The 144,179-nt window shown below is 26.6% G+C and overlaps 20 protein-coding genes and 2 non-coding genes across 28 annotated transcripts in view; 11 read left to right on the top strand and 11 right to left on the bottom strand.

The window, feature by feature from the left end:
- Positions 1-653, top strand: part of Bma-ceh-12 (Homeobox protein ceh-12, putative) — a gene marked incomplete at both ends in the record, with an annotated part of 2,298 nt that extends 1,645 nt beyond the window's left edge. The window contains one exon of the mRNA XM_043080760.1: positions 536-653. Coding sequence (XP_042936694.1) covers positions 536-653 — 118 coding nt within the window. The remainder of the gene's footprint in view (positions 1-535) is intronic.
- Positions 654-8,808: 8,155 nt separating this feature from the next.
- Bma-rnt-1 (Uncharacterized protein) lies at positions 8,809-11,158 on the top strand (the record flags this gene model as incomplete). Of its 2 annotated transcripts, none has more annotated exons than XM_043080759.1 (3): positions 8,809-9,127; positions 10,253-10,366; positions 10,764-11,158. In XM_043080759.1, the coding sequence occupies 3 exons, from the start codon at positions 8,809-8,811 to the stop codon at positions 11,156-11,158; spliced, it is 828 nt and encodes a 275-aa protein (XP_042936693.1). The 2 variants fall into 2 exon arrangements, with proteins under 2 accessions (XP_042936693.1, XP_042936692.1); XM_043080758.1 differs by having other exon boundaries at positions 10,253-10,372.
- A 5,872-nt stretch (positions 11,159-17,030) lies between these two features.
- On the bottom strand, positions 17,031-21,245 carry Bma-cpb-3 (cytoplasmic polyadenylation element binding protein 3, putative; the record flags this gene model as incomplete). The annotated part of the gene is made up of 12 exons (XM_043080757.1): positions 17,031-17,136; positions 17,351-17,481; positions 17,687-17,822; positions 18,012-18,187; positions 18,316-18,527; positions 18,823-18,904; positions 18,978-19,094; positions 19,193-19,420; positions 19,668-19,853; positions 20,229-20,366; positions 20,627-20,838; positions 21,134-21,245. The coding sequence occupies 12 exons, from the start codon at positions 21,243-21,245 to the stop codon at positions 17,031-17,033; spliced, it is 1,836 nt and encodes a 611-aa protein (XP_042936691.1).
- A 2,090-nt stretch (positions 21,246-23,335) lies between these two features.
- Bma-lin-35 (Retinoblastoma-associated protein A domain containing protein) lies at positions 23,336-30,180 on the bottom strand (the record flags this gene model as incomplete). 2 transcript variants are annotated; one of them, XM_043080755.1, is made up of 16 exons in its annotated part: positions 23,336-23,452; positions 23,955-24,113; positions 24,399-24,627; positions 24,846-25,126; positions 25,307-25,422; positions 25,500-25,683; positions 25,921-26,124; positions 26,422-26,618; positions 26,769-26,919; positions 27,274-27,437; positions 27,917-28,026; positions 28,265-28,460; positions 28,693-28,809; positions 29,211-29,458; positions 29,683-29,804; positions 29,998-30,180. In XM_043080755.1, the coding sequence occupies 16 exons, from the start codon at positions 30,178-30,180 to the stop codon at positions 23,336-23,338; spliced, it is 2,778 nt and encodes a 925-aa protein (XP_042936689.1). The 2 variants fall into 2 exon arrangements, with proteins under 2 accessions (XP_042936689.1, XP_042936690.1); XM_043080756.1 differs by having other exon boundaries at positions 23,436-23,452; positions 23,951-24,113.
- Positions 30,181-31,770: 1,590 nt separating this feature from the next.
- Bm7231 (cation efflux family protein) lies at positions 31,771-38,762 on the top strand (the record flags this gene model as incomplete). Its single annotated transcript, XM_001891815.2, has 18 exons — positions 31,771-31,832; positions 32,256-32,378; positions 32,785-32,851; positions 33,004-33,089; positions 33,329-33,495; positions 33,764-33,843; positions 34,078-34,248; positions 34,444-34,542; positions 34,776-34,941; positions 35,323-35,443; positions 35,760-35,850; positions 35,966-36,061; positions 36,161-36,248; positions 36,414-36,517; positions 37,057-37,246; positions 37,622-37,848; positions 38,216-38,392; positions 38,622-38,762. 18 exons carry the CDS (start codon positions 31,771-31,773, stop codon positions 38,760-38,762), a joined length of 2,256 nt encoding a protein of 751 aa, XP_001891850.2.
- Positions 38,763-39,893: 1,131 nt separating this feature from the next.
- Positions 39,894-46,375, bottom strand: Bm11556 (Uncharacterized protein; the record flags this gene model as incomplete). Its single annotated transcript, XM_043080754.1, has 10 exons — positions 39,894-40,085; positions 40,308-40,466; positions 40,767-40,911; positions 41,314-41,434; positions 41,703-41,785; positions 42,100-42,211; positions 43,043-43,139; positions 43,541-43,611; positions 44,361-44,461; positions 46,254-46,375. 10 exons carry the CDS (start codon positions 46,373-46,375, stop codon positions 39,894-39,896), a joined length of 1,203 nt encoding a protein of 400 aa, XP_042936688.1.
- A 14,079-nt stretch (positions 46,376-60,454) lies between these two features.
- On the bottom strand, positions 60,455-60,506 carry Bm15585. The gene has a single exon (XR_006227970.1). It is a non-coding gene; the product is annotated as a small nucleolar RNA Bm15585 (small nucleolar RNA).
- Positions 60,507-62,242: 1,736 nt separating this feature from the next.
- Positions 62,243-65,417, top strand: Bm8889 (uncharacterized protein; the record flags this gene model as incomplete). The annotated part of the gene is made up of 8 exons (XM_043080753.1): positions 62,243-62,311; positions 62,979-63,204; positions 63,533-63,647; positions 63,876-64,002; positions 64,187-64,307; positions 64,480-64,601; positions 64,810-64,977; positions 65,283-65,417. 8 exons carry the CDS (start codon positions 62,243-62,245, stop codon positions 65,415-65,417), a joined length of 1,083 nt encoding a protein of 360 aa, XP_042936687.1.
- A 1,385-nt stretch (positions 65,418-66,802) lies between these two features.
- On the top strand, positions 66,803-67,762 carry Bma-mrps-6 (Uncharacterized protein; the record flags this gene model as incomplete). 2 transcript variants are annotated; one of them, XM_001897029.1, is made up of 4 exons in its annotated part: positions 66,803-66,847; positions 66,956-67,101; positions 67,179-67,340; positions 67,603-67,762. In XM_001897029.1, the coding sequence occupies 4 exons, from the start codon at positions 66,803-66,805 to the stop codon at positions 67,760-67,762; spliced, it is 513 nt and encodes a 170-aa protein (XP_001897064.1). The 2 variants fall into 2 exon arrangements, with proteins under 2 accessions (XP_001897064.1, XP_042936686.1); XM_043080752.1 differs by lacking the exons at positions 66,803-66,847; positions 66,956-67,101 and having other exon boundaries at positions 67,201-67,340.
- A 46-nt stretch (positions 67,763-67,808) lies between these two features.
- Positions 67,809-68,347, bottom strand: Bm4875 (Uncharacterized protein; the record flags this gene model as incomplete). Its single annotated transcript, XM_043080751.1, has 2 exons — positions 67,809-67,901; positions 68,150-68,347. 2 exons carry the CDS (start codon positions 68,345-68,347, stop codon positions 67,809-67,811), a joined length of 291 nt encoding a protein of 96 aa, XP_042936685.1.
- A 3,402-nt stretch (positions 68,348-71,749) lies between these two features.
- Positions 71,750-86,243, bottom strand: Bm8890 (Bromodomain containing protein; the record flags this gene model as incomplete). Its single annotated transcript, XM_043080750.1, has 34 exons — positions 71,750-72,044; positions 72,234-72,437; positions 72,619-72,697; positions 73,060-73,106; positions 73,226-73,272; positions 73,519-73,559; positions 73,647-73,792; positions 74,001-74,170; positions 74,442-74,594; positions 75,112-75,403; positions 75,781-75,906; positions 76,213-76,468; positions 76,701-76,798; positions 76,930-77,100; positions 77,336-77,430; positions 77,729-77,838; positions 78,401-78,733; positions 78,871-78,979; positions 79,447-79,667; positions 79,862-79,904; positions 80,011-80,190; positions 80,350-80,503; positions 80,609-80,820; positions 80,976-81,210; positions 81,354-81,484; positions 81,710-81,881; positions 82,038-82,211; positions 83,389-83,537; positions 83,922-84,020; positions 84,588-84,727; positions 84,811-84,958; positions 85,184-85,243; positions 85,775-85,863; positions 86,213-86,243. The coding sequence occupies 34 exons, from the start codon at positions 86,241-86,243 to the stop codon at positions 71,750-71,752; spliced, it is 5,010 nt and encodes a 1,669-aa protein (XP_042936684.1).
- A 1,726-nt stretch (positions 86,244-87,969) lies between these two features.
- On the bottom strand, positions 87,970-89,013 carry Bma-uev-1 (Uncharacterized protein; the record flags this gene model as incomplete). The annotated part of the gene is made up of 4 exons (XM_043080749.1): positions 87,970-88,113; positions 88,358-88,483; positions 88,756-88,901; positions 89,010-89,013. 4 exons carry the CDS (start codon positions 89,011-89,013, stop codon positions 87,970-87,972), a joined length of 420 nt encoding a protein of 139 aa, XP_042936683.1.
- A 1,534-nt stretch (positions 89,014-90,547) lies between these two features.
- Positions 90,548-94,251, top strand: Bma-rpn-10 (Ubiquitin interaction motif family protein; the record flags this gene model as incomplete). The annotated part of the gene is made up of 10 exons (XM_043080748.1): positions 90,548-90,573; positions 91,091-91,231; positions 91,717-91,792; positions 92,030-92,158; positions 92,375-92,496; positions 92,778-92,952; positions 93,112-93,202; positions 93,350-93,621; positions 93,997-94,134; positions 94,219-94,251. 10 exons carry the CDS (start codon positions 90,548-90,550, stop codon positions 94,249-94,251), a joined length of 1,203 nt encoding a protein of 400 aa, XP_042936682.1.
- A 1,492-nt stretch (positions 94,252-95,743) lies between these two features.
- On the bottom strand, positions 95,744-99,127 carry Bma-mrps-30 (28S ribosomal protein S30, mitochondrial, putative; the record flags this gene model as incomplete). The annotated part of the gene is made up of 10 exons (XM_043080747.1): positions 95,744-96,004; positions 96,205-96,326; positions 96,626-96,799; positions 97,108-97,258; positions 97,479-97,557; positions 97,717-97,814; positions 98,020-98,172; positions 98,267-98,435; positions 98,642-98,793; positions 98,957-99,127. The coding sequence occupies 10 exons, from the start codon at positions 99,125-99,127 to the stop codon at positions 95,744-95,746; spliced, it is 1,530 nt and encodes a 509-aa protein (XP_042936681.1).
- A 1,798-nt stretch (positions 99,128-100,925) lies between these two features.
- On the bottom strand, positions 100,926-111,980 carry Bma-usp-48 (Ubiquitin carboxyl-terminal hydrolase family protein; the record flags this gene model as incomplete). The annotated part of the gene is made up of 29 exons (XM_043080746.1): positions 100,926-101,069; positions 101,286-101,396; positions 101,757-101,897; positions 102,105-102,208; positions 102,634-102,727; positions 103,005-103,107; positions 103,291-103,466; positions 103,874-104,031; positions 104,384-104,609; positions 105,047-105,225; positions 105,510-105,594; positions 105,962-106,060; positions 106,262-106,336; positions 106,505-106,609; positions 106,689-106,839; positions 107,141-107,254; positions 107,351-107,499; positions 107,681-107,755; positions 108,053-108,169; positions 108,364-108,477; positions 108,696-108,863; positions 109,119-109,299; positions 109,450-109,566; positions 110,041-110,177; positions 110,281-110,442; positions 110,683-110,832; positions 111,006-111,192; positions 111,288-111,394; positions 111,933-111,980. 29 exons carry the CDS (start codon positions 111,978-111,980, stop codon positions 100,926-100,928), a joined length of 3,777 nt encoding a protein of 1,258 aa, XP_042936680.1.
- Positions 111,981-112,710: 730 nt separating this feature from the next.
- Positions 112,711-114,520, top strand: Bma-snrp-27 (Uncharacterized protein; the record flags this gene model as incomplete). Its single annotated transcript, XM_001897024.1, has 6 exons — positions 112,711-112,738; positions 113,210-113,301; positions 113,470-113,576; positions 113,847-113,878; positions 114,173-114,258; positions 114,413-114,520. 6 exons carry the CDS (start codon positions 112,711-112,713, stop codon positions 114,518-114,520), a joined length of 453 nt encoding a protein of 150 aa, XP_001897059.1.
- A 686-nt stretch (positions 114,521-115,206) lies between these two features.
- Bm834 (Uncharacterized protein) lies at positions 115,207-120,349 on the top strand (the record flags this gene model as incomplete). The annotated part of the gene is made up of 10 exons (XM_043080745.1): positions 115,207-115,232; positions 115,439-115,464; positions 115,634-115,725; positions 116,082-116,264; positions 117,119-117,220; positions 117,514-117,678; positions 118,165-118,380; positions 119,055-119,171; positions 119,723-119,812; positions 120,221-120,349. 10 exons carry the CDS (start codon positions 115,207-115,209, stop codon positions 120,347-120,349), a joined length of 1,146 nt encoding a protein of 381 aa, XP_042936679.1.
- Positions 120,350-121,915: 1,566 nt separating this feature from the next.
- Bm9046 (Uncharacterized protein) lies at positions 121,916-125,408 on the top strand (the record flags this gene model as incomplete). The annotated part of the gene is made up of 10 exons (XM_043080744.1): positions 121,916-121,957; positions 122,154-122,295; positions 122,843-122,934; positions 123,398-123,471; positions 123,720-123,880; positions 124,164-124,275; positions 124,360-124,537; positions 124,647-124,797; positions 124,905-124,998; positions 125,378-125,408. The coding sequence occupies 10 exons, from the start codon at positions 121,916-121,918 to the stop codon at positions 125,406-125,408; spliced, it is 1,077 nt and encodes a 358-aa protein (XP_042936678.1).
- Positions 125,409-126,716: 1,308 nt separating this feature from the next.
- Positions 126,717-129,495, top strand: Bma-vps-20 (FLJ11749-like, putative; the record flags this gene model as incomplete). Its single annotated transcript, XM_043080743.1, has 7 exons — positions 126,717-126,785; positions 127,462-127,571; positions 127,901-127,988; positions 128,194-128,280; positions 128,647-128,712; positions 128,821-128,971; positions 129,458-129,495. 7 exons carry the CDS (start codon positions 126,717-126,719, stop codon positions 129,493-129,495), a joined length of 609 nt encoding a protein of 202 aa, XP_042936677.1.
- A 678-nt stretch (positions 129,496-130,173) lies between these two features.
- Bm15620 lies at positions 130,174-130,251 on the bottom strand. The gene has a single exon (XR_006228002.1). It is a non-coding gene; the product is annotated as a small nucleolar RNA Bm15620 (small nucleolar RNA).
- Positions 130,252-133,286: 3,035 nt separating this feature from the next.
- Bm6970 (Uncharacterized protein) lies at positions 133,287-139,600 on the top strand (the record flags this gene model as incomplete). The annotated part of the gene is made up of 10 exons (XM_043080742.1): positions 133,287-133,395; positions 134,670-134,812; positions 135,120-135,271; positions 135,851-135,968; positions 136,659-136,833; positions 137,202-137,357; positions 137,999-138,132; positions 138,710-138,800; positions 139,195-139,341; positions 139,533-139,600. The coding sequence occupies 10 exons, from the start codon at positions 133,287-133,289 to the stop codon at positions 139,598-139,600; spliced, it is 1,293 nt and encodes a 430-aa protein (XP_042936676.1).
- Positions 139,601-141,932: 2,332 nt separating this feature from the next.
- Positions 141,933-144,179, bottom strand: part of Bma-gon-2 (Uncharacterized protein) — a gene marked incomplete at both ends in the record, with an annotated part of 23,762 nt that continues 21,515 nt past the window's right edge. For all 4 annotated transcript variants that reach the window (XM_043080740.1, XM_043080739.1, XM_043080738.1 and 1 more), the window contains 5 exons: positions 141,933-142,148; positions 142,447-142,587; positions 142,871-143,056; positions 143,535-143,625; positions 143,814-143,906. In XM_043080740.1, the coding sequence (XP_042936674.1) occupies positions 141,933-142,148; positions 142,447-142,587; positions 142,871-143,056; positions 143,535-143,625; positions 143,814-143,906 (727 nt within the window). The remainder of the gene's footprint in view (positions 142,149-142,446; positions 142,588-142,870; positions 143,057-143,534; positions 143,626-143,813; positions 143,907-144,179) is intronic.

The raw sequence follows: 144,179 nt of genomic DNA, 5'->3' as shown, positions 1-144,179 counted from the left end.
TTTTTTCCTTCATATTCACTTATACTTTATCATTTTTTGGGTTAAATTAAAAAAAAAAAAAAATTTGCTTAACATTTAATATCTTTAGAATTGATAAAATGTTTAATCGCAATTTTGTTTATCATATTTCATTATCTTCAATTATCATATTTATTACATTCAAAATTATATGACTTGTAAGATTATAATTATTGATAGTAATCATGGCAGTTGTATTGTTCCACTATTTGATAATTATTAAATATATTTATCATAATTATCAGAGTTATAGCATGATCAGATGTAATTCCAATAAAGATAGCATGAAAAGCAAATCTGAGATATATTTCCAGGAGAAAATTATGATGTAATTAGTCAATAAAACTTATTTATTAGCTAGGATGCATATTACTGAGCAAACTTTTATCACTTAATTAATTTTTGATAACTAATTTCTTTCTTTTTAATCCATTCATTAGTCCTTCATTTAGTTCCTTTGTATCATTAAAAAAAAAAAAAAAATCATAAATGAAATTAAATATATCATTTGTTTTAGATATCAATTAGCTCAAAAATTGCATTTATCAGAAACACAAATCAAAATTTGGTTCCAGAATCGACGTATGAAGAATAAACGTTCCGGTCCTGTTATTTTAAGTTCAGATAAAGTCTAAATTTATTTATCAATAATAATAATATATTTTATTGATAATAGTATATTCTGTTGATATTATTACATGTTTCCTTTTTTTTTTTTCTTTTTTTTTTTTTTTTTTTTTTTTTTTCTTCATTTATGTTTCTTATAAGTTAGAGTAATAAATTGAAATTTAATAGACTTCAGTGAATTGGTAAATAATGTAGGAATTACCTGCAGTATTAATGAAATATAAAATTTTCATTAAAATACATTATCATGTAAAATTTATACAAATAATAATTGCAATATTAATAGCAAACATTTTTGCTTAGCATAAAACTTTTACATTTTGTATAATTCCATTTGTGGATTTATTTATGATTGATAGGTTTTTTCCGCTTTTTTTTTTTTGCTACCAAATTTTATCACTTTGTTAAAAAAAAATTGCATGTCACTAACAAAATTTAGACTTAAAATTTTTTTGACATCTGAACCCATTTGTCTTACTGTGTTGATTTGCTAAAATTTTCAATTATTTCTTTTTTGAAAGAGAACAGAAAAATCTATCATAAAAACGATTGTGTTAGTGATCTTTTATTTGATCTATTATTTCTGCTAATTGAATTGTCCAATTTTTCCTTTTTTTTTTGTCCATTTGATTTGGTAATTAATAAATAATTCAATTAAAGTCACTGAATTAATTAATGCTATGCGATTTTATGATAAGAATGGAGGAAAGTGATAATGATGACGAATAATGAGTAACAATGAGGAAAATAAATAGTAAATGATCACAATATTGGAATAATAAATTGCTATGATCGAATAATCAATAATAATAATAATAATAGTAATAATATCAATAATAGTAGTAATAATAACAATTTAAATAAAATTAAAAGAAAGGCAATTAGCGTTTGTTTTCAATCACTGAAAAAAAAAAGAGAGAAAAAGAGAATTAAAGAAAAAAAAAAGAGAATTTGAAAGGATTTGAATTAAATAGCAATTTTTAACTGTTTCAGAGAATATTTTAGAAAAGATGGAAAGCGATCAAATTTCTGACCTATACCTTGCATACTTTACGGGGTTAACCTCAAAGTTAAAGTTAAATTTCGAAGTAAGAAGGAAATCAAAACCTTCCTTATGTTTACTTTCATTTCTTTTCTTAACCCAAAACAAAAAAAAAAAACTCAAATTTCAAATTTACAAAAAAAGGAAATACCTTCTGAAAGATTTAGGATAATAGTTTTGTGAATATATATACAGCTAAGTATTACCTAAATACCCTAACTAACTTTTGGTATTGTAATTACTGTTTATTTCTGTTCATTGAGCTCATCAATCCTCTAAAAAAACCATTTAGAAGACAAGAAAAAAAGAATTTTCAGGAAGTGTAAATGGATAAATTAAATGAATTAATTATTTTGATGTAACTTTTATAGACATCAAATTTCATCCTAAGATATAATCAAAAATCCATAATTTTCAATCATAATTTTCCAGATGAATGCAAAATACTTTTGTAATTTAGAGGAAATTCTTTAATTTATGTGATAACATTTAAAATTTTGAAACTTTTAATTTCATCAGTTTAACAACAATTGAATAGAAATTTATGATTGTTTTTACACATTCTGTGTATCTGTATGTTTGTCTGTCTATATCTATATGTATGTGTGTATGTGTGTGTATGTGTATGTATGTGTGTAATATATACATATATTGTATGTTGTGTGAGTTGTGGGCTCACTGTTGTAATACCGCAGCAGACGTGCGTGTGTAGGTGACGTAACCACACCAATGGCTAAACAACTGACACTATTTCCTCGAGCACTTCAATAAGCCACACCAATCATCTAAATGTTTTCCGGAAGCAAATAACATTTATCCATCATGATCATGTTATATGAAGCGATAACAACTGGATGTAAATCATTCCGATTTCATCGATGTATTCCGGTTTCATCGATGCATTCCGGTTTTATCGATGTTTAATATCGAATATGAACGGTACTTTTGATATTAACTGATAATGCTACATTTAATGTTTTTTCATCTTATATAATAGTATTTTATATTTTGATTAAAATAAGATAGTGTAATAATGTGCAATTGTATGTATGTATGGTATTACTAATAAATAATTCATTATCATAATTTATCACTAATTCAATCATTATAACACTGTTGTTATCATTAATAGTTACTATCATTATTCATTATCATTACTGTAAACAATGAAATTTTGAAAAAAAACCAAATCAATGAATCGCGAAAAAAAAAAAAAAAAAAAGGAGAAATTTTTTTTTTTTTAAATTTCTAAAAATCCTTCGTTTAATCATTTTTCTTTCACACAATTCTTTTATATCATTTTTTATCAATTGCATGCTTATTGCTTAATATGGACGAGAAAAAGAATATGAAAAGAATGAGTAAATGAAATTAAATCAAAATTCAGTGAAATTATCGAAATGACAAAGTTATATATTATCAGATTAGATAAAACAAAAGAGAAAAAAAAAAAAGTCATGCAATAAATATCAAATATGTCAAACTTATAACTATTCTTATCTAATCTAATCTGATTTAATCTGGCTTGTTCCGATTCTAATCTGATAAGACTTCTCTTAGTTAACTATCAAGATAATAAGTATTAATTTGATTTATAAAGATGATTGCTGTCTATGTCTATTAGCAAGCTAATCAAATTTAATTCAATATGCATTATCAAATCTGTTTTTTATACCACTCATAATTTAAAAATTTTTAAAACAACAGAAAGTATCGTAAATATTCGATAGTTAACAAAGCTTAACCTCAAAAATCTTTGTGTAAATTTCCTTTTCATCTTCAAAATCTCATCAATCCCATATGTATTCTTCGCTTTTCAACATTACGTCCTTCAGATATGGAACACAAAGAATCATTATTCATTATTTATCAATATAATCATTATATCATCATCATCATCATCAACAGCAGTAGCAGCATTATTATCGTTATCACTATCATCGTTATCATTGTCATTATCAGATATCATCAACAGCAGCAGTAGCAGTGATGATATCTGAACTGAATTAGAATGATGGCAATGTGGTAACATCCAACATTGTTCTATGGCTTATTTGATGATTATTCTATGTGGCTTTTGCTTATGTAAGCACACAAACAGAAAAGCACGCAAGCAAGTAAACAAGCAAACAAAGAATTGCAGTATATTCTACAGCAAGCAAACCATCCACAAATACCCACCGACCGATCTGATCTCAACCATTACTACCCACCATCACCAGATGTGGCTTTTATCTCCTCTAATGTCATTCATTTCACGCCATCCTTCCACTTCACTCTAATACTTTTCATTTCATTCCGATATATCTCATTGCTTTCTTTCCATTCTATTTTTTTTATTCTATTCCAATATTTCTTTTATTCTATTCAATTCTATTCCAATATATTCCACCCATTCTATACCTCTAATTCAGTCTTATTCTATTCCAATTCTATTCTGTTTTAATAATTCTATTCCTGCTATATTTTTCCTGATGTATACCTTTACTCTTTCATTTCATTCTAATATGCTGTACCATCCATTAGCCATCATTTTACATCAAGATATTCCGTTTATTCTTTCTATTCCATTCTATTCCAATATATATCCCAGCCATTCCATTTTGATATATTCAATTCCAATATATTCCAATACATTCCATTCTATTATATTGCAATATATTTCATCTATTATTGAAGAAATTCGTGCTTCACCTACATAGACACTTTTCATTTTTTAAGTTATATTTATTAAAATCATTATTAAGTGTGAAAAAGTAGTGTAACATTATGAGAGAGAGAGAGAGAGGGAAAGAGAAGTGGTGGAAGAGAGAGGGAGAGAGAGAGAGGGAGGGAGAGATTTGAGCGCGAAAGTTTTGCTGATATCAAATAGCTTATTATGAAAAAGTTTGAAAGCTTAAAGGATAACATTTGTTTCAAATGAATTAATCCTAACAAGTGAATAAACCTTTTCGTATTTATTACTGAATAATAGAAAGGGGAAGAGAAAATGACAGAGAGAGGAAGGAAGAATAGAGAGGATAAAAGAATGAGAAATAATAAAATTTGATAAATTTTTGTTAAATTTGATTCATTTGAATACAGCGAAATTTAATTTGTGAAAAAAAATTCTTTTGCATTTATACATTTATTTATTTATTTTAAAACTTCAATTACTTTTTTTTTTTTTTTTTTGTTAATTTTTTATGAATAAAATTTTTTGTTACCAAACAAACAAACAAACACACACACACATGTGGCAATGCAAAATGACAATAAATCATAATCTCGGCTATATTTGAAATTTTAAAATTTCTTTTGCCACTGAGGATTTAGAGGGATGTTTGAAATTACTTTGATTAAAGTTGAATAATAGCGAAGGCGGCTAATTAGCTATCAATCATTAAAAGATTCGCGATGTGTTATCTTATCTTAACTCTCTCCCTTGAAAAGTCCCTCAAATCCATTTTCGCATCACAAATCATTCAATTTCTCATTTCATTTAATTCAAATATATTTATGTTTTACTCGAAAAACTCGAAAAATGTTTCTTCTTTCATTCCATCTCTTTTTCTATTATTTTTCTATTCCTCACTTATCGTTGATATTTCAAATATCTTCATCATCTCTTTTTTTTTTTTTCTCCATTTTACAATATTTTATTTCATATAAATTTTAAAATGAATGAGAGAAAATATATAAAAAACCGAATAATTTATTTTGGAAAAAAAAAAACAAATAAATTTAGGAATATTAAATTAAAAATTTCATCGAACAAATTTAGCATAATGAAACGAACGAATAGATTTTAACATAATAAATCATATCCAATACTTTTATATATTTTTTCTGACAATAATTTAATATAGTTTAGTTTTTTGTTTTTTTTTTCTTTCATTAATTTGTGTTACTTTTATTTTTTATAAATTGGAGAACATTGGGTAAATGAAAGATAATAAAAAAGAAATTCAATTTTTCAATAATTTATGTTTATCATATTGTAAATCTTTTGCTTGCAAAGAAGAAAAATTGACAATTTGTTGACAATTTTTTGTATCTTTCAAATGTTGTTGTTGTTGTTGCTTTTTTCATTAATGTAAAATAATGAAAATTTAAAAATTTAATTTTAAAAAGTTAAAATTCCTTTTTTATCTTCCAAAATGAAATTTTAAAATTCTTTCAATCAGAAAGAATTTTAAGGTTGAATGTTTCTTGCTTTTTTGATTGTATCACTTTAAATGTGCATTTTTTTTTTTTTTTTTGTTTTTTTCATATTGTTTTATGAGTGTCAAAATGCTCAAAAGTATTTGTCAAAGAAAAGAAAAAAATTAATTTAACAATAAATAAATCAATTGAAAGTTTTTTAATTTTGGGTTGAACGAAAACAAAATTTTAATAAATTTAGTAAAAAAAAAAGAATGAATTTTTAAATATCATTGCTAATTCTTTGAAAAATATATAAATACATTTGATTTTTTTATCATTTTTTCATGATCAAATTTTTTGAATTTCTTTTTCTTTGTAAAATTTAATTCTGAAAAACAAATACAAATACAAATTTTTTGAATTTCTTTTTCTTTGTAAAATTTAATTCTCAAAAAAAAAAAAATAAATAAAAATAAAAATACAAATTTTATGAATTCTTAAAAAACACAAAAACATATGTTTATCATGAAATGTTAACAATGACCAGTGATTAGATAAATGTGTCCTTCTTCTTCAATCTCTTAACTGATATCAAAGATAAAGGTGAAACAAACGGATGACAGAAGAAGAAGAAGAAGGAAGAGATTGACAAAGGTGGGAGGTGGAAAGGTAAAATGAAAAATGATGAAGAGGAGGAGGAGGAGGAGAAGGAGAAGGAGGAGTTAAACGAGGTATTAATAAATGTTAGAATATGCGACAGTGCTTGTCATCAGGATTAGCAATGGTTAATAATGTTTGTTGTTAGGGAAATTTTAAATTTAAATTAAAATTTAGTTTAAATTTTAATTTTTTTAAAGTTTAACTTTTTTTTTAAATGAATAACATTGTTATTTATTGTTGAAGACAAGAACAATAATAGTGATAATGATAATTAGTAATAATACTATGATCTAGTAATGGTAATAATTAGTAATATTATTATAATGAATTTTGATTGTTGATAATTTTGATAAAAGGAATCAAAAAAAAAAAAAAAATTTTTTTTTTTTTTTTTTTTAAAGGAGAAAAAAGTGATTATTTGAAAAAGTTAAAAATGAACGAAGAAAAAATTTAGATATCAATTGAAGCAATAATATTGTAATATTAATATCATCGATATTTTAAGAGTAATACATTTGTTCCTCTTTTCTCCCTTTTTTTTTCTTTTTTTTTTTTGCTTGTTTTTAACTATCAATCTCATTTTTTTTATTATATTTAATTCTCATCGTTTGATAAGCCACAACCAAAACCTTATCAATGTTATCAGTTGAAGAAGCATTCGGTTTTTTTTTTTTTTTTTTTCAAAAAAAAGATTATAGTGGATGGAATATATTTTTCTAAAAAAAAAAAAAAAAAAAAACATTAAATAGCTCATTGTTTTTTAGTTTTTTGATATATTTTTTATTGAGGAATTTTTTTTTTCTTTTTGCGGTTATAATCGTATTAAATTGAAATATATAATTGATATATTTTTGTACATTAATGCATGTAGCATAAGAATGCATAATGCTTGCAATATGCATGATAATGCATGCACTGATTAAAATATGCTACTAAAATTAAACGTACAATAGCTAATTTTTGATAGGTAGCAAATTTAATTTTTTTTTTTCGTTTTAATTAACATTTTGTATGAACATACATGTTGCATAAATTGCACATATGTTTGCAAAATGCAGAATAGCAAATTTATACTGCTATTTTTTTTTTTTTTGCAGAATGCATGCATAACATGCTATTTGCACTATGCAAATTATATTTTGTGAAGATATAATTATTTATTGTTAAATTGTTAATTTAATCTATTATAAATGTATTTAATAAATAAATAAATAAATAAATCTGTCTAATAATTTCATCTATTTTAATTAAATAAAATAAAAACAATTTCTTTTAGATGGCAAATTTAATCATTTTCATTTTAATTAGCATCAACACCTTTATAAACCTCAAACAGCTGTGGTTGTTTTTCAACCTTTTCCCGACGTCCTTTCAATTCATTTTCAACTCTCTCTCTTAATGTCATGCTTGCTTCTTGAAATGTTCACCTATCTTTTGATGTCATCTGAATCAGTTGTTCAATGCTTCTCAATCATTCAACAAATTCAACCCATTCAAATACCATCCAACCATCCATCTAATTTATCTCTTTTGAGTAGAGCTATTGCCGAATAAACCTTAACCACTCAAGTTTCACTCAATTTTATCCTTTTCTCTCTTCATTTTGCAACATCTTTTTCTCCTCATCTCTCTCCTTCTCTTTCTTCTTTTTATTTTATTAAATTAAAATTTAAATTAATAATTTTATTTATTTAATATATACTCCCTCATCTATGAAAATTTTATACAAGTTTTTTTTCTTTTTTTTTTTCAAATGTTTGAATGTAAATTTTTTATTGCTGTGAAATTGTCGATTTTAATATTTTGCATTTTGTTGATTAAAAGTGTTTTGGTTGTTTTCCAATAATTTAAATTAAATTTTCGATTTCAATCAGTGAATTTTATCGTTTTATATCCGTCTTCTTTTCTAGACTTAATTTTTTTGTTTTCTTTTTTATAAAAGTAATTTTATTCACTCAATTTATTGGGAAATTTTATTTCATTAATTTTCTATTAATTTTATAATATTTGAAAATTTTTTTTTTTTTTTTTTTGAAAATTTTTAATGCATACTTTACAATTGTTAATAAGTTATTATAATTAACAGCAATAAAATTAAATCATCTAATAATTAAAAGAAATTTCATTTATTATTTGACTATTACATTTCGTATAGCATACAGTGATAACATGAATTATCATCAAAATTATCAGCTGATAAAGAAATGAACGGCAAATCTTGACTGATAATTTCAACAAAATCATTTTATCACTCATCGTATTTGTTTTGATTTGATTCGATGATTTCCTTTTTTTTTAAAAAAAAAAAAAAAAGTTTATAAAATTTAGATTTAATAATGGATACAAATGATTATGAGAAGACGTTAATTGCGCTTGAAGAAGCGCTAGCAGCAATAACAACGACAACAAAATTATTACCAACCGGATGTCCTAATGTAATTTGCACTGCATTACCTAATCATTGGCGTAGTAATAAATCATTACCATTACCGTTTACCGTATTTGCATTAGGACCGGTTCCGGATGGAACACTTGTTACGGTTGCAGCCGGAAATGAAGAAAATTGCTGCGCTGATTTGAGAAATAATCGTACTCATATGAATGGACAGATTGCTCGTTTCAATGATTTACGATTTGTTGGTAAAAGTGGGCGAGGTAAAAATTTTTTAATTTAATTTTTTTTTTTTTTAGAATTTTTTAAAAAATAAATTTAAGAAAGAATAGCTGAAAAACTATTCTAAGATATAATGTAATGAATATTTAAAAAAAAAATTACATTCAAAAGTTGTTATTGAAAAAGAAATTTTAAAAAAATAAACAAATAAAAATTAAAATTTTATAATTCTTATTAGCTTTTGACTTGCTAACGTTTCTTCCACTTTTATCCCAAAAAAAAAGAATAAATGAAATTAATATCAAAAAAGAAAAATGGAAGTTGTTTTGATTAATATCAAAATTTGTCGTTAATAAAATAAATAAAAATTGTGAAATAACTTTTTTTTTTTCTTTTCGAACATATTATGAATAATTTTAATGAAATAGTAATTTATTTCAAAAAAAAATCGAAACTTATAAAATAAACAGTAATTGATTAAAAATAAAAGTTCACTATTAATTTTGAAGTTAAATTTTAGTTAATTAAAGTTAGCAAAGAGAATTTGAAGTTTACATAGTTAAAAATAAAATCAAAATATTTATATTCTTTCTCTCTCTCTCTCTCTCTCTTTATCTTCAATTTTTTACATCAAATTTAAAATGATCTATAAATTTTGAATTAAATTCAAGTTAGCTCCAAAGAAGTAATGGTCTCTTTTTCAATACATGCTAAGCAATACAGTTTCAATTTTCAATATGTATTTCCTGATAATTAAAGCATCCGTAATTTAAATCCTTGATAAAACTTGATGCGGTTTAATTTTTTTGTCCGTTCCGGAAATTTGACAAGTAACCGTATTCACCAGCCATCATATTATCATGCTTATCCTTTGGAAGGTATATGCTCATTTTACCCATTCTTTTCTGCCAATTTCATCTCTTCCCTCTCTCTCTCTCTCCATCTTTATTCCTTTCTCTCTGTTTTGACAAAACAATTTTTTTTTTTATTTCATTAATTAATTCAAATTTTTTTTTTGAACCAAATTGAAACACATTAATTAATTAATTAAAAATTTTTTTTATTGCAATAAAATTTCAATCATTTTTTTTTTCAAATTTTTCAAATATAATTTTTTATGTGGAAAGAATTTGAAATTTGCAAAGGGAAAAAGGAAAAAGTTTCAGGAAAAAATTTTCATTTAACGATAACAATCGATACAAAACCGGCACAGATAGCAATCATTGGTAAAGCAATCAAGGTGACAGTTGATGGTCCCCGTGATTCTCGAACAAATAAGCGTACGGGTGAAATTCCATTCTTTTCATTTCTTATCATATTCCTCTTTCTTCTCTTTTTTGTCCTTTTTTTTTTTTTTTTTCGTCAAATTTAGAAATTTATTTAAATTTTACAAAAACATAATCATTGTTTTTTTTTTTTTTTTCACCGTTTTTGTTGAAATTTTACAGAAAATAAAACTGTTTCAATAAAATTTGAATAATAAATTATAAGAATTCAATTAAAATTATCAAATATCACTCTTTTTATCACATGCATTATTATTATTATTATTAATTACTATTATTATTATTATTACTAATTATTATTAATAATTATTATGTTACAATTAATTTGATGAGAAAATAAAATTGCAAAAAAAGAAGTAAAAAAAAAAAAAAAAGAAGAAAAAAATTATAGCATTAACTCGTCGTACCAGTGCATCAATTTCATCGGATGATTGTCCGGTTACCAGTAAAATTCGTCGCCGGATTTCCACCGGAGCTATTCCAAGACCAATTCCAACACTAATGCCATCCGTTCCTGTTTTTCCCTCTCTCTTCAATCCATTTCCATTTATTCCAAATCCTCCGTTACCGGCACCGGTAGCATTGAATTTCCCTCATTCTCCACTGCTAAATCCTAATACTACTGGAATTATTCGACAACCTATTCCATCTTTTGTTACACCTTTACCGGCTGTTTTAACTCAACGAATTCGACAATTACCTCAATCTCAGGAACAACAATCGATTGCAACCAGAACCAGACGAAAAGTAACAAAAATTTGGAAACCTTATGATATTAAATCATAAAATCAAAAATTAAACTATGAAATTTTAACATTTTCAATTTCAATTCAATTCAGTGATTGTATATATATACTAATTGTGATTTTCTGATAAATATGCATAATTATTCATTTAATTAACTTCTCACAATTTTCAAACATAAATATTTGAGAGAATATTTTACCTTTTTAAAATGTTTATTGATTTATTCATTATAAAACAAAAATTTCTACAATCAAATTTTATGAAAGAAAAAAGCAAAAAGTATTTTTAATTGTTATTTTAAGCAAATCTTTTGTAATTAGTCAAATATTTAAATCTAATGGAAAAACATTAATTATGACAAATAAATAATTTGTAAGCATAAAACTTTTGAAATAATCAGAAGCGTAAAATCGTTTAATAAAAAAAAAAAAAAAAAGAAAGAAAAAAACGTGAAATTATAATCGATTAATTAGGTTAGTTATTAATTATTCAGTGAAAAAATGTTAAAATAAATTTTTTTTATCTTCACAAGTAACTTCAATTAGCTTTTTTCTAAATGACAATATTAGACGGAAAGATGAAAGAAAAACAAACAAACAACAAAGGAATAATTAATTTTTGAAATTATATAATTAACATATGCATATTTATTAACAGTTTATTGCATTAAATTTCTTTTTTTACATACAAAAAACAAAAAACAGAAATAATTTATTGATCTCATTGATTTTATTATTGTTAATTGTTATTGTGGTAATAATTATTATTGTTTTGTTTATTTGTTTGTTTATGAATTTTCTTGCGGGTAATAAAAAAAAAAATTTATAAGTGCCTTCCTAAATTATCCCTTCTCTTCTTCTTTTTTCATCCTCCCTCTCCCTCGCTCTCCCTCCCTCTTTCCCTCTTTCTTTCATTTAATTGTTATACAATAATTTATGAATAAAAATTACAAACGCTATTGTACTGATTAAATACATACATTTTAATATATTTTGTCATTAAATACTTTTTTTTTTTTTTAACAGAAAATTTTTATTTGATAATTTTGTTAAAAAAAAAAAAAAAAATGATAAGGCAAAAGCTATCAGTGATGAATGATACTTGAAATAGATTTGATTTCATTTATTAATTTAATTTAATCACTAATTTGAATCAATTTTAAAAATATTAATTCTTTATTTATCATTTATAATTGATTTCAAATTAAAATATTAATTCTTTATTTATCATTTATGATTGATTTCAAATTAAATTATTAATTCTTTATTTATCATTTATAATTGATTTCAAATTAAAATATTAATTCTTTATTTATCATTTATGATTGATTTCAAATTAAAATATTAATTCTTTATTTATCACTTATAATTGATTTCAAATTAAAATATTAATTCTTTATTTATCATTTATAATTGATTTCAAATTAAAATATTAATTCTTTATTTATCATTTATGATTGATTTCAAATTAAATTATTAATTCTTTATTTATCATTTATAATTGATTTAACAATTAAATTTTCACTATTTATTTACTCATTTTTTTCTCCTTCCTTCGGACATTTCTAAATTATTTATTTCGATAAATTGAATTAGTTAACTGTTCTAACTTTATCTGTATAATTTGTTTAAAATTGTTAATTAATTATTAAATATTATTCATTTCATTTCTTCTTATTCATCCAATACATTCATATATAATTTATGCATGTATATAGTTAAGTTAATTATTCATACCTTCATTTTTTTCCCCATGTTTTTAATTTTATTTAAATCAAATTATAATTCAGAGAAGTGAACGAAGAAGAGAAAAGAAGAGAGGGAGAGAGAGAGGGAGAGAGCGAGAGATAAATTTAAGGATAAATGTAATTTCAAAGGTTATGCGCATCTATGCATAAATATCGGGATGAAATCACAATCAGTAAATGTATTTTTGTTTCTAACGAAATGTATGACATATTGGTATGCACTGATAACAATCTCCGTTATTTGTTCAGTAGATTGTTAATGACTGATAAAAACTAGTTGAATCTATTCATCATCATCATCATCATCATCATTATCATTATCATTATCATTATTATCATCATCATCTAAAACATGTACGGTTATCGTGTTATATTACACCAAGTAATTCTTCTTCTCCTTTGTCTTTGAATGAATAAAACTTATCATTTTCACAAATCTGTGTTTCGATGAAAAATAATTACAAGGATCGTTAAATTAAAAAAAAGATGAAAGATATCAACCGTATAAATAACATTAACAATTTTCTTTCTTCTTTTTTTAGACTCAACCACTCATAAAAATAGATTTAATCTAATTAGTAAAGGTAAAAAATTTGAAACAATTTTTTTTTTCTTTTGCGTTTAGAATTTTTCTTAAATTTTCCTTCAAATATTAAACAAATTAATTGTAAATTAACTAACTAATCAAAATTTAATATATTTCATTAGTTTTTATATAATTTTAAAAGTCTAAATGAAGACACTAGGTAAATGTGATTAATTAAGAAATTACAAATATTATTATTAATTAAGGAATAGTTATAATCCAATAAGAATATAATTTAATCATTGGATTAATTAGCGATGAAATATATAAGCAAATGAATATTCAAAAATAATAAATGCTTAAGAGAAAATTAAATATTAATATTAAATATTTTCGGGCATTTCGGGCACAATATTAAATATTGTTTTCATTTAAATATTGTTTATATTTAATATTGTGCCCGAAATTATATCAAATTACTATCGAGCATCATTCATTGTTTACTTTTATTATTAAATTTTATCACATGAAATAGTTTTATCATTTATCATTAACTGATCGAACAATCGAAACTATTCATATCTTGTTTTTTCTTTTGAAAAAATAATGAAAGAAATTAAATTAAATTCAATTAAAATTAAGTGAATAATGATGGAACATGGATCATTTCTTAAGAATATTACATTTTAACTCTAAAAAACTCCGTAATATTGTTATAATCACTTATTATATACATTGCAATTATATATTAAAAAAATTTAATTTTTTTTTTACATATAAATTTTTTTGTAAGTAAACAATGAAATAGCTAGAATTATTGTAATAATTAAAAAGAAATATTGTTGAAATAATTGATTGAATATTTTTATAAATATAAAAAAAAATATGTTATTATTGCAAAAATGTTTGAAATCAATTTATATCGTAAAAATATTCCATTCTAATAATCAAACTTAATTATCACCATATTTAGTATATTTTATCATATCACTATTTCTAATTTGATTTCGCGATGGAATATTGTTGTGTGATTATTAATTAAAATTGTTAGGAATCTATGGTTTAATTCTTTTTTCTTATTTTTTTTTTTTGGCACATTTGAAATTATTGAAAATAAAATTTCCATTTTATAAACAATTCGAAAACAGTAGATGGAAACATTTACTCATTCATTCAAATGAATTTCATTTGTATCAATTTAACAATTTTAAATTAATTCTTTATTTAATAAATAATCGCTGACAAATTATCAATAATCAGAATATTAATTTAATATTTGTGATATGACTTTGTTGTTGTTGTTGTTGACCTTAATTTCTATCACTATCTTATTTGTATATGATAGCATGATCAATATTAAATGCAATTAACTTTATGGATGGATGTGTTCACATTTTTTTTTTTTAAACTTAAAAAGAAATTTCAAAAAATTATATTTTTGTGACATATATGTTTAGGAATAATTAATTACTCCAAAAGGATCTAAAAATTAGTTTGAAATAAAATATATTCTTTTAATAAGATTGACATTTACAAAAATACATTTTGATATATTTTTTTTTAAGTTCATTAAATTTGTCATTTTTCTTGTGCAACAAATTCTGCTTCTGTCTTTCCTCATGCATCCATGAAATGAATTTTGTCTCCAACTTTAATCTAAATTACTTTTCCTTCAATTCAAAAACTAAAAACTTAACTACAAACACTCCGGAAGTTCGTTGTTTTTTCTTTTTTTGATAAAGTAATTTTTTTCAGAGCTCCTTTCTCGACATTTTTTCTTTTTTCAATTCCATGGCTATTTACATTTTTTTGTTGACCATGTTGAATTTTAAATGATAGTCTATCCATTTAGCAAAATGGAAAGATCTATTGAGTAAATTAAAAGCTATCATGAATAATGCAAGAGGAAGAATGAATGAAACAAATACAGGCGAAGCAAAGGGATTAAAATAAAAACATTCTGGAAAACATACTTAGTCATTTTCTTTTTTTTTTTCTTTATTTGACATATATCATAATCTTAGTATTTAATGTCTTCTGGTCTATGAAAGAAAAACTGATAACAAAGCAAGAAACACCATCATTATCATCAACGAATTTTATGCAGAAACTTCCAAAATCAGAACAAATAATTGTATTTACTGCTTCCAGTAGTAATAACATGGATGCAGTGTTATGGGTGACAACAAGTTCACAATTTTGTATAACAGAAAAATATAACGACAGTTAAATAAACGATTAAAATAACAAACCAAAATAAACGATGTTTGTTAGAAAGTAGATAACTTATGACACAATATCATCAATTGGGCATGGATGCTATCTCTCAACGAATAAATAAGGCTACTCACAATTTTGATCAAATAAGATATGTATTGACAATAAATATAACAAATAATCATAACATTAATAAAAGAGTGAAGTCAGAATTTGATTACTGTGTTGTCCAATTAGTCGAAAAACACCAATTACGCAACTTCAGTTTAAATGTCTCTAACCTATGGATGTGATAAAATTCCAAATAGCAATGCAATGATTACACATTATTACTAATTATACCATTAACACACCTATGGTATTTTCATATTATACTCAAGCTTTGCAATGAATCTGGAAATAATAGCCAAAACTAGTTATCCAGCCCGATATGAATTTGAGGACTGAAGAAACACCTTTCGTAAATCTTGAATATACCTATGGACGTCTCAAAAGATGACTCAGAAAAAAAAAGTCATTTTAGAACAGTCTTGAAAAGAATTTCTGAACTATTCCAAGACACATTAGCAGACAGTCAACAATCAAATTCACACTGCAACTGAAGAAAACCCAACGAGCTTGACGATAAGAAAGGCAGATGAAAACTCAGACAGTTACTTGTAAAGAACTCAGAACTATTTAGTTAAAATCAAAAATATTTTTAAAAGATTTGTAATAAAAACAAGTCGTTTGGCTTTCAACATAACAATATTATGTCAAAATTCTATATCACTGTGCGTGTAAAACTGATAGCTCTATACAATACATACTCTATTATTCTTTCAGCCGAGATGTACTCAAACTGTGTTACATTCCTTTGAAATCTGCTATGACATCTTCAGCATATGATATGTATATACGAACAAAGATGAGAACTCAAGTATCAAACTAGCTCAGAAGCTTGAAATTTTGTCAGAACGAGGTAGAAATATCTATCTCTTCCGCAGGGTTAGTTAAAATTATTTGCATTTTGAAGATATTACCATACCAGATGTTCCCAAATTCAAAATTTTCTGAATTAAACCAATAAAACGACTGTCTTCTCTGAAAGTATCAAAAAGCAGAGAGAAGGAGGAGAAAATACGGAAATGAAATTGGGATAGAAAAAAGGAAGAAAAAATCTAGATTTCAATATGATCAGAAATTCTTCACAAAAAGAACTTTTGAAGTTGTTAGGACTACAATTTCAACGCATAAGTTCAAAAAATGGTAAATACTGGCATATTTTGCACAATTACGGATAACAAGTACACAATTTAAACAATTTAAACATCTTAAACAAAAATTTAAACAAATGGCATCAAATTTTAAATTAATTGTGACAAAGATGCTTTTGTTGACATGGATATAAATTTTTAACTCAACATTGCATATGAGTGTTTTTATGGAGCACTAGTTGAAACAGTTTCAATGTTCGGGGAGCTCGATGACATCGGCGCAGCATGCAATGTGTCGTCAGCAATATTTTCCATACGAAGAGATGAATCACTTGAAAAATAAAAAAAGATATTTAGCAACTTTTTCAAGCAAAATGAATCATTTACCATGAAAAGAACCCAAGTTGGCGACGATCTAAACAAATTTGCTTTGATCCTTTTTAAAAGAAATCAAAAAAGACAGAAAGAAATTAATGGATATTCACTGACACCGATGCAAATTTAAAACTATTTAGGACAACTTCTGGATTCCTTATAATCCTTACCTGTGATTGTGTCCACTGACACTTTCAGAGAAGTTTGAACCAATGCATGGAGTGAGTCGGGATAGAGTTCGTGCTTTCAGATTACTTTCTTGCGGAAAGATGTGAGGTTGACTCACAGGAGGCACCCAAACCTAAAATGGAAATGCATTATCGAGAGAAAGATGTTCAGTGTAAACTGAAATCACCAGTAGTCGGTAATGCAGATTATATGATGTAGAACATGTACAACTGGAACTAGATAGATTATTACGTACAACTGACAAAGTAGTTTGCAAGATTGCTTTTTGCTATCTCAATCGAATCTTATTTACAGCAGTAGCAAAAGACTAAGCTTACCTGCACTTGCTTGAGAGAATGGTTGGAATAAGTAGGCAATAGATATGTCGGCTGTCTAAACGCCAGCTTCATACTTGTAGGTTGAGCAACTTCTGCAATATGATCGGGAATCGGAGGTCGAATGTTCATCTGAATCCTGAAGTAGATATATTCCTCCTGTTAAAATTAAAGTGATTTAAACTAAGGATTTCAATCCGTTGAATCTATGTTTCTGTCTGAAATTAGCTAATCTTCGCTGCGACTCCAATCCATCCCAGTTTATTGCGTATATTCTTCTTTTTAAATTTAATCAGTGTTAAGAACAACAAAAAGTTCAGTAGCATACCCAATCTCAGATGTAAAAGTTCCAAAATATTGTTGCGATAGAACAGTGTGAGGGTCATATGAAACAGCACAGTTAGCAGCACTGTAAGCAAAGTAAGTTTCTGATTGCACCGGTCGACGATGTGTGCGAATCATAGGTTTGTGGCTGCCATATGGACCAGTCAGTGCATGACGAACCTATAGTGAAATTAGTGAATTCAAATCGAAACATGAATTTGAATGAACTAATATTTTAGTAATATAGTTTCCTAACAGCAAAGAATTGACAAAAACAAAGAAAGTCGGAAATTTTTTAATTTTCTTACCTCCCAGCATTGCAGACAAAAATATTTAAAACAGCTCTTTTCGCGACAGAAATATGGTCCCTGAACACATTCACATTGTGAACATTTAGCATCCTCCAAAAATGGATCAATCTGTACTTTTTTCGTAAATTTCGAAGTGTGAATTTCAAGATAACCGGATTCAATCGCGCGGAAGTAAGCTGACTGAGTTGAAAACGTGACTCGCGCACTGCCTAGACATGAATAAGAATAAACACACTAGTAATCATAAGCAACATAATAAGATTCATATTTCCTTCTTCAGTATTTACATCTACAACACTTACATGTACAAACCTCAAAGTTATCGATATGATTAACATCTTCATCTTCACTTTCCCACATAGACCAATTCATTTCTTTAAGATAAGTTTGTGAAAATATATATGGTTTTAAAATGATTCCAAAGCACAACACATAATGCTTTAGAATCACTTTGTTTTAAAAAGAATTTTAGAATTACACGTGATTCTAAAATGAATAACTTACCTATAGGATACTTTTGACGATCTGTATCGATTCCAACATAAAGTACATCACCGTAAACATCTCTCATAATGGAGAACAAAACCTTAACAGAAATTAATTAAACAGACCCCTCTCAACAACAGTTAAACGTGACCTGATTTTGTTAAAGAGCTCACCTGGGCCGTAATCATGCCATGCAAAGCCCCAACAAATACTGTTTTTTTAAGGTCCAGAGAAACATTCGGACTGATAATATACGAGGCATCTGTTATCACCCATGGAATAACTTGCACCTGGTATAAATATCATACAGTGTTTTGAAAGTTAGGAATAATAGGAATAACTGGAAAAAGTAGTCGAGATGATTTTTCGCTTGAACACTTAAAAATACCTGTCTGATTTCCAATCCATTGGCTCGTCGTGCTGTCAATTTGAAATACCATTCACCAGCTGTTCCAAACTCCTGAGAGCAATCTTGCAGCAAGTTTTTCACCGCCCCATCATTTTCGAAAACCATATACACATAACCAGTAATTTTGGCTCGTCGTGGGTTTATGCGTGTATGACGCAATTCTTTGCTAGGCCATTCCACTCGGCAGGGTCCATATTTCGAAAATGACTGAATTTTTGCAAAAATTAGAAAAATTCAGTAAACTTGTTAAGAAAGCATGTGTATGGCTTTTATCTAGAATTCCTTTCGACAATGGCATCCGTTAAGCTTTTAATCACTTTTATTAAACCACCATGTGACAGTGTTTCCTGTTTCACTTTTAAGAACAGCATTTGAAGTTTTGTTGAAATGAAAATGATAGCCTATATATACAACTGAAAATAAAAGTTTATTGGTAGAAACTAAGAATACTTACGTCAAGAAGTGCGGTTTCTGTAATATCCCATGGAACACCACCAATAAAAACTTTACTAGAAAACACTGGATTACAGTAATTACGAGGTGGTAATTCACCCTTCCAGCAGCATGGTTTTTCACGTCGCATTTCGAAGTCAACACTTGCTTCAGTTACCTGTGACCGTACCACGGATGCTGTCATCATCTTAAAATGCAATGACATGTCATTATAGATTCATCCTAACTGTTCTATCAAGTGCAAGTGATCCGCCATAAAAATCCCAACAATAAACTTCCAATGCTTTATAGTATCCTCATTTTATTCTATCTTCAAGAACTCAAACAAAATTTTCTCATATCCATGATGGTACATTTATTACTTTCACCTACAACGAATAGATTTGAATACATTGTATGCAATCTTAGTATTTACACTGTTCCTTTATAAATAAATTTCCTTCGATCATATTTGGAACGCAATAGGTTATATATCACTACCGTAAACTGTAAAATATTACTTTATGGATTAAATCATAAATTGGTTAGTATTTGTTAGCAGTGATAGTAAAGAATTTTAAACCTGCACATAAGTTGGCGAATATCCATTCTGCACCATGTGTGTCACAATTTGATGATGATATTGCTGATTGGGTCCAGTCATTACTGTTTGCCACGATTTCTGTATCGGCTGAGTATCGATAATCATCAAATCCAATGGCTATAAAATGAGTAATCTTAAATATAATTCTCCTCTTCTCTCAAAAAAATTAATCATTCCATTTTGACACTAGTAAAAAATAAAAATTTAAAAATACAATGCCATGTCCAGGAGTTCATAAGAATGACCAAGGTAATGCTTTTTTTTTTTTTTTTTTTAAAAAAAAGAGGCAAAATCATTAAATAATAAGATTTACACTAACTGTAAAAGATTAAGTCGTTTTAAAAAAGATAAGTGATTCTCATATAGCAAAGACTAACCTTTGTTGATCTGATTTCTCTATCGCTGTTCGCCTGATAATTTCCTGAATTCCCAATGTTTCTTGTAGCTTCATTACTAACTTTTGTAATGGTGTCAGTAACAACAGCACCGGCATCTGTCTTGCGGATATTTGCAATATTTGATTTGCCGTTAGCATGACAGTTATTATGATTTTGGTCGATGAGATTGAGAGAATTCATTTCAGATTCAACTTCAATGAAAACACACATTAGCTTTTACAACAAAATTCTCATATAATTTTTGTGGATACATTATCATATTCCTTAAGTAAAACAAAACCGAACAATCGAGAAAGATATGATTGAGATCTTGCAAAAAACGTTATTTGCCGAGAAAACATTTCAGTTAACTTTTATCACATAAAATTCATATCTCAACTATCATTAATCTATCTAAACTCTATGAAATTATATTCTGAGAAAACATTAGAAAATGAATAAGAACTTCCAAAGTAGGCTTTTAGCTTTTGAAAAATCTCTCCCTACCTTTCTTAGATGTAAGAATCTTCGCAGCAACAGCAACAGGTATTTTGCTTGTCATCGTTTTCTCTTCCAGAACCTTTATTTTGTTCTCATCTTTTACTTGTAATTTGTCCATTTATCCAGAAAGAATATAATAAAATTATTTCTTTTGCGCATGAATAACAAGTAAAAAAAAAAAAAAAAAGTAAAAAAAAAAAAAATATTCAGGAGTTAAATGAAAATTTAAATACTTAATTCAAAATATCCTGTGTAAGATTTCAAGCTTTTAAATTAATACTATCTTTAAAATTTTCACGCATGTAGTTTTAAATACTATTTTTTTACTGAAATAGCATCCCGAACTTATGAAATACAAACTTCGAAATGTTTCATATATTTGGAAAGATCACCTTCTTCTTGTCATCATGTACACTAACATAAATTTTTTTTAATAAAAAAAGTGGCACATCTACTGCTAACTAACCAATATGAACGAAGCCAACTGTTAGATCATTTTATTTTAATACGGATCGATGAGAAAAACAAGTCATCTTTTCTTTGATATTAGCTGGATGAGATATTTGGGCTATCGTAATAGTAATGAACTTTGATGAAATAATTAAAGCAACAATTAGAAGTAGTTTAACAGTGTGCTACCAATATTTTTCTGTACTACTTCTATATAAGTTAAAATGAAGCACACGAAAGGATTATTAGGATTTTTGTGAAATTTCAACGAAATCATAATTTACGCAGCAGGCGAATACTATGTAAGTACTACAGTACCTTATATTTAAATAGAGTTTGGTGAGAATACCTTGAAATTGCTGGAAAATTAAAATGATTGGGAACCTTTGATTGAGACTGAAATTGGTCCTTTTTCTACTGGTGTAAAATGCTGAGATATGCTTTGTCCAACCAATAATTTCTCAGGATTTTAAAATATTTCCAGAAAAAAGAATGATTTTAAAGTGATTCAAAAAAGTCTTATAACTTTTGAATTATTTTTATCAAAGCGAAATGATTGTTAGCTAAATGAAACAAGGACTTTTTCAATTTAAAATTCCATTTGAAGCTCTAAAAAAAAAAAAAAAAAAAAAACGAAGCATTTCTTCATAAATCAATTAATCAGTTACTTTTAGATTATTAGAAATTATCTGGCATATTATTAATTTTCCTAATCCAATTTTTATTGCTTTACTTCTCACTTTTTTCACTTCATCCTTTAAACTAATTATGACTAATTCAAAATTGAAATTGAAATTAAAAAAAAAAAGCTTGGTTAACAATCAAAAATTCCCCAACAATTCAACAAAAGTGATCAACCAACCAACCAATCAATCAATCAACCAACCAATCAATCAATCAATCAACCAACCAACCAACCAACCAATCAACCAACCAACCAACCAACCATACCATACCAGCCGACTAACAGACTAATCACCAATCAACCGATAGCCACTATTCTCACTTGAAATTATTGTTAATAGTCACGTACTCAAGTCCATTCCATCCTACATTCTTATCCAAAAAATGATAATTGTCACGTAGCCTGATCCATTCCAAAAATTGCTATGCGTTTGCTCTCATCGACTATGCACTAACTTGTAAACGTTTTGATCTTTCACTTGAATTTAAATCATATTTCTTTCTTTTAAGATTTGTTATTTAAAATTTTGAAGTGAATTAAATCGTTTAATTAGAATTGAAATGTGTCTCATATGGAAATTGCAAAATACTTCAGAATTTATTCCACATAAGTAGAAAAATTGTAATTAAAATCAAATGAAAGTTACTTCATCACACAAACATACAAATACATACATATATATCAAAAATTAAATAATACGTAAAACAAAGCAGACTTAAAAAAGGTTCGAAAATTGGGAAATGAAAACATAGAAAGGTCCAAAAACTAGAAATGTGTACACTGGAAATAAAGTAATAAAACTTGCAAACCTAAAGTTGGAGTAAAACACATCACAGAAAATTTAAGTTAATCCATTTTTGAGATCCACAACCCTTTCGCTTCAAAGACAAAATAACTAAACAACACATGAAAATTTCTGGAAAATATTCTAAAACCAAAATCTTGAGATTACATTCTTTCTTTACGAACTCAAAATGTTTCTTTGGATATTCCAAGAAACTAGTGAAATAAATAACAAGCAATCCTCTCTTTTTTTTCTTTTTCTTTTTTAATCCAGAATATCATTATAAGTATTAAGACATCGTACGGGCGACCAAATTGCGATATGAGCCTTGCTGAAAACCACCAGAAGACAACTGAGGGATTGTTCGACCAGCGTTATGCATTATCAGATTAATTGAATTTAGTTCCTAAACAGAAAGTGTATTTCCAATTTGAAAATACTAAAAACCATTTTTTAGTCCGATTTTTCCTTTTACCTAAGAAGAAGCAATAACTTATTACTACCCTCAATCAAATTATTAATAATCGGGATGTACCTACTTATCAACTTGGTTCAGAAGATATAAAGAAATGAACCTACTTACTACGCAAGTAAACAAATAAATAAGTATTTAATTTTTCATAAATTATGTATTTAATTTTAAATCGTCAGGATCATTCGGCCTAGTTTCCAAAATAACTACTGCTGGACGCAATTCCTCTCCGTTTTCTTGTCTTTGCATTGTTTCATTTAGCTATGAGTATCTAACAACATATGCTTAATAGATTTAATATAAATTTATAAACATTGTGATTTTTGCTTATAAACCCTTTTTTATTACATTCATCACTTTGCATGTTGAATTGTTGTCAGTTATTGAAATCTTGTAACAGACAATATTTTGAAACTCAAAAAATTCTCGAACCTACTTTGACTGGTGTCTTATCAAAGATATATCTGTATGGTCGTGATGGTGACGATGGCAATGAAGTAGGCATTGGTGTAACGGTAATACGATCAGATACGCTCCTCTGAGGAGACAAGCGATTACAATGCACCACTGGAATTGATAACAGAGAAACACCACTCTATAAAACAAATATTCCGATATATGCACTGAATTTCTTCGATTGCACTTCTTTTACCAAACAACGCTAAAGTTTTCAGTAACGACAGCATATGAAAAAATTCCTTCTTAAAAGTACTGAATATTTTACGTCGTAGAAAATAACGAGAAAATAAAAAGAAGCAGGTATGCTCCTAAGAAATAAAGAAGTTTACCAGCGATTTCAACATCCTATTAAAAGATGGCATATGTATACATATATGTTGCTTAAAAAAAACAGATCAATATTAGTTAATGATTAAATAACCTCTGCAATCCCCGGCTGCAATTTTTGCACAAAAGATTTCACATGAGCAATGAAAATGTGATTGTAGTATTTGATGAGATCAATATATTCCACGTTCTGATGTTCTGGTGTCGCTGTACCACTGCCAGTAACTGCTCCCGATACTGACGATTCAGAACGGAATTTGTCTCCTGATGCAGAACCAACAGAATCATGAGAAGCACCATCATCCAAAATGATCGGAGGTGAACTGAATTTTTCCCCGTTCAAATAATTAAATTTAATAAAGCGAAATTAAAAAAGTGAATTTCTCTCAAAATTTTTATTTTCTTTCTTATTTCACTGAAGAGGTAGAAAATTTGGAAGAAAGAAAAGAAACTTCCTTATCTTATTAAAAAATAATAACTGAAATACTTCATAAAAACTAAAATTTAGCAAACCAAATATGACTACTATCTAGAAACTAACGAAGTGTTCTCCACCAGAACTCGCCGGTATACACGTGAAGTAGCTTGAGGTTGATGACGGTAATGGTACATAATGTCGTGGAAAGAAATATTTTGCTGGCCAATTTTTGCTACCACATATAAACAGCACATCAAGTTTTGATCCAAATGCCTTCCAGCCATAAGGGATGTTTCCGTTCTCAAAACATGTTCAAACAAAGTCCAAGCTCGCTGACGACCTTTTTCATCAAGACGTACTCGTTCGCAGAGATCACGCAAGCGAACTGCTGCCAAATAATATACCTGAACATGATTGTGCTATAAAGAACAAAGTCAAAAAAAAAAAAAAAAAAATGCAAATTTAATCAACAACTACTATTACTTACTGAATGATATAATAAATTTTTTCGCTTTTCAGTAATATTTTATGTTCACGCGTTGAAACTTCGTCAAACAATAATTACTAAAAATAAACAAACGCGCCTTGCGGAAAAATAATAGTGTTGCAGATGTTGGTGTTGAATTTTCAGCATCTGGAACTCGCCGTTTTGCAGCAATGCATGATGAGTCATCGTCATCAAACTCGAGCCGACGTTTTGCTGTTTAGAAAACAAAATTACTTTATTGGATAAAATCGAAATCAAAAAAAAAAAAAAGGAAACCCTACAAAATCTACCGAGTGGTTTGACGGGTGACAAGGTATAACGTTGTGAAAGAGATGGCTGCCTCACAGAGTAACCCTCTAAGGTTTCCAACGACACCGCTTGACTTGATGGTACACCATCGGTTCGCCGATGTAAGCTAGGCCATAATGGTGAATCTAAACTCCACGCAAACTCTTCCAGCACACGTTCTTCAACCTGTAAACACAGAATTAAAACGACGATACAAAACAATTTGTATTATTTTTCATAAAATACATCTGACTGCTAAAGAAACAAAACTGAAAGTTAGTCGTCTATAAATCCAGTGAAGTACTTCACAGGATACCTGAACTACAATACCGAATATTGAGAGAAACTTCAAACTGCATGAAAAGATCTTTAACAGAAAAATTCTGCCTTTTTAATAAATGACAAATATGGCAAAACGTATACCTTATTGAGATGCTTAACCATTTCACGCGATAAAGAAGAATCGGCTCGTATAATTAGTTCAATAACTTTGTAAAAATGTATAGCAGGCAGTCGCATAATTTCCAGGCTCCACGGGAATTCCCGCACACTTTCATATGTAAAAAGGACCAGTTGCAAAGCACAGACGTACAAAGCTTTCAAGAAATCTTCTCTCAGCAATACAGCCTATAATAGGATACTGTCTGATCAACTTAAAATCTGGAAAACCAATCAATCTCATTAAAATTTGAATTTATATTAGTTACATTTAAAACTACAATTTAAATACGGCAAATACAAACACTTATTTAAATATGAGATAAAAAAGCGACAAAATAAAAACTTCACTGTAGCCAAAATCTGTTTAGCGCTAAATTCAAACTAAAAAGGTTATTACAAAATAAGGTTACCTTAAGCAATTAGAACTGAGTATCAAATTTATAATTTCCACCAAATTTATTTATATCAAGATAAAAGACCCACACTTAGCTTAACGATACTTCCACTTCCCAAACGATCTCTTTCCGAAAAAGCTATTTTATGCAAGAAACGAAAGAATAAAGATTCTGTATTGTTCTTTCGAACTGCAAACATTTGACGAAATGAAGCATCATAGCCAGCTCCATCTAACCGTCCTTCATTTTCTATTACTTCTTCCAGACGTTCACTTAACTGAGATACTGAAATGTTTAAATTTCTTTCGTATGAGATTTGTATATTTAAAGTAATTCCTAAGCCTTACTTATTTAAACCAATCCAAATATTTCACAGTAATTTTCTCCTCATGATTTCAGTTTACTTCAAAACTTAAGGAATTATAATACATTTACCAATATTCATAATTTTCTCAAATGGATCTTGGCAGCTGTGACATAAAATGCTCTCTACTTCAGCATCCAATCTCCTCCAATTATCTTGAAGTAACGCTTCTAGTTTCGAAGCATTATAAAGTGAAGCGGAAACTGGTGTAGCAGGACAATACTGAAAAAAAGTAATTTCAATACAATTCATTAAAATGATCATCAATAAAACGAACAATACAAGTGAAATGAAGAAGAAATTGTAAAAATGTGAAAAAAAGAAATTATGTGAAAATGCAATAATATTTAAAACGTGTTTCAGTTCCGTTCTTACTCAACTTTATCCTAAATAATCACTGACTGTATTTTCCTACCCCTTAATACAAACATTAAAGCATAAACTTCTTCTGTACAGTACAGATCCTGTCACACTGAAGTAGTATCACAATGAAAGCACAAGCAAAGCTTATGATTCCGTCCTCATCTAACTTAACCCTAAATAATCTCTGAATAAAAATGGAAGAAAACTAAGCACCTGCTCTGCGGATATGACATATCCTCGGCCACTCAATGGAGTCCTTTGTTGCCTCTGATCTTGAAGTCGCTCCAAACAACTTTGGGTACTTATACGCAGCAACATATCTGCATCAACAAGATTATCACCATCTTCTGAACGCCGAAGACGCTGCACTGCACATTCTGAAATAGTGAATCAATTCAAAACAGAAAGATTTGAATTACATTAAACAAATAAAGATTACAAAAAGAAAAAAACTCACTTGTTCAATGTTCACTGCAATCCTAGGTTACTCAGTTAATACTTTTTATATTGATATGCTGCCGCCTTCAAGTAACCGAAGTACTGATTTGACATAAACTTATTAAGCAACCGAGATAGCTTCCAGAACAAAAATCTTCTTTCAGTCATAAAACAGGGCCTTAATCTCAATATTTTCATTTTTTAATATGATCGTAAACATTAGAGAGCAATGGATCGTTTTAGTCATAAAGAATCACTACATAAAATCATGAATATTAGGGGTTTCCTTTTCGCATTTAAAATTTCCCTTTTTCTTAGACAGAAAAAAGAAACGCAATCCTTCCTCTACTTCTTCACTTCAATTTTGATGTAAAAGTAGCGTTTTAAACTAATTTTCAATCTTTTTAACTGTGTATACCATCATAGGCTTCATCGAACACGATAGAAATATCCGCCGGCAGAAACATCCTTTCATCCATTTCACCTCGTTTCACAATCAGTTCCTCATATATACTATCCAACTTTTTCCTGCAGAAAGAATATAGGTATGAGAAAAAACTGAAAAGGTAAATACAAACTTTATCAATTAAAAAATCATGTCGTGAACGCTGGCTTGTTTACTAAATGCTTATGAAGAAAACAAGACTTGCAAGCCTTCAAATATTTTGGGAAATATTTCATGAAATTTGGAACGGATCACCCATCTCAAACTATATTTGATTTGGTTCATAGAATCCAAATCAAGTGGTATAATTAAAATATATACTTGTTGATAAATTCATTAGCAGCAAAATTGGTCAGATCTTCGCCTGTTTCTATTGTTTTCTCTTCCGACATTCTGCGCATTTTGGGAAGCCAACAGTGGGTTCGAAAGTGTTTTGCATCCAAGACAACACCTTCAAAAATCTGGCATAATGTTTCCAGTATAGAATCTTCTTCGTGTTGTATATCAACAGCATTTACTGAAAAAAAAAAAAAAAGAAAAAAACAGTTGACAATATAATAACGATAATTATTTACATTTGATAACTGTTCTTGATGCAGTCAAAACATATACTAAGCATGAGCCGCATTTATGTAAAGAACAATTACATATCTTAATAAGCGTAATGCATAACCAATAATTATGACCGAGATCAAAACTTATTTACCAAGACAAATAAAACCATCAAAACTCAAGAAAAAAGAGCTCACTGAAATCGCCATCCAATAAGCAAGTCATTTCGGAGCGTCGAAGATCTTGAAAGATGAAGTCAACTGTACAAAGCAAAAGATGAAAACTGTTCATCAAGTCATCGCTGTTGAATTGCTCTATAAACATTATTTTCTTTGCAAATATCGAGAAGTAAATTCAAGCCTTGCTCATTCATTGCCTAGGATTATTTCTGCGATGATATGTCTAGGTATTCAGTAATCGGATGTTTTGTACAGATGATCCAGACTATCATTTTATCCACTTAATGATCAACTTGTTCAAAAACTAAGATTGGTTATTTAACTTCTACTATTAACTTTTCGAACATCTATTGTTATCCATTGTCATCAAAGTTAAATTGAAATCTATGGATAACCACCATCTCCAGCATTTCTATTCATAGAAAAAAATTATCAAAAAATCCCATCATGTTTTCAACTTCTCAACCAAATCATGCTCTCTACTTAACATAAATCAAAACAAAACCGAATTAAACGACCGGAAATCAAGAACTAACTTCGCATTACGATAAATAATGTCCACAGCAAAGAAAACAGTTTTTTGCAATTGAGACCTTTCACATCATCTTCATCATCATTACTATACGGTGGTGCAAATATCTTCCGGAAGATCGGTAATAATTTTTTAAAAACAACCGCTGAAACTGCAAGGGACGACTGCACTCGACTGATATGATCCTTTAAGCGCCGCGGCCCATTAATCATTTCCACCCATTTAGTTCCTTTGTCGAAGAATTCAAGCACACTACATTTAATGAAACATTAAAGAATTTAATCCAGTCTAAGTATCTTAGTCGTAACTACCAAACCTCAAAAAACATTTCACCATGGGACATATACATCACTAATAGTAAGACCCACCAATTTACATATCCTTAGGTTAGCAAAATGTATTCACCATCATGTGTTTGATAACAAGACGTAATGAATTATGAATACCGTCAATGATAATATATAAAATAAGAATACCTGAGTTTACAAATTTTGAGAAGTTTAGCCAACGAATATTTCTTCGGTACGGCATTCTCAAGTAAGCTCCCTTGCCACATCGAAAGATAAACAGCACAAGCATACCAGGTTAATTGTTTCCCCTGCAAGAAAAATGTTCTTTTCAGATATTTAGGAAAAAAAAGATATTCCGATATCTCTAATGATTATTTAATAAATCTAATGCAGCTAATTAAATTCAAAATAAGAACCAAGAATTAAGACCATATATTTTCGTTATTGTGAAATTCAAATACGCAATACATATGTTTATTGGCAAAATTCATCCATACAAACCTCTAACACATATTGCTTTCCGACAGTATCGTACTGTTTCCAAGCCTTTTCAATGAAATCTTCATCTATTTTAGGATCTAACTGTTTGCAGATATATAAGAATGTTGTTGATGGCTCGACTTGTAGGTTGTCCACCGTTTCGCTTTGTCCCGTCGGTGATTTACTAGACGTTTCACTTTTCATATCAATATCTTCGGCCATATAAAAAACGTTGCAATTTTTACAAGATCCAAAAATTTATTTTTATGACAAGTTTGCACTTCAACATCAAATAAAGATTATAAAAATTTTCATCAAAATTTATCAAATATTTACATAACAACGTATGATTTTGAATTCATTAAATTAATATATGCATGCTACCAATACAAAATAAACTTGTATATAGCTATTCTTGACATTAAGAAAAGTTCCAACTAAATTTCAATATTTAAATAATAAGGTGTTATTCTGAGTTCTTATTGTGAAATTAAAATTTCACGAGCATCTACAACTGTTAGTTTAAGGAAAATGACACTAAAGTAGTAATGGAAAACGGAAAGTTCGCTAACAGTGACCCAGACCCTAACACATCAGCCGTATCAGGTACACCCGGAAATCAAATTCCATAATCGACATAACATTCCCGGCGTCCGGGTTCGGGTGCGCAATGTCACAAATTTATGTCACTTTGCGATTGGATGCAATGTCATAACGAAATAGTGCATTTTCGGTGGATAAATCAAGACTTTAGAGAAGCTTAATAGACTGATATTTGGGAGATAAAGAGATTGCTAGGATTTGTAAAAGTAGAATGAAATAAGATGAGCAAAGGATGACGCTTGATAATTAGAGAGAATGCAAGTAGAAGAGAGGAGGAGAGAAAGAGGAGTTTTTTAATAAAATGCAAGGTGAGAGAATGATGAAATTGATTATATAATACATGTTTTGCATTGTAGCAGAGATAGAGTGTGTTTTTGATAGAGTAGTCAGCGAGATTTCGTGCAGTAGTAAAGCAATGACGTGGAAACGGACGTGTGACTTGTAGATTTTTGGTGTTTGAAAATTGTAGAATTTCAAAAAGTGAGAAAATATTAATTAAAAATGTGATAGCGTGATAGAAGAAAGTATTTTAAGTGAAATTTCCGCTTATTTGCTACGTGCGAGTAGTTGACGTAATGTTACGTAGATAGTATTTAATATTTTTTCTTTCTTTTTGATCCGTCTTTTTCTTTGCTTTTTTCTATTGAAATCTTTGAATGTTACATGTAAAAAGAAGAAAGAAATAAACAGATTGCATTCAAATGTTCTCAAATATATTTAATGTGTGTGATGTCTTTGTGCAGTGTCATTTATATAACTCTGTTTATTGAAAAAAAAAATCTTTTTATTGTGAAAATTGAGAGTAATTTTCAATTCTAACTGTTATTTTTTCTTTTTTTTTTTTTTTTTTTTTACTGTAAATTATCAGTAAGAGTTGAACTGAGCTGAATTATGAATTATTTGATCGAGAATGAGCTATATGGTGTTGAATTAAATCGAATTGAAAATAACTGTGAAATGTTACGAAGTTAAATAAGATTTAATTTAATTGGATAAAATTTAGCTGGACCTATTTGATTATTTGATTGTAGTTCATTGAGTTATTTCAGCTGTGACCTATTTTCTTTCATTCTCAGGTGGATGAATAATGTTGATCAGTTCATCATAGATTCTACTGCCTTATCAGACAAATGTTTGTTGCAATAAAATTGAGGATATTCTGAATGAAAACTAGTATAACCGATCCTAGCCATGTTAGCTCAAGATTTCCTGAGGAAAGATGATCGTAGTTTTCTGCCGACTTCCTCCTCCAAGTAAGTTAATTCAATTTATGTTCTCGAGCAAGAAAGATGAGTTATCTTAGTGCATTTTTCATATTTCTTTTAATCCACCTTATTTTGATTCTTTCTTGTTTTTTTTTTTTGTTTGATTGTACTGTAGTTGATCGATTGTTTGTGATTGCTTTTCTTTTGAGCAATTTAATTGATAATTAGCTTTGTATTAGATATTGTTAATAGTAATTAGCAATAAATGATAAGCCAGCGTAGTAAGTGCTACGAAAAATATAGAAATTATGCGATAGAAATACCACATAGATTTAGAAGTAATAATTTGCTTACTAAGTTAATTTCTGTTGAAAGATTTTTTGATAGTAACTTGTCATATTAATTATTAAAAAAAAAAACATTTTTACCTGAGAACAGTGATTACAGTTTGATTTATTTGGTGTATTGTAGATCAGCATTTTATTTCGGTCTCTTAGTAATTGTCAAATTTCTTCGTTGCATTGGAATATTTATTATTGATATATTAGCTAAACAAGTTCATGTTGTTGGACTACTTTGGTTTTTCAAACTGGTGTAAGTTACTTTATTATGAAAAAGACTGACACTTTGTCCGACATATTACGAATTGATTTTCCCCAGAAAATTATCTCTTAAAATCATAATAATCGTAACAAAAAAATTAATAATTGTAGTGTTAAAATGTCACATTCAATGATTTTTGACTAAGTTATTTGGAATAGTGGACTGTATAAGATTTACAACTAAATTCTTTTTTTCCGGGGTAGTAATCCATGCCCATATTATTCCCATCTCGTGTAAAACATTGTTTTGATTATTTTGCTGAACATAATTTTAAAATTTCTTATTTATCAGCGTGCGAGCTGAAGCTGATGGTGAACAGAACGCAATTACATGTTGTTATTATGAGCAGTTTGCTTATTTGATTTATATTTACATCGAAATTATAAAATTATTTTAGTGCTTCGTGTATTCTTATACCGTTTCAAAAACCATTCAATCATGGAAAGTCACTCAAAAGGGTTTTGGTAAGTACTACTTTAAAACTTTGCATTCAGTACAAATTGTGATCAGTTATGTTGACTATTGTTTAGGGTGTTTGAAGATCCTAAAAACTTTTCTTTTTGTATTAGTCTAAGGCACTGTATATGAAGTTATGAAATTAATTTTCTTGTTACAGGGCATTAGGATAGTGCAGTTAGCGCTATGGAACTGCTTAATCGAAGTTATATGGTTCTATGGTATTACTTTTTGTGGACCTTTGAGGTAGAAGAGTTTTCTGTCAGAAATGTAATAGTATCTGCAAGAATACATACGTGGAAACGGAAATTACAGTATATGAGGCAATATGCTTAAGAAAGAGATCTTTTGCAGAATTCGAAATTTTTTGATCTTTTCAACCAAAATTGATGTATACCAGATTTTTGGTATTGGGCATGTGTGAATGTTTTAATTCAAATATGTATATTTTTCAAATTTTTCTGCATAAAATTTTGTATTTTTAGATCCATATTGGTGTTCGAACAAAGTCCATCGGTTATAATGGTCGCTTTGCTAACTTTATTGAAAGGAAGCAACTCCTCATCGAAAACCCGTGGAGTGATTGCGCTAATGTTAGGTTATCTGTCCTTAATTTTGATGGATAGCGATGCTACGGTCGAATCAAATCACAGTAAATTTTATTTCGCTGCAAAATCCATGGTTTTAATTTTGTGCTTAAATTGAACGATTTTTTTAATTAATGCGAGCTTACGAATTTACTTATATTTGTGATCTTTACGATAAATTACAATCGTTAGGAAAGGAATTTATAAATTGACTTGTTGTTTTGTTGAGGAACCATCAGCAATACTTATGATCACAACTTGATCGTATAGCAGACATATTAGCAAATAAATTTCATTTTGTATTGTTATGTTTAATGAGAATTATTATTTTAGAATCATCACACAGTCACCAGAGTGTTTTAAATCATTTATTCTACCATTTTATTCATAATTCAGGAGTTTCGGACCACAAGGTAAATTTTACAATTCACAGTGCAAAATTATATTTCACACTGATTATAAAAATCAGCAATACTTATGATCATAACTTCATCGTATATGCTAACACGCGACTGTTAGCATATAAACTTCTTACATTTCATTTTGTATTATTATGTTTAATGAGAAATTGGTGTTGATTAGTTCTTTAGCTTGCTTAAAATTTATGGATTCAGTTTTTCTAAGTATTTTTTAACGAAATTGTTAAGGGAGGTGTCATTTTGTTGATCTTTGCGGTTTTGATAAAAATGGCATACGACTCGTCATTCCGCCATCTGGCGGTTGAAATTGGTGGTCCAAAAAGGCTCTATTCGTTGGTGACACTTTTTTCTGCCATATTTTTAACACCAGTGGCAATTCTTGCTTTTGCTATGGGCGAAGTCAGTTTCTTTAATTAAGTCTGTTACATGTTTAAATTTACAATTTCGATATTTCAAGTTCTAACAAAAAATTCTTGATTTATTCTTTTTATATATCTTATCCTTCCTCGTAAATGATAATTCACATCTTTACATAGCCGAACCTACCAGTAATGATAAGCACAAGATGGAGTTGTAATCTTAAATAAATTGCAGGTATATATTACTTCTTTTATCGATTTTATTCTTCTGTTGTTTATGGGATCAATGTTTGTTATGGTTTTCGACTTCTACACCGAATCATTTTGTTTCCAGGTTTTTTAATCTTTAGTTTCAAAAGTTTCCCTTTTCAAAAATTTTGTTCTTAATTTTTCATTGGCACAGGTAATTTATTGCTGTATCTGCGTTGTCATATATTTCCTAATGAGTTGGCTGTTTGGAAAAGTTACTTCTATTTCCCTCAGAAAAAAACAGTGAATAATTAGTTGGATTTCTCAAAATCTACATTTTTGTTGTTTAAATAGTTTTGTTGTTAATTATTATTTTAGCATGTAGCTGATCCGGTCTTGTCGTCAGCACGATGGAGTCCGATGATAATGTTTGTTTGTGCCTTTATGTTCGCTTCAGCTTGGTATACGGGTGAAAGTCATCACGCATCTGACGCTCACGTTATTTCAGGCGGAGTATTGTTGACGCTGTTATGTTTCATTATCGGTATATTGTTTACCTATATGTGCTATTAGTATTTCGTATAATCTAATACAATTATCCTATCTTATTTTGGTAAAGAAGTGTTAAAGGTTAGGCTTGTTAAAACGCGATATATAAACTTTTAAAAGCTTACAAGCCACAACAGTGGTCGGTGGAAATTCTAAATTACCGAATTATCGATTGTACCCCTTCCTGGCTCATTTATAACTGCATATAGTTATGATCCTGCTGGTAGATACAGATACTGACTTAAATGATCTTATCACCTAAGTGATATTTTGCATTTCATTCTTTCTTTTTGAATTGTTAGCAAGTTTTTTTCAAAAAAAGATGCACAGTTTCATAGTAAATGTTTAGTCAAGAAAACTAATCAAATCATTTCAGCTTGTTTCTCCCTAACGTCCTCGACCAGTCCACGTTCCAGAGGTGGATATTATGTTGGCTTATCGGATAATGGAATGCCATTATATACTTATGGTGAAGCATTTTTGCAAAAAACTTCAAGGTTTGTGAAATGTTATTACTTCATCATTTGCCAAAAGTGTTATTTCAGTCGTTTACTTCAGACTATTATATTCCTAATTAGATGCTTTCTTTAACTGTATGTCTCTGATCTTCCATTCTATTCTACCATATTTCAAGACATATACGTTCCGATTCATGCATTGATTCACTGTGATATATCTTAACTAATTTTCTCAGAATAGCATGATATTTTTGTCATTTATATTGAATATCTTGTTATATTCCTATTATATTATGGCTTCAATAAACTTGTTTGAGTATGCTTTTGCTTACTATTAATCAATTGCTTTTTTCAGATCAATAATGCTGTTGATCAAAGAAACTTTAGCGGAAATACTGGCGAATACAGATTCTCGTAGAATATTTTGGTTCCTCTGTGCCAATTTGGTATTTTTCTATTACAGCTTTACTACTGTATTTCAGTCATTAGTGAATGTTGTGGTTTTTGACATTTTTTTTTTTTTGTATTGGATTTGAAATTTTTTATATAGAATTTTTGTAGTCATTTTGTGGAATTGAATTTTTGTATGGCTTCTGGACAAATAGCCTTGGATTGATATCCGATGGTTTCCATATGCTTTTCGATTGCTCTGCGCTTGTAAGCTTTTCGTTTTTCTATGTGCAGTTTTATTTCAAAATGAAAAACATTTTGTGTTCTATTATATGTGGTAATTCACATTCTCAATGTATATTTCAGGTAATGGGTCTTGTTGCTTCTGTAATGTCACGGTGGCCTTCTTCAAAATATTATTCTTATGGGTATGGGAGAGTGGAAGTACTCTCAGGTAACTGACTGTGTGATTATTTATTAGATATTGAGAATGAATTTTTGATTTTTGTTTATCGTACATATTGTACTTTTTTTAAGTTAATCTAGTACAGATACCACTTTGCAGTGAAAGTATTGCTTAAATTGTACTTAATGCATTCTTAATATTACTGTTTTCTAGGGTTTATAAACGCTTTGTTCCTTATTGTTATTGCGTTTTTTATATTTTTGGAAGCGTTAGAACGATTGTATGATCCACCAGATATCAGCACTGACAAACTAATGGTATAACACTAATTCTAGTTTTTATTATAAATTAGCGAGAAAAGAATTTTTGCTACTTTTGACTTGTCTGCTATAGTTTTCTCCATTTTTTCGACCAAAAACGAAAAAAAAAAAAAAAAATGGAACACTATGATTTTGCAGAGTTGACTGCAAATATTGGATAGTTTTTAAATGAACTTGTTAACCTAGATTACTAATCTTCTAGCTTTTTCATCATATAAAATTATGTTTTAAAAATAAGGATATGTCATGCTGATTGGAATAATCCTGTAGGTATCGATTCATTTTGTTGTTTATGCTATTAGAATAGGAAGGATACTTGATAAAGTTGGTAGTGTACTGCATTCTTCAGATGTTGAATTCTGCTTTTGATTGAATTAATAACAATAAGTAATAATTCAGTGTATTGCTCCAATATGTACTGATATGATTATTTGCTAGATATATCAGAAAGGGTAACATACTAATATTTGCTCATTTATTTACTTTAATCTATTCGTTGATTAAACCATTGTAATTCTAGCTTATATTTGATTTAGATAGTAGCAGTTGCTGGTCTAATAATAAATATATTTGGTATGTTTGCATTTCACGGTGCAACACATGCGCATTCTCATGGCGATGATGGCAGTCATTCGCATTCGCATTCGCATAACAACGCCTCGCATTCACATTCACATTCACATTCTCATTCTCATTCACATGGAGAAGCAAATGCTAATATGCAAGGTTTGCCTATTTTGGTATTTTAACATAAAAGAGTTCCAAAAATGGTAGGTAGACAAAACATTTATATAATTGAACTGGCTTTAAATGAAAATATCTTAGCAACTGATTGCAATATTTAACTTTGTAAAAGATTTACCAATACGTAGTTAGATAACGAGATTAGTAACGCGAGTACAGTGCATACTGCAGCAGGTTTATAGATGGTAATGCTTTATTATTATCTCATCTGTTTCAATGTACATAACATTAGCTGTTGCAAAATTCGTTAACTTGGCAATAATGCTAAAAGAAAGGATACAGCATAACTTAAGAAATACAATTTTTTCTTTTTTCTGGCTGATGAAAATGAAGCATTAAATGTTATCTTCTTCGTAGGTGTTTTTCTACATGTCCTTGCTGATACGCTTGGTTCCGTGTTTGTGATAATCAGTACCCTAATGATTCAGTATTTCGGTTGGAAATGGGTTGATCCATTATGTTCGTTAATTTTATCAATGCTTATTCTTGGTTCAGTAATACCATTATTGAAACAATCGATGGCTACATTAATGCAGAATATGCCGCCCAAAACAGAGGAAGAATTTGAACACATTCTGCATGAGGTTTTTATTCCCTTTTTCTTTCAGTTTTAAAAAAATTTTTAATTCCAAGTTTGATAAAAAAAAAAAATGATTTGATTATCGAAGGTGATCATTTTCAGCATAATTAGTTTTTTTGAAAATTTAATATTTCGTTACAGAGGTTGATAAATTTTTGGTAACCGTGCAGAGTTTAACACATCGTATATTTATAAATAACTGTGTTAATGAAATGTATACAGCAATAATTAGGAACAACTTATTGTTATTTTTTAATATATTTGCATGTTCACGGGAAATAATATTTGACATCTAAGTATTTTAGGGATAAATCAACTTATTATGAATATATTAAGTGTTTACATGCCCATTTTCTATTTTTTATTTCTAGATTCTAAACATGGAAGGTGTGATGTCCTATTCGAATGTTCATTTGTGGCAACTTAAATCTGTTTTTAATATCGTATCCTTGCATGTTCAAGTTAGTGATGATGCAAATGATCAAATCATACGACTAAAAATCTTAAAAATTTTAAAATCGATCAATATCACACAGGCATCAGTTCAGGTAAATAATTTTAACATTATCCTGTTATATTATTTTCATTCAGCCACAATTTTTAGACTTCATGGTATTTTGAAGTTATATTACAATTTTTTCTTCTTTTTTTTATCTAGCTAAAATTAGTCTATTTTTTTAAGAAATTTTATTATATCTAATTAAATGAAATGATTTCATTGTTGTATTCAAATTCATTTCTTATTTTCTAGTTTTCAAATTGTTAAATTTATTTTAGGTTGAAAAGGAAAATTTTTTCCACCGAATATCTGCTCTTTGTCCATCGTATAAAATTCCACAACGTATAACAAAAGGTGTTGCAATTGGTCACACTTCGGTTTCCGGTAATTTTTGTCATCATAATGAAGTATGTGATTGATTGCATAATGCAGCATAAGTGTGTTTATTTTAGAAAATTATTCTTAACAAAAATCTCTATTAAAAAATCATTTTGCATCATCGTACTGTGATTATCGTTTGTTTTTTCGTTTTTGTTTCAATCCCATCTATATATTTGTCTTAATTTGATCGAAAATTTGAAATAGGTTTAACTGACATTTTTGTGATAGTTATTTGAGGAATTTCTTATTGCATTTTTTTTTTTTTTTTATTTTCTGAAAAAAGAAAATTTTAAATGTATTTATGAAAATAGGAATAAGTGCAGGTGGTACCATTGCTATTGTGTCGGTTATCGTATTATGATAATGATAACAGTGGTCAATGGTATCATTAAAAGTACCATTTGTGTATTATTTTTTCTTTCTGTCAGTCTTCTGTCAGCTTTGCTAATTTTTATATATAACAACTACAGGTAGAGCGCACTGAAATTTATTTCAATGCTGGATCATAAATATACATTTTCTAAAATTTTATTTCTGTTGTTTTGAAAAATTTTATTTATTTTTCTGTTTTTTGTTGTTTGTTTTATTTTTATTTATTTATTTTTTTGAATACTATATGAAATTGTATGAAGAAGTTATATGCATATTATCTCGGTGAATGTATATCTTTCAACATATCTTTTTTTATTGAAATTTGTATTGCTGGAATTTCTTGAGTTTAGCTGATATGGAATAAATATCTCGAAACCAATCAAACTTCTGCATATGTTTATTCTTTTCTTGGGATTTTTTCCTTTTGATATTTTTTTTTTTTCGTGATAAGCTAAACTGATATTACATTAGTCATAGTAAACTTACATATAAAATATTCCATAAACGATTGAATCATAATTCAATGCTATTATTTGTAGTTAAATGAAAGTAATCAATAGGCATTTTAAAAATAATAATTCAGTAAGGAAAATAATCATTATAAATAATCAACAGATATTTTACTTAAATAAAATAAAATTTAAAACAAAAAGAAAAAAAAAAACAGGATGAACATTATTCTAGTTGCTTGAAAGATTTTTTAAAGGAATTCCATTTTTTTTTTTTAATGTGAGAAATTTCAACATTTTTCTCATGAAATGAGATCATTACAATAAAATTTGATAAATTATATCTTTTTAACTTTTATTGAGATAAGTATAATGAATAAAATAAACAGTGCAAATGATTAAGAAAATAATTGGTAGTATAATTCGAAAAATATAATCAACAATTTTTATCAAAGCTGCTGGTTGTCGTTCCGGTAAATGCGCATAATAAGGCATTTCATTGAACCATTGTGTCTTCTCATTACATTCATCACCAAAATTCTACAAAAATTTCAAATACATTATAGTTGAATTTTGATTTGCTCTTTTATTACTATCACTATTATCATTACTGTTATTTTATTCTTGTTGTTATTATCATTGTTATTGCCCATAAACAAATAGATTGATCTGAAAGCACTAATTGCATTTAAAATTTTTGGCTAAAAATCGGAAATAATAAAGCAAAAAAAAAATGCTAAAATTATAATTAAAAAAATTTACATATATTCGTTTCGATATTTTTTGTTTTTCCACTACTTTCTTAGTCATAAAAACAGATTGGAGAACGATAAAAAAAGCAAATGCAATAATTTGCAAATTCCAAATATCAATTGCTTTTAGATATGATGTTCGTGTAACATTCCATTTATTACTGATAGCCTAAAAGATATTTTTAAGAATGATACTTAAAGATTAATTTATTAACCTGAGCAAATTATCTATTTCAAGTTTCAATTTATGCATATTATATGGTTTTTGATAAAAAAAACTCATCGAAATTTGTTTTGAAAAATTTTGCAATTTCATAAAAGTATTTTTTACACATATTTGGATGTCTTAAATTTGAAAAAAATAAATAAATAATAGCAAAAATAATAATTATTATGAGATATTTTTTGTCTTTTTTTTTTTTCCTCACTTTTTTTTTCTATTTTTTTGAACAATAAAATAAGTATTTACAATGATGAGTATAGTGAAAAAACTTGTAGTAGTGATAACGAAACGATGCTTGGCCGAATTACTTGCAGCCCAAAGTGATAACCATGAGCAAAAAAATAGGATTGTTGTTGGCGCATATAGTGTCCAGATCCAAATCATTATTGATCTGGAATAATAATTAATGATAATAATAATAAATAACAATATTAATTAATAATAACAATAATAATGATAATGATTTGAAATATAACTAATGAAAGGCAATTAATGTATGAATAAATGACTGAAAGTTGAAGAAGAAAAAAGCGGAAATTTGAAAGACTTTGAATTAAACAGCAATTTTTAATTTTAAAGGATTGAAAGCGATCAAATTTCTGATATAAATTTTGCATACTTTACATATTTTTTTATTTAACTTCAAAGTTAAAGTTAAATTTCAAGGCAAGAAGAAAATATGAAAACTTCTTTTTTTTTTATATATTTACTTTAATTTCTTTTTTTAATCCAAAACAAAAAAAAAAAATCCAAATTTCAAACTTTTTAGAAAAAAAAAAAAAAAAAGAAATACCTTCTTAGACTTAGGATAATAGTTTTACCAATACGTTCACAACCAAGTACTATCCAAATACCCCAGCCAAGTTTTGATACTGTAATTGATGTTATTCCTGTCCATTGAGCTCGTGAATCTTCTAAAATTATTATTTTTAAATTATGAGAAAAAACAATAGAACAAATTTTATCATCAATTTTCAATCATTTCATTTACAATAATTACCAAAAAATGAAATTTAATTTGATTCCTTCCTTTTTTTTTTTTTTTTTTTGCTTCAATATTTTAAATTTTCCACATCAATTCTTTTTCTATAAATTAAGCTAAATTGCTCTAAACTTTAATTTTCTCTTTTTTTTTTAAAAAAAAATTAATTGTTTGAGAAAGATAGAAATAAAAATGATTACCGTTGTGAAAGATTAGTGAACAATTTCGTTCATCAAATGGAAATGAATGTAATTCATGAATTTCCATCGTTTTCACCAATAATCTTTAATGTAAATTATTACCACAACTTTTATTATATGAAATAACGAAAACTACAACAAAAGAATTTAAAAAAAAAATTTTTTTTTTATTTAAATTTATTATAGAGAATTTTATTTGAAATGTGCACATTTATTTTATTATTATTATTATTATTACTATTTCCGTTTCTATTTATATTATCTAATCTTTTTCATTCCGTTTATCATTTTCACCTGAATAATTTATACATATATAAGTAAATTCTATTAAAGATAGAAAAAGAAGTGATGATATAAATTTTAAAAAAGTTTTAAACCAAAGGAAGTTTATATAAACTTTTGTGTAAGTTCCACCATTCCATTGCTATGCAATTCCACTTCCTCTTTTCCAATCATTCGAATTTCCAATGCATTTAATATTGTAATTAATGGGTTCCAAATATAAGAGCCTAAAAACAGTTATTAAATAATTTTACAAAATAACAGCAATAATGACAATAATAATAATAATAATAATAATAATAATAATAATAATAATAATAATAATAATAATAATAATAATAATAATAATAATAATAATAATAATAATAATAATAATAATAATAATAATAATAATAATAATAATAATAATAATAATAATAATAATAATAATAATAATAATAATAATAATAATAATAATATAAAAAATAATAATAATAATAATAATAATAATAATAATAATAATAATAATAATAATAATAATAATAATAATAATAATAATAATAATAATAATAATAATAATAATAATAATAATAATAATAATAATAATAATAATAATAATAATAATAATAATAATAATATTAATAATAATAATAATAATAATAAAAATAATAATAATAATAATAATAATAATAATAATAATAATAATAATAATAATAATAATAATAATAATAATAATAATAATAATAATAATAATAATAAAAAAATAATAATAATAATAATAATAATAATAATAATAATAATAATAATAATAATAATAATAATAATAATAATAATAATAATAATAATAATTAATAATAATAATAATAATAATAATAATAATAATAATAATAATAACAATAACGATAATAACAATAATAATAGCAATAATAATAATAATAATATATCCCATGGATAGGTAACACAATGCACGGGAGAATAATTTTATTTTTTTCTATTCTCTGGGTAACTTTTTTTTTTTAAAAAAATTATCTTAAAATCTGTAAAATAAAAAAAAATTAAAATGAAATGAAATGAATTACTTGAGCGCAATCGGATATGTGCACCATTCGGTCGTTCCTTTTCATAAATTAATCGTTTTTCCACCCATTTTTGTCTTATTGTTAACCAAAAATTGCACTACAATAATATTTTAAAAAATAAAAAAAGTTTCTTTCTTTTCGTTTTGTTTTTAGTTTTTTATAAAATTCTCAACAATTTACGTTAGCATTGTTTACACGTAAACATTTTGTTTATACGTAAATTATATATAAACATATTATCACACAATTATACAAACAAAAGTATCCAATGTCTCTTCACTTTTAAAAATGGATGCATTTTTTATTTATTTACAATAAAAATATTAGATTTCACTGTGTTCTTTCTACCTTATTTGTCTGTCTCTCTTTTCCTCACTACCTCTCTCTCTCTCCTTTTTTTCTTTTCAATCATTGCAAAATAAAATTAATTAATAATAATTCCATTTGAAAATAGAAAGAAAGAAAATTTTTTAATTCCGAAACAAAATCTTTACTAACTTCATGTTCCATATCATTTAATATACGATCGATTGAAATATGTACAGCAACGGTTACATTATCTGATGAATCTGAAACAGATAAATGTTTAATTAATTAATTAATTAACAAAAAGCAAAATTTAAGAAGCAAAAAAAAAAAGAAAAAAACGGAAGGAAAACTTTGCATTCTTTAAGTAGTAAAGCAAATTGTCACAAACTTTTTGTAACATTTATTACTGAAGATGAAAGAAATATTTGACAAGATTTACGTATACGTGAAATGTGCACGCACGTGAAAAGTGTAGTACATATATCTATACAATTTTTTTTTTTTTTTTTTGATATTTTCAAATTTTATAAATAATGAAGAAAGAGAGACGAAGAAAAAAAAAGCAAAGATCAGAATTAGCAAGATAAGCTCCGCAACATTATGCATCATATATACCGGAAATTCATACCGGAAATATTAATTACGGATTTTACAGCAAGAACAAACGCTAACCAAAAAGAACGACTATTAATTCATTTATATAAATGAAATGGCCCTCGTGAAACGTGAAATAATCATAAAAGTCATTAAGTTATCATTGATTTGACATACTCAAATTAGTTATTAAATTTAAGCAAAGTTATTTCTTCCATTTATTTGCATTTGTAAATCTGTATAATTCAAAAATTTAATAAAATCTTTTAATAATCCGGAAATAGTAAGTATAGAATTTTAGTTTTTAAAGAAAATTTTACAATCTTATTCGACTAATCCTTCCTTCCATTTTCTTTTTTTTTTTTTTTTTCTGATAATTTGTCAATAAAAATTATTGTAAAAGTATGTAAAATACCTGGAAATCGATAATTACGTAATAAATTGTCGACAATTTCACGATCACTCAATAGATCCTTTCGCTTCGGCAAATCAATTTTTCTTGATGATCTATCAGGTCTTAAATTTTGTTTTGAAAAGAAAAAAATTTTTAATTGTTTCCATATTAAACAAAATTCTTTCTCAAAAACAAGAAATTATTTTATTTATAAAATAAAACTATCATAATAAAAGCATATTTAATTCCATTACATCTTGTGGTAATTAATCTTAATTTGATTAAATAAATTTAAAATAAAGTAGATTGACTGTACTTTTTTTTTAATTTTTCTTTTTTTTTAAAATGACTAAGTGCAGATTTATTAACTTAAAAAGTTAAAATAATATATCATTATGATATTAAGTGATTTTTTTTTTTTTTTGAAATTAAATAAAACTTCGGAAATTTCAAGAAAGATTTTTTGAAAATTATCTGGGTTAGCAACAAAACTGTTTCACATCTGCATAATTATCTAAGGTAATTATTTTGTTGTTGTTGTTGTTGTTGTTATTTCGTCTTATGAATATAATTTTGCATTTTTAAATATAAATATAGTTTTTGTTGCAGATTCGAGAAAGTTTATTTTTTTTTTCGAGAAATATCAATTGGAGCAGTTAGTTAACTTTTCCTTCCTAATTTTCCTTTTTCCATCTCCAAAAGTGCAAAATAATAAATGCAGACTGGGAAATAAATAAGTAAATTTTTTTATATTTAATTGAAGCAATTCCAAAATTAAAATCTTTTTCAATGTATTGTGGACAAGTAATTTAAAGATTAAAAATCTTCCTTTTTTTTTTTTTAATTTGAAATCATTACCAAAGATTAATTTAATTTCGATCCAGCATTTTTATTAAATTTGTTATCAATAAAAGGATTGTCCTAGCAAATCGGAAAGTTAATTCTTCATATTATATTTTATCAGAAATGATTTTGTGGATGTATGGGCAGTTAAATGTATTAAAATAATTTTTTATTAAATCAAAAAAAAAAAAAGGAGTTGCAAACTAGATTACTAAACAAAACAAGATATGAAATTCATGAATAGATAAATTAAATTATGTTAACAATTTTTTAGTGATTTGAGAACATTAAAAACGAATAGAAACAGTTCGATATTATTATAATTTCAAGAGTTATAATAATTTTAAATGTGTCAAATCTGAATGCAAATCGAATATAATATTTACTATATAATAATATAAAAATCATTTAAAATGCTATCCAAAAATTATAAATAAAATTGAAATAAAAGAAGGCGAAAAGTCGCGTTAAACTTCAAAAGTGTACGACTATTTCCTCCTTGTTTAAGACATTAAACATTTAGCAGATTATTTAATGTTTCATTTTCTTTTTTTTTTTTTTTTAATAAAATTTATAAACAAAATTCATCTTAAAAAAACTTATATCCATTAAACTTAAGTAAATAATATGCAAATTTGAATAATTAATATAATGTAATTTTGTACGAAATCATAGAAAATACGAAACAATTAATTTAGGTGAGTGAATCTCACTGATAAATTAACGGATTAATGAGAAAGATGAAAGAGAGAGAGAGAGAGAGAGAGAGATGCTGTCGATAACTTTTTATCAACTAATTATTCTTTTGCAAAGAATTCGGAAACTGAAATTAATTGGGATGTTTATAGCGAGAAAAATGGAGTAATAAATGTTTATCGATTTTTGATCGATTTCAGTATTATACGAATTAAACTTTAACACAAAAGTTATTATAAAATATTTTTAATCAATTTCAATTGTTTCTAACCAATTTTAATATTATATTCATAAAATTTAAAACTTTAAATTTATCAAAAAAAAAAAACTGTAGGTAGAGAAAGAGAAAGAGAAACGATCAAAAGATTAACTTACCCAGTGGTCCGATAATTTTCCAATAAAGTTTCATTATCAGCAAATGCATTTGTTATCACTGAATGATTAACAGATGATATAATACATATTAATCGCAAGAATGGTATTAATGAAAACATCATATATGTTTTTTGCTTCTTTTCTTTGTTTACTTGTTTATTCTTTCGTTCTCCTCTTTTTCCGAAAATTCAGTCGGAAAATATAAAAATTTACCGCTTATCTATGATAGGAAGAAAATCAGTAAATTATGAAAAAAAAATTTTTTTTTTTTTTTCAGTTTATATGCTATTTGAGAATTTTAATCAATTTAATAGGATTAATATAGTTCCTTAAAAATAGTGTAGATATATGTGATCAAAAATAATGTGCGATCGATATGAGGTCAACAATATTGACTTTTGCTCTGTTTTCGTGTTAGTATTCAAAATATTCGTATCAATTCTCGAAATAATAACAGTAATAAAAGTAATATTAAGCAATAGTTAGTAATAGTAAATAACAACAAACAATCTGTTTATTGTCAACAAATAGTAAATATATAATTAATAGAAGATGCAGGAGTGTATTACAGAGGTTGATGAGTTGTGAAAAGTGAATTTGGCTGAAGGCGTAAGCAGTACCGATGATGTTGTTGTTGCAAACCCATCCCATCGAATATGTGTGACAATGATGCCATCTGTGAACAAGGAGGTGCCAATGACACCGATAATAGTTATACTGGTGATGATGATGATGATGATGATAGTGATAATGAAGATGACAGTATTATTTCATTTTAAAGGACAATAATTATCGTTTTGCTATGAAACAATTATTTTATCAAATAAAATTGCATTAACAAAATTATGATTTTAGAAATGTATAATTTTATAATAATAAGTTGATTATATCATTATTATTATTATTATTATCATTATCATTATCAATATGATCATTATTATTTTCACTACAATTACTGATATTATTATTATTATTATACTCAATTTTATTCTTTATTCCTTCTTCCTTCGTTGTTAATTTGTAATTTTCATTCAATGCTCTTTAATCATTAATTTTATTCCATATTGTTTAATTTTTATCTTTTTTTAACTATTCATTTTAATCTTTAATCTATTTTTTATTCTTTGTTCTGTATTCATTGTTCTTTAATCTTTATTCTTTTTTTTTTTTTTGCTCTTCATTATTTATTTAGCAAATCTTCATTCTTTAACCTTTAACCTTTTTTAGTCTTGATTTCTTATTTCTTACTCTTTCAATTCTTATTCTTTGTTTCTTACTCATATCTGTTCATCCTCTATTCCTCATTTAATCATTTATTCTTTAATCGACAGTCTCTGCTCTCGATTTATTCTTTATTCTTTACTAATTAAGCTTTATCCTTTATTACTAATTCTTTGTTCATTTCTTAATTCCACCTTTAATTTCTAATTTATAATCTGCTTGCTATGAATTTTTATTTCATTTACTGAAATATCTTTGGTCTTCGTTCTTCATTATTTAACCTTTGTTCTATATTTTTTTTTCTCTGACCTTTACCCTTTATTTTATTATTATTATTATTATTATTGCCACCGCCAGTAGTAATAACAATATTATTATTATTACTGATAATAGCCATTAATTGAAATAATAATGATAATATATATTTTGATATTTTTTGACTGATTAAGCCTAAAACTTTTGGGATTTATTTTTTTAATTAGTTTTGGTTTAAGTTCTCTCATTTAAGTACACAAATGGGATTGGAAAGTTTAACTGATGGAGATGAACAAATGTAATGTTGGAGTAAATACTAAGTGCTTACATTTAAACATTATTTAATTCAAACTTTTTATTCACTGCTTTGCTATTTCTTGTCTTTAATCAAATTTGATTGATAAATTTCAAATCTTTAAATGAGACAATCAAAATTTTAATCACTTTTTTTTTGCATTTTTAATTTCAGAAAGCATGAAATGATGAATAAATCGAAATCAAAATGGCAGGAAATGCAATCTTATTTTAAGCATAAAAAAATTTTCTAATCAAAAGAAAAATTTAAATTAATCATAAATTATGGTTAGCCAAAAAGACTTCAAATCATTTTCCTCTAGAATTGGCAAGAGAAGAAGCATTACAGAGTCATTTGCTATTCTGATGTGTTATATCGTTGACAATATCCATTTGTCCTTTTTTTTTTTTTTTTTTTTTTTAAATGGTATATTTTAAAATATGCAAATAATTTCTGATTCCTTTTCTTTTAAAATATAATTTCAGAATAAAACCCTTAGAAATTGCTAACAAATTTTGTTCTCTTTTTTATGAAAAATTGGTAAGAAATGATGAATTTAAAAAAAAAAAAAAGAACTAAATAATTCTCGTATTTATTACAGACAGTTTAGTTGGTTAATAAATGATTATATAATGAATAAATTTGAAAAAAATTTATATCGCAAAAATTGACCCAACAACTGTACAATTGTTTGAGAACAATGTTAAAATACATAAATGTTAAAATTATGTCATAAATGGTTTACAATTTTTAATTAAATTTATTGCATTTGAAAGTAATCAATCGAGAAATATATTATTCTAAAAACATTTTTTTGTATTTTTCAATCAAAATTTGTGAGTAATAATTGCATAAATAATATTCAATGAAATCTAAGCTGGTCTGAGCACAACACATTCTATTTGATGGTGTCATTCAAAATTTTATTGGTTAAATTATTTGAAATTAAAATTAAAAAATTCAATTCGTTTTTTTTTTAATGCAAATATTTTCTTTGTTTGTTATTTTTTTTTCTCATTTTTCTTTTCAAAATATAAAATGAGATCATTTTTTAATCTCTCTTGTTTTTGTCTCCTATCAAGAAAACAATTGCTACCTTCGTCCTTTTTTTCTTTATGCTGAAAATAAGCAAATTTTAAAAACAACAAAAAATAAAAAAATAAATAAAAATACTTTAACATAAAAAGATAGATGCGCTATGTTGTTTAATAGGCGTTATGCACGCCAATTTAACAATCATTTATCAATTTACGCCTATTTGAGTAAAAAATTATTTTACTTTACTAACTTGAAAAATGATTATTGAAGAATGAAGAAATTAAAAAAAAGAAATTTTTCATATGAAAATTTGAAAAAAATACAGTACAATTTTGCTAACTTAAACAATACATATTACTTTAATTTTTTTTTTCAATTAACTTCAAATTTTAATTTAAAAAAGTAAAAGTAAAAAAAAAAAAGGAATATAACAAAATTCTTTTACAAAAAGTTCGCCATCAAATATTTTAAATAGAAAAAAAAAAAAGTGAAAATGTATGAAAATTTCAAAAAGTATCGATTGAAAAAAGAAAAAAAAAACAAACAACGGTTGCAAATAAAAAGGAAAAAAGAAATTCCAAATCGAAATTGTAATTTAGAAAACATTTAGAAAAAAGAAAGAAAAAAAAAAGAGAAAAAATGGATTACACATCAAAATTTTATAATAATTTTTTAAGCAAACGAACAAATAATTGAAAATGACTAATTATATAAGAATATTGTACATGAATATAATTCATGTACAATTCAATTCATCTTTCTTTCATAATTTCAAAAAGTATTTTAAAAGAAAAAAAAAAAATAAAGTATCCTTTTTTTTACAAATTACAATGCGCATTTCTTCTGAACAAATAATTTCAAAAAAAAAAAAATTATTCATCGATGATTTATTCAAATAAAGTAATTTGTTTGCCTCTCTTTTCAAATAATTTTTTTTCTAACCTCTCATCGATGAATTTAGCATTTCCTTTTCATTTAAAATTCACTTCCTTTTCTTTTCATCTTTCTCTTTCCTCTTCCTCTTCTCCCTTTTGCTCTCCCTTCTTTCCTCTCTTAATTTTCTTTTTCTTTTGTAAAAATAAATCTAAAATAATTCGACAAAAATTCTTCTTTGCTTCTTTCTTTTTTTTTTTTTTTTCTTAATACTCTATTGAAAAATTTTCAAATCTATCAACAACAAATCGAAACAAAAAGGAAAAAAAAAAATTTTTTTTTTTCAATCTTTTAAAAAGAATGAGCTTTTTTTTGTGTAAGAATATATACTAACAATTTTGTTTGCTTTAGTATTTTTCCTTCTTTCTTTCTCTTTTTTTTTTTTCGGAAAATGACAAAAAAAATTTTTTTGAGAAAATTAAAATATTTCAATAAATTATTTCAACAAAAAGTATTGCTAAATAAATTTATCGAATTTTTTGATTAATCTATTAAAATTCTGGTTAAATTCATTGAATTTGTCGAATTTTTGCTGAATTCATTGAATTTTTCAATTTTCATTTGATTCTCCTAAATTATTTCTGATTGACCCATTGAAGTTATTGAATCTTCACTTGAATTCATATTATGTTAGATAGTTTCATCAACAATAATTGATGAAAATTAATTAAAAATAGATTTATAGGAATGGATGAGATCGAAGAGAGATGATTGATTTGTCTTCTATTGGTCAGTTTTTGATAAAATTTAATTAAATTTTTTTTTTTCTTTGCAAAATTTTTGACTTTATTTTTTATTTTTTTTTAATAAAGTTTTGAAAAAAAAAAAAATTCCGTTTACTCGTTAATTGAAATAGATTTTAGTTGAGTTCACTGCGATTCCATTGATTTTTCTTTACGTTGATTTTTCCATACAGAGTTAGTATTCATTTGGATTTCATAGCAAATTTTTTTAAAATTATTTACTTCAATATTTTGGAAAAAATAGAAGAACAAAATTTGTGAAATACTTACTTATTTGAGGTTTAATTGTATTTGAGAATCCTGAAACATTTGAGAGATACGGATCTTCCATCAATCAAACCGGTCAATCCTGTTCTGTTACGAAAAGCGAAAAGTGGATTTAATGAATTGAATTGAATTGAAATGAAATGAAATGAAATTAACTAATTAAAAAAATGGCACAAAGCTTATATTGTTGGTGGTTTCATTCGTTTCTTTAATTAATTTATGGGGCAATATCAGAACAATATTAAAAAAAAGAATATTACTCTTAATATTACTATTCACAGAAATAATAATAATAATAATGATAGCAAAAACAACTACAGTAATAATAATTATTATCATTAATAATTATTATTAATAACAATAATAATAAGTAATAGTAATAAATAGTATTAATAATAATACAATAATTGATGTTTTTTCGTTTTTTTTTGTCCAAAATGTTCGAAACATTACAAATTAGGCGAATGATACGAGAAAAAATGAATTGTTGACATAGGAAAGATTTAATTTAATTAATTGCTTAATTTGAGATGTTTTTTTGAATTTATGTAATCAATTTGGCATTGAAATGTAAATTTTCACTTCTACAATTAATCTTTCCTTCCCAATTTATTTTTTTTTTTTTTTTTACGGTTAAAAGATAATTTTAGAAATGCATTTGTTAATTTATTTCACCAAACAATACATACGAATATTGCATAAATAATTAGATAAATAAAAATATTATAAGTTATTTAATTTTAAATGCTTATTGATAGAAAAAAAAAATTGAATTAAAGTATAAAACTTTTACAAATAAATATTTCATCAAATAAAATTAAAACTTATTTACTGACAAAGCAAAAAAACGAAAACACAAGCATATTAATTAGTTTTTAAAAATAAGAAAATGTTGATTTTTGATCAAAAAGGTAAATTGAGGACAACCATCTGGTATGATAATGAATATGTAGTGAGATTTCTGTGATGAATGAGGAAATTTCAATCTATTTGAAATGCATTTTTCTTTTCTTTTTTTTTTTTTGTCCTCTTTTTTCTCCAATTAATTTCTTTCAAAAATTATTTCCATCTAAAGGTAACAATCAAATGTTGACAATGATATATGACAGATACAGCAAACAATTATCGGGAAAGTTCAAGTAATTACCATCGTTAATACTTGACTATTATCAATAAATTTATTTTTTTTTTTTCCATTTTTTCTACTTTGCGAGGATTATAATATATTTTAAGTAAGAAATTCGAATAAGTGAAATTATGCAAGTAGTTAAATTGTTTGCTACAATTTCTTACTGCATGCAAATATATTTATTTCGTGCTTTTTTTTTTTTTTTTTTTTTTTTTTTTCAGGATAGAGATTTAAAAAAAGCAATAATGTATGCAAGGAACAAAAAAGGATAATTAAAAACAAAAAAATGAATTAAAATACTATTTATTAAATTTGTATTTCAAATTAAACTAAAACTAAATCAGTAGACTGTTTATTTGTCGTAAATTTTAAAGAACAAACAACAACAACAACAAAACTAGCTTATGTTTAGAGTTATTCCTAAATGCTAATTAATTAAGTAGTACCACTAAAATTATTCTATAAACAATTAATCTAATTATATCTGTCACAAAATTAGCTTTTTGCTAAAACTCATCGTCATTTTCTACTCTTTCTTTCAAGTGATTACTTTGTCTTAATAAATTTCAATCAAACTATGGCTGAGTTACATCAGCCATAATAAATTGGTACTACTTAAATTACATGCAGTATTAATTTACCACTAAAAAATCATTTGTTATTATGGATAATAAATTTATGTAGCGCATTAGTTTATAATGACAAAGTAATTATCACCTGAAGAAAAGGAATAGTTAATTATCACCTGAAGAAAAGGAATAGTACCATTTTGAAATTTTAAACTTAATTAAAGGTTATTTTTTCTAGGATTTATAAAAAAAAAAATACCGTTTGTATAAAATAAGAAGATTAATTAATTAATTAAAAGATCAGAGTTTTGAAGCAAAAATTAGATATTTAGTCAAAAAATTGAGAAAGAAAGGATAGAACAGCAATGGAAATTTTTGATTTTTAATATAAAGAAAAGATTATGTCATTGAAATATCGAGGTTAAATTAATTAATTGTTCTGTGAGTACTCATTTATTGTTATAAGTAATCATTTTATTTCGATTAGTATACATAGCAAAGAAGTCAATTAGTTAATTAAGTTTTCTGTTTGGATTTTATCAGAATTCGAAGTTAATCCATTGTTAAATGATAAGACTAATCCTGAGTTCAACATTTAATTTGGACTACAATAATAACCTGAAATCGAAGTTTTCACAGTTTCTAGGATGAATTTGATAGTTTTTTTCCTAATAATTTTAGAGGCCTTCGTTTAGTAATTTTGGAAAAGTTAATTCAGATTTTACCAATTCAAATTTATCGTTTCTAAGTTCAGCAAAAATTAAAATTTGTTGAGATTAATGCTTCGTAGTTTTTTTCTCCAAACATAATTCAAACTTAATCAGAGTAGATTGTTTCTTTGACTAAGATTGTTTTTATTTTTTGAAATCAAACCCATCGCGAACATTTTTAATATTAATAATATTTGATGAATAAAGTAAGTAATCCCAACATAAGTTTCCATATATGCAATCATATCATTCAGTTTTGACATTAAATATATTCCATTGGTTATAATTCAGTATTTCAGTCAAAAAAATTTTTTGATGCTTCAGTATGTTAATTTTCTTGAGTTTAATTAATTAGTTGATTGAGCTTCCTAGCTAATATTGTGGTGCATTTGTTTATATTTAAATTTAATTTAACAAATCTACTTAACAAATCATCAAAAAAAAAAAAGCTTTATTTTTGTAAGTTTCATTTCCTTAAGTTTAAGTATGTTAACATTTTAATAAACTTCGTTTTTAAAATTTCTAATTTTTTATTTGAAAAACTTAATAAATAGAAATTTATTTTAAGAAATAAAAACAAAGTCTTGATGGTGAATGTTTTTGTTAGATTTCAAAATTTAATAAATTTTTGAGAAATTTCTGAATTAAATTAGGTAATATTGGAACAGTTTTTCTATTTCTTTGCTATCTAACTAAATCACTATTGATAGTCGCCAGATTTTTGTTTTTAATTTTTTACTTCGCCTTTATAATTCAATTTCCACTGTTTAGGTCATTGCTTCAATTATTTTGTCAAATATTTTAATAATCAATTTCTTTCCTTCGATTTTTTTTTATTGGTAATTTAATATAAACTTACTTAATTGTTCTGTTTGTATTTTTTATACAAAACAGTTATTTTCCTAGTTTCACTTATTTTTGTTAGCATTAGTTATGCATTGTTATGCTTTGGTGCACATTTTGAAAACATATATTTATATAATATATTATGTATATGTATCAGTTGATCATCCCCTTAACAACTAATTCTATTTGCTGAATGACCCTTAATTTTACTTCTTCCTCTTCGTTTACCTTCCTTTATACACACTCTTTTTATTTGTATCTGTTAATAAAGATACATTAAAATATCCCTATGCAATTTCGCTATCAAGTTACTCCGAGATCGAGATCAGAAACATTACACCGAGATCAGAAAGTGTAAGAACCTTTCCATAATAAAAAAAAACCCACTAACCTTCACAGAATTTCAATTAGCCCTTATAGAATTTTGGTCATCAGATTTTGTTTTTGTTTTTGTTTTCAACGTGAATATGAAGTTCAAAGATTGAAATAAAGCTGAGCAATAGTTGACTGTTATTTAAGCCACTGTGATTGCTCTGTTTCATCTAGAAAGTAAAATCGACGACAGGTGAAAAAAAACAAAAGCCTTAATTCTGTAAATAAAAATAACCGGTATCAGGTAAACATTCACAACAAACCGGAAATGATGGTAAAATAATTGAATTGCTCAAATCAGACTAGCCGCATTCCATTATAGCTTCTGCATTTATTGGACCCAATGAAGCTCCTAGCATCAAGCAAGTTAGGTATGACTAAAATATTAATCGAAATCTGTAGTACAAATCTACTTTTAGGGTTAAAATCTAGTGTATGCATGTGTTATGCTTTGAATTGTAATACGTATTTCAAAAGTACATTATTTAATATTTGTTCCAATACAGATCACATAACTGTTATTTGTTTAATGAATTAACGCAGGATTACACAGTGCTACTTCAAAAAACATTAGTATATTTCAAGTAATTTTTATTTTCATATATCATAGAAATAGGAGTGGTTATTTGTGGATGTAAATTTTTTGTGAGTTTTGCAAAATTTGTAGAGTCAGAGAAAATGCTCCTTTAAATTTTACTCCATTCCATTATTTCATCCAATTGAAGGATAAAAGATTATTTTTTTAATTTAAAATTTAACTTATTTTAAAATTTTTTTGCTTAAAATTTAATTTAAAAAAAATCAAACTTAAAATTTCATTCAAAAATTAAAGCATAGTATTTTATTTTCTGCTTTTGGAAAGTAGATCAGAAAATTTTAATTTTGTAAAACATCGAATAATTTAGGATTTCCTAGTACTCAAATTTTGGTAAAATTAATGTAATAACCTATCTATTGCAATGGTTTCAATAGAGCAAAAGGAATTAGTCGATTATTCAAACCTTTAATATTCTGCAGTTTTGAGAAACGAAAAGAATTTGTCGAATTTTAACACTCTTTCCAATTAATTCTCAAAAATTTTTTACTCGATTACTTATAATATTATTGCTTTCTGACAAGGTGATTTCTGAATGATAAAACTATTGGGACGATCTTTTACATCTATTTTCTACCACAGTGTTGCAAATCAATGAATAGACTTGAAATTAATTGACTAGCGACAATTATACATTAATCAAAATGCAAACATAAAAGTAAAGCTGTGATCATTGGCGATCACTCGAAATATTTATGCAACTTTAATGTCATCAAATACTTCTAGAAAATTCCCCTGACCTACTTCTGGAAAATTCCTTTGTTCTACTTACTGTGAAATCGCTCACAGGCGGTATTATTGAATGAGAGAGCTTTTGGCGGGGATTTTGATGTTTTGTACGTTCCTCTCTAACTTATATATTGATGTTTTTCGTCTTTTACATATTTAAGTTTTACTTCATTTACTTAAAGTGGTTACATTAACAGGTGACCACAAGTAGCTTCCTTATTATTTATACCCAGCCTGTATTGGTGGCAAGACAGTTGCAACCACCTACTGCACAAGCGGCTACAACAGCAAGTGGTTACCGCAACACGTGATAACGAGTGGTTATCGTACCAGTTAGCTGAAAATGGTTGCAGTAACGGTGTGCAAGTGGGTGGCCGCAAGTAGTTGCAGTAACAGGTGGCTGCAAGTGGCTGCATTAACAGGTGGTCGCAAGTGATTGCAGTAACATGTGGTTGCATTAACAGATTGCCACAAGTATCTACATTAGCAGGTGGCTGCAAGTGGTTGCAGTAGCATGTGGTTGCATTAGCAAGTGGTTGCAAGTGGCTACCATAAAAGCTGACCGCAAGTGGTTACAGTAACATGTGATTGCAAATAATAGGAAGTGGCAATAGAAAGTGATAAAAGTGATAAATAGCTAATGTAAATGACAACAGTAGTTTTATTGACATGCTTTCATGCCTTAATATGTGTCATCCAATTTTGGTTTCATTTGTTTGTACCACTTGCTGCTACTTGCATTCAGATTCATTTAGATTTGAAATATTGAATATTTGAAAATTGTATGAAAAAAATGTAAAATGTATAATGTATAATCATCTTTGCTAAACATTTTTTTGCATTAATGTCCACTTAGTGGTTTTTTTACGTCTAGCTAAACGTATTTTTGGTATTACATTTTGCCAAAAATTCACGCAGTTAATGAGTAACAATAACAAAAAAAAAACATGCAAATAATGGAGTAAAAAAATTCGGGCCGAGAAAAAACTGAACATTGGCAAGCTTTAAAAAAATTTAAAAAAAAGAAAGGAATAAAAAAATATTACATTTAAGAAAAACTTTCGAAAATTAAGATTTAATCAACATGATGCATAAAATAAGCAAAGCTTTCGTAAAATGATAAATATAATAAACAAATGAAAAATGTACGAAAACAAATTTTTTTTTAAAAAAAAAAAAAAGATGGATTGCTGAGCAAAGACATTGTACAAAAAAAAAAAAAAAGAAAAAAAGAAAAAAAAGCTAACTTAAAAAATTAGGAAAAAAGCCGAGTTATTATAAGAAAGAAACTAAAATTTATAAATTTCGAAATTTCAAAACCAAAATCTTCAACAAAGAAATTAGGATAAAAATTTTCAAAAACATGTTAACCACAAGTAAAATATAAACCTGTTACATTTAAAACTCTTAACTTCTATTGCAAAAAAAAAGAAAAGAAAAGGTGAAAAAACAAACTTGAAAACAAATGACAACTATATTAACCGAAATAAGGTAATAAACCATAAAAAACGACGAACGAAAAATAGATAATAAGTGAAACGATCCCATAGACTGTTATGCCACTAATAGGCCATTGCACTTAGGTATAAATAACTATTATTTATTATTTCCTAGGAAGAGGGAAAGAAAAAGACAGTGAATGGCTTCGATCGATCTTCAATAATAGTTTTAATTAAATAGCACAATGAAAGACCAACATAACTTAAACTTTAATATGTAAAAGACGAAAAACATCAATATATAAGTTAGAGAGGAACGTGCAAAACATCAAAATCCCCGCCAAAAGCTCTCTCATTCAATAATACCGCCTGTGAGTGATTTCACAGTAAGTAGAACAAAGGAATTTTCCAGAAGTAGGTCAGGGGAATTTTCTAGAAGTATTTGATGACATTAAAGTTGCATAAATATTTCGAGTGATCGCCAATGATCACAGCTTTACTTTTATGTTTGCATTTTGATTAATGTATAATTGTCGCTAGTCAATTAATTTCAAGTCTATTCATTGATTTGCAACACTATGGTAGAAAATAGATGTAAAAGATCGTCCCAATAGTTTTATCATTCAGAAATCACCTTGTCAGAAAGCAATAATATTATAAGTAATCGAGTAAAAAATTTTTGAGAATTAATTGGAAAGAGTGTTAAAATTCGACAAATTCTTTTCGTTTCTCAAAACTGCAGAATATTGATGATTTGAATAATCGACTAATTCCTTTTGCTCTATTGAAACCATTGCAATAGATAGGCTAATATTGTTATTACATTAATTTCACCAAAATTTGAGTACTAGGAAATTTTAAATCATAAAAAAAAAGTGAAAAAAATTGAAAAAAAGCTGTGTAGGAGTACACAAAGCAATTTTCGCTTTTTTTTTTCTTTTTTTGAATGAAGTTTTGATTAAAAATTTCTGGAAGATATCTGCATTGCACTGAGAATAATTCAGCAATTATTGCTTTCGTTTTCTCTGCTTTATAAGGTGAAAATTCACTGCAACGCGTTTATATGTTCGACAGAATAAAGTTGATTAGAATGGAGTAAAAAAAATAAATTTGCTAAAATGATGTGTTAAATAAACCATATTCACACAGATTTAAAGATAAGATAAGAAAACATCTCTTTAAAATTGGTAAAAAAATGTGAGCCACATCAATGAGGACAGCGGTGAAAAAGCCTCCCATGCTATCACCATGCGATGATATACGGAAATATTGGTGGAGACAGAACACAGACAGTAAGCTTTAGACGGTGAATGTAGACGGGTCTGTTATGATAATAAGAACAAAGAAAAAGAGAATGGTTCTTGCTATTCTCTACAAAATGCATAGGATTTGGGTACATTTATTTTACAATATTTATAAAACTAGAAAATTAGTTTTTTTTTTTTTACAATAATTAATAAAGTTAAAAAGATTTAGCATTTTGTCTTATTGCTTTAAAGATACAGGTAAAAACTATAAAATGTTAAAGAAATGACATGATTTATGTATTTTCAGCATGTTTTTAAAAGTGAAATGAACTCTTGTTGGTTTAATTTGAAAATACTTCATCTATGTTACTCTTTTGTGGCATTTAAATCGTACGTACATAAACATTTTTTGCTAGATTAATTTGAATTATGATTTAAATTAAATTGATTTAAATTTCATTTAATTATGAAGTAGTGATAGGATCAAAAAATCCCATTTATAGATCATTTATTAGAAATTAAAAATTAATTATTCGAAATTAAAAATTAATTAAATTAAAAATAAAATAACATTTACAAAGCATTTACGAGCCACGTGCAAACCGTTTGCAAACGTGCTTCGTTTCACGTATTAAAAAAAAAAAAAAAACTTTTCTATGCTAATAATGTTTCAGTGTTAAGGTTAAAAAACATATCTCAAAAAGGTATGGAAAATTTTTACAGATATTTTTAAGTGTTATGCAGATCCTTTTCCAGAAGGAATGTTTTTCATACAAAGTAAGATGAAGAAATCTGTGAAAAAAAAAAGCAGAAAATTTTGAAAATAAAAGCTATGCAGGAGTAAACAAAGCAATTTTCGTTTTTTTTTTTTTGAATGAAGTTTGACCAAACATTTTTGAAAGATATCTGCATTGAATTAAGTCAGCAAATTACTGAAATTAATTCAGCAATTATTACTTCCGTTTTCTCTACTTTGTAAGGTGATTAATTCATATTATTTATAATTTTAAGTTCATATCATTTATGATTTTAAGTTCATATTATTTATGATTTTAAGTTCACATTATTTATGATTTTAAGTTCATATTATTTATAATTTTAAGTTCATATTATTTGTGGTTTCTTAGTGTTAATTGAACAAAGACTTTTATCGTTGAAATTACTGTTAATTCATATTATTGCTAGCCTCTTTAACTTTTTTTATAATTTCATACTTTACGATAATAAAAAATTTGCTAATAATTTTTAATATTATTAAAGAAAAAAAAAAGGAAGCTTAAAGATCAGCTAAAGAAATGATTAAAAACGGATGAATTTCTTACTTTCTTTTGAATTAAGCTTTTAAATTTTAATCATTAAACAAATATTATCAAATTCTTTCATTTATTTGCTATAATCATTTCTATTTTATTGACTATTTCAGTAATCGATGTTTTATTATTAACTTTTTTGGGTAGTTTAAAAAAAAAAAAACTTCAAATTGATAATGTTATCTCCATTTTTCCTTTTCTTTTCTATTGAACATTACAAACAAGTATATTCAATCGTTTCTTTTAAATTTTCAACGTTTTATTAGCTTCAAAAAGAGAAAAAAAAAGGAATGAAAATAGTCTCACATAATTAATTAGATATTAATATTTACAGCATTAACAAAATTGAATTTAAAATTTATTACATTTCATTCATTTATTTTTTTTTTAACATTATTAGTTAAAAAGTGTTAGGCGGTAGTTTAGGCATTTGGTGAAATGCATAGGGGCGCAAATGGTTAAACAATGTATGTCGAAGGTTCGAGTTCGCATTAAAAGAGACCTATGATGAGAGTACTAAGTCAGTTCTGCTACTGAATGTGCTATATGATAGACCATCTTCATAGATCCTACCGAGGTCTTTTAGATGTAATAAATATGAAATTTCAGCTAAGACCGAGAAGTCTCGACACATCCAATGAATTATTTTCAAAATAGGTGAAATTGATTTTGAAATAAGATGAAATTAATTAATTAATTAAACGAAAGTAAGCCATAGATTTTGGAATGTAATAAAATAATGTCAGTTTATAGAATTAATTGTTTATGGTTGTTTTAAAAAACGAATATATATTTTTCAAATATTAATTAATGAATGATTTCTGCATAATTAAAAGAGTTAAATTCTGATATATTTGATGCATTGATTATGTTAAATAATTCTATACCATTACATTTCAATTAAATATCATTAACAGATGGAATATTATGACTACTCTATTATTAATAGGAATTTAAATCATTGTTAAAAGTTAAGCATTACAAAATGTTACATTAATTTTTCTTTTCTTCATTTTTCTCTCTGTCTTTTCTAAATTGTAAACATTTTTTAGTTATGTATTCATTCTTTTAAATTATTCTTTAAAAGAAAGGAAAGCAAATCATTTTTTTATGTTATTTTGGAATAAAATTTCCATTATTTTCCAAATGTTTAAATTATAATTATTGCATTACAAATATTAATTTGACATTTCCTTTCTTATCAGCAATATTTCATTGGGAATCTAAAAATAATTATCGTTGTTACACATTTGATTTGGATGCTTTTAAGCTTTCCCATGCACATACACACATGCATACATACACACATACACATACCCACATACACATACACACATACCTATATACACATATACGCACACATACACATACACACATATACATACGCATATACACATACACAGACGAACATATATGTACACACACAACACATATACACATGCATACATACATACGTATACACACATACGTGTACACACATACACATATACGCACACAGACACATACACCACATATACATACCCACATACACACACGAACATATATGTACACATACATACACATACACAGATACACAGACACACATACATATACACACAGACACGAACATACACACATATACGTGCAGTACATGATTAAATGATTAATTCACGGTTGGCCCGACTTTAGATGGGTGTTTGAGGGTATCTCGAGGGAAGTGTAGGGGTCGAGGGTTGGTTGGCTTTCGGTTTACTTTGCGATTAAGTTTGAGTTTCGGTTTACTTTGAAACTGATAAGAAGTAGGTAAGTTTACTTTGAAACTGATAAGAAATAGGTAAGTTTACTTTGAAACTGATAAGAAGTAGGTAAGTTTACTTACTATTCTGAAATGCTTCTATTAGGTAATGAGAAAAATTTTGTCCGTTTTTCCATTTCTCCTTTTAATTTATTGTGCAAATAAACAAATGAATGATGATTCTAGTGATATCTCTTTAATCTGTTTGTCTTCAAAATTTCATAAATAATTTAGGATATGCTTGTGATTTGTAAACATAAGTTTCTTTGCTACTACAAAAGATAGACTTATTTGTTGTTATAAGATGTATGCAACCGAAATTATAATGATTTAGAATTTATTATTGCAAATTATAGTTTTTTTTTTTTTTTTGCACTAATTCATTAATTCATTGCTTATTTATGTTTCACATTTTTTTTTCTTCGCCTTCGTTTTTTCTTTTTTTTTTTCACTTTGATATGATTGTTAATTGTTGTACAGAATTTGGCAACGAAATTATGCAGTTTTGCTCATTTGAATGCCAATTATTACGATGATGACACCAAATCAGACTAATTTTACTTTGAAAGAGGACGAAAAATATGAGGTAATGCTAATCCTATTGTTTGTAAAAAATGTATTGTAAAAAATGACTGGTAAGTTTTGATGATAAGTATGGAATATACTTTATTTATTTATTTGTATATATATATCAGTGGATATTTATGTCTAAATATGTACTTATCCCTCTAAAAAATATTGAATCTGTTTGTATTTCGTATAAGTATTTAGTTTAGTCATTGATAATTTTTTTTAATCTTAACTAAAGTATTATAACATGTTACTAATATTATTATTGATACGAATTTTTTTCCCATTAATTTCTTGTAAAATTTTTAAAATCATTTTATTGCTAAATATAACCTTTCTTTTCAGTATAGTCGCAATCTATTCACAATTTCTCATATATCGTTTTCCTTAGTAGCGATAGTTTTGTTAAGCAGCCGTGGCTGTATTGGACTAGAAAATTATCGGTGACTAAACTAAAATCTGAATGTCCAGAAATGATGTTAACAACGTTTACTAGAACTGTTTTATATTAATTCACTCCTACTAACATATTAATTCATTCCTACTAACAAGTTTTATATCATCTAAGTTAATTACTTTAAGCGTATTAGCCAATTTACTGGAAAACATAATCTACATATTAATGAATTTATATGAAAGTTTAACGACAAACACAGTACTTTTTTTTTTTTTTTTTTTTTCAGCTCACAACATTACGAACGACAACTATAACGAATAATGATAGAAATTTTCTCGTACCTTTGAAACCAGGTGTACAAAACATGCCAAAACTTAGTTACTCTGAAGATGTTGGAACAAAAAATGGTGGCATTCATTTCACCAATATAATGGCTGATTCACTGGAATATCTGAAAAAAATGCTTGGTTTAACACCGGATTGCCTTAATGGAGGCATGAAGACATTAAGGGGTAAGAGTCAGTCTTACATTATAGAAAATAATTATGGTAATAAAAATTTTTTAAGAAATTTATGATAGCAAAAGTTTCTTCTGATGGTTATTTTTACGATTTTTCCTTATTTAAAAGTCCATAAGAAAATTATGGATTGAGCGTTACTGGATGGAATATAATTCTTAAGTTATACATCAGTCAAATAGCAGTTGGATAGAATTAAATTGACTACTAGATAATAATATTTGCCAAGATTGAGTGTTTTTAACTAGCAAACCTCAAGTTTCTAAAATTTCGATTAAGTTCTTTGAGTAGTTATATTTCATTGTATTGATTTATTTTTTAGGCGAGTGTATTTGTCCCAAATTCTACAGAGGTCATTTATGCGAAGAATTAGTTTGCGTCAATAATGGTACTTTAGTAAAAATACCTAAGCTTTTTCCAACGCAGTATACATGCAGGTTTGTAACTGTTTGTTACTAGGAGGAACGATGTAATTAGGATATTTCGAATGAAGTGTTTAACATGTGAAATTTGTGTAGACGAATAATTTATTGATTTAGTAACAGGATGAATAGCAGAATGAAGATGTAAAGATCAAAATAATAGTTAGAATCGAATTTTAAATACAGAGTTACAAAATACTTATCTCGGGGAGGTATTTGCCCGAAAAAACAATAAATTTTCAGATGTCCCTATCCAGAATATATACATGGTCAGCACTGTGAACATGTTAAATGCTTAAATGGTGGTCGTCCGATGGATAACGGACACTGTAAATGCTTGGATTATTGGTATACAGGACAATTTTGTCAGGTTACTTTTGCTAGATCTTTTTTTTTTTGAAATGAATTAGCGTTTGAACTTTTTTTTTCTCCCATGTTCTGCTTTGCACGAAATTTTCGTGCCATATTTCTTGTTATTAGGTCAGTAAAAAAATGATAAATATTTCCACCATTAAAAAATTACTAAAATATTTTTAATATAATTTTTATTTCAGGAATATGCGGCATCATGGGGTGTTGTGCTTGGTCTGCCTTTATTATGCATTGTAATTATGATTATCTGTTGTGTTGTTTGTCGTCTGGATTTGTTCCCAAGAAAACCTACTCATTCACGAAGTTATTTTTTAGGTTTTCTAAAATTTAGTAGTTAAGGTTGGAATATTTGAAGTGATTAATATTGCCGATTACCAAAGTTTACTATAGAATTTCTAAATTAGTTGCGAAGTAAACTTTGAAATGAAGTCAACGAACTTCGTTCCGTACGTTACAGAGAATTCTATTTATATAGGGCGTCGAAGAACACCACTAAGTACAATTTGTGATGAGGGTACTACTAGTCATCGACGTCGTGGACTGGAGTTGAACAGAAGCAGTAATAGGACAGGGAATGAAATTTATCTACGAATGCAGGTACAATTTTGCAGAACATGAATAAATTATAATATAAAATTTGAATGCATAATTTTACGTCTAATATTTCCGTTTTTTGGCTTAAAAAATCCTTTATCAGCATTATCCGGTTGATTCGCAGTACACTTAATAATATTAATTTAAGTGGTCTGTTTGTTGAACTATTTATCAAAACATAATGGATTTCTATTATTCATTCATATTTTAGGAGAATTTACTAAATGATAATGGTGGTGAATCTTTGGCAGCAAGGCCGCACAATTATTTTTTGTCATCATATATTGTTCATCTTAATTCAGTGCCGGTTATGGATCCTAATTTAACAACTGATGCAAATTCGTCCAAGCCTTTCGATCCACCACCCTCTTATGAAGAGGTATGTTACCTGTTTACAAAACAAAATTATATTTTGTTACTTTTGCTGTTTTTTATACCGAAGTTTAAAACTTGTAATAATAAGAATTGTGTAAATATCTGAGCGTTTATTAAAGAGAGTTCCATTTTAAAAAGTATACTAATCTTTTTTGGAAACACATACCATTTTTTTCCCTAGTTGCTTCAGTTTTTTTTTTTAAAAATAAAGTCCTTCGTATGTTTCTATTGTGTTATTTTTCCGTCTTGAAATTGTATCTTTTATGCATCTGATGTCAATTAGTTTAGATAATTCATAGTCTATTTCAGGCAGTTGCAACATTTTCAACATTACAGCAACCTCCTAGCGTAGGTGACGCAGCAGTTCTTCCACCTCAATATTCGTCTTATCCGAACCAAATGCTACCACGTTCCCAGTTTTCTAATGCTTTTCGAAATAGATAGAATCATCAGCATTTATCGCTTCTTTAGTGTGAATGTAGCCTTTCTCATGTGTGATAACATTTTATTTTTATGTGTAATTATGTGTGAAATGTCGATCATAATGTATTTTTAAAAATTGACAATTTTTTGCCTTTTTTCTATAAATTCTACTCGTTCGTTTATTTATTTATTTATTTTTCTTTTGTTTACACTAATTGCTATGATCTAAAGGGGGAATGGCAAATACGATATCTCTACAGGATAACTTTTTTTTTATTGATTTTAATTTGTATATCTTTGATTTATTACAGAATTGACTAACCATTTTGAAATTGTTGCTTCTGTCATAAATGTAAATAATATTTTATGAAGGATATTTGAAACAGTCGACGTTTTCATAACTCTAAATTCGTTAATTCTTTTTTTTTTTTCATGTTATCCAGTTTTGCTTCATGTAGAATAGCTTACTTTAGCCATCCTTTGTTACCATTCTTGTGTTTGTTTCCAGGAAATAATACAATACAAAAATTCTTATTTTGCTAACTTGTATAAAATTTCGTGAATTTCACTTTTATTTTGAATAGTATAGCATTATTTAGCTAATTTTATTTGATTTTACTATCAAGAAATGAACTAGATATTTTTAACATGGAAAAGATTTTTCTTAATCATTGTTTTTCTCTGATTCATTTCTTCCTTTCTTCCTCAAATCTTATCAGATTTAGATTGTTTAAATGAATTGCTTAATTGATCAGATAAAACGTTTACACTGAAAAATTTGATCAAATAGATTTTTTTTTTTCTTTAAATGATTTTAATTCATCCAACATATACATAATATATTCATTGCAATGGAATATATATTTATCAGGCTAAGATTGTGGTAAAAAAAAATGATGAATAATTATTTTTAGAGATTTAAAGAATTTTAAAGACTTTTGCATCCATTAGCTATAATACAATGATAGATAGTTTCATCTGTGGATCTGTCATCATTTGTGGGCAGTGTAATGTCAGAATTATTTCTTAAATATGCATGAGCATTACTTTAAACTGTGCTTCTTAAGTTTCTAGTCATAGTATAATATGTGAAGTATTCATTTAATATTAGTAGTTAATTTCAAGTTTTCATATAATCTCAAGTTTTGTCGCGAAACATTCAAAATATTTTTTGTTGTGCTTTGAATTTTCTTGTTTGTAAGTTAAAAAAAGTTGATGTTAATTTTTAAATCTTGAATTCTTTCGATTAATGTTACCATTATTTTAGTATTAGAATGAAGCTTTCAAAAAAAAAAAAAAGAACTTCTTAACTCATTCTATTTCTATTTAAGATTATATGAGGTTGCATATAATTATTGTTTAAGTAATTTTGTTGCTGCTGTCGATGGATTTATGATAAATTAGAAATGCCGTCATATGAAATTACTTTAATTACTCGATCATTGGCGAAGGTTAACTTTTCTTCTTTCATTTTGATACTAAAATTCTTTATTTTCATTATTTCAAAATTAGCTTCAAATTTGACAATAAATTGCATTTGTATTTTGATATTTTTATAGCCAGAATTATTTACTACAATACGTCGTGCTGCAAAAGTTTTACTTGATAATGGTGCTATTATTGAAAAATTGGAAAGTCTTGGACATCGTGATCTACCATTTAGGCGAGTGAGAAAGCAAACAACGGAACATATATATACATCAAAGTAAGTAATGTTATTATAAGTAAGATGAAAGTAATTATGATTGGAAAAATGTTTTAAATTTTCGTTTTGTATTTCAGCTACTTCTTAATTAAAGCATTCATGCCACGTGAAGTACGTGACACAACAAATACAATATTACGCAACGATCTCGACTTAGTCCACGTTTGTTACATGCACGAAAAGCCGAAAGAGCCAATTTATTGTAATCTAGCAGAACTTTTAAAACCTCCAGCAGAAAGGTAATCTAATTTGATTCCTTATCGAATTAAAAATTTAGATTCTGGCGATATCTTGCTATCTTCTTTGTAAAAAATAACACATTTATTTTACAAACAAAAGAATGAATATTAATTGTAAAAAAGATGATTAATGCGGTGTTAAATACTATTATATCAACATGTTTACATAAAAACGAATGAGAAAATAGTTTGAAAAACAATTAATAGTAGAAAAAAAAATGAAATTAACCCAATCAATTTTCTATTATATTCTTTTTTTCAGAGAATCGGTAAAAGCTCTGCGAGACAATCAAAAGTTAGGGCATTATACACGACAAATGATTTACAAGCGAACAGAAAAAGAATGGAAAGCTATTCCGAAATCTTATCCAATAGCAGAACCGGAAATTATTGGCAGACCTAAACCGCAAAAATATGAATAGCGTAAATAGATTTGAACAATGCATGAAAAAGATATACATTGTAAAATTAGTCTGTTGTTATTTCCTGATTTCCTTCAGCAGTCCAAATATCAGCAGTACTTTTTCCTTCAGACTTACTTGAAATGTATTCCGTTTTTTCCTGAATTTTATGTTATAATTTTTTGTAGTGTAACATTTCTTGTATTTTATATTTAGGTTTATTATTTCAAAAATCTAATAAAATATGATTAATTTTATTGATGTGAACAAGAATAATTTGCATGCTAGATGCTTTTAAAATTTCTAAACAAATTTAAATTTTGGACACCATCGTACTAGAGTGTCATTTAAAATCCGAACTGTAAAATATTAGAAAATAATTTAATTTAGCGATTATGAAAAATTTACCTTAGTTATTGTTTCATTGCTATTCTCCTCCATTCTTTTCATTATTTCCATTGCTTCATTTTGCATCCTCTCCAGTTTCTCGAGAGTTACAGATTTCAGTGGAATGAGTTTCGGTTTACAAAAAACTGGACTAAGTTCTTCCTCACAAAATAGAACAGCATTTCTAGCACTTAGCACTTCTTTTAGTTCATTGCTCATTGCTATTTAATTTCGTCTTGTTATTGTCCTTTAAGCCTTCTGAAATTTACCACATCTTACTGGAATTATTCTACTCCTAATCTTTTTTATTTTTTCTGTAAATCCCTAACTCTCATATATAACCTTTTTACAGAATATGTACAAAGTTTTGGGAAATAGTTATTGCATAATTTATTTGCTTAGAAAAAAGAAAAAACAGAAAAGAAAACGAAAGACTATCAGTTATAAGTATTGTAGAAATTTAACAAATCTCTCAAGCAAAACTAAAAAAAAAAAAATTATAACTTTTGCAGGCTTACACATTTGTCACATTATCGTTGCTATGGACAACAAATTCAACATCATTGCTTAACTGCTAAATTATGAATAAATCAATAAATTGATCAAAGATCCCATAAAATTATCACTTAGAAATAGATGGTTAATGGCAAGGGAAAAAACATAAATGAATTAAATTAGACAAAAATTCAACCTGATCAAATTATAAATTATATAAAACTATCATTTATTATCATAGTAGAAGCAAATTAAAAAAAAAAGTTCTCCTGGAATGATTTTTTTTTTCAATTTAATAATATTGATTGTAATTGTTATCACAAATAGTGCGATTTATCATGATAAAATGATATTTCTAATTCTACAAGAAAATAATTCAAAATCAATTTGTCGATTTTATCATTTCTAATCCTACAAGAAAATACTTAAAAACCTATTAAATGTATTAAAATTAATATTAAAGATTATTTAATCAAAATGATAGAATGATAACCATTTACAATAATATCAGTAATAGAATAATAGCAACAATTTTAATTCCAATTTTAGTATTATTATATGTTGTGGAAATTATTTTAATAATCACTAAATTGAATGATTTAAAATTCACAATCCAAATGATTAGAAAATTTTCAATCAATTATATTATAGTATTATTAACTTCAATCAGTCTTCCAGTTCATATAGTTATGGTTTTCATAAAAGTTATAATTATTTAATGGAAGTGATTATCGTTAAAATTTTCTAAAAATTTCAAAAGTTTACAATTTTACTAAAAATGTAAAATTATTTTATTCAAAAATACAATGCGTTAAAACTTATTTAAACTTCTTTTTATTACTTTTTCTTCTTGGTTTACATTAACATACTTATTAAAGAATGAATTAAATTTCAAGCTTTCAAACTTTCATTTTTTTTTTTTTTTTGTTTCTTTTTCATTTGAACATTTTTTTTATAAGATTTTGTTATAAAATTTGAACATACTATTAGTTTACATAAAGAAAAAAACAAAAAACAAAACAATATAAAGTTTAGTGAAAATTTTCTAACAATTATATCTAATAATTATGAACTGCTATCATTAAGATTTTAAATTTTTTTAAAAATTTATAATTACATTTAAATGGTGAACAAACATTTGATTTGAACAAATATTACAAATAATATTGATGGCTGCTATATTTAGTGGAATTTAAATTTTCTATCTTTTTTTTACAAATGTAACAATTTAATTTTCCAATTTAGGAATATCAATTATGTATCAATTACAAAATGTATCAATTACAGTTTTAAATTTGTATCAATTACAGTTTTTTGTATCAATTACAAAAAAATGTATCAATTACAGTTTTAAATTTAAATTCAAATACTGAAAAAGCTTCATCTACTATTTTATAGTTGCGATAGTACTTGGTGAAATTTGAGATAAGATGAAATTAGATATACTAATTTTAACAGTACACATATGTATCAATTATAAATTTCAAATATTCCGCAACCTTCAAATACTACTTTTGTAATCAATCACAATCCCAAACTTAAATTTAATATTTCTTCGCAAATTTCAAATATACTATTTCAATTGATTAAAATGTGTCTACTAAATATTATAACATCAATCTTATATACTGTTTAGGGTCAATTATTGAGATAGTTTTATGATTAATTGATAGCTTTTTTAACTTTTAATATGTTAATAAAGTGACTAAACTCTGTCTAATTTCATTCTTCAAAAATGTTTACATTTAATTCTGCTATAATTCAGAAATGACACATCATATCATATCTTTGTATTGTTCCATCAACTGAATTTATAACCAAAAAATAACTTTCATTTGAGAATGTCATAAAAGTTATAACATATGTAAGTGCATTTCTTCCTCCTTGATGCATGTAATGCTTTTTAGCACAGATTTAATTACAAAAGTCTCAATTTACGAATGAAAGTCAAAAATAATTTCCAACAAAATAAAGGAACAAAGATAAACAAATGAACAAAACGAGTTTTAAATTTAAATATCAAACAAAAATAAATTTATTAAAAAATATAACTTCATCAATTTCTTGAAATAATTCGATTCCTAAATTTTGAATTGTTTTACAATATATAAACATTAACAATTGAAAAAAAGTCAAATGTTGTGCTAAAAAAATTAGAATATCAAAGAAATATGCTAACAGTATTTGATAGTAAATCATACATTATGTGATACGATTTATGAATTTGAATAGAAAATTTCCACAAAAGTCCAACCCCATTTAATTCATATTTTTTGTGAAATAGAAATATTTAAAATATAGCCAGAAATAGTTAGCTTAGTGAAAGAAATACTTCTGCTGTATGAGACAATAAGAATTAAGAAAAACAATATAAACTAAAGCATTTGCAAACAATAAAAGATCAAAAATTTTACTAAACTTTAAAATTTGATTTTTTATTTTTAAAAGGAAAAAGAAACATTTTATAATACAGCATACATATACATATATATATTACAATCAAATCTAACTTTATGTCTATCGACTCATTACTTTTACAGGATATGAATTATTATTCATAAGAACAACCGGTGTAGATGATAATACATTTTATGACGTTTCATTATATTTAAATGTTTATAAAGATAGTAAATATAGCAGAAAGACAAAAACCTAATTTCAATCATTTATGGATGCATAGCTATTTCACATAAGTTAGTAATTTTTTAAAGATGTTGAAATATGAAACTCAGGTAAGATAAAAGACTTAAACAAGGGAAAGCCTAAGCATATATCATAAAATACTCCTGAAATCCTTAGCATCTTAAAAAGCTGAAACGCATAGTAACATCTAATTTTATTATCAATTCACCAAAACTACGTACCGATTTAAATTTGATCTGAACACCCAGCTTATTTGAAATTATCCACTTATATTTAAATTATATTCAAGTTTAAATGATTTGTCAATATATATATATATTTTGAAAAAAAAAGAGAAAAAAGAAAAACGTAGGAATATCTGTATACAGTTAACCCTTCATCTATGCAAATATAATTTAAAATTCACTAAAAATTTGAAGAATATAAAGAAAGCAAAATACACTACTTACTATACTTGTGAGTTTTTACGATATTATTCGATACCTAATTGTTATCAACTTCATCACTAACTTCATTTTCATTATAATTAACATTGCGTTGAACGGATCGTCTTAATCGAATCCGCGGATGGCTATCACCGTTTGCTCGTGTAGCTGTATGATTTCGATGTTCTTGCCGATTTCTTGTCACATATGTTCTTGCCACTGCTGAATTCTGCTCACTAACGGAGTACGGTGCAGAATTTGAGTCTTCTTTAAATTTTTTCAGTGTGGCTTGTCGACGTCGTTTCTTAGTAATTTCCACACTTTCCTGACTTCCACATGTTCGTTTTCGATAGCTGAAAATTTAATTTTAAATAAAGCAATAAAACTTTGACTACTGTTCAGTAGAATAGATTTATCTTCGAATTTATCACTTACATATTTGCATGAAATTAAAATGAAATTAAAAATTCCTAAAATTCATTAATTTACTCTTCTTCAACACAGAAAAAAAGAAAAAAAAAAAAAAAAACAGGGATGCACACTTTTTATTTTTTTTCGTATTATTTGTTCGCTTATTCCAACTACAATCGCTTAACTGATCATCATCCTCATCATCAACATCATCATCACCATCGTCATTACTATTATTATTTTTATTATCTATTTCAGCTGCATTTCTTGCATCGCATAAAATACGATCTTTTGCTGTATCTTCATCACTTTCATCTGTTACTGTCACTGCACCACTAAAATTACAATCCTGCTATCAGCAAAGATTATTTGAGTAACTGATATAAGTTGATGAAAACATTTTCATTATGCGCTGAATTACGAATGAAACAAAAAAGAAATAATCAGGACCATATACTACATAATAAATAGAATATCTTAAGAAAAAAAGAAATAATTATTGAGCAAAATATTAACAAGTTGTAACGTTTCTCTCTCTTTCTCGAGCTTCTTCTCAGATTTATCAGGCTATTTTTGTTTTGCAATCCCGATGGTCCTATAAAAAAAATACAACAAAATAAAGCATTTCCATGAATTAAGTCATTCAATCGGCATATTTTTTAATCATAAGAATGCATTTTACAATTCGCACATAAATGATATGTTCCATTTTTTGTTTATTCAGTGTTACGAAATAATAATTCTAATATTACAGTATTTTTTTATTCTAAATTTTAAAATGTATCTATGAATTAGGAAAATATTTCAAGAAAACATATAGTGGTAATAACTTTTCACGCATTTAATGAATATTTAATTAACTATTATTCATTTTTATGTTAATAGTTCGAAATGCTGGCTCCAGTATTTAAAAAGAAAACTGAAAATTTCAGCTCATTTCAACTTTCAAAAACTAACCTGGTTGATCTTCTGATTGTACAGTACTACTATTTGTCTGGTGATTCCTGTAAAATTGAATGATAAAATGTACAAAAATACTGGATAAGTTCCATAATAATGAAATAGAATTGAAAATAACAGTTATTTCTTTTTTTTTTTTCTTTGATAGTAGTACAACAGCTACCTTGTATGGTTACATTCGGTGGTATTTCTTCTCGCACGACCAGAATCCTGAAATAATTAGTTAATCAAAATGTTTATTTCCAAATGGAAAATGAAACCCACAAGTAGAAAGGTAAAAATGCAGTGACATAAGTCGAACATCATTATACTTTTAAAAACATTGCACCATGCTTTAAATTAAGTTTCGAAGCACAGCCTTTTTCCCATATTCACAATCACACCATCCGAAATAATAAAGCTGCCAAAATTCTGCCGCTACTACTTTATTAGAAGCAGAAAAAAAAAAAGTCTAACCTGATTATTAGACCAACCGAAAGATTCCAAATTTGCAGGACCTAAAAAAAAAAAAAGTTAACACGGAGTTTGCATTACATATTAGAAAATAAAAAAGTACGCAAAAAATTACAAATGTAAATAATAACCTTGATCATGTGTCATATATATTCCATTATTTAAATTTCGATAATACCCGCTTGGCATTCTTCCAGACCGCGCAGAACGATAAGATGTGGTTGCATTTGTTGGCACTCCATTTTTTTCATCTCCGTGTTGTTTTTCTTCATGACGGCTGAAATTCATGTCATTTTTTTTTTTTCGCGAAATCGAAGTAAAATTCAAAATTAAGAATATGAAAAAGTATTTAAAATTTAATGAATTATTTTCGAATTCTTCGAATGTAGTTTTTTTTTTTTTTTTTTATAAACAATATGCTCTTAAAAGATAAGACATTCTAAAAGAGTTTAATATAATGTTGAATATGATGGTGTATGGTGTACCTTCTTGTATTATAGATATGTGAATTCCTTGGCCGATTTCGTAAATGGTGACCTTCATTGTCATTTGTAGCTAATGGTATTTCTGACTGTCTCATACGTTGCCATTTTGCTACAACAGGTGCCATTTTGCTGTCAAATGATGCAGCACATGCTAAGCTATCACGAAAAACCTGAAGTAAACAAACTTGGACTGCTTAAGAACTGCGAGCAATTAATTGACCGCGGAATAAGTGATAACGTTGTGCTTAATTATACAATCATACCTTAGTAATATAATAAAAATAAGATTAAAACACACACATAAAAAAAAAAAAAAAACTAGAATAGAAAATAGTATGACAACGTAAAAAAAAATACCTGTCAGGAATAATTACTAATAATATTTCGAGTTGGAAATACTTCAACTGAAAAAATGAAATATGGCTAACAAAAAATTCTTACCGGTGACCGTTTATTATCAACAGCATTTCTACATGCTTGCATCAAAGTTTTCACTGCATTAACAACTTCCAATGGACTGTTATACGTTCGTGTGATAACTTTTTGCTTCACAGTTAACAAGTCATCATATGATGAAAACACATCCGCAAGCCACTGAACTAAGAAATTTCGTTGAAAAAAAGTGAAAAAAAAAAAAAAAAAACGATGGCTACTTCCAACATATCATTTGATAATTAAAGTTTCTTGGAACTGGTTTAATTACTGTCTTTGCAAAGCTTCACTTATTATTTTTAATTAGAAAGAATTTTGCAATACACTATATTTTCCTCACTAAATTCCTTATAATTTAGTGAATTCATTTAACAAAAATATGATCGTAAAAATTATAAAATTTTGTTCATTTCATTAATCAATTAGAGTGCACCAAGTATTGGATAAATTAAAACTAAGAGATCAAAATCACTTTGTTTCGCTCGAAAAACAATCTACAGATATCATCAAGATCACTAGATCAGAAAAGAGAGCAAAAAGAATAAGCTTTATCAACTATTATCCGTGTGAAAATTCCTATGCACCGTAGTGCAGATAATAATTACAATCTAATGGATACCGAACGATCGTGATAAACCAACTTAATTTTTGTGTATTTTGTGAAGCACATGAAACTAACCTCACCACCAGAACTGATAAAATGAGTTGAAGTTCGTTCCGACATCACTTCTTGTAGCACATCTACACATTCGATATACCATTCAGAAGGAAGATCAACAGAGGGATTCGGTGGCATAACATTACTACGCGATCGATGTTTTGCCTTCTTTGCAACAGTGGACGGTTCTTCCTTCATTTCTTCAACTGCAACTTTGGTGCACTGCTTCAAATTATTGTATTCTTTTAATTCAGTATCTTGTCCAGCTTTTAGAATACGAAACAGCTGCATCGCATCCGTATATTGAGCATCACTGAAATTGAATCTCTTTAAAAGCTGCACAAAAAACGATACTCAAGAAAGTAAGTGTTGAGGTACACTAAGCCTGATTTGACTTCATCCAAAATAAGTATTAGTAGTATAATAAAAAAAAACGTTTTTTTTTTTCTTTGCAAATATTCTAAATAAGAATGCAAACAACTATTTGCAATGAAGAAATTGGTTTATGAGAATTTCTATTCATTCATCAACCAACCCTGCCATTTAATACCATCTCCAGTATCAAAATTTTAAGTGTGTTTATTTTCATATGATAAAAAACAGAATCGAAAGAGTTATTTTTTTGCAAAATTTGATGGATAAAAATTTGGAATGTAATTTTTTACCATATTAAATAACCGAAAAAGTTACTTAAGATAACGGATGAGTGTTTCTACCACGACTCTTGAATTTCGAACAATTTCACTATTTGGCTGATTAAAAAGACGTGCATTTATTGCAATATAGCGAATATCCTGCTCTAAACTTGCCAATCTTCTGCAAATTTTAAAACATAAATCTATTGATCGGAATGACTATTTAATGCTGCATACATCACTATATCGTCACAACTCAAATACCACGAAGAGCTCCATAGAGATTTCAGAAACGCTTACGATATCAGTCCTAATATTAATAGTTGAAACTGTTTAATCTTAGTTAACCAAATAATCTTTTAACAGATATGTTAGTTCATATATCCACACAGAACTAAAGTTAAACAATTCAAATTGCTAAGCTATATATATATATGATCATCGATATCAGTTATATGACTGCGATTAATTACTGTAATCAGTGAACCTGTAAAATCTATTTTTGACCCGTTCAACAATCGTACTCAAATCAATCGGATAATCCACATCCCACAAATAATCCGGATATTCAATCAAATTGACAGGTGCTGCAAATGGTTTAATGTGAGGATCATCTTCCATGCTTCTCACAGCATCGATGAAACGTTTCGAGCATGCACTGATACCCTCCACTGCGCCCATCCAGTCTCTTTCATTGACTGGATATTGAGAAAATAGTACTTGATCTTCTTCGCTTGCAATGCCTTGAAATCATAAAATGAGGTATCTAATAGTAGTAGACGATAATAAACTGATAAAATAATAACATTGATCAATTCTTTACCTTTATGCTGCTCCCTCGCTGATTAAAGTAAACGGATATTCCAGTTTACTTAACAAAATTGAACTTTATTTTTATTTATGACATCTTCCCAATCCATGCTTCTCAATCACATTTCTGACTCAGTCTACAAATAATGAAGTTTTCAATTGTACCTGAACGTCGATTTGGTTGTTGAGGTTGCACATCCCACGGACTCATCTTTTCATCTTCTCCAGTATCCCATCTAACTGTAAGGCAGTACCAATTCGATCTGGAATTTCACAGAATATGCTTGCACATTCAATTCTATGTCAAAAAGATACTTTGGTTTAAATATCTGCTAAATTTCTCATCAGAAATTGTACCTGATAATTTTTGACAAACAATCGTAAAACGACAAACCTCGGGTAATTTTCTTCATCATGTACCTCTTTCTTATCAATGGTACCAGTCCACCAATGATTATCCAAAATAATTTCAATGCGTGTACCCGGTTGATAACGACGTGCCACTGATTCATCGTAAAGATGTCGTAATATAATAAAATCGGGCACATTTTCCATATCATGAAATCTATAATTCAACCCGATAAAGAGAAATGTAAACCTTTTAAAAGTAGCAAAATTTGCAGTTATTCAAACAGAATGAAATAATTTATAAAGACTCCGGTTCTTCTCTAGCCTCTCTACTTAAATATAAAAAGAAATTATTCATCATCGTACCTACATAAACGACGTAAGATTTAAAGTAAATATATTATTTGTTATTAAACATAATATTTTGAGATAAAAGATACAATTATATTTACTTCACTGAGAATATCAGTCCGGTTCGCACACCTGCCACATTTGTCTGTGCAAGCTTTACTGCTGTTAGCCTATATGGTTTTCTTAGGTATCTTATCTGAAATATATTGAAATTTCATACTAATTTCAAGAGAAGTAACAATGCTCTAAAGAAATTAAAGTATGATGAAATATATCTCTGAATACATTGAACAAATCAAGAAGATTCTCAAAAATTGTTAGCTAATGGTAATTAAGTAATCTCAATCATGCTGATACTCCCAATAAACGAATATACTAAATACATTTTGACGTCAACGTAATCGTGAATAATACTACACAAACTAAGTATATTTCAAATATATGAAAATTGCACAAAATCTTGAATCTAAATCGAATACGATGAAATATCCAACTTCCTCAACGATGCAAAATTCTTCGGCATTTAATTGAGCCAATGGTTTGAGCCTATGAGTAACGTGATATAAGTCTCTTGTTTCTACAGCATGCAAATAAAATTCGTGCCCTAAAAGAAATTACTTTTTTCATTCTTTTTAAACATGAATACATAAAGGAAAACTCTTCAGATGAAAAAAACTTTTACAATAATTTTTATTCTTAGCCTAGCTGAGAAGCAAAGGGAAGGAACCGTATCAAGTCATGTTTGAAACCTAATACTTTTCCATGTCAAGTACATTTATGCTATCATGGAATGTTGTGTTGCACTAAATTTCAAAGATACAAGCAGATATAAGATTGTTCAATGAGATAATTCTCATTTAAGTCTAATCGAACTGTATTCATTCCATATAAATCATCTGTCTTGATATTGATTAAAAATTAACAATTTGTCATCACATACATTGCTTGTATCTTGTACAAATTAACTAGCAAGAAAAACATGGAAAGGATTAGGCTGACCACGTAGAAGGTATGAATATAAAAAGGGACGTGAAAAGGACAATTGTAAAACAATGCACTCATATAGAATGATGGGAAGGATGCCAACTTCCTTGTGGATCGTTCAATTATCATTTTGAGGTGAAAATCATAAAACTTAAATTTATTCGATTGATTAGTAAACTTACCTTGTCTGAAATAAACCACCTCATCTCCAATTTGTGCTATGTATGGAAAGCGAAGTGGTTGTGTTAGACGCATCCATCGTGGAAAATCTGCATCAGCGTCGTAATTATCTAGAGAGACAGGTGATGCGTCTTGGTCAGAAGGTGAATGTGGAGTAGAAATACCCGACATGCTATCAACTGATGAACGTAAAGCTGCAACTGTAGAGGGCGAAGATCTGATATTTGATGGTCCCGGTTCGGTATCTATATAATTCAGTTGTGAAACTGAAGAGGATGGTTCACATTTTTTATCAATTGAATTATCATCAGCTGACGGAACATCTTCGGCATCATCTGAAATCAACCCTATAAAATGAAAAAAGTAACAAAAGAACAAATATCAAGATAGACAATAATCGAACTAGTACTAAATTTAAGTACAACTGCTTAGCAAAAAATGGTGTTATCAGGTTTATACATAGAGACCATACCTGATAATACAATTCGTCGACGTCTTCTTCGTGTTGTTCTAATGGGTGTAGTGTTTGGAGTAACGATACTCTCGTCATGCTCCGTTTCAACTCTTCTTCGACGTTGATTCTGCAAAAAAAGTAACTAATCAGAGCAAGAAAGCAGATTTCAAAATACGCTTCGAGAAAAAAGCCATTCAACTTTATGAACCATCTAGATTTAAATAAACTAGTCATCAAAGGTGATAGTCATTATGCTATTATCCATTTCATAAAGGTGGGATGTAATGTAACTCATAAAGAATTCCTTTTTCGTTCCACATATGTTCGACTAAGAAAAGCAAAACAAAAATACTTCAAAAGAAAGGTTTTTGTTTGGACTATCGTTCATAAGGCACTTACTTCAACGGCTTATCCATTACATAAAAACCCAAAACATTGAATTTGTGTTAAATTCGTTCAAAGGCACCAGAAAGCTCCATTTATTCTCTTCTCTTTGCATATTTCTTTACTAACATGTAGCACATTTGGCAAGTAACTTACAGTGTAAATTAAGCAAGATTAAACTTATAACTGCTTTCTATAGATATAACTCACAGCACTTCTCCGCGTATTAATGACGTAATCACTATCGCTGGAATTGTCAGAACTCGCAATATTCTCGCTTGAAATTTCGTCATCAGTTACTGAAGTAGAGATAAATGATGAATCAGCCGTGGATGCTTCCGTTACATCATCATCAGCTTCGGTTTCATCTACTAATTGTTGATTCCGAAGCCTCCGCTGTCGCTGTGGAAAACATTCTGACCAACGAACTCCTACAAAATTTCAATTTCTTTTCTTGCACAAGTAATATACAGCAATAATTACAGTTATTAACAAAAATGAGCATCGCTTCTTTGGATCGTATACATTTAATCTCGGAATCCAATTTTTTTGTTGCATCTGATAAGATAACTGATTATTTAACTTAAAATAATTTTATCAGATTAAACGAAATCTTAAAACTTACCCGCTCTCCTTCTTCGAGAAGCTGTATTAATCACATTAGTTTTCTGAAACAAAAACTTTGTTAATAGTTCCATATAAAAAGAACATCTCAAAATTCTTTCTCATCAAAAAAAAAAAAAAAAAGCCACTGTAGTAAAAAAACCAATTTACTCGTTCAATAACTGAAACAGCACGTGGTCGCGTTCGATTCATTTCATGTAACAATGTATCTTCTTCCTCCTCCCTTAATTCAGTCAGATACATATTTTTTATCTCAACTGCTGATTTCGGCAACATGCAAACCATTTGTCGTAATAACCATGGTGGATTTTGTGGAATCAAGCTATCATCCTGAAATATCACATTAGTTGACAAAGCATTAATACATAAAGTGTGCTTTATATTTATAATAAAAGAGAATAAAGGGAAAAAATGGACGAGTCATAGATGACTATTTCAGCTATATAAGTAAACAAGTCTTGCATAAAAGAAACAAATATGAAGTATTACTCGTAACAACAGGTCACGTCCAGGTACCAATGCTTGTATATCATCATCATAATCAACACCATCTGCATCAACCATTCTTGGAGGGCCCATAAGATGAGGTGCGATTTCTGTTTCTTCATCCACAAAATAATTATTCTCATCCAGTATAAGTGGCCTTAATTCATTCATTTAAAAAAAAAAACAACCATTTGATATCACATAAATTTAAATGCAATAAACTATTTTCATTTTCTTTCCCTTCATCCTCAAAAAAATTTACATGTAATCAGTGTGGAAAAATTGTTCTTTTGGAGTAGTTTTAGCCATTTGATTCGTTCCAATACCAAGGATAGACAGATGTCCATGCGAATCGACAGCTCCAACCAAAGTACCATCAGGTGAAATTGCAAAATCAAAAACAGCTCCATACCCAGATCCTTCGATGAGATTCTGATGTCGTTTAACCAAAGTACCCGTATAAACATTCCAAACCTATAAAAATCCAAACATAAAATTTTCTATAAAATTCTTTTTATGTATCATAAATTATCTGTGGAAGTTATTTCAAATTATAGTGAGCATTGCAATTTACAACACCCAAACTTTAAAACTTTTTCAAGTAAACAAATCACTCAAATAAATCATACCATCAAAAAGCCATCATGACCGCCACTTAAAATGTAATCCTCAAATATCGGATGTGAATGCAGCACATAAGCATCCTCTTTGTGTCCTACTAGTTGACGTAATTCACTGCCGGATAATGAAGACCACACCCGTAAGATGAAGTCGGAACCAGCAGTAACAATAAGATCATCTTTCAATGACCAACATAGCATTGTTACCTTATATGTGTTACGTGAATTTGAAACCTTTTCATCTCTAAAATATTTTTTAAATTATTTTACTGCCGGTGAGCCAGTTATCATTTTGAAAGTCATATTTTCGACGACTTAGCCTTTGTTCCATAAAACATGGTAACTTATACATTTTATGCATAGTAAAAAAATAACTTATATCTTCACCTGAGTTTAGGTTGCAAGACAAGTGGAATCCAATCATTAAATTCAAATTTCCATACTTTAGCAATACCATCTCGACTACCACTTGCAAAACGTAATCCTCTGTGTGCCCATACCAAACTATCAACACGATCCTGAAAATTATCCGTCGGATATATTTTATGCTCAAGAACAAAACCAAGATAGATATAAGAATATCCGCTGCACTTAAATCTCAGCAATTAATATTCAAAAATTTCAACCTTGAGAGCATCGTCCAAAAGTTTATTTATAACTTTAGCAAAATATGAAACCACTTTATATTTCTGTATCATTAAATTAAATAAAACTTCGGATGCAGAAAAAAGAAATGAACGTACTGTATGAGCTTCAATATCGCTAACTTTGATAATACTATCACGAGTGATCTTGTAAATCCTGAGATTATGATGTGTATCACCAAAAACTACTAAGCTACCACCAGGGCTATGACATGAGCTTACAATACGAGCACCTGATGATGTACGTTCATAGAAACGTGTCGGCACTGCTCTGAAAAAATAAAGAGCAAATCTTGAATCTTATATGGACAAAAGAAAAAAAAGAAAAACTAACACCTGAGACAACTTTTTTTTTGTTAGTTATCATGAATAATACTATAATTCATGTCACTCTGTTCTCTAACAGAATTAATAGTAACAAACATACTCAAATTCATGATCCAAAGAGCTATAGCGATAAAAATTTACAAGACAATCACCACCAGCTGAAACCAAATAACGAGTGGTACCATCGACGAACGGAAGGAAAGCAATTAGCGTAACCATTGCCGAATGACTGCGATAAAAAGCTAATGGTGCAGCTGTTTGCAAACACCAAACTCTGCAATTTTTAAAAATTTAGCCAATAATACTAAACAATGATGTGCCCAATATTTGGATCACTGAGATAGCCTTAAACTATTGAATGTTACTACGCTCATATAACAATAATATAACAGAAACTACAATTCGAATACCCGACAGACATTACAAAAGAAAGACCAGTACTTCTCTCCTATAACATTAGCCAGTAGTATCTGCTTACCACTTTTTCCTCTTTTACTTTCTATGGAAAATACGTTATGATTCTCATATTCTGAGAGAGAATGTTTTCGATTACAAACAATAGTACAAGTATTTAATGGATACAACAAATGATCATACCAATAATTAATGTGCTACAAAGTAACGAAGGGAATAATAATTGATAGTCTATAAAAGTAATTTTAGTCCAGAAATAGTGGTTAAAATCTTAAAATTTTCAATTATGTTCCCAATTTTCAAAATTATTTGTGTAAATCATATGTTCCGATTGGTACCTTCATCTTTTCAAAGTATTTGTTGCAGTTTGTCAGCACTTTCATTCTATACAATTTCTGCTCATGAAAACGTGGTCTGGAAAATACTTTTCAAGACAATAATCGTATTAATGTCAATGATCTCTCATATTACTTGCAAAAGGGATTTTTAAATTTTCTGCTGCAATAAATCCCTATCTACTGATCCCAAGTAGTTAACAAAAATCACAAATGATGATAACATAGTAATAAAATAGTGATAACAAAATATGGTGAGATGACGGAATCAGAAAAATGCGAATAATTTTAAGACTGGTTAAATTAAATACAAGACCAAGGGAAATAGTTATGGACAATAAAAGCATTCTTTTAGAGTTGGTATTAAATGGCGCATCTGACACATTTCTTTTTAATTAGAAAAATGTAGCACTATTACCAGTGTTACCATTTATTAATTTATTATTATTGCTACTATTATTATAACTATTATTATTATCATTGATATTATTATCAGTTATTGTTATTCTCATCGTCATCGTTACTATTATTGTTAAATTAAATGTTAGAAAATAATAATTATCATCACGGTCATTACTTCCACCACAAAAATCCTCATTTATGCTTATTATAATTACTGCACACCATCTGTTACCATATTCATTATTATAAAGATTATTTAAATGACATAATAGATTGACACGTTCAAAAAATACAAATTACCTAATTGTTTTATCCACGGAACCAGTACCTAACAACGTATTGTCCTCACAGACGGACATATCTGAAATTTCCGCTGAATGTCCTCGCAGCGTGAAACGTAACAAGCCCGTCCGTACATTCCACACTTTAACAAGATTGTCATCAGCACCCTGAAAAAAAAGGAAAAATGACACGACTCCAATCCTAACAAAAATTAAATTTCCTTTGTAACAATTTAAATCAATTAATTAGACTATCAGATAGTCACCTAATATTAACATAATTTACGCTTTTCTTGCTTGTGAGTCAAAAAAAAAATTCTAATTATTTTAAATCATGAGATTACGATGAAAAAACGTTATGACTCTTTATTTTGGTATTTCTGTTAAAGATGAAATTTTTGTAACACGATTATAGTTTAATGAATATATTTTTTGGTCTTTAGCAGTCTAGAATAATGAACTTCAAAACTGAAGAATTTAACTTCAATTGGATATCATCCAAATCAGCTTACAAATAAATCCAACAAGAATGTCAATTATAAAAAATATTACCGTAATGACATAAGAGCCTGATTTATCAAAAGCAACGCAAAAAACCGATGACAGATGGCCAAGAATGCGGTAATGTAATTCGAAATTATTCAGTGAACTCTGAAAAAATTTTTCTCTTCCATCGCATATATGCACGCTTAATTGTACTAGACGCAATTCTTAACAGATGTTTACAATATGTAAAAATTACAATATGCAAAAATAATATTTAATAATCTCTATACTATTCTGACCCTACAGGATCTTGATCTTTTCGTTTATTCGCCTATTCCTAAGATCCTGCAATCATTTCAGTTGCTAAATAATGAAATGTTAATGATATATTAATGGAAGTGAATTCTCCAATATTATAAAAGTTATCTTACTAATTTTTTATTTATGCTAATTCATTTTTATTTGGATGATTGCAATGTGGAAAAAGCCAAGTTAGCAAATAAATGAAACAATAAATGAAACTCTCTATATGTTTTCCTTGCATACAAAGATATGAAATCTTGCTCAATACTTCAAACTATTGCATTTGAACAGTAAATATCTATATAAAAAAAAAAATTGACACCTCTCACATAATCCATAACAGTTTCTTCATCGAAAATTTAAAGACCAGGATATAAAATTTCAGAAAAAATTTAAACGAAAAATCAGTAACTACAAATTATTACATACCTTATGCAAAAGATATTTCGGTGTTATTTGCCTACCCATTTCACGTGCCATCCGTGATCGTATTGGATTCAATTTTTTCAGCATACTGATATTCGAACGTCCTAAGGCAATCCGTAATGCTGGCTTCTTTATCAAGTCCCCTGAATCATGAAAGAAACTACTTTTCAATATCGAACTATCAGTTAACATGTAACAGTAATCGAGCAGAAAAAAAAAAGAAAACCTGATTTCCGATCTAAAGCATATGGTTTATTCATATATATTCTTAGAGGTAGATTTCGCAAAGGAATCGGAACTGCGACAGTGATCAGAGAACCAAGTCGTTCGATTAAAGAAACCAGTGAAACATTTAACGGTATAACGGATCTTTCCTTTAGGAAAAAAGAGAAAAACGATTAATTCTGGAAATGCAACTACGAAAAAAGAATAAACTCTGAAAGAAAAAACAATTTTATAATTTAAACTCTATTCTTCCACACAATTTAAGCTAATTTTCGCCTCATATTTCAACATTTTGATCTTATCGAATTGTTCAAATTATTCTAAATAACATTAAAAATCCAAAATAAACACTGATGTCACATGAATGAACTTACAAAATCGTCGAAAGAACGCTGATGAGCTTTGCCTTTATAATCATATCGCATAGGCAGTAACTGAAAAACAACAATATAAAACAAATGAAGTAAAAATAATAAAAACAATTCTGTGGTATTAATGGTCTTAAAAGAGAAAGAAAATAAGTGAAACAATCCAAAAAAAAAGAAAAAAGAAAAAAGATACGCTTCAGAAAATTACAATGACGAATAACACTGTTTGCCATTTGCTACCTTGGTTTTGTATAGAAAATCTTCTTTAACAGGAATTTGTTGTCACTGGTACTAGTCAACAACTTTTCAGGGTTCAGTGAAGTAGACAGAATGGTCAAGTCGGAAAGAACGAAATGAGCAATAGCTTCTATTTGCTGTCACTAAGGCGAGAAATATGTTCTCATAATTGAAAACAAGCTCACGAGTTTAGAGCAAGAAAGTTTTCGACAAAATTTAGGGTTGATGAGGATTTCAACTTGTACATTTAAATATTTTCATTGCGCAGATTACAGTAAGTTCTAACCGACAAAAATATCAACATTAAGGATTAAGACTGTCAAATATTTTGATTAGACATCAGTAAAAATAATGAAGAACCTGATTTTTTTCTATCTCATCCTTCAGCATCTTGGCTGCTTCCTTACAGGGGCCTTGAGAGAGATATCGTTGAATTGCCACAAGCAATTCTGAAATTTTATTAAAAGTATTAATATTCGATATGAAAAGCCTCATTATATAATTAAGTTTCCAACCTATTCTTTTTTAAAATTTTAGTAACTTTATGACCAAATATTACAATTTGAGTAACTGATAAAAATAGAAATATTAAAAAATACACCGTATTTTCCATAGTCCCAAGCCAGGGTTATTATTAAAATTGCACTAAAACTATTCTTGTGTGTTTCTGTGGTACAATACCACATTAGCATGAGCTTCTAAAGAAGACAATATCAGTGCTTCTAAAAATTTCAGATTTTATTCTATTCATAAACTATATATAAAATAAAAAATCGCAGAATTACGCAAATACCTTACCATTATGTGTTACGGCATCAAATTTTGACATTATGTCATGATTTCATCGCGAATCCTCACATACAGTAGAAAGCCTAAAAATTGATGGGCTTTAGAGCAAACTAATATTGCGCCAATTTTAAAACGACATAAATACCACGCTTACACAGAACTCAAAAAAAAAGACTGACACAGAATTACTTGATTTTTTCCTCCCCTACATAATTTAGATCAGAAATAAAATAATAAACCGAATTTCGTCAATTAATTCTAGATATCATTAATGCAGTATGAAATGGCTTTTTGCACCAAACATTTTGTAGTATCCTGAAACAATATAAAACAATGCAATTTAAGTGTGAGATGAGACTTAACATCTCACACTACATTCATACTAATAAATTATTAAACTAGTGTTTCACTTAGACATCCTCAAAAAAGGTCCCGTATTGTAATATTGCTATTTCAACATTTCACATAAAAGAAGGCTGTCCACAGGCATTATCAGTTTTGTTGTAACCGTACTTAAAAACGCAAAACAACTGTTACTGAACAGTTGAATCGTCAAGAGACGTCCGACGAATATCAATTGAAATTTTTCTTTTTTTCTTTTTTTGTTTCAAATTGACGTAGTGTAAATGCTTGTAAAAAAAGTTAGAAAGAAATGCAGAATTATCAAACGTTATGCTCAATATAATACCGATTATGACCTCAATAAGAAATAAAAAATCAAAAGCACAAAATATTCATTCAAAGCTGATTTCATTTTAAATAGTTAAGATAAACTTAAAAACCAATTAATTAAGAATGATAACTAAAGCAAAAAACAATCCAATATAACTAAACAAATATTTCATTTGTAGCAAAGCAATAAACCAACTGGCGCAATTTTATAAGCGGTGATCATTTATTTGTTCAAATACTTTTTCCTAAAACAAGTATGAACAAACAATCGAAATCCTGGAACATTCAGCAAAACTCCCACCTAATATCTCTTAGCAGGCACCAACATTAATGCTTTTTAATGATCCCAGAAAAAACCGGAAATTTCATAAGACCGCTGTTGCGACACACGCACTTGTTCTGATAACAATCGCTTTTCTATCACTTACAGAAACAAATGTATCATACAGTAAAAAAAAAAAAAAAAAAAAGAACTTCAATACAACATTGTCAATAAATGTAGACATATTAGAGAATATGTCAACTGAATTTAGTGCTTATTAAATTCCGTAACATCATGAACAACAGTATTCTTTTGAAATAATTAGAATTAAGAGGAGAGATGTGATAGGGACGAAAGAAAATAGCAAAAGATAGCAGCACTCCGAAGACTTGAGAAAGGTAACAAATAGAACATAAACACATTGATGCACATCTCACTTACACATAGATCTACTTTATAAATCGCGCAAGATAAATAAATATACCTGAAATTGATTCAATCAAAATAAAATTAGCGGAGATACTACGTGGAGCAGATTAACTTATGGTGATTGAATGGAATATTCAAGCATCAAACTTCATATAAAAGTATTAGGAGTGCTGAAGTTTAATTAATGAAGAACAATAATATACAGATCAAGAAATGATGGTATTAGTAATTTTAACATTCCAATACTTTTTTTTCCCAATGCAAAAATCAATTGGATTTCATTCTTTTCTAGGCAAAAAGTCTGATCACGTGATGGAATTAAATTTGCTATTAAATATTAACAATAAATAACAGAAGATGCACTGCTGAATATGGAAATCTTAGAACATAAAAAAAAGAAATCCTAATATGTGGCACCCTCTGGAGGTTGTGGTAACTTCATATTCTCTTTTGCAGTCATCATTGTCTTTCGTATATCTTCAAGAATCGTTTTGATATAAAAAGTGCTACTCCACTGACGAAGAACGGGTACGCATCGCCTATCCACCTGTGATTAAATATTTTTACACTTAAATATTATTTTATCCATAATATAAAAAAAAAAGCAACTGCGGAGAACGTGCCATCTCTAAAAAGACAGGGAAGGAAAATTGATTTAAGAAAAATTCGGACATACAACTTCATATAAATTTAACTATACAATTCATCTGCTTCGTTTCAGCAATTCTAAGTCTACTTTGCATCGTAAATGTACAGAATTCAGCACAACTCAGCAAAAAGTTAAATACTACCATGCCATTAACTTGATTTACGCCGTTCAGGTTGATTTTTGTCGTAAACCGTACAGTTGGTGCTTCCTTTGGATAGTTTTGACCACATTCAATGCGTAAATTATATATTCTGGATTCGAATGGAGTCTAAATTATAGCAACATCGAATAGGTACATTAAACAAAGTGAGATAATTAATTAGATAACTGATCGCCGACATATAGTCTTACATTTAATAAAATTAATAGATCGAAACATTCGAAATAATCTCTCAAGTTATATTTTATCTTTCAAACCATTTTGCCGTTTGAAGCAACCACCAGTAATATAAAGAGAAAAACAACAAAAAAATAAAGAAAAACTTAAGACGATAAAATTTCCACACAAATTTAATAAAAAAGAAAAGAAGAAAAGCCAACTCTTGGAGGGCCAATAATCATTCCTGTCCAACGCGTCAATGTCATATCATCATCATCTTCAAGTCCCCATGATATATTGCCATCACCTTTGCCTTTCTGCCCATCTTCAAGTTCTTCCAGTAAACGAAAATTTCGAGGAACATCTACTAAAAAAATTTTTTGGATGATTGAAAGTCATAAATAGCATATACGCTAAGGTATAATAAAGATACAAAAACTAATAATTGAAGTCGAAAATACACACTAAAACTAACCCATGATGATATCCTGAAGTGACGAATCTCCACGCACGTCAACAAATCTAGAATTAATGTGCTGCTAGTACGGCAGCAGAACATATACTTTATTACCTTGCAACGCTGCAATATAACAATTAGCAATTTTAATTCAACTGCATATCAAAACATTACTATTAACATTTTATATAAACTAAAACATTCAAAATATGCTATTTCATGCAGATTGAAACTTCAACGTTAATTCCTTCTGCTAATTGAATGCAACGAAGATGTTATATATTACATTCTGGATAAAATTTTCCCCAAATTATATTTATTACATGTTCCATCTCAAGCAATAAAACCATACTGTCATATCTAATACTTGCTAATTTGTTATCATAATATCTAACACAGAACTTCATAATATTTGTTTCGTTTCACATCTCTAATTACAGATGAAGCAAAACTGAATGATAAGGCAACAGCTGAAAAAAAAAAAAAAAAAAATCGATTGTACAAATAGGCACATATTAATATCATCAGACTTAGTGTTCTCAGCAGTAATACATCGCATAACTAATTAGGATAACGTGGAAAAAAAAAAGGCCTGATTTAATTAACTTAATTAATGAAAATATAAAACACCAAGAAAACACCTAAATCAGTCCACCAACGAAACTCTCACCAAGCAAACAGAAATCTCTTGACAACTTTAAACGACCAAATATCTATCATCTCGCTATGTAATAATTTTCAGTCCATTCATATAATACCCACTGTGAAACGTTATTCAAACCTAGCTTGTATCACGGGAGGAGTTTTTAGTACTGAAGTTTACATTCTGGTTGAAACGTATTTACGGCTAAGTTCCTGACGCACGTAAACTGTTAATATACATTATTTGAATATGTTAAATTTTGTATTGATATAATTAGTATATATGTTAATATATTGATATAATTTAAGTTGTTAGTGAATGTGAAAATTACTGATATGTAAGAATTACTAAACCATTAATTACTGATATTCCACTCATACACCTCATTATTTATTCATATTTTCTGGCGCAATCACAAGTTAGACTCTCCTGTATATGAACACACGTAATGTATGATTAATGATAAGCTAACTTATGAGAAAATTCCGGTTGAAACATGTATCTTTTACTCCAAGCATTTCGTTTATTTGAATTTTTGTGTTTATTATCACTATCGCATTAATTTTCATCAACATTCACTTTCCTCGCGTATATATATATATATACCAAGAGGACTGGCAGTTTTAATTCATTTGCTACCTAACAAAATATTTCTGATGAATTCTGCAAGAAATTTAGATGATTGAAAGAAAAATTGTAGCATTTCAAATTATCAAAATGAGCTAAAATACTTGAGAGTTGCTTTATGAAAATATAAAATGGAAAAGGTTTTATTCTATAATTTATCGTTAATTATGCGAGAAATTGATGATGATTAAATCAACTAATTTTACTGTATGTATAAAAAATCTTGCTAATTATTCCAGTTAATTGACTGGTATTGGTTTTCAAGTATATCTGACAACACGACACAATGGTTCAGGAAAGTACGATGATTTGGTAGGTTAAAGGCTTTTCTTTGCACTATTTTTTTTTTTTTTTTTTGACCTTTGTAATGCTTTTATATCTTCTAAAAAAAATGGAAGTTTAATTACCTAATACCTAATAGTATAATTAGTTACCCAACAATACTTCAATCATTTTCCAAGATATTTAAACAATTCAAAAAAGAAATTGCATGTTTTCAAACTATCAAACTATCATAAGCTGGCATACATAAAAATTGATTTATGGTAATATACACAAGAAAGGATTGCTTTATGATAATGTAGGAAGAAAAGGGGCTTTTATATCTTATGTAACTTGTTGGAGAGAATAATTTATAGCGCCATACTTTGTCCGAATAACACTGATTTTAGAAACCACTTTTTTTTGGCGTAAAACTTCTGCATGCTGATATAGTCATTGTAAGTGTTGCTTTGTATTTTAGAAAATAAATATTGCATGATATTCGTATGTTTATGTTGCAACACGTTATTGAAGCGTACGTATGATACACGTCACGTGATATTTTCAGCGTTGATAATTCCGAGTGGATGCGAAATGGTGATTTCGCACCAACTCGTTTGCAATGTCAACAAGATGCTGTGAATTTGGTGTTGCAGTGTAAACTTCGTGCTAATCCGGAAAATGCTGTTGGTTTGATTGCGATGGCTGAGTATGTTTTTTGGTGATTGCTAGGCTTATCTTTAATTTTACTATTTAAAGAATAGTTTTAATAAAAAAAAAGGTCTTCCTATGGCAGCTAATTTCATCTAAGAAATAAGTTCTTATTATCAGAAGTATCATTCGGAAATAAATTATTTCTTAAGATATCACCAAATAAGATCTTGTTATATGATATTGCAGTATTAACTCTAAAAGAATATATAAGTGAAAATTTTGATTTAACGCATCTTAAGCTCTATCTTTTTTCCTGCTATTTTTTTTTTTTTTTTTTTTTTCACATTGGTTACTTTGCTAAAAGCCATATTCAAATTACTGAATGAAACACATCTAGAAGAATTAAATCTTTTAGATGTCAAAACTGTATTTTCGACTGGTGGATTATCTTTCGAAAAAAAAAAATCAATCATTTGACTCTTTACTTTAATTTGTCAATAAATAAGTTGATGAATAAATATAAAAAATGTGTAATTACAGTACCGTGGAAGTGCTGACAACTTTAACCCAGGAAAACGGAAAACTATTTATGAAACTTCATCAAGTGGAACCAAAGGTAAGTAGTGGTGTAAAATGTTTGGAGAAAGTATTTGTAATTGAAATTAGTATAGATAACACTATTATGAAACTTTTGTGAGCAACTTTGACAAATATGGACTTTTTTGACGGACATTGCCCCTTTTTATATAAGCAAATTATTAATTCGTATATATTGTTCTATTAATATAGCAAAGAATTTTACTTCCTAGAAACCATAAAATTAAATGCCATGACAAAAACCTTTTTTCTGCAGGGTGCATCAAATTTTATCAATGCAATCAAAGTGGCACACTTGGCGTTAAAACATCGTCAAAATAGAAATCACAAAATGCGGATTGTTGTCTTTGTTGGTAGCCCAATTGATCATTTGAATTCTGCTGAAGTTCGTTTATTATTCTTTTCTCTCTTTGTCCTATCATTCTCAATTCTTCTTTTTTTCTTTTTTAAATTGTCATTTGCTGTTGTATTTTTATGCAAAATCTTCATGGTACCACTGATTCACCCTACTTATCGTTTCATTTTTCATCATGATTCACATATAGCGAAGAATATAGGCTGACATTGAGTTAAAAAAAAAAAAGCTTATAAGAAATTCCAGCTTACAAAGCTTGCGAAGAAGTTAAAAAAAGAGAAAGTCCAAGTAGATGTTATATGTTTTGGTGAAGCGGATTCAACCGATAGTGAAATTATGGGACAGTTTATCGAAACGTTAAATGGAAAGTAAGTGACAATAAGAAATTTGTTTTCTAATAAGTAGCTTAAATAAGCTGAATGAGTTCTAAGCAATACACTGATAGAAGCAAACTGATAAACATTGTTTAATCTATTGTGGTTGAATTTTGGCAAAACAAGCTAATGAACTTGTGTAACTCTTATTTAAATGTAGGATTGTTATCTCTCAATTGTTGAACTAAGAATTATAGCCTTTAAAACATTCTAGTTATATAGCACTCACCACTTTCGTATTTTTATATTTGTTATTTTCTTTCGATCTCATTTAGAGAAGGTAGTGGTTCGAATTTGGTAGTTGTTCCGGCTAGCTCATCGCTTACGGAAGCATTAGTCTCTTCACCAATATGTCGCGGTGAGGATGGTACTGCTGCACCAGTAGTAGCTTCAGGTGGAGGTGGATTTGAGTTCGGGATTGATCCTGAAGATGATCCTGATTTAGCACTGGTTATAATTTGCATTTTTTATTAGTGTATAAAAAATTGGATTATCAAATAATTATGGTAGCATACTCTACTGATGTCAAATTCTAAAAGCCTATGAAGAAGCGGTGGAAGCATTCGGATCCTTTTTTCCTTTTTAATTTAAAAAGTTTCATAATTTAAGGCACTTCGTGTCTCATTGGAGGAACAACGACAACGACAAAGAGGTGGCGGTACAGATGATGGTGAATTACAACCAGCAAATACTGCTGGAAGTAAGTAATTTTAGCTTTAACATATACACGAAAAAATTGTTCATCTAATTTAAATTTCAACAAATAACAAACAGTTGTTACAAATTTTTGATGCAGATTTGAAATACTTTTTCGAAAATGTATGTAAATTTTGTTTGTTAAATTAAGATGACATTATGACAATGGATCCTGGAGCGATGACCGAAGAACAGCAGTTGGAATGGGCATTGCGTATGTCAATGCAGGAAGGTACAGGTGCTGCTAGTTCCGCCACACTACAGACACCTTCCCAAAATACCATCACAACTGGTCAATCGACAACGACAACTGAAATGTCTGCAATGGAAACTGCTACTGCTGCTCCACCGAAAGTAAATCAGAGCGGTACTACCGAGCAGATGGAAGTTGACGATTCAGCGTCTACACAGGATGCCACTATGGTAGCTTCCTTTTTTTTTTTTTTTCAGAATGCTTATAGTTCTTCATATTACCTTAAAATTTTTGGAACTAACTATAGAAGGATATATGAATTTTGAATTTGAAAAAGATTCAATCTTTTTTGCCATATTCCTGTATGAAATTTATATTTCAATTTAAAAGAAAGATTTTCAAATTCCACAGCAAATTATTTAGATAATCGAATGAAGTACAATAAGTTTTAATTTGCATATTATATTCAATTATATATGAGGTTAACATAACAAAATTATGCTAGAAATTATATCCTGCGATAAAATCAGTTAAGTTTTTGTAGTTATGAAAACATTACTTAATATTGTATTAGTTTGGCATATTATATTTTCCCATTTTTATAGACTGAAGATGATCAACTTGGACAATTAATGAGTGATCCTGAATTACTTCGTCAACTTTTGGCGGATCTACCAGGCGTAGATCCAAATTCGCAAGAAGTTCGTGATGCGGTGAACAGTGCTGCCGCAGCAAAAGAAAAGGTAAATTTTTCCTAACAATCATACAGCCTTCTGGTTCGGAAGTAATACTAGCAGAAATATAGAATTATATTTTAACATTTCCAGAAAGAAGATAAAGATAATCAGTCGACAAAATAAATCTATGGTGTGTTAGGAAATGATGACTGACTGAATTGTGATGTCAGCATGCATTGGGAATGATTTTTTTTTTTAAAGTTTTCAGTATTTTGTAATGATTTTTTATGTCCGCATATTAAAAAGTAATTGATTTGTCTCTTCAACACACTCAAATCGCAATGTACACATTATGTCTAAAATACTACTCATATTCTGCCTTCTACAAATGATAGATCCTACTGAATCAAATAAGGATTAAAATCATCTTTTTTTATTTTTGCATTAATGAATGACTTTCGTATCTTTACAATCTGGCACGTGAGATTATTGATGAGGCAAAAGTATTTCCAAATTCTTTACGTATGTAAACTGCGACATATAAGGCTATCACAATGTGATCTTACCATTCATGCATTAAATATCATGAAAATGTCATTGTTGTAAGCTCAACAACTTTTTATACTGAAATAACAATACATGAAAATATGAAAAACAACAGAAAGTTTCTTATGCAATTTGTTGAAAAACATAATTCTCTTACTGCTAGATTCTACAAGTCTTAGTAGAATCCGACGTCAAAAAATCATGGAATTACATATCATTATTCTGTCATGAGATTATTTAAATGTCATAAAACTTCTGTTAAAAAAAAAACTGTAGCAGAGGGCTTGTCTCCCTACTACCCTTTTACAAACAAGCTGATACTACTAACTAGTACAATATGACCAATGAATTTTATTTAGGTAAGTAATTGGAAAATGTTAAAAATATAATTTTTCGTTTACATAACATTACGATCAAAATCGGAACAACATTTTCAGTCTTAAATAAGAGGAATATGAAACTTTCTGACTTCTTCAAGATTAGTTGCTAGAATGATCAAATGAATAGAAAATAAAATGGAACACCAATTTTGATCTTATTTTAAAGCTATTTTGATATGTTAAACTAACAATGATTTTCTTACCAGTTTCACCGGGAAGTACTTAGGAAAGAAATTGCAAGATGGAATACTGTGTATATAATAGTTTAGTTTGAAAATATTACAGAACTATTATAAATTACAATATTGATTAGAGAGCACAAACTAGCAAAGAATGATATATAAAATTAATAAGAATGATTTTCTCATATGATTATTCCACTAAACTCCAGAATTCACCGGTATTTGATCTATTTAAGTGTAGATGTTAATTCTTAGATATTTATGCCTATTTACTATATATGTAAAACAATAAATCACAAAGTGACTTTTTTTTTAGGTTTATTATTTTTCATAGAAAAAAATGATTATTTATAGATCTGTGTAATGGATGATCCAAAACATTACATTGAAATTTCATGAAATTTGGAATGAATGAATGATGAAAACGTTTTTAGAATATTATTGAAAATATCACATAACAGTAACAATCTCAAAATTCTTCAACATTAAGTAATAATAACAATTTAAAGATTGCTTTCTAATAAATTTCAATATTATATTTGACAGATTGTTTCATCAAATAATATACTATGGAATATTATCAAATGTTACAGGAATATACTTTGACATTTTCATTGAATCATATGTCATCTCTTTGTTTACAGGCATATCCTTCACAAGCATTTGCATCAATCGACCAATCACATGTGGATTAAAATTGTTTACTGATTCTGCATCAGTGTCATTCTTTTTACCAAATTCAAATATACCTTTATCGCAATCATATCGATCATACAGATTTAGTGGTCCTTCGACGTAGCATAAATTTGAACGTTTATTTATTATTCCCTATAAAAAAGAAAAGCAAGTTGAACATTTTTTATTCTAATAAATTTCAAAAAAAAAAAAAAAAATCAGATAGGTCAAAAAAAAGAAAACTTTAATTTGGATAAAAACATTTTAATTTACTTTTTTCTTCACGAAAGATAATTAACTGAAGCAAACACTATCTAGTTTGTGTAGCTAAACAAATATATTGAAAAACATACCTCAATATCCACGTTAATAAGTAAAGTGTTCAGTTGAGCTATAGCAAAGAAGAATTGCTTTCCATTAGATAACACTAACTGCGATACAAAAGGATATTCGATATCGTTGTATTGAGTGAAACCTGAAAAAGTAAATCATAATCCCAAATTGTTATTTTTGAATTTTATCATTTTGATATACTATTTTCATCATTGATATGCAGTCATTGAACATCAACATCGACTTGTTAATGTGATTCAAAAAAATTTTCTGGCATTTTTAATAAAAATTTCAATGCCTTTCAATGAAAATTTTTAGCAAAGCTTACTCGTAAGTTATAATTATTTAAATTATGCCAATATATTATAAAGAATAGTTGAAAATGTTAGTTAAACAATTGCATAATGAAACAAAAAATAATATTTAAATTGAAATGCACACCCAATGCATGAGCTTGAGCATTTAGCCAAGAAAAGAGCGATACAACAGCAGAAGCTCGAAGGCATTCATTGCGAACTATTTCCTCTTCCTCGCCCTTCACTTTCCATCTTTTACAATGAATATCCAAATCATTAAATTGTTTAAATCCTATCTGACCATATTTGTATTCTTCACCTGAACATCGAAATTTTTAGAAAATCAAAAAATAATTTATGAATAATGAAATTTTTAGGTAATATTGCAGCATATTTTCGAAAAAAAAACATTGGATTTTCTTTTGAAATAACAACAGCAACGAGTAATTTTGAATGGTAACACTGAAAAAAATTACGAATAATGAAATTTTTAGGTATTACTGCAATTGGAAGCAATTCTATAATGATCTGAAAAGATAAAGAAATTACGAAAAGAAAAAAATTGAAAAATTAAGTTATAGGAATAAAATTCCAAGTATAAAATTGATTGAAATTCGAAAATCTTACCACAATCTGGTTCATATCCTGGACACTGCCATAATGGATCTGCATCAGCCATCATCCCAAACATAGCAGGAGAATATATTAATTCATCTTTAATATTAAATGAAGGATCAAACAATGGCTCCACAACTTCCTTATCCCAAAATGACATCAACTGAAAGGCACAATAATAACTAGAGTAATCAATTGTGCGATATATCAGTAGTCGATCAATAGCTAATCAATCAAATAACAATGTCCAAATTTCGGATTTTCGGTAAAACTAAGTTTAAATAATAAGTAATTCATCGTGTGTCAAGACTTTCATCTCATTTGAGCAAATTTCGTTCCATATTCTTTTTGGCTAACTATGTTTGATTGATTTCAAAATTTACAGGTTTCAATGGATGTTTCGTTCGTAACTGCGTTGAAAATGAATCCCTCATGACGAAAGCCAATTCACCAAGCTTTGCTCTTCAAATTTTCAATATTTAAAATTTCAATTGATTATTTCAAAATTCTGACATTGAAATTTATGATTTTAAAATGAATTACTCAAAATTTCCTCTCATTTTTCACTCATTTTTGTTCCAAAAAAAATCAGCTCATAGCAGTAAAATTCATTTTTTCTACCTGTTATCACCTCGATGTCGTTGTGTATTAACATTTTCGTAAAGAGCATCAAATCCACAACGAATCCAGAATGATTCACATCGTGGCGCATGAGATATCTAAGACAAATAAAAGCTTCGAACAAATATGCATATTTCGTACAACATTGAATAGTTAATATTCACTTGAACTGTTTATTTTGCCAAATTCTGATCATTAATATAACTGGAAAAAATAAAAACGAAATTCTAGAAATTTCATTATTCTAAATATACTTTATCTAATGCTTTTGAATTAATTACAATTTATGAAATAAAAATAAACCCTCTGTTGTGCTAGACAAGAATACATGCCGCTTTGAATCATATTTTCAAGCAACAAATCCAGTAAGCTTCTCAAAATTCTCGTAGTTCTTTCTTGTTCGCTATCAACATTCGACGATTCCAAATGTAATTTCAACATTTCGCTTAAACGATTCTGAAAAATTGAAAAAAAAATTAAAGTATAAAAAAAGTCGTAAGAAATCGAAACATCTGCAACAAAGCGTTTGGCAATAAAAATTTGAAATTACCTCGAAATCTTCAGTAAGCATTGGAATAGATTCATCATACCATTGGTTTAATCCTTCTATACATCTTGTTTTTGTGATATACTGATAAAAATTTAACGGATCATAATAATTCGGAAACGACTGTATCCTCCATGCTTTTCGTGTTTTCAATAACTGCGCCTGCCATGGCCTAAAATATAAGTAAATGCCAAAAAAAAAAACTCCCAGATGACATAATAAACTGATTTATTAAAAAAAGTGAAGCACAGAAGTGATGCTTCTTATATTTTCCATGTATTTCTTCAATAAAATACATTAGTAGAAAAAAAAAAAAAAAAAAAACTCCACAGAACAATTTATTGCCAAGAAAAACAAAGAAATGAATGAATTACGTACCGATGAAAACGTTTCTCACGTTTCGTAAATTCACGTTCATATGGATTAACAAAATCAATCCGTTCCGAAGCACTAGGTAAACTACGTACAAGTTCGCTCATTACCTGATAATCATACAAACGTGGTCCCATGCCACTTGCATCACCTTCATTCTATAAGAAGGGAAAAATATTTTAAAAAAAAATTGAGTGAAATTGAATAAAACACTGAAATGCTTATTTCTTTGAAATATTACTTCATTTGTTAATTAAAAAATTCATAACATAAATCGAATACATTACATTTCATGCATTGATAAATAAAATTATCACTTACTGGAAATGGTGGAAATGGATCTGGCGGTTTACGTTCGAATGGTTTTAACGGATGAAAATATGCGGGGCGAAATGTTTTAGGAGGTATATAATAGGTAGTATCGATATTTTCTTTCGTTGATTTGAAACGTTTTACTAATGTAAACGCTACGTAGACACGATATCGATGCATAATTTCTTATCTCTGAAAGCTCAGTACATTTAATCACTTCAAAATTACAAATCATAATTATTAATAACGAAGAATTAGTAACTCAAAATTTTTAATCTAAGACTCATTTCACATAAATATTTGCTGATTTAATTGCAAATACAATTGCAAAATGAATAGAATTTTCTATCAGAAAAGCTTCGTTATTTCATCCTTTGTGAGAAGGACAATAATTTTGAGCACTTTTACAATTTCAGTATATTAACACTTCTTAACCCACCCATCGAGTAGATTTCTGATTTCCAAGTAGTTATAATAGATACCGGGAAATAACTTTATATAATGGAATTAATTCATCGGAATATTTCACATCAGAACAATCAATTACAAAATTTATTCACTATATTATAATTATTTACAAATTTGAAGCGATGAAAGAAAGATCAAAGCACTGAACAATAATTATCCATGCAACTCAAGTGTGTGAATATAAATATGAAAAGTAACAGTGATTAAATTAAACAATACCGGTTTAAGAAGAAGAACTTCACTAACAACGATGCAAATAAGAATGAAAAATATTACTTTAGATCACTCGAAAAGGAAAAGTGAAAGTATTGTAAATTAATGTAAACATTAGCATAATTTGAGAATTTGGACTAAAAATTTGTCTCGAACTTGTCTTACATCTATTTTCTATAATTGTAATTTTTTGAATTATATAAAATGTATTCTTCAATTCTACCATATAACAAATGCAGATGCTAATTTATTACATCTAAGTTGAAATGATTCACGTGATGTCGTACTTATATTACAGTATAAAAATAAAATAAGCATGCGCAGATGCACGACAGATATCACATAATTCTGGAGAGGAAAAAGAAAGGAAAAAAAAAAATTGTAAAGACTGTTGTTTTATAGTCAAAATATATCTTACCAAGATGAATTGTATCACTATATTGGAAGCAAATATAGCTATAATATAATTATAATTATTTTAAGCATAAATAGAAAATGCTCCCATAACTTTGAGAAATGCTCTTACCTACTGACAACCTAATGAATCGAATGAAAAAATTTGATTCCTAATCATAAATCTAATTCTTTCAATTTCTGATTTACATAATATTACATTACCACAAGATATTTGACAATAGCCAATTCCACAGTTCTTTGCAAATTCATAACTCATCCTGTAATTTCTGAAAAATCAAAGATATTTTATATGTTAAATTATTCTAAAAAAAAAAAAAAAAAAAACATATCACTGTATTCTAAGCAAAGTACTATGCAACTAAAACAGTATAAATCAGTGCCTAAAATAGGATGCATACTATTACGCTAAATAAAAATGGCGGAAGATATCAAGAGAAAGCCTCAATTATGTAAATAAAGTTGCACAGAAATACATCTCTCTCTTTTGTTATTTACAAAACTTTGACACTCATTAGCTAATTATTACTGTGTACAATAATTTAAATATAAGTAACAAAAGGAACAAGGAGAAAGAAAGTTAAGGTAATCATAAAACCAAAAAGTTGGAAAATTTTTTATGCTTCTTTTAAAAGCATGATAAATTTAACAAGTGAAGATTGCAGGAAACGATAATGGCTACCAGTATCACATAAAATAAATCAGGAACTTTTTAATCTGAAGATTTTTTCATACAAATAAATCTCATACAAATAAAACAGATTATTCTTATGTAAACTATGTAAATATTATATTAATTAGAATGAAAATACCATTGTAGATATACAGAACAGTTTGGTTTTATATCATCAACTAAGAATATTTTATATCATCATGACTAAGACTAAGAATGCGACAAAGCGGTATCAGCAAAACCACGTTCCAATTGTCGTGGTTCTGTTGGGATTTCGGTAGGTTGTTGTACAATCAATGTTAATGGTGTTTCAATAAGCTCTTGTGGATCAACTCGAGCTTCTTCTAAAGTATCCTGCAAATCATACTAAAATAATAAGTAAAAAAAAAGTCCTAAAGTCGAGACAAAAAAAAAAAAAAAAAAATGATTTGAGCTTCCAATGTTTTTCTTATTATAGAAAATTACAAAGCAAAATGAATGAAAAGAAGAGTAAGGATGTAATAAAAAAAAGTCTAATTATTTTTAATACTAAAGTTTACAGCACTCTATTTTAAAATATAATCATCAAACCGAATCGTTGAGAAGCCTTTCTTTCATATAAATAAGTTGATCGTTTGGTAGTTGACCCGTTTTTTGATATATTTTTATTTTCAACTGATGAATTGTATTCAGAGACGTCATCTACAAGTAAATATTATTGAGGACTTTAGCAATGACTAATTCGTTAATGACAGGATATTAAGAAATGAAATATCACCAAGAAATGAAAGGAAAGAGTAGCAAGGGAAATTCTGAATTGAGAAAACAAATTATGACAGAACAATTAGTTAAGCATACTATATTCTACAATACATTCTACAATCAAACTGTCATAAAATCAGTGAAGGTGTCAGCTTACTCTAACAGATTAACAGAAAAACAAAAATAAAATCTAATCTCTTTGGAAAGAAATAATAAAAATATTGTTAAAATTACTGTAAGTGTGATGATTTCGTGAAATAAGCAAAAAAGTGACGATTTCGTATATAAACATTAAATTACTTTGAAAACCATGGAACATTTCGCGACTGCACGCCTTGTTGTTGCATGCCGTTCCGGACGAATCAATGATGGAGTAGCATTAAAGGGTGCTATCAAATCACCGTTTGCTGTTTTTATTGGTTCATCATTCTTATCACTTTTCTGTGAAAAAGAAAAATTTCGATAAACAAAATAACAGTGATTTTTAGAATTATTGTGACATATAATTGATGCACATATGAAGGAATCAAATGTGAAGAGAATTAATATAATATTCAAGTGTTCTTAATCATAAAACCACAGGATCAGTTAGCAAATTGCAACAAAAATGTTACAAATTTTACAAATGGAGAAAAATAAGTAACTCACAAGTTTCACATAAATTTCAGCGCCATTTTCGTAAACAAAACGTTGATGTTCAACTTGAAGTTGTTGCTGCCGAAAACATTCATCACAGAACATTTCACATACTCCTAAATATTATACATATATATTAAATGGAAATATTTAAGTAAACCAAAAAATTTTGCTAGCCGATATAAGCAGAAAAGTAGAAAGTAATGAGTAATAGCAAAATAAAAAATCCTTTTGTTACAATTGAGTTATTACATAACGCATTACATCTTTTTACTTTTCTCCGGTTTCATTCTTCACTACTCTGCGACTAGTTCATTAAAACTCATTAATTTTCAAGTGAACTATCAATTACTGAGAACACAACAGAGATAGATCGTACATTATACACATATTTAGATTATCCAGCAAAATTATCAACAATAATAAAAAAAATTGTTTTAGCGATACAAAGTATACATATAATAATAGATACAGTCAATAATACTTTATTATATATTTGAAATTTATTTCATGTTTACTTTCAAAAAGCAAAAGAAATAACCTTTGTTATCAAGGCAAATGAGCATAACATCATCATCACTGATTTGCATAGCTGCTAGAATTTTTTGCCATTCTTCTAAAGTAAGTGGAACAGCCTGAAAGAACAATGTTTTAAATGATTTTCAAGATTTATAAAGCAGTTTTCTCATTCAGTGATGTGCATCATGTAGTATTTAACACGATAAAACACCATGTAACTGAATGACACTTAAGATCAGCTTTTTTCAATCGAATCATTTCATTCGATTTGTTCAGCCGTTAAAAAAAAATGGTATTAAATAAGAACTATATTCGTAAACAGAAATAATTAAAAAATTTTACTTTTTGCCTAAATTTATTCCGCCTTTTTTAAAAGTGGAAATTGGAACATACCAAACCCTCGGTATTATCAATTAAAACACATGGTTTTTTGTGTAGTGAACAAAGCATACAGTCTTGACAAATGGTTGGAATAGTTGGATTTCGTACACGGCTTCTAAATAACAAATAAGTAATTTTATGTAGATATTAAACAATATATTTAAATTACCTTAAATTTAAGCAAAATTCAAAATGAATTGTTCAATGTTTGTCCTCCCATTTACTGCTTTATTTTTCGTCTCACAAAAGAAACGCATTTTAAATTTCTGTTATAGGAATGGCCTATTAGAATACTTACTTGAATGCTGAAATCAGATTTTTCAAAAAATTTCGACAAATAACACGTTGGTAAATTTGAGGAGTCGGTGACTTCACCGTTATTGTCCTTCGAACAGCTGTACGAATCAATTCACCGATAGCCAAACGTATTTCCTTCATACGCCGTAAGGTTTCCTCCCAATCATCTTTTTTGTACTGAAAACACGGGCAAAGGAAATATCTTTTGTTGTTGACAAATTACAACAAAAAAAAAAAAAAAAAAACTAATGTTTGATAAATTACAAAAAGAGAAAAAACAATCAACAAAAAGGATTCAAAAAAAAAAAAAAAAAACTGATTTTCTATTAATCAAAAGAAGTTCTCCGAAAAATTCTAATTTTTAAGGATTTTTGTAATGATTTTATATATCATCTGTTACAGGCATAATTCTCGAAATGGCCTAAAATTCTTAACAGGCCCCCAACTTTGTTTTAAATCAAAGTAAATTAACTAAAGATAGCTTCTTTTTCGAGATTTAAGGATTAATCTAAACATATCATAATGAATGAATTAATGTTTTAATACAGTATCATATTAAATCCACAATTAAGACAATCACTTACCAAATAACCTGATTTACAAATGGAACAAGGAAATTCATCAACACTAACACACCACAAATGGTCCGGTTCAAAAATTCCAACAGTTAACTCCTTCCACTCATTTTCATCAACAACAATGCGTCGTTCATTTGTCATCCAGCATTCGTAATCCAGAAGTCCTAGAAAAGATACATAAATAAATAAATAAATGAATCCTTTCTAATGAATCCTTTCTAAGCTATTAAATGAGTTGTACATCTTTTCCGAAAATGTTTAAAGTATTTTTCATTTTTTTCATAAACATCTACTTGCAAAGGCAAACTTCGTTCATTTATTCCACTAATATAACATTATCAAAAATGATATGCTGTAAATTTATGAGAAAAATTAATCCTATTATACAATTGTGCAAAGTTATTTTTTAGTAATATTTCTTCTACTAAATGTATCTCTTTTGGATATTAAAAGCGAAATTCTTCCTTTCAATGCAGCAACATAATTTATTCATATAACAAATAAAAAAACACAAACCATGTTCACATCGTAGGTCACCATTGAAAACCACCAAACTTTCTTCTTCTTCTTCATCTTCTTCACTTTGAGTGCAATCCACATCTTCCTGAAGTGTATCTCTAGGTTGAATATTGCTCTCTGATAATCCTTGTGTATTATCATCGATAGTCGAACTTTGCTGTTCACTTGATTCTTTCCCCGAATGTGATGGGTCAAATTCATCAAAAGTAGCTGCGACTAAATTCTGCAATAACAGAAATAACAGAAAATTGATTATGATCAGATTATTTTCTTTTCTTACCTAGCAATTTATTAGTGTTAGAATTGCGCAAAGAAAGCAGAAATCAATAAGTTGGATTTGAATTCGTTACAATGTGTATATTGAAAATATCACATATTTACCTCGGACTATTGATAGAATGTAATAATAATAATAATAGATGTTAATGAGGGAAAATTTATCTTTCTAATAATAGTTAGTTAACAGTTATGATCAGATCGCTTTTAATGTCTTTTCTAATTAACCTTGTCACGAATTCGCCACATGACATTTTCGTTTAGTAACATGTAAACGTTTAGTAACGTGTGACTATGCTTTCGGTAAGCTTAAAATCTTCCTTAATGGAAAGGAAAACAAAACTTAAATAATTCATCAATTTAAGAACATATCAAGAAGCATACATCACTACAAATCTCATTCGTATCAGTTGATTGTTCAACTTGTGTTTCATTAACATCTTCATCACATTCATTTTTTCCAATAGCAGTAGAGACCATATCTGGCACTTCGGCAATATCCGGTGGTGATTCAGATGAAGACCTTGTCTGTCGAGTTGTTGAATAAGTATCACTATCAAACACTAAAAACAAATTTTCACTGAATGCATATACCGTATAAAGTGTCAGTAATATTAAAGTATTAAGATTCCAAAGAAAAAAAGATGGAACCGATTTTCTGGCTCTAACGAAAATTAAATCAAACATACAATTTTTGAAGTTATAACAAGTAATGAATATCAATAATGAGAGAACCTATATGATTTCAATTACTAAAAAAAAAAAAAAACTGAAAATTGAAGGAAACTTTAAATGATGTAAGCAGAGTTCAACAGATCATGATTAAATTAAATATTCAGTCACTTACATTTTTGTTTTTTAGACGAATCCAAGTTATCCACTATTGAAATTTGATAACCATCAGTACATTTTTCCATAACAGAGCCAACAACCTAAAACGATTGCAAAAAAACTGATAAAAATATTACTATGCAATTGCCGATTGAATTCCAAGCAACTTGTTCAGTGCTCATTTTTTTTTTATTTCTTAGGCCTTTAAGAACTGCCGACTATTGATTTGGTAAATAAAACAGAAAATTTCACACTATTCTAGATCAATCCATTTTTGAATGCTTTATGCTTTGTTAGAAACCAGAATTAAATCCTAGCAACAATGATGCACAATACCCAATGAGGATGCAAATCACCTAAACAACAACGATTCAGAAAAAAATAGATGGAGCACAACATTCAACATCATTCAGTTAACTGAAAACGTAAATCCCCGGGTAGATTCACTGTATGGTAGAAAATGAGTACCTGATCTTTGCAATACAGAACTGCCCGTTTTCGACTACCCTGTTTCCCATCAACAAAAGTATTTTGCTCTGATGTATCACCAGTTGCAGATGAATTTCCCTGTAAAAAAAAATAAAATAAAAATAAAAAACCGATAAAGAAATTATCTGAAATACTGGACTGGGTTATTCCTGGTAACTGAAAAACTTTTTTTTTTGGTTTCATACGAATAGATAAAGCATTTAGGGTTCAATAAAACCATTATTTGGTACAAAAGAATTAAAGAGCACTAGAATTATTCATCAAATTTAAACAAAATACCTCAATAGAGCTACCATTAATTGCAGCTTCCGAAGAATCACCACCATTATTTGAGAAGGTTACCGGACCAAAATCCTAAAGTAACAAAATTTGTCAAGCAATAATCTCATATTAATACTCTTCGTGATCTCATTCGCATATTCTTGCCACATTTATCAATAGAAAGGAACATTAAGTTGAAGTGAAAGTAGAAAGTTTGCATATAATATGGAGAACTTATGAAAAACTAGAAAAAAATATTACATCTGGCAAGCCAAACTCATCAACTGCTTTTCCAGATCCAGTTTCCAATAAAAGCCTTTGTGAAACTTCAGATGTTGAAGGATCACAATCTGTCACTGATTCCTGCTGTAATATTTTGCATGAACTTCGGAACGTTTCACATCTTCAGCAAAATCATTAAGTACTTCAACCAACAATATCTAACCTTTCCAAATCGTTTACATTGCCAAAAATAATTTAATTCTGTAATTTCTGCGTACGATTTTATGGACTGTTCATGCGCACGTAAAGCTAATTGTCGATATTGCGACAAACAACGTACTGATACCCAAAAGCAATTTTCCGAATGATAATACCTGCAAAATTCCCTAATTTTTTTTTTTTTCATTTAGAAATAAATCAAACCAATCAATAGTAATGAATCGCAAAAAAGTCTGAACAAATGGTTTATTATCACAAATTATCTGCAAAAAATAATGCGAACTTTTAAAATAATGCTTTCGAGACGTATAGTCCACTATGTAGTCTATTCTCCTATGTTATCTCTCTTTAGTTGTAATCTATAAAATATAAGCATCACTAAATAAGCGCATTTATCCAAAACCAATCAGTTTTTTTCTTTTCTTATAGAGAAAGTAATCACAATATAAACTGTACCTTTTTGATTTCTCTCGTAACAATTGCTTTACTAGCTTTTCTTTTAGTTGAACTTTCCTGACAAATTCATTGCGTGCCTTGAGTGCTTCTACGCATTCCAAGCAAATATCTGACCTTAAAAATTTTTAGATAGCAGTTCGAAAAAACTCTCATATATTTGAGTTTTTTTTTTTTTTTTAAGAACCTTATCAAATTTATCAAAGTACAAACCCAGTTTTTAAATCAACAAATTCGACACCATAAGATGTCAAAAAATTTCTTGCTGCGCTTTTCATTACAGCTTTTATTGCGCCACTTCTTACACTGCCAAGTGATACACGATTATGTATACACAACGAGAATGATGATTTCGATCCACTCTAAAACAACACAAAAAAACTTCATGACCATTCACAAAAAGATTAAGGCTTGAGAAAAAAAGATTAAGATAAATATATGATATGCAAGAGAATTCTTGTCTAATAGATATCATGAAAATGCAAATACTTTTTAATACAATAAAAACTATCATAAAACTTTGATTTTTAAAAATGTCACAACCTCATGCGTATTTTTACAATTCAATGATTTGATGACCGCAGCACTTCTAGTGTTATTTGCAACATTTTTGAAAACCTAAAGTAAAGTACACATCATTTCATATTCAAAAAATATGCGACAAAAAAATACGATAAATTTCTTACATGTCACTTTACAAGCAGTCTAACTAAGATCATCGTAATGTTCTGCAGTATAGTTACAACTACCAAAGTAACATCCACGAATGATTTAAGAACTATGGGCTAAATCTATCAAAAGAACAAATAAAATAATTACATGTGACATTTCTTATGCACAGTTTAGACAAGGAAAATTATTTCTGGCTAAACTAGGCGCGTAAAAAAAAATATAAAGTATTTTGGAATTCTTTACCTCATCATTATTTTCCACCATCTTGCTGAATTCATAAGATAAAACAGTACTGAATAATTCAGTGGGTATAAATACAATGTCATCTGGATTCTTCAACATTTTTTCGCTTTTCTTTACCTAAAATTAATCCTGAATAATATTTTGAACTGAAATCACTCAAAAAATACCACTTATAAACTGCTAACAATGCCAATAATTTCCCCTTCTATATTTTTTGTCATTATACCCTTCGTAGATTCCCTCAATATTTGCTTCTTTCTGAATGAAGTCAAAAAAAGGGGGAGAAAGAATCTTGAGTAAAATTACAAGACCTGCAATTTATCGAATGTATCCGTAAGACGTTTGTGATAATCTTCGACAGTATTTTTAAGTCTCAGAGTCATTTCTGTGGTTGCACTGGTTTGAGCAATGAATTCTTCTTCTAGCTGTAAATTCAAAATATATATTTCTATCCTAATTCATGGATAAAGAGATCTGTTATCATCGTAGATCAAAAGAGAAAAAAATTTCTTCAGAACTTAGAGGACACACCAATAACGAATAATATAAATTTAATTTTAGTCACCAAGTCAATGGAAATTATTCACAAACAAAATGCTAAAAAAAAGAAAAAAATGAACAAGCTTAAAAATTTTTTTCATACCTTGTTGGCGATATCACCTAATAAATCTTCCGGAACAGCAGGAATAGCTGAATTCTCTTCATTTTCTTGACGATAAACTAAAGCGTAGCAACCTTTCATATCGGCAGTAACTTTTGATGTCCGTTCTTTTTCAACACTTACACCGGGAGTAGCAGATGGTTTTACAACCTAAACATTTCGTTCATTGCTTCTGTATATTTCTTAATTCATTAAAACTTATTTACATTAGCAATTAAAGTTGTAGTCAATAATTAATACATTATCTAACCTTGGATATCATCTTACATCTAACCTTATTTACAAAATAGGATTAATACATCATCTAACCTTTCAGTAACTGCATGTTAACCTATTTTGAAACATACTTTAATCATTTTTGCCATCGTTCCATAACATGGTAAAATGAACTATTCAAAACAGTACCTCATCATTATATGTGAACCATTGCCTAGTGCCTGGATGCTTTATTAGATCGTAGTAATGTCCACAATCAGCATTAGGGCCTTCATGTATCATCACAGCACAAATGTCATACTTTACATCACCGAGTTGTAAAACTCTTGGGTACTGTAACGGTGAGTGAATCTTCTTTTTGTGTCCCACACTATAATTTTTAAAAATTTGAACTTTTTTAACCAAAATCGCTCAAAAAAGCAAAAATTCTGGATCTGTTTAATGAATGAATTTAGTGTCTTACTTAAAAATAACTTCTTACTTTAAAAAAGACGGATAAAAAAAGAAAAATAAAACTTACGCATCATATGTAAATCGATTAAGTTGTATTGTTAGCACAGGTGGAGGCTCCTTAATGGCAAGACGATTTTGTGCAGAACCAGTTTGTCCGCATTCGCTACATTTGTAGTCAGGTAATCTGAAAAAGCCATGTATTTTAATTAAGAGCTACCTAAAATAATGAATTTATTTTCACCTTTCTCAATAATTGATTTAAGCTCCTCTCTTTCCTTTCTCTTTCCAAACTCTTGTAAGATCAATTAACCATAAACATCATATTAGGTATAAGATATTTTCAATTTTTTTTTTGCATTTTTCTAATATGAACCACATCATTACTAATGTCAGAGCAAGATGAAACAACCTGAAGCTTAAGAAAGGTGAGAAAGCAAATAAAAGTTGCTAACATCAATCATAAAATATGAATAAATTAAACTATTTACATCATGCCACTAGTTGTCAAAATTACATGTCTTAAATTTCTTTAGGAAGAACTATAAGCTATTGTGTATAGTAAACATTTACACTACTACTACCTCAAAAGTTATGCTGAATAATAGGATATTTCACAACGATTAAATTTTAAAAACCAGAACAAAACGGATGAATTTACTCTTCTGGAAGAAAATAATATTCCAATGCCTTTGATAACGATCTAGCTTTTTCAATACTTAAATAAAATGGATTGAATGGTAACTCCGTAACACTGCGGCGTCCACATTTGCAAGAAATTGTTTGCGTTATAGCTCCCTGTAAGACAGCTTGAAAAATTTTTGATCTTCCATAACTCTTCAAAAAATATAATACAGATTCTGTCATTAAACTGAAAAAATTATGATTTTTAAGTTTATACCTGAAACCTTTTGAGAATAGTTTCGCGTACTCCATGCCATTGAACATGATAGCTGAGCAGTTTTTCAAGTTTACCAAAGAAAAGTATTTGAAACTCTAAAGCATCATGTTGATTGCCATCCAGTTGCAACAGCTTAACCAATCCTTCAGCACTGGTATCTTCCTAAAAATAATATGAAAAAATAAAATTTACGACATAATTTTTGTATGGGAGAATGACGTATAAAAAACGGTATACAGTTTCATAATTATTAAAAAAAAATCCCGGATCTAAATATTAGTATCTTCAAATTGAATGTTATATACATTTTCCAGCAAAATTAATGAAAGTCTCAAAACAGCAAATCAAGCTTCGAATCAACTTCGATGAAAGTTGGCAGTGGAATAAAATTCAAAAACTCACATAAGGTGTAATTTGCAAAGTTATAAATAATTTTTGTATGCAGTGCATCAGCTCCTCAATATTTATTTTTTCTCCTTCTGGTTTGACAAAATTAGCAACTGGTCGCCAGTCATAAATGCATTTGCGGAAAACAGGGTCATTGAAAAATATCTAAAAATTTGAGAAAATTGTGAAGAACTGATATCATAACAACATATGAACTTTCTTCTAATTTCTCTTCTCAGATTTCCAATAAAAAATTATATTTACCTACAAATACTAAATCTCAACAATAATCTCTAGATTTTTTCCACTCCCTTTAACCATAAGTTAGTCTCACATACCTGCAGAAAACTGTTCACATAACATGAATTTCCGAGGTTCACTAAACCACAAGGTATCCTCGCAATATCACGTCGATCCAAATCGGTGTTCGTCTTATTTTCATTTTTGATACAACTTAATAATTTGTCCCATTTTTCCAAGCCCAAACGTCCCAAACAATATGGATTATCACGACAGTTTTTGGTTCTATAATGTTTTAAGAAAACAAAATTGTCATTTACACCATTATACGAGAAGTAAATGAATTGAAACAAAGAAGGTAAATGAATTAAAGGCCTTACTTTGGATTAGGAACATAATGAAGAAGGCACGCAGATTTGTTGAGCATATAAACTTTCCATGCTGTATCAAAATCGATTTCATCAGGTATTTCACATTCATTTGAAACCTGATGCATGAAAAAAATATTTGTAATTTGGTAAACAGATCAAGTTTTTGGACTTTATTTACTTATTGACATGAATATAATTATTACTTATAGTTAAAACAATACATATATAGATTGGGGAATAAAATTAGCAAGTAATATTGAGTTTTTTCATAGAAAAATTAAAAAAGTTCAAACTAAACGTATTTTGAAAAGCTCATATTATTTGCTACAAGTGAAACAGAAAAAAAAGATTTGTTTCAATTTTTGCTAATGCAATTTTCATTTCGAAATAAGAAATTATCTTGAGACTTGTCAACCAGTTGCTATGGAACATCAATAGTACGACTCCAAATTATGCATATGAGATATCCATTTTTTATATAAGCTTATAAAATAAGTTCAGAACTATTTTGTTGGAATAAATCACTATCAAGAATGTTTCTGACAGGTTAATACTCCACTTTGCTGATTCTAACATATTGAGTAATAATATGATGAAAAATATATATGAAAAAGAAAAGCCAACTAGAAAATGACACTTTATGCGTATACTTACATTACGCCGACTTGTCCCTGTATTTCGTCGTTTTGTTACGCAACCCATTATTTCCCCACGATTTAACTTTTTTTCAGAATATTATTGGTACAGCAAACATCAGTCATATTAAATGTATTTCAGTTCTAGAAACTTTTATAACTTTTTAGCAAACTTTTCTTCTAAAAAGGAACAGTTCTAATTTATGCACACTTAAAATTAAAAAAAAAAAAAAAAACTAGCAAACTAATGAACTAATGTATTAATGTTCATTAACTGACTTTCCCACAATAAAAAAAGATACAGTTGTAATGCGTTCTAAATTTTAAAAGTTACATTATAAAAGCTATAATGCAAAATAAATGCTTAATGAAGTCATAGCTAATACAAATTATGTAATTTTTTTGAAGTTATTTTGTAATCTCCTAACAAATTCATTTTTTCTCAACAAATAACTTTAACAAGTAAATCTAAGCGCAAAAAAAAAGACAAAAAAACAAACGTATATTACTTCACATTAATAATATTTCATTCAGTTTATTATCCCTTTAATTACATCACCATCTAACCTAACCCTTCTGTTCTCATATCAATTGATTATCATAATTATCAGTTTATCATTCACAAATTTAGCTTCTTTAGATGAAATATGTCTTAGAAAGATTCGCTTTATGCAAAATTCTCATCCTATTTGTTTGACAATTCGATCAAATGCCATCGTTGTTTATGTTTGTGTTTGCGTTTTGTTTATTTCTTTCATTGAATTAATCATCTAAGATATCAAAGTATAATAGCTAAAATGGTACGAGAACGAAGCAGAAGCAGAGGTAAGTGTTTTAATTTATTTGAAATATTTAAATTTATTAGCAAATGATATTGATAAATTTCCATTGATATGACTTATCATGGAGGAAACATTTGCTTTGAATTTATGTAAATGTTAATTGTCAGTCTTTCTTTTTCTTTTTTTTATTTCTCTCTCTATCTTTTTCTTTTAGAAGAAAAACATTTTGAAGAAGATTATTGAAATTGTTATGTTTGTGTCATTCAATTAATAATGCCTCTCTACCTAAATAATAATTTTCCTGCTATTATTAAATAATCAATAAATGTTTGGCACTGTAGTTCTTATTAATTCTAACTTGACAAAAGTTAAGATTACTGATTGAAATGATATCATTCGTCGTAATTTTTACTTCAGTACAGTTTAATTGATTAGCTTTAGCATAGTTTTATGGCATTTTAAATTTGTGCATTTAATTTGCATAATTTTCAGTAAAACTCGTACTTTTTTGCAGAAAGAGAACGTGAAAGACGACGTAGGTCACGATCACGTTCTGCTGGTCGGACTCGAATTGTTGATAAAGATCGTTCACGTCGTCGTAGCCAAGTATGCAAGTTTTAGAATTTAATTATTTGTTTTGTAAGTTTTTTATCGCTTTCATAACTATTGGAGTTTATTCGAGAAAAATAGTTTCAGGTGTTTATTTTATAGTTTTTAACGTTAAATTGCAGTTCGTTCGATCAAAAAACTTTAATTATCAAATTTCATTTTTAGGAACGCCGTCGATCACGAAGCCCCGTAGATCGTAGACGAAGTCGAAGTAGAAGCCGTGAACGAGTGGATGAAAGAAGGCGATATGGTAATGAGGAGAGATCACGAAGGTGATTTTGACGAATCTTTATAAACTTTGTGAAATTAACATCTCTTTGGTTTTATCAATATATAGTAAAAGGTCAAATATAGTTTTTGGTTTGAATTTCTTTTTCATCGTCCATTCGCTACATTATACCATATTTTTTGAATAATAGGAATCACTTTTTGATATGCAAAATGAGCATTCACTTATTTGCTATCGTAAGTTATTGAGATGGAAAAATGGTTAAAATAAATTTTTAAAAAATTCTGGGAAACTTGCGTTACTTTTGTTTTAGGGATCGAGAAAAGGAAAAACAAACGAAAGATGGTAAATATTTATCAACTAGAAAATATTATGTTCGATTGGACTATTTTTGGATAACAATCATTAGGAAAAAATAAGAAAAAAAAAAATTCGATCATCTAGTTGGTCGGTTTACTTGATGGTGTTGTTACATACATCACATATGTCACATATGACATACTTAACGGAAAAGGATTCTGCGTTATTAAGTACCAGGTTATCACCACAGGAAGTTCCCTTACTGATTGAGTTAGCAATGATTTTTTTTTTTATTTGAGAGAATTTTTCTTATCTTTTTGTTTTTATTGCTTTTTTCAGTTGGTGTTGATTCTTTGAAAGGACTCGACAAAGACATGCTTAAATTAATGGGTTTTGCAGGTTTTGATACAACTAAGAATAAAAAGGTATCTATTTGTCTTTTGATGACAGTTCATCAAATTTTTTTATATAAATATAATGTTGCTATCAGTCGTACTAAATAAGTGGGAATTATGTTGAAATGAAAATTGAAAGTCTTTTCAATGTACCAATTAATTCAATTTATATGGATAATTCCAGGTGCCAGGTAATGTTGATGGTGTAGTATCAATTAATAAACCACGACGATATCGGCAGTATATGAACAGGAAAGGTGGATTTAACCGACCATTAGATTATGTTGCATAAGATTGGTTCATGTTGATCTCTCGTATCTGTCCAGAACAGACTTTGTCTAATTTAGTCCATTTTTTTTTTTTTTTTTTTCTTCAACAGCAGTCAATTAGTAAAGTAACAGTAATGTTTTGATTTGATCGGAAAGCTTTTTTAATAAAATTATGGTTATTTTTGATTTAATCTGATTTGTATATGAGCTTTTTTTTTGTGACTAATCTCATTCTAAATCATTATTTAGCTTTTCCAAGAAAAAAAAAAAAAAATAATAAACCAGTGTTTTGAAAACGTGACTTCAAAAACTATTCTATTCTTGTCAGATATTCCTACCAGAATGGTCTAATTTTTATAATCAGACTTTCATTGTATATTAAGTATTGTGTTCATTTCATAAAATAAATAGAAATTTCATATTCTTCTATGTTTTCTTAAAGTTAGTAAAATTTCATGCATAATTTTAGTCGTTTTGCAATTCTACTGTTAAATAAAGTTTTTGAGTGTATCGGTTTAGTAAAAGATTGATAGAAAGTCAATAGAGCGAGTGATTTTGTTTTTGTTTTTGTTTTTTTTTTTTCGCGATAGCATAGTAAATATTAGAATACTTCAAGTTACGTAATACTATTGTAATCTCAATATAATTAAAGCAACAAATTATCTCTTTGAATTTTAATATTAGATGTGGACATAATTAAAGGTTTAATATGGTTCATTGTGGTTCCAAAAATAAGTGAGTGATTTAATAATTATCTGAAATTTGCATATTTGTGTGATCGGATCGATAAAGTCAAGGTTCCATACGATTCATTGTGATCCGGAAAATAAATGAATGAATTAATAATTGTATGAAATTTACATATTTACGTGATAGGATCGCTACAAATATAAAATATTTGGATAGCTTAATGTGGATGAAGTTATTCACGAATGATTCAGTCCATACGATCGGCTTATTGAATTTTGTACGTTATTTTTTCCGAAAAAAAAAAAAAAACAAAAAAGGAGGAAAACGGAAGAGAAGAAATTTATGATTAAATATTATTTCAAGTTATGATAAGTTTTAGCAATTTATAACATTGTTTGAATTTTTGAAATTTCTAAATAACATAAATCATTCGTTGTATTCTTTAGCAAATAATTGTGAAAATATGATTGAAAATAAAACTGAATCAAATGGAATAAAAAGGAGAAAAGCAAATTCAATCATTCACAAAGATATGAAGGTGATAATATATTCATATGAGAAATGATTGTCCAGTCAATTATTTATTTGTTTAATAATTCAAATTTATAAATTTACCTATCCGTAGTTTTATAAAACTAAATAAATTACTATAGTAGGGATTGTACTAATAATTCATTTATTTAAATATTTTTTTTTTTCTTTTATTCCTATAATACATAATGATTAAATTGAAAATAATTTTCAATATGTTATAAATGCAATTTGCCTAATTGTTCATTTTTACTTATCTCTTTTTTTTTTTTTAATTTTTTTATTTATTTTCTATAAATACAATTAAAATAAAACTTAGCAAATAAATAATTTATTGTTGATTATAATTGAAATTAAAAACAGATGGATTATTATTGGTTTTCAAAACATTTAACAATAACAAATATTTATCAATCATTATGCGATGAATTTCGATTGTTAAAATATATCACAAATAATTGGCTCTTATCAAATCAACATACTAATCAAAATGCTTTTAAATATATTCAACATTCAATCGATGGTTGTATTCCACGCACATTAAATGTAATGTTAATATTATATATATATATATATATATTTTTTTTTTATATTATTTTTTTTAAATTAATTAAATGAATAATTTATTAAATAAATTTTTGCAAATATAATTAAACAATAATTTCATCGTTTTAGCATTAATTAAAAAATGCTGAAATATAACACAAATAATTGTGCTATTATTAATTAATAAATTATTTACTTTTGTTAGATAATAAACAATTAAAAAAAAAGAGAAATGTTTATATTAAAATTTAGCTTAACTGTAAAAAAAATACATTTAAATTAATTAATAAACAATGAATAAATTATCATTTATAGATTATACATAAGTAAAATGATTAAAAACAATTTTAAAGAAAAAAAGAGAAAATATTTAAAAATTCACCTAAATGTGTTTATTTTTTCTCTTTATTAGAATTTATAGAATACTAAAAAAAAAAAAATTTTTTAAAAAAAAGAATTAAATTTATTTATTAATAGAAAAAGAGAAAAGTTTATGTGTATAATAACTTTATTTAAGCAAATTTAAAGTTATATTTGATTATATTTTAAATGTTTAATTTGAATATGATAGAAATTAATATAAACAAATATGTTTGAAAGAAAATTTTTCTTATTGTTATTTAGTTAGTAAATATTTTTAAGTGAAAAGAAAAAAAATTTTTTTTTTTTGATGCAATGTTCAAAAATTTCTAACTAATTTATAAAATGAGAAAAAATAGATTAAAATTTTCAAAAAAAAAAAAAAAAAAAAAAAAGATTAAAAAGGAAATTTGCATTCGATATAAATTTTTAGTAATATTTTTAAAAATTGAGCAAATATTTCTAAAATAATTTAGGATTATTTCTTTTTACAGGTAAATGCGCAACGTGTTATACGTGAAGATGGCAAAATATATGTCGCATGTGCGGGGCCTAATTGTGGTACAGTTTATGATTTTTGGACACTTGTTTGGCAGGTAAAATTAATAAGTAATTTACAAATATAATTTTTATTTAAAATTGAAAATTTCATAAATTTAAAAAAGAAAGAAGAAAAGTAATAAAAAAAAATTATTTTAATAATAATTAAATTATTATTAAACCTAATAATTAAATTATTTTACATGAAGTTTTTAAAATTTTGAAAAACTAGAAAACATAATTTTTAATTTCTTAAAAATTTATTAAATTAAAAAATTTTACACTATAATTAAAAATTTTTTCTAATAAGCAATTTTATAAAATTTTTTTGTATATTACTAGTATTTAGGAAAATGTAAAAACTATAATATCATTGAATTTTCCGTATGAGGAATGCCTTTATCCGGATTCATATCAGAAAAAATATGAAACAATTCAATATTGGCCTATTATCAATGGCAAAACATATAATTATATGCCATTTAAAATAACTTGCATTAATAGTTTTATGATGGTAAGTTGCATACGATTGATAAATTCCGGATAATGGTATTGTTAAAAAATGAAATATGTGCAAATGATAAGGGATAAAATTGAATATAAAAAATTTTTAAATAAGTTTGGAGGATTAAAATAAATATAAATGATTAAAATATAAGATTAAAATAAATATAAATGATTATAATATAAGATTGAAATAAATTTATATAAAGAAAACAACAGAAAAAACTTATGAACAATGTGAAATAAATATTAATAGAAGAAATATTAATAATCAGATTAAAATGAATTAAACTTTTATTGTATTAATAATATTATATATTAATTAATAATCATAATAAAATGAATTAAACTTTTATTGTAATTAATAAAATTTATTAAATTTCATATATATATAATCAAATTAATAACGCTTTTTTAAAATTTTAGTAAAAAAAAAACTTTAAAAAGAAACTTTAAATTTAAAATAATTAGATATTAATTTATATAATAATATTAGGCAGATTGTAAACATTATGCAACTAATACTAAAGAATGTGTTTATCGATTAACACAACTTTGTATACAAAATTGTAAACAAAAAAATGATGAAAATGATCGATATCTTACACATATATGTTATTATCGTTGGCCAGATGGACGTTTGCCATTACCTTGGGGAAGAGAAAATACCTTGGCTAAAGCTGCTAATACATTATTGAAATTATTTTTAATGGTAAACAATATTTATCATTTCTTTTCTTTTAATTATCATTAATTAAATAATTAGCATTAGATTAATTAACTGCAATTTTATTGTTTCATTTCACTTTATTATTAAATAATAATGATAAATGATTACTGATTTTAAGTAAATTTAGTTTTAGTAGTAAGAATTTTTTATTTTTTGTTTTACTTTTAATTGGGAGATATAAAAATTTGTTAAACAAAGCAATATTTTTTTTTTTTACTAAAATATAATTACTTTAGTTGTAGTAAGAATTGTTATTTCTATTTTTTATTTTATTTATACTTGTAATTAAAGTATATAAAATATAAAGTAGTGATAATATGTTAGATAAATATTTCAATTAAAAAATAGTTATTATAATTTATAGACAACATAAAATATTAATTAATGAAAAATGAATTTTTAAAACTAAGAAAGAAAGAAATTTTTCTTTTTTTTTAATTAAGAAAAATAAGAAAATGTTTTTCTTAATTTGGTTCATTAAATTAATTAGAAAAAGATTTTTTTTTTATTCTAATTACTAGAATATTTTAACTAAACATTAGTATCATCTCTGTTTAAATTTAAATTTAATACAAATTGATAAATAATATTTTTCATGTTTAATTTTAAATTTAATACATTTAATAAATAGTATTTTTTGTCTTATAAATTTACAGGTAAGCGATAATAAAACATTAATACATTGTCATGCAGGTCGTGGTCGTACAGGTGTTCTTCTTGCATTAGATTTTGCTATGCATCAACTTAGAAATTTACAAACTGTAAATGTTAAGGTAAATGAAATAAATTAGTCGCAAAATAGAATTTGAAATTAATAAAAAAAAAAAAAAAATTAATCAAAATTATTTGTGTTAATTTTTGCAATTCTAACAATTAAATTAAATATATTAAATCCTTCAAATGATTTCATTGCAATAATTTGTATAATTTAAATTAACAAACAAACAAGTAAATTAGCATATATAAATAAATAAAGGAAATAATATATTGAAAAAAAAAGCTAATTAGAAATATAAATATTAAAATTAACGCTTTTTTTTTAAATTTTTTTTTTTTTTTTTAAAGAAATAAATAAATCATTTTAGCCACATTCATTTTATTCTTAATTAAATTATTATATCCAGTAAACTTTAATGTAATTTAAATATTATTAACTAATATAGTTTTTATTTTTTATTTTGCTAGTTTATAAAAATAAAAATTTATCTTTATTTTTGTATAATTATTTAAAGAATTATTATTTTTGCAGTTTTTAAAAAATTTTTCATTTTTTTTTTTTTTGATAAAAGAGGTAAAACAAACTTAAACAAAAAAATTATTTCAGGCAATAATTGAAAAAATTCGACAACAACGACCAGGTGCTGTAATCAATCACTGGCAATATATTTATATTAATTTAATTATTGCTGAACAGGTTAATTAAATGAAAATTAAAAATTTTCATTTTATAATTTTAACTATATTTTTGTTTTCTTTCTTTTCTCTTTTTTTTTTTTTAATCATTTTTACTGCTATACCAATAATTTTTTACTCTTCTTCTACTTTCTCTCTCCCTCTCTTTCCTTACTTTTTTTCATATTTTTTTTTAGCAAAAACGAATTATTTCATTATTTACAAAAATTGAACTAATATATTTGATTAAAATTTTTAAAATTATATATAGATATTATAATAATATTTACCAGTACATACATACATAACATTGAAATTTATATTTAATCATAAATTAAAATTTACTTTTTTTTTTTTTGAATTGATTATTTTATTTTGTTACAAATCTTTACACTATATCAAATAAATATTTTTAATTTTGTTTTTTTAGACTTATCAAATGGGTTGTATATTAGATCGTATTAATGGTTATCATATAACACGTCAAATTATCGATAAGCTTTGGATTAAGCTGGAAAATGATATGAATGAAAATTGCTCACATAAAATATTATTATGATACGAATGATATAAATTAATTAATAAAAAATATTTTTCATTTTTATTGGATGAAAAGGAAATTTATCACTTTTTATCACTTTAATCGTTTAAATTCATATTTGTGCTTTTTAATAATATGTCATTTAAATAAGTTTTATGCATGCATTTAAGTTTTATTTCGATAAAATTTATAAATTTAATTTTAATTGATGCTGAATTTGGATTAAATATGAAATGGAAAATGCTATGTTTCATTTAATTTTGCATTTTGAAACTAAATTTAACTAATAAATTTTAATGAATAATATTGAATCAAAAAATTTACGAATGTTTGCTAATTTGAAATTTAAACAGTAAATTTTTTTGAGCACAAAAAATTTGATTTAATTTATAATGCAAAAATCATATTATATAATTTAAATTCTAACTTGATCCATTTAAATTATAAAATTTAGCACAGCTTATGACTTGTAATTTTAATTTCAAATTATATTGATTACATATAATTTCAACTGATAAGCTAGCAGTAGGAATCGTTTGGAAATTGCTAAAATTAAAAAAATTGCTGAAAGAAAAAATTTCTTTTCGAATTGAACGTGGATTTAAACTTCTAAGGTATTTAAAAAATTCCGAATTTGAACTTAAATTTAAATTCGAATTTAAAGTGTGATTAAAACATATTATCTTTGAAAATTCCTCAGCAATTTAAAAATTTCTAAATTGAAATTTGAATTTCATAACTGATTAAATGATATTAATCAGTTCCACCATAATAATAACAACAAACCTTCATTATTGAAATAGTTGAATTTTAAAAGGTATTACTAAGGAATTTAAAAAAAAAAATGCAAAAAAAAAAAATCTAAAAATGCATGCGTGCAATTTCTCATTTGAAACAGTAATGCTACGTGCAAAATATAAAAGTTAATTTGGAATGGATCTGTGTGCGGTATATAAAGGCAGAAGTGAATTGTTTGCATGAAATTTAGCTATTAAAATAGAGATGTAATTCTTAAAATATAATTATTAAATTTCATAAACTTTCCCGATTTGTAAATTTTCATTTAAAGTTGTTTTATTATGAAGTTAACATTCAAATTTTAAGTTTAATAAATTTGATTAAAATTATTTGATCGAAATTTGATCGATGAGTGAAATTAAATACTCGATTGCATTGTTAATCATAAATTGTGTTAAATATAATTTATTTTTATATTTAGAACTATTATTTTATTTTAATTGATGATTTGTTTGACTTTAAAGTACTGACAATTCTTGTTTAAAATGATAAATGTTAATAGCAGATTTACAGTTCTAGATTAGCAATTAGTTTTTAGATTGTCGATTAATATCAATTAACAATTTCAAGATGAAATTATTATATTATTGATTATTAAATTATAAAATGGCAGAAAAAATGAAGTTACTCGAAGATAGCGTTATAAAAATTATAAAAAAAAAGATAATTTGTATTTTAGGATATTTTGTTATGTAACACTTTTGATTTTATTTTCGCTATGTCTTTTTTCCTGCTTTTATATTTCAGCTTTTATAATTTATATTTCAGGATTTCTGGTGCGATCAAATGGAAATAATACAAAAAAAACGGTCGAGAAAAGGCTTAAATGTAAGTTATTTTTCTTAACAAGTTATAATTATCAGCAATAAATATAAAAGAAAGCTTTCCTTAAATTAATTTATATATCGTTAGCTGAATTTACAGTGAGTGAGTTTAAACAGTTAATTTTTTTTTTTATCATGACTACTACATCAATGTAGTATTTCTAGAAATATAGATCCGGAAAAAGTACAAATTATTTTAGTGGGAAGCAACATTTCCGGATGAACCGGTTGGCGAAAAATCACGATCATTTCTACAACGTATGGTATTCATTACTGCATCACATATCCTTTATACCAGAGGTTTACTTCCTGTAAAATGCTTCAAGAAACGTCAAATTGAAAGTATGTAAATTTTTTTTTCAGTTTGTTTATTGAAAGATAAGAACATTTGAAATTCAAATATTATTCACAACATTATCTTTCAATAATAGAATAAAGATTTAAATTTTTAATTAAATTCAATAGCAAATAAAAAGCAGTGTCTAATGCTAATAAGTATTAAATATACTATTGATAATAACATAAATGATAATACGAATGTTAGCAGTTGTTAGCAATAAATGATAAATACAATGCTGATGATCATTTGAATATGCATAATACTTAAGATATATCATCTTATTAGTCATTTAGTGATAAAGCAAAAAATGCATTTTAATGAATTCTTTTTTAAATAAGGAAGAAAGATTTGGAAGAAATCATTTTTTTTTTTTTTTTTTTTTTCATACAAAAAAAGGATGTTTACTTTTTTTTGTTTCACTCAGCAAAAAAAAAAATTGATTAGATTTGGAATTCAGTGGATTAATATAAATGTGACTGTATTTGTAATATAATCTCTCAGTTATATTCATTATTGGTTTGTTATTAAACAGTTAACGGGAATTTTTAGAATGGAAGTTTTATGTTATTCGAGCTGAAGCTGAAGGCAAAGATATTGTTCATGGTCTTAAAGGTGTTATGGAAGCGATTGAATTTGCATATGTAAATTTTTTTTAAGTTCAAAAAATTTGATTAAATTCTAAATTCTTTCTTTTTTTTTTTAAATTCGAAAAATCTCATTAGTCATAATTTCTTCCTATTGCACTTGTATTTTTAAATGATGCTGTTATAACTAACAAAATACAAACTTGGTTGCTTTTTTCTTATTTTACGAATTGAAAAATATACTAATTGAAATTTAGCAATATATATTCAAAGGATTGAATCATTGTAATCTAAAATCTAATTAAAAAATTAAAAACTGAAAATTTCAGTTTAACACTTCAATTCTTTTTTTTATTAAATTTGATAGTTGTTGTTAAAAGTTATCTAACCATTTGTTTAGCTGTATCTTTTGAACCACCAACAAAATTATAATTTAAATGAAAAAGAAGTAAAAAGATTCAATGAATGGAAATGAATCTTATTCTGCAAATGAAATCAAAATTTTTATTGAAATTTCTAGTTACGTGACTTCATCATAATGGTTGCTGATCGTGACAGAGAAGATGAATATGAAGCTTTGGAAATTCACCGGATGTCATTTTTTTATGATTCTGATCAAGCAGAAATGATCCTTACAAGGGAAGTGATATCTTCTAAATCGAATAGATTTAGTTTTGAACTACTGATAGATTAACTTGTAAATAAAAAAATTTGCTATATGCAATTTGCATTATACAATTATAAAAGCTGCATGTCAATAATTTTATTAACATACAATTTTAATATTTGTTTTAATAGGAAGTTTTTAAAAATTATAACAATTTTCAATTTTTTTTTTATAGCACAAAAGGTGAGAAAGTCGCTGCTATTAAATATACAGGAATTACACAAGCGCGCAAACAATTTTTTCATTTGATTCGTCGTGTCACTGCATATGAAAATATGATGGATCCATTACCACAGAACATTTGCACTATTTTTAAGCTTACTTACTATGATGAAAGTAACATTTTTTTGGGATAAGTTTTTTTATATGTTGTTGTAAATTTATACATTTTATATGCTATCATTGCTATGATGATTTAATAGTAACTGAAGCAGTTAAGAAATTACTGTCTCTCAATACTTCAGTAAGTTAGCGAAGCTTTCATTAGGTTGATGAACTTATTGTCTGGATATGGATTTATAAAAAATATAAATTTAACTTATACTCAGTTATACAAAGATATAGAAAACAACTGTGAATCTTCATTACCAATCTAACTGACATTTTTTTTTTTTTTCAGGGACACCTTCAAATTATGAACCACAAGGTTTTATTGCTGATGAAGGTCTATTCCACTTTCCGAGAGAAGTTGAACCATTGTTGACTGGTAGATTTGATTGTGAAAAGCACATGTATGTTTTTTATGTTTTTTCTTTTTTTTTTTTCTGGTTGCATTGGTTTATTGAGAAATCTTACTTAGAAACCAATTTATTTAGGATTACAACATCAGTTCATTCGATTTTCATGAAAAGTGTAACCGAAATGAAATCCCTGATGCAAGCTGATACCAATCAATTTAGCAACCCAGTTTCTCGTGATACCACTATCTGCTCTTCACCAACTAAAATTTTACGATCATTCTCAGCATGTAGCGATGAGTTTTCTCAAATTCAAGTAACTTATTTTACTTAATTTTTTTCTTTTCGTTTTGATTTTTGAGAAATTTTTCTTTCAGTTGAAAGGAAATTTTCATTGTAAATGAATTTTTATTTGCTTATTGCAGACAGTTGATAATGAGCAGCAAAACGATTCGATTCAAAGCATTGAATTAATGACATCATCGTCATTCATTGATATTAGCGGCACACTGGAAATTACAAAAATTTGTCACACACCTTCAAATACATGTGATAAGGATAATTCTAATGATACAAGTTGATTATCTATTAGAAGAAAAACACATAAATATAAAGAATTATTGTTTATGCATTCAATTTTTTTACAAATTTGGTAGGATCAAACAAAAAAACTTTGATTTTAGCTGAGTCAAGCATCTCGGAAGATTCAAAATTATCAGTTGGAACAAATTTTTATCAAAGTAGAACAGTACCAGCTGGGAGAACGAAATTTAATGGGTCAGTCACACTCTGCTTCACTAAACATAAATTATTTGATTTCTGAGATAGATTTGATTATTACAGTCGCAAAGTATTTGGAACAATGAGTTGTTATCACGGGAAAAATATCGAAAGACTAAAATTAAATTCAAATTGAATCAAAACATGCAATGCATAGTCTTCATTATTTCGAAATCACTTTTTTACTGGATACCAGTTACTTTTCCAATGCTATCAAAACTATCCCAATATTATTGTTTTATTGTTTGTAGTGGACAGTATATAAAAATCATTTAATATCTTTTCATAACAATTCATTCAACCATTTCCAAATTTTTTAGCAAGTTGTATCAAAATATAAAATGAGTTATTCAGTTTGTTGAGAAATATATTTCAGGAGAAAGATGGATGGCGATCGTTTCAAATGATCGTCTAATGATAAGAAGAGACGAGGAAAAAAAAAAACAAAGAGTTGAGAAAATACTTTATCAAGTTATTCATCGTTTTTTTTTTTGCTGATTTATTGTTTAAACTTTGTTTATTGTTTAAATTTTATTGTTGTTATTCATTCCATGCTTAGTAATTTAACATTCGCAAATTGTTCCTTGTTTTTTAATTTTTTGTGCATTGAACTATATTCTCACCAACATTTGCTTCAAAAAAAAGGGAAAAAATGAAAAAAAAAGATGCATTAAAAGTCGAAAAGAATCACACAAAAAAGATTTTGTTACTTTTATAAAACTCGAAACTGAATAATAATTTCTTATAATAATTGAATATGTGACAGCTAATAAAAGCAAATGTTGTTATTTCCGTACTGATAATAATCTCTAATAAATTCAACAATCTCATCATTGCTATCATTCATTGATTTCTTTTGCACATTTATTATTGCTTACACTTATTTATTTTGACCTATTTTATAATATCAAGATATTCGTTACTATAAAAAAGTCGGAATTAATGCTGCACAACAAGTTCTTCATTTCAAATATTGATAGTAAGTCAATCTAAGCCCACACAATCCACGTTTTAATCAAACGTAAGCCACGCAAACACGATAATTCAACTTATGTAGTTCGAATTTTATGCGAATTATACTTCGGCATACAGTGCCTTCGGCAGCATTTTAAATGCTCAAGGTGGATTGTTCTTTTTTTTTATAACTTTTTTTTTTTTTTAATTTTTATAAATAAGTTAGGGTTATTAGAGGATTTTCATTATTAAAGATGTAACATTAATAGGATAGAATTTGTCGTAATAACTTATTTTGTACTTTTAAAAAATGATAAAAGTGATGAGTCATATTAAATTATATCTATAAAATTACTGCTAGAAACGTATATGATGAGAATTTCCTTTTTAATATTGCTGTTTCTAGTGAATGAGATTTTGAATGTTAAAATGTGTAGTTATGCGATTTTAGTATATCAAATTGAAATAGAAGGACTTTTTTTTTTTTTTTTGATGATAGAATTTGATTAAACTTCTAATTGTAATATTAGGTACTTCTATGAAAAACGTTATACTGATACAAATGCTTAACTTAAATTGATTTACTCTGATTAATATAAAATCTGACATCTGACAAACAAATGATGGATTTTTTTAAGATTTTTATGCACTTTTAGTCTGAGTTCTTTCATCAGTTTATATTTGGTTATGTATTTCAATTATTTCAGGTTACATATGTGAAATTTTATAAAATAGATTATTGGAACTTATCGAAAGTTATTATGGGTAATTTATTCGGCAAACAACGGCCAGCTCTAACACCAGTATCACAACAGGACCAAGCCATTTTGGTTAATAGCCTTTTTTTCTTTAAGATTTTTATTTGCCTAGAAATAAGAATTGGAAGTTGTGTGTGATTACCTATTCAAATCAGGCTCATACTCGATGTAAGTACTTTTCTATTAGAGTTAGAAGCAGAAATTGGTAGTTCCATTCCTTAGTTTTTCAAAATTCATTAACTTCAATCTCTTAGATGAATTTTAATTTTTCCGAAAGTTTCGGAAAAAAAGAAATTTCCGAAAATCTCAATGTTTAAAAAAATAATTGCTTTATTTTCGGACATGATTTCTGTCTGAGCTCGCTGACTTTGGTATTTGCAAGAAAATTCTTGAAAAAAGAAAAAAAAAAAAACGTCTTTGTTTTTTATGAAATTCATTTTACAGTGAGTTCTATTATTTTAGCCTTAGTTCTTCCAGCTTACTATTTACCAACTTAAACTTTGATATTAGCTGAACTTTGTGAAATTAGAGAAATTTGACAAGATTTGCTTGGAATACTTTGTTGTTTCAATTCTGTTAGATATTATCTGTTTCTCAAAACAGTGATAGTTCAATCTGTGAAAGAAAAAAAAAAAAAAAATTTCAGCTTGTTTTAAGGTTCTTTAAAATACTTATTTACACATGCATGAAATAAATGCAAAGTTTGTTTGTTTTTTTTCTTCATTAAAACCAGAAAGATAATTTGTAGCAGTTAAAAAATCAAAGAGATAAAATGAAGCAATATATAAGGAGAAATGAGAAACAAATGGAACGCGAGAAAGATTTGGCGAAACAATTGATAAAAGCGAACAAAAAAGAGTAAGCTTTTCATCTTTTCCGTATTTTATATATAAATTATAAAAATTTAATCCAGTTATACATAAAATTCCTCTTTTTTTCCATTGCATTTAACTTTGCTATCATGTTTTTATTTACAAACTGAATTAGATATATGGATTTTTTTCTCTCGATCATATTTTAACTACTTTGACTATATCTCTCCTATAGTCTGCTAAAGAATTAAATCAATTTCATTACGCGCTTAGTTACAGCTATATTTTGTGTTATCAGAAAACATATAAGCGTAATATGAATTTATAGATTGATCCTAACTTAATTTTCTGAAAAATTACAAGTTTGGTTTTCAGTCGTGCCTTATTAATTTTAAAGAGGAAGAGATATCAGGAATCAATGACTGAAAAAATGTTGCAACAGCTAGATCAAATTGAAAGAATGGTACTTTTTTTTCAAATATTTTGGTAATATTTGTTAAGGTTTGTCAATAATGATAAGAGAAATAGAAGAATATTGTAGGTTATTAAGTATTGTAGTTATAAGAATATTATTGTAAGAGAAATAGAAGGTACAAATAATATCTCAGAATCAAGTGAGTTTGCATTAATTTTCCAAGTGATACCATAAAAAGGAACCATTCTTAAAGGTAAGTGATTTGGAATTTGTCGTCATTGAACAGAGAGTGGTGGAACAACTGAGGCATGGTAATGAAGTCTTGAAACGGATGAATCAGGTAATTAAATTGTCTAAATGTTGTTTGAATTTATGGATAATTATTTCTATATTGAATTGTAGTATTAGCTTTAGAACTTTTATAAACTTTCAAATTAGCAGAAAAAAAACTTCTAGATTTATAAATTTGTTTGTGTTTTGCTTGGGAATGGCGTACATTTACTGAGTTTTTTCGAAATATTTAGAAATTTGAATATTATAAATCACAAATTTGGAAATTTCCAGTAATTTATGTTGCTTCTGATTAGTTTGCAGTAATAACCTAGATTTTTTCTCCCTTAAGCACATACAGATTTATAATTGATGTTATAAATATAAAGTCTGTAAAAAAAAAAAAAAAAAAATTGTACAAATGCTTTTCTTTCAGATGATTTCAGTTGACGATATCGAACGAATCATGGATGAGACAAAGGAGGCAGCGGAATTTCAAGAAGTAAGTGAGATACTTTCAAAGAATTTTCATGTTTTCATTTATCTGTTATAATTGAAGTTATAAATATATGTGTTCAAAAATTCAAATGTTTAAAAGTGCTTCGTACAGGAAATATCAAACATGCTTAGTGGTAAGCTCGGTGAAGATGATTTGGAAGAAGTCGAAAAGGAATTTGCGAAATTAATAGAAAATGAAGGCGAGCTTGATTTTCCAGAAATCCCATCAGAGTCGTTGTTTGCTAAAATACCTGACAAAATAGGTAAACCTTTCTATTAATTGGTTTACAATGAATAAAGTGAGAGAAACTTCTAATATATGGAAAATATGGAAACGCCGTCAGTTGACTGCTTGTTATACATTTAAAATCTTAAATTATATTTGAAATCCTATTGATCAAAGAAATTTACCAGCTTCTTACGTTTAGTTAGCTAGAAAAGTGGTAAAATGAAATTCTGCTTTCATTTTACTTTAAATCTTAGTTTCTCAAAAATTGCTTAATCCATGGACATAATCTATTCTTCAATTAAGACAATTTTTATTCTGTCACATATTATACCATTTGTAACTGATATCATAATAAAATTGAAGGCGATTTAGGTTAATATGCAATGATACAGGAATTGCAAGTGATTGCCTTGCCATCACTATGATGCTTATACAGTGTTGACTTCAACAGTTTTTTTTTTTCCAGATCATTAAAATGATCTTCTATTATTTGTTTTGTGATAATGAAAATTAATTTTAGAAGAGAGGCGTGAAAGAGTAGCATTAGAAGCATCGTAAGATGTGGATTCCAACAGCTGAAACATTCATTTAGATGTGCTGTCGCTGGCTAAAAAGTGATGATAAGTTTTCACATCATTTCTTTTCGTTTTTTTATCCGGATAGTTCTTTTTTTACTTGTCATGCTTTATTGCTACCGTTTAGATGATTAAGTATAAACTAGGAACTGCTTGTAGCAATTCCTTGTAGTTATTCCGGTTTTTACAAAAATTTTCCAATATTTTTTGGAAGAAATTTAATACAAAACTTTGCACAAAAAAGAATCAGTAATTGAGCAATAGTTTCTCTTATTTCATGAAATATTGCCTTTCAAGTTTATTTCGTTTTTGGAAACATTTAATTTCGTTGTATGATTCTATTTTGTTCATTTCTTCTGTGATAAGTTGTATAAATATAACTGCCTGAATAAAACGATTTTTTTTTTCTTTTCTAATCTTTCCCTTTGATTAATTTTGATAACTCAAATATACAAAGAAGATTGAATTGAAACTTTCATTTCTTATTTCAAATTAGAAATATATTCGCAGTAACACTGTTACATCATACCAAACAACAATTTATTATTTCACAATGAGTTCATAATATTTCTCTTGTTCTTTTGTTGTACATAAATCACAATTGAATGACCTTTTCAAATGTGAAAGGTCATCTTAGAGGCATTCATGAAAAGCATTAATGTGCCTCAGAAATGGTTAAGAGGTATTAACTTTTCAGCATGGCTATATATGAGTGGTGCATGATTTCTCGTCATTGGCATCCTTTTAATTTGTCACTGATGCGGAATTGAACCTTCATCACAAGACTTCCATAAAACCGTCCTTAACGAATTGGCTATTTGTATTACCTAAAGTGTCCCTTTAAATTTCAGGATAATTCTTTTTTTTTTATTTTTGAAAATTAAATAATTGTTTATAATGTGCTAAAGATTTTGTTGATAATAATAAACTAAAAATTAATTTTTAACAATGATAAATATCAAAAAAAAAGAAAGAATGAAACAGCTTAAATTATTTAATAATGATAAAGAATTTATTTTGTAAATAGATACCGAATGAATAGTTTAATTTATGATAGCAGCTCTTTGAATAGCCATTTAAACACTATTATTGTTGTTAATTATTATTATTATCATTATCATTATTGCTATTATTATTATTGTTACTATTTATTATTATCATTATTTATTATTACTACTTATTATTATTATTAATCATGATTTATTATTATTATTACTATTATTATTATCATCATCATCATCATTTGGACGTTATCACATTATCATCATTATTGTTATCAAAAATTTTTCCTTCCTTCTTCGTTCTTTCTTTTTTTTTCGCTCTTCATTTTAATTACGTGTCTGATATGACAATTTTGAAAGTTCATAGCTGATTAATTTTGATTATTAATTTTATTCCATTGATTAAAAGAACTTTTATCATTAGTCAATATATTTATAAAATGAATATATATATATAATTTTAAATGAGCACAGATATTTATGCTAATTTAAAATGAAATTAACTGATATGACAATTACATATAAATAAATATAAAATGATAGATTATGATATAAAATGATTGATGATATAAAATGATAAGCATCGCATTACTTTAAATCGAATCGATAACAATTTATTTTCATAATCATTGTTGTTATTTTATTTTGTTTTTGTTTAATGTATAATAGAAGTAATTTGAGAAAATGATTTATTTGTTTTTTGAACGAAATACTGAAATTTTTATAAATCCATTCTACTACTGATCATTGGAAAATTTTTAGCATTTTTAAAAAAAAAAAATTTTTCTTTTTTGTTACACACATTTTAGCATACTTTTAACACAAATACATACTTTAATAATAATTATCGATTGATTAGTTTACTATCATACAAAATAAACGAACAACTGATTATTTATAATTTCTTTTAAAAAAAAAAAGAAACGAAAAATTTATTAATATATAGCAATGCTTTTAATACAATAATAATTTTTTATTAATCATTTGTATTTTTTTTTCCTTTTTTTTAAACATAATGTTTTCAAACATTAAAAATATTTTATGAAAAAAAAAAAAAAAAGTTTAATAATTAAACAGATAATTAATTCTTTGCCACAAGAAAGAAAAAAATAAATGAGAAAATATTATTTCATATGTAAAATTATTTATATTTTTTTAATTTTTTCTTTTATTTTAGAATTGTAATTACAATATTGTCAGGTAATTGAAATTATAATTACAATGTTTTCCTATTATCTTTCACTTTTTCTATTTTTTTGTCCTAAATGGAATTTTATCATATCGATAGTATGACAATAATGATACTGGCAGTGTCATCTAGTTGCAAAATTGAAGAATTAGTAGCTTCATCTGATCTTAAATTAATGATTTACCTGTTATTACTAGCATTAGACAGATTAATCGACTTCAATGATAAATATGAAACAAAAAATTAAAGTGGTGATAAAAAAAAAAGCTATTAATTAAAATTAAAATTAATTAAACTAAATGAATAGATTCTGATACTGCACTAGCATTACTAGTTTACAATTAATAGCAATTTCATAAATTATCTATCAATTCTTTAATTACTTAATGATATCAGATGTTATTTTCAATGATAATTTTGCAACAAACAACATTGTGTAGCTGCTCATTTGTCAGAAATTTGTGATTTAAAAATTTTAATTTCTTTATTTTTTTATTCTTTCTTTTTATCATTTTCTATTAGTTTATTTTCAGTGGTCATTAATGATGTAGAAAAATTTTAATGAAATGAAATTTGATTTCAAATTAAGGCAATGTAATTTTTTAATTTTGTTAAAAAAGATTGATAAATTTTTTTCTTTTCAATTTCTATGCCTTTTCTTGTGATAAAATTTCGAAAAAGAAAAATTGATTTCTTTTTTTTTAATTACATTTTTTTTAGTTTTGTAAATGTCTCTTTCACTATTTCATATCGAAAAAAAATTTTTTTTTCTTTTCTGAAACTTCTAATGATTTGGACTATTTTTACATTATTAATCAATTGATGATAAAATTTTTTCTTATCTGTTAAATGATTTGAATTACTGATATAATTATGTGAATAAAATACTGCACAAATTGCTTTTGATAATCGTTTTTTTTTTTCTGTTTGAAATGAGTGATAAGAGTGTATTTGTATTGATACTATGATAATATATCACACTATCTCTTCGAATAATCTGAATGATTACTTTTCATTTAGTAATGCTTCTTCTTAAAAAAAAAAAAAATAGTTCAAAAATTTAAACTTTTATAGATACTGCTTTTTTGGAAACCTTTTTTTTCTTTTTTTCGAAAATTTTTAAAAACCCATACGTTAATTAAAATTAATTGGTTAAACATGAAGTTATTTATTATCTTTCTTAAAAATTTCATATTCAAACAAGTTAAAAACGGTAGAAATTTTATTTTATTTCATTTTTATTAATAATTACCAACTATTTAAAATGTTCATAGCTAATTAGTCAATCTTTTTTGAAAAGTATTTATGCCAAATGCTTGTTTTACAAGAATTATATAGCACAGGAGTATCAGAGAATCCCTGATAAGTTTTAATCAATTCGATACATTTCATTTTTATTTATTTATTAATTTTTTTTTATTTGCTTGCAGAAATTTATTAATTTTGACATGCATAATTAGTAACAATTAGTGCAAATGCATGATATAACTTTTTAACTATTATTTGAACATAATACCTAAATTTTTTTTGAATTTCAAGAAAATTTTCCAGGTGTGTGTTTGTGTACATATACAGATATTGCCTATGAAAGAGTGCGAATCGGTTACTTCTGGATTGCACCAATCATTTATAAGTATTCATAAATACTGTATAAAACGCATTTTTATTATAATTATTGCCGTGATAAGTTTTGGTTTGTATTGCTTAATATATCTTACAAAAATAGTTTACATTGAGAACAATACGAAATAACAATAATTTAAAAATAAAGTAAATATATTAAATTGGTAAGTTAAATACTACAGTAAGCCATATGGTGGTGAAAATGCTTCAAATTGTAAAAAAATTTTAGAATATCTTGCGTATTTATTATAATTCGATTACCATACTGCATTGCATACTGTATTAATTTATACATATAACGTCATACTGTGTTATATTGCATCATACTATATGGTACAGTATAATAGTTACTACATATAGCGTTGAATACTACGATATAATCATACTTCACGCCCTACAACACAGTATGGTGCGATCATATCCCTACTGAATGCTACGGTATGGGGACTACAATAGCAATAAATACCATGATTGTTCCAAATATTTTAAATAATGTGATATTTCATATAGTCATACTGTATACTACAGTATCACAATTTATATCACAACAGCAATGAATATTACGACATACATTTTATGGCCATACTGTAATTGTCTACAGTAACTGTGCTATATCACATGTTACTGTATACCTCCGCATAAATATATTATATAATTCGTATAGCTGTAAAATTTTCATCAAATAACATATTACTCTATTTTTAATTAACTTTTTGATCATCAGCGAAATCTAATTAGAATCTAATTATCATCTCTATAATCTAATGATAGATTAGTTTGTTGGAAATTAAGTAATTTGTCATCTTTTTTTTGCATATTCTAGTAAAATTGCCAACTTTCAATTACGTAACAATAACGCATTTTTAATGATGAAAAAGTAAAAATTTTAAATAATCTTTTAATAATGAAGTGATGGAAAAAATTTAAAGGAAAACTGAGAAATTTGTTTCTAAATTAATGACTTTCCATTAAGCTATTCTTTAATTTTTATAGTGATTTAGTAATAAAGTAAGACCAAAAAAAGAAAAAAACGACGGAAAAAGGACGATTAGTTATGTAAATAATATATGAAACATTTCTTTAATATTAAAATTAATTTGATGAATGTGAAAAAAAAAAATAGTTTTTTGATATATTAACTAGGAAATTCATAATATTCTACAACCATTGAATTAATAATTATCAAAATGCAAGAAAGTTAAGTATGTGAAGGTTTGTTAACTAATTGGAACAATATTAAAAATGGTCCGTAATAATATTTGGATAAAAATTTGAATTAAATAAGAATTAAATTTTCTGCAATTCTTTTTTCTAAAATTTATTGATCATATAGAATATTTTTAGCAGTGTTATTACCATGTCTATTAGTATTACAAAAGAATCAACGAAAAGATGAATTTGATCATTGTCAAAAATCTCATGAAATAAAAACATATTTTGAAAAACTTGTACAAGCAGTAAACGAATCACCAAATCTCAAATGGAAGGTAAAATTTCATTGATAAAATGTTTTTAAACAAAAAGCTTTGAGTAGAAAAAAAAAAGTCAAATGATAAAGAAATCAAATTAGAAAACAATAATATTGAATAAATTTGTTATGAATTGTAAAAATGGATCAAATATTACAATTCAAAAATTTATGTAAATAATGACGGCAAAAAAAAAAAATTTCACATTACCGATTTCTAGGAAAAAATATTAATAAATTAATAAAATGATATAGCATAATTATAAAATTTGCTAATGATATCTTAAAGAAGGAAAATTTTCATAAATTTTATTAATTAATTACAGGCTAAATACAATCCATTTGGAATACGATCCGAGAAACCTGATATTTTATTCAATAAAATATCTCTAAATGACAAAAGCAATATCATTGATAAAAAGCTAATCGATGATATTTATAAATTTCATAAATCTAATCATATGAAGCAACATATTAGGTATAATTAAAAATAAAATTTGAAAAGAAATTTTCGAAAATTAAAATTTTTATTTCATTCAACCATATGCTCATAATTATTTGTTTTACTACTTATTACTTTATGTGTGATATCTACTAATGGTCGGTAAAGTTATTACTTTATGTATGATACCTACTAATGATCAATAAAGTATGCCGATCATTATACTAATAATTATAAAAATTTGGGTCAAAAGGTTAAGCAGTGATACAATATTTTCATTGATAATGATGAAGTTAAATAATCTTGGAAATTTTAAATTTTATACCGCAAAGAATCTCATAATCCTGCTAATGATATTTAAAATAAACAAATAAAATATTCTTCCTATTTTTGTCGATATATAAAAAAAAAAATTAGTTAATAATATTTGCAACTGATTTACTATTACCTTTGATCTGTATGTAACTTTTGGCATCAAAAGTTTTTGCCCAAGAAAACATACTTTAGTAAAAAATGTGATAGTAATATGTTGTTATTAATACTAGATTAATATACCAATAAAAAGTAATTACACATATTTGATGATCTAATTAATATTATTCCATTTGTTTTCAGGAAATTAAATGATTTTCCGGCTTCGGAACTTCCGGATGAATTTGATGCACGAAGAAAATGGCCACTATGCTCCTCAATACATAATGTACCAAATCAGGGTGGCTGTGGATCATGTTATGTTAGTATTTATTTAATATTTATTAATTATAAAATTGTTGCAAAAAAATTTTTGTAAAAATAATTATTATAAAAGATATACTATCGAACAAATATTTTTTTTTCAAATTTTCAAATTTAAAATTTGATTGTTTTAGATGATTTTGTTAATTTAATTAGTCATAAAATATTATTCAGCAAAAAAGTGTTATCATTTTATTACTTTTCTTTTTTTTTTCTTCATGACAAAAAAAGGCGAAAATAAAAATTAGCCAAATAAAAGAATAATCATAATTAAACAACAAAAAAATCAATCTGATCAAAACAAAAAAAAGTTAAAATCAAAAAATTAAAAATAATTAAGAAATGCTGATCAAAATAAATATTTCATTAATGTTCGTAGAAAATACGAAAAAAAAAAAAGGAAATAAAAATGAGAAAAAATAAAAAATTAGAAAATTGCTTTAATATAATTTTAGCATATTTCAAAATATAATTTTATCATAAAAAATATTTCTTTAAACATTTGCAATATTCTTTTAGCGTAGTTTTTTTCTTTTTTTTTTTAAATGCATAATTTAATTATGAAAAAAATATTAATCAACGAAAAATTTTGAATAAATGAAAGCGAAGAAAAAAAAAATTTTTTTCAATTATTGATTATTATTAATTAGTTAATTAGCTAATTAATTAATTAATTAATGATTTTTAGGCTGTAGCAGTAGCTGGTGTAGCATCAGATCGTATTTGCATAGCAACGAATGGTACTGTGCAAGTTATACTTAGCTCAGATGATATTATTAGTTGTTGTATTGGTTGTGGTACATGCATTGGTGGTGATGCATTAAAAGCTATGATTTATTGGGTTAATGAAGGAATTGTCACAGGTTAAATTTAAATTTAAATTTAAATTTTCAACCTATTTTTATTTTCATTAAAAATTTTCAATAAATTAACAATAAATAATAGTAATAACAATAAATAGTGATGAAAATAGTATTTCAAAAATTTCTTTTCTTCTCGTTTTTTTTTTTTAATTTTTTTGTTGAAAAAAGTGAAAAAAAAAAAAAGGAACGAATTAAAATTTAATATATAATAATAGATTTTAGTATTACTTCTAATGATAATGTTAATTAAATTTTTAAAAAAAAAAAACATATTCTTAATAATATTTGAAAATTTTTATTTTTTAAATTTAAAATTAAAGCTAATAGTATATGGGAATAAATGAAAATTAACAAAAGATATAATACAGGTGGACGTGATGGATGTCAACCATATCCATATGACATTAAATGTGGCATACCATGTCCATTGATGGATTTTGTTAAAAATGCTAAAATGCAACGATGTCATCATAAATGTCAAAATATTTATCATCGTAATGATTATTTCAATGATAAACATTACGGTAATTTCTTTATCATATCTTTTTTTATCATATATAGTCATTCTTCAATAAATAACATATAAAAATCATAATTTATTAATAGTTAATAAAATTTATAGGTACAATTGTTTTAAAAAAAAAAGAATTAATCAATAAAATATAGCATATAGTCAATAAAAAAAGCAATTTAAAATTAATCAATGAATTTTGCTTCAAATAATCAATGTTTTATCTCTGATAACATTTTAATCTTTTATTTTTAACAAAATTGAAACTTTAATAGGTTAATAGGTTTTAATTATTGGAGGTTAATATGGGTTTTAAATATTTAAAATAGAATTAAACTGTAAATTACTATCAAACTTACTTTATTTAATTTATTAAAATAAAAGATGAGGAAAAAAAGATTGAATTCAATATTTTTTAATTCAATTTTGGTGTCACATTCGATTGATAATTTTTTTTTTCTTTTTTCAATTTAAAAATGAATTATCACTTCGCAATTATCATTTTAATTCTTCTCATTTAAAATTTTTTGAATTGTTTTAAAATTTCAAATAGCTTGAAATTTTCAAATAAAAAAAATTTACTCCTTCTTTTTTTTTGAAGAGAAAATTTTTTTAATTTAATCATAATATAGCTAACTGAAAATTTTCTTCTAGCATCAATAGCATATACAATGTTGCCACGTGTCTTATCAGTTACTGCAAATGATTATATTATTGTACCAGCAGTAATGGATTATTTCAATACTAAATTTATTAATAATACCAAAAAATTATTATCATTTCATGAGGTAAAGTAAAAAAAAAAAAAAACATAAATAATCATAAATTTGTGTTTTTTTCTTTTCTTCTTCGTATTTTATTTTATTAGATTTAAATTTAATGTTATCATATTCTTTTCTTATTTCATATATTACATCGATAATTTAAAACATTCAATTTGTTTGTTGAAATGATCACACTAATATTGTATCTGAAAATTTGATAGATTGATCACATATAATATAAATTAATGCACAATTCATTATTATTATTTTATTATTATTATTAATATTATTATTACCATTATTATTATTATTATTAATATTATTATTATTAATATTATTATTACCATTATTATTATTATTAATGTTATTATTATTAACATTATTATTATTATTACTATTAATATTATTATTATTACGATTGTTATTATTATTATTATTGTTATTAATAATATGTCATCTTTTTTTTTAGTTCTATTTAAATTTGATATAATTCTTGCAAATACCTAAGCAATTTTTGAAATTTATATTTATAATTCTTTTATAAAATTTTTCTTATTTAATCATTTACAAATAATAAATGTGAGTTTTTGTTTATTTTTAGACATTAGAAATTTTAAAAAAAGAACTTTATCTTTTTGGACCAATGACAATGGCTTTTCCGGTTGCTGAAGAATTTTTACATTATGAAAATGGTAAAATGTATACAATCAATTTTTTTTTTTTTTTTAATTATCATCATCTATTTATTAAAAAAATAATTATTGTGTAATAAAAATTTTAGTCCATATTTCAGTTTTGTGCTAATAAATTAAATTTATTTTTAAAATATAAATTGAGAAATTTTAAAATTATTTTACTTTTACTTTTTTTTTTAATTTTGTTTTTCCATTTCTTTTTTCGTTTTATTTCATTTAATAAAATACAGTGATATTATTATTTTATTTAATTTAGGCTTATTTGAATTATTGAAATATAATGATATTATTAATTGTAAAGTGGAGCAGAGAGAGAGGAAAAAACTTATTAAAAAAAGAAAATAATATTATTTATTATATAGTTTATGAATTTTTCCTTCCATAATATCAGGAATTTATACACCATATCCGGAAAATGGTTTTACGGATCGGATTGTTTATTGGCATGTTGTGAGAATTATTGGATGGGGTTATGATAGTGATCGAATATTTCATTGGATTGCTGTAAATTCATATGGAAGAAATTGGGGTGAATATGGTTAGCATTTTTAATAAATTTGTTTAATTAATGATTTTACTTTATTTTTTTTTCTTTAATTTAATTCCAATTTCAATCATAAAAATTTTATATTATAGTTAATAATTACTAACTGAAAAGAAGAATCTTATAATATTATAAAATTTCTTTCTTTTTTTTTTTATTTGATAATTATTTTTTCTTTTTTCCAGGCTTATTCCGGATTGATATCAGTTTTCTGAGACAATTTGGTCTAGAATATGAAGCTGCTCTAATTTAATTTAATACTAAAATTCTTACCATAAGCAAAAAATCATAATTAGCGCAAAAAAAAAAAAATTTTTTTTTTAGAATTAATAATTAGTATAAGAACCAATTATTATTAATTATCATTTATTTATTATATATTATTATTATTTATAGTAGAAGAGAATGTTATCATTGATTATTGTTGAAAGTGTTAAAAGTATAAATATAAAAATTTAATTAAATAAATTTTTTTTTTTTTTGCTTATGCCTAAATTTTGATGGAATATAAAATTGAAATGTTCAAATGCAAAGTTAATTTTTAAGTTATAAAATATTGGTTAATTAATAAAATCAGTAAATTAGTATTTAAAAATGGAGAAATTATATTTATTATTTAAAAAAAAAAAAGTAAATTAATTATTATTTAAAGTAAATTATTTAAAATGGAGAAATTTAATCAGAAAAAAAAAGGAATTAAATATTAGTGATTTCAACATCAATTTGATTTTTGATAAATTTAAAATTTTATAATATTTTTAAAAATAAAATTACAAAGTTTTCAAACTAAAAGTAATGAATTTTAGTTTAATAAACATTTTAAGTTATAATATGGAATGAAATAGAAAGAAGAGATTGATTTATTGAAATTTTTTAAAATATCATTTCATTAAATTCATCATTTCTCGATAAATGCATTTATTGAGAAATGCTCCATTAATTTATAAGTGCTTTTTTTTTCTTTGTTTTTTTTTTTTTAATTTTCTTTTTTCTTCAATTCATTAAATATAAACAATGCATGAAAATAAATCTATAAGAATAAATAATACTAAAATAATTTAACCAAATTTCGGTTTTTTTTTTCAGAATTTCATTCCAATATTTTTTTACTTTTTTTCAGAAATTTTAAAGAAATCCAAAAAAAAAAGAAATTATATATATTTCGACTTAGCTTTTTGTTTTAAAATCATTTATTTATATTATTTTAGTATAATTTGATCCATCTATTAAATATATAAACTTAATGATCTTATTTGCCATAAGAATAATAATTTTATGAAATAAATTTGATTTTATAATACATATATCTTCCTTACCATTATTACTGCATTTTTTAAATCTCTTTTTTTTTTCCTTTTTATATGCTAAGAAATTAAATTCATTAAAAAAAAGATTTTTTTTTAAAGAAAATTTTGTAATAGATAGATGATAGAAAAATATTATAAGTAAAGAATGAGAAATGATGAAAAAAACGAAAGGAAAGAACGAAAAAAACAGATGAAATAAAATTAGAAATATAATTGTATTTAAAAATTTTTTAATATAATTGTGAAAAAAAATGATTAAAATTTGATAGAATATCCCTTTTGCTATATTTTTTTTTAGTAATGTGAACTTTTTACTTTTAATAATTCCTTTACAGCACATCAATATCACTATGATTGTGATGTAATGATAACAAAAGTATTGCAATACAATGAAAATATAATGAACCAATAAAAGGTCAAGCATTGACCTCATAGGTCAAGTATAATCATCATATATTGGAGAAAATTTTAGCATACAATAAATTTCGATCTAATTTATTCACTATTTAGTTTTAATTTATTCGTACTTTTTACTTTTGAAAACATAAAAGCATTTTACAATTCGTTAATTTTAAATTGATCGTTTTTGTTTTTTCGTCTCAATTCTTTGAATTAATTTCATTTTCATCTGAATGCATCAAATTGTATTGCATAAAATTCAAACTTATTCTACAATTAAAATAATTTAAAATAAGATATTGTTGAAAAAAGAAAAAAATGGGAAAAAAAAAGTGAGGAACAAAAATTTTTTGATAAGTGATTCAGAAATAAATAATAATAGCAGAAATAATAATAATAATAATAATAATAATAATAATAATGCACTCCATTCAATTGTAGTGATATAAAACTGATGAAAAAAAAATGCAAATGAAACAGAGAAAACAATTGATAACATATCAAAATATTATTACATAGAATGCAAAAAAAGATAAGTTTATATTAAAAAAAATATATATATATGTGGCACATATATAAACATAAATAATTACAAAATCAAAATAAAATATATTGAAAAAATTCGAAATTTCAAAATACTTCAAAATTTGTTCGAAAAAAAAAATCAAAATAAATTTTCTTATTTTTAAATAGATATTCAGTTGAAATTTCAAAAATTCATATTTCCTTTTTTAAAACATACAATTGATAATTCAATAATGACTAGTTTCATTTCAGTAGGTATTCCTGAATAAAGTTTATAAAGTGAGCGAACAAAAATAAGAAATAATTATTTGCTTCATTATCAGTTTACTCGAATAATAAAAACAACAATTTCTATTATCGATGAAATTCATCAATTCGAGTACTTTCTATCTCATTATTAGAAGAAGGTAAAGTAACAGATTTCGATTCAATAATTGTATGAATCGACTGCTCTTCTATATTTGAATTTAATTGATCTGATAATGTAGCAGCAGTAGTAGTAGCAGTAGCAGCACAGGAAGACATTGATTCATCTTCTGAATGTTGTTTAATGCAAAATTCAATATATTCCTATAATAAAAAAAAAAAAGAAAAGTCAAAAATCATCAAACAAAATAGGAAAAAAAATTAATTAAAACATAAACATTGAAAAAATTTTATTTTAATTAAAAATAAAAAAGTATAATAAATATAAGAATTATGTATTGCCTTCGAATAAATTATGTAACATTTTTTTTTTTTTTTTGCATCAATCAGTGATTTTTAAAAAAGATATTCTAACTTTAAGGCTAAAATAGTTATTAAAATTAACTTAATCATTTACTACTAATATAATCATATCATAAAGAGGAAGTAATATCGAATTTACTTTGCTAGAATCTGGCAGCTCTTCATCACCCAGAATAATTCTCGGTTCCTCTCCCATATCACTATGACCACTTGGCACTTCATCTCCAATATCACTTTCATTGATCGGAGCTGATTCTCCAGCACCAGTAACCATAACTTGCTAAAAAATAAAATGCTATATTCAAATATTTACAAAAATTTTATTAGTCATATTAGACAATAACTATTTCAATAATTTAAATAGTACAAATTTCAACAACTCATTTTAATATTTATAGCAAATAATAAAATAAGCAAACAATGAGCTCAAAAAAAAAGGACTCGTTTTTTATTGATTTATAAAAAAAAAAATGAAGAAGTATTTATTTATTAAATAGAATTTGAAAATATTTAAATTTAAATTCATCAAACATATTTTAATTCAAAGAAAAGAAAACTCTTACCTCCTCATATTCTTTAAAAATATCATTTTGTTGACGTAAAAAACTTTCTTTTGCTCTTCGTAAGGTTGTTGTTGGTGTAACTGTACCACTGTACGGTGGTTCCATATTATCATCATCAACTAAATCATCATTTTCCACATGATGACCATCACGTGTTTCAGAAAGATCATTATCACAAAAATGACTCTGAAAAGAAGAAAAGAAAAAAAAAAATATCAAAATAAAGGAAGAGAAAAGGAAAAAATGATAGCAAAATAAACAATTTACAATAATCAAATATATCCATTATTTATCATTTGAACAAATCTAATATTTTTATTAATTATTATTTTCCCTCAATATCTGTATTACTTACTAGAAAAAAAAAAAAAAAAAAAACAATGTGCCTATCAGTTTAAACTATAAAAATAAACAAAAAAAGAAAATAGTAAAATTTTTTATTACATAATAAAATTTAAAATAACGATATCTAACATGCGCAAAGAATCTCTCAAAAAAAAACAATAATACATTTCATTTAAAATAATTCGGAATGTTAATGCAATATTTATCAGAAAGTCGTATTGTAATAAATCTTAATTAAAATACAATTTATTGTTTAAAATAGAAAAACTCTAATTTTTTTAAAGGTAAAGTATCGTAAATAAAAAAAAAAAAAGAAAACCTTATTAAGTTGAGATTCATCTAAATTAATTGCATCAGTTATTGATGTATATTCTTCATGTCGTCTTGCACGCCTTACACCATCTGTTACACTAAACGAGAGAAAAAGAAAAATGAAACATAAAATACAAACAAAAAATTCTTTTCAAAAATTACTGCAAAAAAAAAAGAAAAAAAAAATGTTTTAAATATTTTGATAGAAATTTTGTCAACAAATCTATGATATTAATCTTTTAGCTAAATAGTGCAAAGAAAATGATTTGAAAAAAATTTTTTTTACCATGCATTCTTTCTAATAACAGAATTATCATTTCCACGACTCAATATAGCTGGATTCAGCGATAATAAACTTCCAAAACGACCAGAAGCAACACTACAAATAAATTTTAAATCACTTATAATAAATGGTATATGAATTTCATTAATATACTATAGTACTTCAAACTTATATCTGTACAATATTCATCCATGAATTTCAACCAAAGACAATATCCAAGTTTAGCACAAAATTTTCATATTAAAAAAAAAAAAAAAAACTTTTTTAAAATATAAATTTAGCATTTTTTTTTAACATTTATATCTAATTATTAATATATTAGCTTAATTGTTAAAATAATTTCATAGTTGATACTAGTAATTTCATTCG

This window comes from Brugia malayi, assembly GCF_000002995.4.
Source record: "Brugia malayi strain FR3 genome assembly, contig: Bm_v4_Chr3_scaffold_001, whole genome shotgun sequence".
Taxonomy (NCBI): Eukaryota; Metazoa; Nematoda; class Chromadorea; order Rhabditida; family Onchocercidae; genus Brugia; species Brugia malayi.
Note: the sequence above shows the minus strand (reverse complement) of the source record. Positions and strands in the feature narration are given on the sequence as shown.